The sequence below is a fragment of the Pteropus medius genome, unplaced genomic scaffold (assembly GCF_902729225.1).
Source record: "Pteropus medius unplaced genomic scaffold, Ma_sr-lr_union100, whole genome shotgun sequence".
NCBI classification, from domain to species: domain Eukaryota; kingdom Metazoa; phylum Chordata; class Mammalia; order Chiroptera; family Pteropodidae; genus Pteropus; species Pteropus medius.
The window spans coordinates 68,007-207,007 of NW_024347865.1; the positions used below are offsets into that span (position 1 = coordinate 68,007).

General features: G+C 37.3%; 4 protein-coding genes and 2 pseudogenes across 4 annotated transcripts; 1 reads left to right on the forward strand and 5 right to left on the reverse strand.

Annotated features, from left to right (window-relative positions):
* Nucleotides 1–13,175: 13,175 nt before the first annotated feature.
* LOC120615736 (adhesion G protein-coupled receptor E2-like) lies at nt 13,176–37,560 on the reverse strand. Its single transcript, XM_039878922.1, has 14 exons — nt 37,440–37,560; nt 36,380–36,426; nt 36,175–36,252; nt 35,586–35,763; nt 29,206–29,313; nt 28,583–28,803; nt 28,224–28,403; nt 23,800–23,997; nt 23,286–23,521; nt 18,582–18,648; nt 18,087–18,178; nt 16,936–17,104; nt 16,740–16,850; nt 13,176–14,916 (listed from the first exon to the last, which is right to left on the reverse strand). Exons 1-14 carry the CDS (start codon nt 37,531–37,533, stop codon nt 14,905–14,907), a joined length of 1,791 nt encoding a protein of 596 aa, XP_039734856.1. The 5' UTR covers nt 37,534–37,560; the 3' UTR covers nt 13,176–14,904.
* Nucleotides 37,534–59,986, reverse strand: LOC120615731 (adhesion G protein-coupled receptor E2-like; the record flags this gene model as incomplete). Its single annotated transcript, XM_039878914.1, has 7 exons — nt 59,838–59,986; nt 57,915–57,968; nt 57,484–57,606; nt 45,703–45,840; nt 43,680–43,733; nt 43,371–43,505; nt 37,534–37,583 (listed from the first exon to the last, which is right to left on the reverse strand). Coding segments are annotated over exons 1-7 (612 nt in total), but the record flags the coding sequence as incomplete, so codon positions are not given.
* A 21,527-nt stretch (nt 59,987–81,513) lies between these two features.
* Nucleotides 81,514–96,893, reverse strand: LOC120615732 (adhesion G protein-coupled receptor E2-like). Its single transcript, XM_039878915.1, is given in 9 exon segments — nt 81,514–81,814; nt 81,900–82,068; nt 83,001–83,092; nt 83,496–83,562; nt 85,978–86,131; nt 86,134–86,218; nt 86,498–86,695; nt 95,538–95,693; nt 96,807–96,893. Coding segments are annotated over 9 exon segments (1,155 nt in total). The 3' UTR covers nt 81,514–81,667.
* Nucleotides 96,894–123,001: 26,108 nt separating this feature from the next.
* Nucleotides 123,002–123,943, forward strand: LOC120615738 (olfactory receptor 7A17). Its single transcript, XM_039878923.1, has one exon. It carries the CDS (start codon nt 123,023–123,025, stop codon nt 123,941–123,943), a length of 921 nt encoding a protein of 306 aa, XP_039734857.1. The 5' UTR covers nt 123,002–123,022.
* A 10,221-nt stretch (nt 123,944–134,164) lies between these two features.
* Nucleotides 134,165–134,283, reverse strand: LOC120615739 (uncharacterized; annotated as a pseudogene).
* Nucleotides 134,284–135,196: 913 nt separating this feature from the next.
* On the reverse strand, nt 135,197–136,103 carry LOC120615733 (olfactory receptor-like protein OLF4; annotated as a pseudogene).
* Between the last annotated feature and the right edge of the window lie 2,898 nt (nt 136,104–139,001).

Here is a 139,001-nt window from a genome sequence, read left to right on the forward strand (position 1 = left end):
TGACAGAGACCTTGTGGCTCACAGAGCTGAAAATATTTCCTGTCTGGGCCTTTATAGGTTTGCTGACCTCTGATGTAGTAGGTGAAGGATCTCAGAGATAAGCCTCATCCCTTTCCATTATGAGTGTCACATCCAGAACATTAGTCCCTGGTTCCAATGTCCATCAAAATATCAAACATACAACTTCTATATTCATAATTTTTACTGCTAGGAGGCAACCTAAATGCTCATTAATAGAAAGTAGTTATATCAAGGAATATTCTACAGCTCTATGTGAAAAATAAATTCAACAATCATACACATAGTATGAACCCATTTCTATAACATTCATGGAGATATATTATTACAGATGTACATGTATAGAAATAATGACTAGAAGGATAGGCACATAACTGTAGACGGCAAATGCCTATAGAAAGAATGACTCTTTGTGTGTATGTGTAAAAGAGAGAGTGGTCAGAAATAGGTTGTGAGAACAAACTTTCAATTCATAGATTTCTGTAGTGTTTAAGTGATTTATGACAAGAAAAAATTTATATATTTCTTGTACAATGAAAAAATATAAACATTAAACTCTTATTAAAAAGAAAAAAAGACCCACGTACATGGATAATTACTTCTGCTTATGGCTGCTGATATTCACAGTGAATTTTATGATTCTTAACTCCAGAGCATGGCTTTGTCTTTGGGTTTTGAGAATAAAATAAAAAAATATTTTAATATTTTTCAGACTCTTTATTTTACCCATCTCTCTCCACAAAAACAACAATCCACCAAAAGCAGGAATACTGGGAGGGATTAAGGATGTCATTTTCTTGTCTTATATTTCAGATTGCTTTATAAGGAAGATGGCATCAAGTTCACACTCCTTTTCCCATCATGTTGCAGATTCTTTCCAAATACCACTCCAAGCAGACTTTCCAAATTTATCTCCTAGCAACCCCCTTTCAGTCATTATCTTAGTATATTTTGAGCATTGGTCTTTAAGTTTATCTACAACTGAGAGCACAGCCTGGATGGGTCACTTATTAGCTGTGTGGCTATGATGAAATTAGTTCACATCCTTACATCTTATTTTCTTCATCCCTGAAATGAATATAAAAAGAATACTTGGCTTATAAAGTTGTTTGATGTATAAAATAATCTATTTGGTTATTGAACAAAGAATAATTGAACTATTATGAGTCTGGCACTATGCTGTGTGCTTGGCACTGGAGATCCAATGGGGAGGCAAAATAGACATAGTTCTTATTCCTGTAGCGTTAGAAACCTGGTAAAAGAGATATCTGTGAGTTAGTAATTATGCAAGTGAATGGACCTCAGGACAAACTGAGGCAAAGTGCTATGCATAAAATGAACACCCTTAAAAAATTCTTCCAAAATATAGTCCTTAACATGTTAGTTGATATGTAAATGAGTGTTTTTCAATTTTTATAAACTTGGACTTCTTTTTGTGTATATTGGGAGTGTAATTCATGACTGCTTAGAACAATGCTAAGTTAAAAAACCCCAAGAGTCAAGGTAAAGTTTAATGTAAGTGACAGTGTACATCACGTATAAAAAAAATCATAATGCTGCCAGAGGAGTGCCTGGAGTTGAGAACATTGACTTAATTCAAAGGGCTTCACACTGCCAGAGGTTATTCTCAGTGAGTGGAAGTTGTCATTAGTAGAAGCCTCCTGGATCAGTTCTGAGTCATGTTCTTGGCTTCAGAGTGACATGGAGGGGATGAGAATCAAGTGTGCCCCATCAACCACCTGAGTGTGGATGACAAGAACGTCAAAGAATGAAAAATAAGGACACAGAAAAATGTACATCAAGTCAAACTTGAGTTTTTCAGTGTGATATGAATGGCATTTAGTTTTCTTTGTGCTTTTCAAGCGTTTCCGTATGTTCTACATTTTTTCCTGCATTCCCTTTGAGATCAGAAAACCATTCTATGTTCTCTCCGTATGAAGAATCAATACTGCATTTATAATCTAAATGATCGCCAGGTTCTTCCTTCTTCTCACTACTTCTCAGTCTTTTTCCCCACCAATACTCTCACCCCAGTCTGTCCTGCAGCCATCACTGTATTTGCCTATCTTTACCTCCCTAGTTCTCCGTAAGTCTGCAACTCCCACCCTATCTAAGTCCTTTTCCCATCCCCCATTATCCCATTTCCTCTCCTATTTCAGTCTCCCTAGTACAGTCATTTCCACCAAGCTCAGAATTCTCCTGCCCCCAGCTGCCAGAGCATTGTGAATACTCTGATTCTATTCAAATGCCCATCTCCTATTTCCCTCCCTGGTCTCATATATCAGCCCTTCCCTGCCCATTCTCTCCATACTCTCCTATATCCCTATTCCCGTGGAAGCTGCTCAGCTCCTCATCTGGCCCCTGAGCCCTACCAAATATCCAGCTTCTTCAAGCCTTCCTCTGTCTCCTCCAAACACTCCAACCCATATCAAAATTACCATAATTCCTCCCCAAATACTCATGCTTTTCCATTTTTCCAGGACCTTCACATTCATTGCCTGTTTTACAACCATACATTCCAGTTTCTCATAGCTCTCCTCTGTACCCACTCTGTTTATACTCAGTGATTCCAGCCACCTGAGAACCACAGGACTTATGTTCATCCCAGATTGCTGGGTCCATAATTCCCAGAGTGCCCGAGTTCTCCCAGTCCAGTCAGGTCTCATTTTCCCTCAGGCTTCCAGACTTTCCCGTTTATCACTCCCTCCTTTCCTGTTCTACCAGTTGCTGTACCACCTCAGACCTCTTCAGCTCACCATCCTGAATCCCCACAGGCCCCCTCTTACCCTCCATTTCTGCATGTCTACCCATGTGCTCTGTCCCTCCTAGTCTCTCTTAATCATCTCCTAACCCCCTCTGTGACTGCGGTTATCCTTGATGCAGTGTCTCTCCAACTCTCTGTTGCTCCCACTTCCTTCCCAGCCCCTCCACAGCACCTAATGCCTCCCCAGGCCCCCAATACGAGTCTCTTTGAATACAAGCCAGTTCCTAACAGGTCCCTTCAGCATCTCTTCAATCTTCCCATCCTCATTCACAAAATTTCTCATCCAGATCTTCCCAGGCCCCTGTCCCAATCTCTATCAGCCTTTCAAATTCCCACCCCAGAATGCCCCAGAGGAAGATTAACTCAATCTAGCTCAGTTCTGAGCAGCCCCATTGGTCCACTCCATTCATTCCATTTCTCTATTCCTTCTGCAATGCCCCTTCTTTCATTTTACTTCTAAGGTCACCCCTTTAACCCCAAGGAACTTCCATAACCCTAACTTGCTCTTGCATGGTCAGATGGCCAGGACCCAAATGTCTAACCTCTGGATATCGAAGTCACTCCTGGGACTTGAAAACTCCAAGTCTGCAAGTTCCGTTGTTTATAGTTCTGTGGTACTTCCCTTTTAAACTATAGGTTTCATGAAACATCGGCTTTTTAACTTCCCACTTCCGAGAGCTTTTTGTTATATACTTCTGGTGTTCAGATTCTGTGTTCTCTACCTTGTAGAGGGGATGCAGTTAATACTGAATAAATCTCTGTTTCCTCATCTGTACAATAACTGTCAGATGCAGAAAGCGGGTAACCAGTGAGAGCTACTTACAGCAGACCCTCAAAGTGGAGAACTGGACGGAGACATCTCTCCAAATGTGTATCTTAGTCCCTCTCTGCTCTCTTTTAGGGGCGTGGTCTTGTACAGAAATGCTAGCCTGATAAGTGGAACCTGGCTTCAGAGCCTTATCTCAAGGCAGTTTCTAACTCTGTGATACAATGCTAAAAAAATGAGCTGAGAAACCCCCATGCCCACTTGCCCTGATTAACTCTATTTGTCTGTGGGTTTCATACTAGAGTTTAATTTTTATTTTTTCACTTAACAAATGACCTATGAGGAAATTAATACTATTAATCCCATTATAAATAATGAGAATAGATTTAATAGATTTTATTTTTAGTTTTTTATTATTTTTATTAAAAAAATTTTTATTATAGTGACGTTGGTTAACAAAATCTAGTAAGTTTCAGGTGTACAGTTTAATAGGTGGTTAACATTGTGTGTTAGCAGCCTACAGTTAGATTTCTTTCTGTCACCACATATTTGACACCATCTACCTCTCCCTTCCCCGCTATACCCTACTTATTGGTAACCACTAGTCTATGGTCCATGTCCACGAGTCTCTGTTTGTCCTGTTTGTTTGTTGCTTCTAGGTTAATATCCTACATATGTGATATCATGTGGTTTTCAACTTTTTCTGTCTGGCTTATTTCACTTAGCATGATTATCTCAAGGATTATCCATGTCACAAATGGTAGTATTTCATCTCTTCTTATGGCTAAGTATATATGTACCACAGCTTCTTTATCCAATTGTCTGTTGTAGGACACTTTGGATGCTTCCATATCCTGGCCACCATGAATAATGCTGCTATGAACATCGGTGTGCAAATATCTTTTTGAATATGGGTTTTTGAGTCTTTGGGGTAAATATCCAGTAGAGGAATTGCTGGATCATATGGTAGATCAAGTCTTAGTTTTTTGAGGAACCTCCATATTGTTTTCCATAGTGGCTGTATGAATTTGCAGTCCTACCAGAAGTGTATGAAGTTCCTTTTTCTCCACATCCTCTCTAACACTTGCTATTACTTGTCTTGTTGATAATAGCTATTCTAACAGGTGTGAGATGGTACCTCATTATGGTTTGATTTGCATTTCCCTAATAACTAGCGATGTTGAGCATCTTTTCATATGTTTGTTGACCATTTGTAGGTCTTCTTGGGAGAAGTGTCTGTTCAGGTCCTCTGCCCCTTTTTTGATTGGATCATTTGTTTTTTTTGTTGTTATTGAGTTGTATGAGTTCTTTGTATATTTTGGATATTAGGCCCTAATCGGAGGCATTGCTTGCAAATATATTTTCCCATCTGGATGGTTTTCTCTTTATCTTGTTGATGGTTTCTTTTGCTGAGCAGAAGCTTTTTAGTTTGTTGTAGTCCCATTCATTTATTTTTGCTTTTACTTCTCTCGCCTTTGAGGTCAAATTCATAAAACCACTTTACGTCCGAGGTCCATGAGTTTAGTTCCTATGTTTTCTTCTATGCATTTTATTGTTTCAGGTCTTATATTCAGGTCTTTAATCCATCTTGAGTTAATTTTGGTTTGTGGTGATAGACAACAGTCTAGTTTCATTCTTGTGCAGTGGCTTTCCAATTTTTCCAGCACCATTTAGTGAAGAGTCTTTCCTTTCTCCACTGTATGTTTTTGGCTTTTTTGTTGAAAATTGTTTGGCCAAATAAATATGTGTTTACTTCTGGACTCTTGATTCTATTCCACTGGTCCATGTGTCTGTTTTGCTGCCAATACCATGCTGTTTTGATTACTGTCACTTTGTAGTATAATTTGAAGTCAGGGTCGAGTGATGCCTCCAGCCTTATTCTTTTTTCTCAGGATGGCTTTGGCAGTTCAGGGTCTTTTTGCTTCCATACAAATCTGATGACTTCTTGTTCGATTTCTTTAAAAAATGCCAATGGGATTTTGATGGGGATTGCATCAAATCTTTATAATGCTTTAGGTAATATGGTCATTTTAACTATGTTGATTCTTCCAATCCAAGAACACAGAATATCTTTCCATTTCTTTGTATCTTTGATTTCTTTTAATAAGGTCTTGTAGTTTTCATTATCTAAGTCCTTCATGTTTTGTTAAATTTATTCCTAGATATTTTATTCTTTTTGTTGCAATTGCAGAAGGAATTATTTTTTCCACTTCTTTTTCTGACACTTTGTTATTAGAGTATAGGAATGCTATAGATTTTTGAATGTTGATTTTGTATCCAGAGAATTTATTGTATTTGCTTATTGTTTCTAGTAGTGTTCTTGTGGAGTCTTTAGGATTTTCTATATAGAGAATCATGTTATCTGCAAATAGTGACAGTTTGACTTCTTCATTTCCTATTTGAATACCTTTTATATCTTTTTCTTGCCTGATCACACTTGCTAGAACCTTCAATGTTATATTGAATAAGAGTGGTGATAGTGGACAGTCTTGCTTTGTTCCTGACCTTAGAGGGAAGGTTTTTAATTTTTCACCATTAAGTATAATGTTGACTGAGGGTTTGTCATACATGGTTTTTATTAGGTGAAGGTACTTTCCTTCTATACTGATTTTGTTAAGTGTTTTGATCATAAATGGATGCTGTATCTTGTCGAAGGCTTTTTCTGCATTTATTGATATGATCGTATGATTCTTAGTTTTAAATTTATTTCTGCGGTGAATCACATTAATCAATTTGCATATGTTGAACCATCCTTGTGCCTCTGGGATGAAGACTAGTTGATCATGATGTATAATCTTTTTAATATGTTGCTGTATTCGGTTCACTAGTATCTTATTTAGGATATTTGCATCTGTGTTTATGAGAGATATTGTTCTGTAGTTTTTTTGTGTGTGTTATCTTTACCAGGTTTTGATATCAGGGTAATATTGGCCTCATAAAATGAGTTGGGAAGTATTGCCTCCTCTTCGATTTTGTGGAAGAGTTTGAGGAGAATAGGTATTAAATTTTCTTTGAATGTTTGGTAGAATTCACTGGTGAAAACATCTGGTCCCGGACTTTTAGGTTTTTGATGATTGTTTCAATTTTCATATTGCTGATCGGTCTATTTAGATTTTTCAGTTCTTGATTCAGTCTAGGAAGGTTGTATTTTTCTAAGTACTGGTCCATTTCTTCTAGGTTATTAAATTTGGTATTATATACTTTTTCATAGTATTCTTGTATGATCTTTTGTATCTGCAGCTCATGTCATAATTTCCTCTCCTTCATCCCTGATTGTTTATTTGCGTCCTTTCTTTTTTTTCTTTAGTGAGTCTAGTTTGTCAATTTCGTTAACCTTCTCAAAGAACCAGCTCTTTGTTGCATTTATTTTTTTATTTTTTTTTTTGTTTTCAATTTGATTTATTTCTGCTCTAAAATTGATGATTTCTTTCCTTCTGCTGACTTTAGGCTTCATTCGTTCTTCCTTCTCTAGTTTTTTAAGATGAAGCGCTAGGTTGTATATTTGGGCTCCTTCTTGTTTTTGGAGATAGGCCTGTAATAAACTTTCCTCTTATAACTGCCATTGCTGTGTCCTGAATGTTTTGATATGTTTTACTATCATTATCATTTGTTTCTACGTATCCTTTGATCTCTCTTTTATTTCTTCTCTGACCCAGTTATTCTTCATAGCATATTGTTTAATCTCCATGTATTTGTGGTTGTTTCTGCTTTCTTTTTACACTTGATCTCCAGCTTCAAAGTGTTATGATCAGAGAATATGGCTGGTATGATTTCAACTCTCTTACATTATGTGTCCCAGCATGTGGTCAGTCTTTGAGAATGTTCCATGTACACTAGAGAAGAATGTATAAGCAGCTGTTTTGGGATGGAAGGTCCTGTAAATGTTAATTATATCTAGTTGGTCTAATGTGTCATTTAAGGATGTTACTTCCTTATTGATTTTCTGTTTGGATGATCTGTCTATATCCGACAGTGGGGTATTAGGTCCTCTGCTACAATAGCATTTTGGTCTGTTTTTCCCTTTATTTCTGTTAGTAATTGCTTTATGTATTTCGGGGCTCTCTGATTGGGAGCATAGATATTAATAAGTGTTATGTCTTTCTGGTGCATGATTCCCTTTATCATTATGAAGTGTCCCTCAGTATCTTTCTTTCTCTTTTTTATTTTGAAGTCTGTTTTATCTGATATTAGTACTGCTACTCTCGCTTTTCTATGAATGCCATTTGCTTGAAATATCATTTTCCACTCTTTCACTTTGAGTCTATATTTGTCTTTGGAGCTGAGATGTGTCTCCCGGAGGCAGCATATGCTTGGGTTTTCTTTTTTGATCCAATCTGAAACTCTGTGCTTTTTCAATGATGAGTTCAGTACATTTACATTTAGGGTGATTATTGAAATATGATGTTTTCCTATAACCATTTTATGTTTTGCTCTGGTAGCTCAGTGTTTCCATTGCTTCCTTGTTTTTGTGTGTCTTTTTTTTTTTGGTTGGGTTTTGTATGTTTTTCCTCTTGTCCTTTTTGTTTTATGTTATATACTTCAGGTCTGAATCTTGGCATGTGGTTACCATTACGAATATGTAAAGGATAATTACATATATACACCTGTTCATTTTCTTCTGCGTGTGTCTTATCTCCATTTTCCTTTGTGAATTTGGATCTTTCAATCCTCACTTTTTCAGTTATTGTTGTCTCAGTTTGTCCCTATGTATACTGAACGTTCATTACTACCTTGCTATAGGAAATCTCTTCTTATTGTTTTAAACTTATAATGCCCTGTTCTTAGTAAGGGTTACACTCTTATATCTGCCTGCTAGTTGCCTTACTCCTCGTTATGTATTTTTTTTTGTCATTTTGTTTTAACTGAGCTGACCCCTTTCAGTATTTCCCTTAATGCAGACCTTATAGTGGAGAATTCTCTCGAAAATTTTTTTATGTTTGGAAAGGTCTTCATATCTAAAGAGAGTTTTGTTAGATACATTATTCTTGGCTGGTAATTCTTTTCATTTAATAGTTTGAATATTTGATTTCACTTATTTCTGACTTGTAAAGTTTGTGCTGAGAAGTCCGATGATAATCTAATAGGTTTTCCTTTATAGGTTACCGTCTTCTTTTCCCTGGCTGCCCTGAGAATTCTTTTTTTGTCGTTGATTTTGATAACTTTAATACAATGTGTCTTGGAGAAGGCCTCTTTGGGTTGAGATAATTGGGTGTTCTATTGACTTCTTGAATTCCAAGCTCCAGCTCATTCCTTAGATTTGGGAAATTCTTGTCAACTGTCTGAAAATGCTTTCTACCCCTGCTCTTTTTCCTCACCTTCAATAATGCCCATTATTCTTATGTTTCCTCTCTTGATGGTATCAGCTAGTTCTTGTATTTCTCTTTTATTATTTTTTATTCTTCAGTTTTTTTCTTCTTCCTTCTGATTTACTTCTAGATTTCTGTCTTCGATATCACTGATCCTTTCCTCCATTTGGTCGACTCTATTTCTCAAGCTTGCTTTTCATTTTTCATCTTTTTTAGTGTGTTCTTTATCTACAAAAGTTCTATTTGTACCTTTTTGAGGGTTTCAATCTCCTTGCTAAAGAACTCATTCTGCCGATCTAGTTGTTTTTTAAATTCCTGGAATTTTTGATATGAATTGTTTTGTATCTCATTGAAATTTTTCAGAAACGCCATCCTGACTTCTCTGTCATTTAAGTTGCATATTTCTATGTCTTTAAGCTTATTTTCTGGAGATTTTTCTCTTTCTTTCTGAGCTGCCTTATCACTTTGGTTGTTCATGGTGTTTAGTGGACTATTTCTCCACCTGGGCAGTAATGGAAATGTATTCTGATGTTTTTCCAGAAAGAAGATTTATTATATAAAGGTCTCTCTTTAGTCTGTTGCAAAGAAGACATCTTTCTTTTGGTTTCCAGTGGGTGGTGTCTAAGCCTCTCAGATCCCTGCTTTATATAAAGTCTTAATAATGCCTTTTCTCTATAAATATTTAATCACACTTGCTACCCTCAATCTCAGCCCCCAGCAGTGTTAGTGACAGTTTTGGTAGCGTTTGATCAGATTCTCCTGGGTCCCTGGGTCTATGTAGTTTGGTCTTGGAGGATTTGGGGGAGGTTCTGTTTGAGTTTGGTGATGGGGACTGCAGCTCAGCCTCGTGTTTTACAACCGTGGCTGATAATCATCAACTGTTGCTTCTCTGCCATCAGTACTTCTCTTCCTTCTGCACTTATCTCTGTTCTGCCCTGATCCTTGGGCACAGCCAAGGCATGGAGTTCACAGCTCTTTCAGGTAGGGCTGTTCAGGGAACCCACCATACTTTTTCCCCTCCCCCTCCTCCTGCAGGGAGCTTGGGCTGCGAGACACATGTTCTTTGTTTCTCCCAGGCTAACACCTGACTCCCGGGGTTCTGATTGTGGTAATTCTTCTGTGCAGATCCTTTACTCAGACATGCTTGTGTGCAGGTTGGGTGATTTTTATTGAGTTTTAGATGTTCAGCTTATTGTTATTTCAAGGGGAGAGATCTGTGGACATCTCTCGCTTTGCCATGTTTCTGAGCTAATAGATTTAAAAAAGAAGACATAAGGGTAAATGCTGAGATCTGCCTCCCAAATTATAATCATCTAGGGATGACTCCATCAGCTGATCCTAGAGCTCTTTCCCACCTGTCCTCTCCAACCAGGGCTGTGTTACACTTCTGCCATGTCACCAGAGGGGTTGTGTGTACTCTATATTTCAGTATCTACTCTATATATTGCCCCTTTCTCCTGGTTTTCCATCTTACAGATTGTTGTGGACCTTAAGTTTGTGTCCCTCCTCCCTAAATTCATATTGAAGCCCTAACTCCCAGTGTGATGGTATTTGCAATTGGGCCTTTGGGAGATAATTAGGGTTAAATAAGGGTGAGCCTCTCATGATGGGATTAGTGCCTTTACAAGAAGAGACACAGAACAGCTTTTTTTCTTTCCCTCTTCATGCTCGAGCATGGAGAAAAGGCCATGCAAGCACACAGTGGAAAGGTGGACTTCTGCGCACTAGGAAGATCTAACATCAGAAAATTGACTTCATCAAAACTTGATCTTGAACTTCTTGGCCCCCAGAACTGTGAGAAAATCAACTTCTGTTATTTAAGACATCCAGTCTATGATATTTTGTTAGGGCAGCCTGAGCTGACTAATACACAGGTCTTCAAGATTCCTGGACATGGGGATCTGTCTGAATTGTTAATTTTAGTTCCTTTCAGTTAGGCACTATACTTTTCAAAAGAATAAGTGCTCATAAAATATTTGAATAGCTAATAAATACATTAGTGTCGGATAAAGAGCTCTCTTGAACATCTTAGGGCAGAGATCAGCAAACTGCGGCCCATGGGCCAAAACTGGCTCACCACCTGTTTTGGACTGCCCACAGGCTAAGACAAGATTTTACATCTTTAATGAGTGAAAAAAATCAGCAGAAGAAAGACATCTTATATCATGTGAACATGCCATAAAATTCAAATTCAGTGTCCATAAATAAAGTTTTATTAAAACACAGACATGATAATTTATATATGAGTGTCTATAGCTGTTTTCATGCTATAATGACAATGCCAATGACAGCCTAGTTGTTGCTATTGATACAAACATACTCTCATTTAATAAACTTTACTTGTTGTGCTTTGCACATAATGAATTTTTACAAATTGAAATTTTGTGGAAACCGTGAATTAAGCAAGTATATCAGAGCCATTTTTTTTGTTTAATATTTTTTTACTTTTCAATTGTAGTTGAAATACATTATTATATTGGTTTCAGGTGTACAAAACAGTATTAGACATTATTATGACTTATGAAGTGATCACCCCAGCAAATCCAGTACCCATCTGACACTATACATAGTTATTACAATACTACTGACTATATTACCTATGCTGTACTCTACATTCCCATGACTATTTTATAACTACCCATTTGCATCTCTTAATTTCCTCCCCCTTCACCTATCCCCAAACCATCCCATCTGGCAACCATCAAAATGCTCTATGAGCTTATTTTTGTTTTGTTTGTTAACTCTGTTCTCTAGATTCCACATAAGTAAAATCACATGACATTTGTCTTTCTCAGCCTGACTTACTCGACTTAGCACAATATCCGCTAGGTCCCTCCATGTTGTCACAAATGACAAGATTGATTTCTTTATCTATTCGTCCATTGAATGACAACCAGGCTGCCTTCATATCTTGGCTATTGTAAATAATGCTTCAATGAACATATGGATGCACATGTCCCTTCAAAGTAGTGTTTTGGGTTTTTTTGTATAAGCACCCAGAAGTGATATTACTGGGTCCTTCTTTGTCTCTTCTTATAGCCTTTATTTAAACTCTATTTTGTCTGGTGTAAAGATTGCTACCTCAGCTTTATTTTTGTTTCCATTTTAATGAAATATTTTATCCATCCCTTTACTCTTAGTCTGTGTATGTCTTTTGATCTGAAATGGGTCTCTTATTGGCAGCATATGTAAGGATCTTGTTTTTTTCTTATCCATCAGCCACTCTGTCTTTTGATTGGAACATTTAGTCCATTTATAGTTAAAGTAATTGTTGATAGATATGTAGTTATTGCCATTTTATTATTTATATTTTTGATCTTTTTCTTAAAGAAGACTTCTTAACATTTCTTGCAATACTGATTCGGTGGTGATGAACTTCTTTGGTTTTTTTCTTGTGTAGAAAGCTCGGTATGTGTCCTTTGATTCTAAATGACCAAGACTCATAGACACAGACAACAGTTTAGTGGTTACCAGAGGGAAAAGGATGTGGGGGGAAGTAGATAAGGGTAAAGGGGCTCAAATATATGGCGATGGAAGGAAATTTAATTTGGGAGGTGAACACAATGCAATACACATGTGACATATTATTGAATTGTACACTTGAAACCTATATAATTTTATTAACCAACATCACCCCAATAAATTTATATAAAAAACAAGCCAAAACACCCCACAATGAGATACCACCTCACACCTGTTAGAATGTGCATTATCAATCAGACAAAAATAACAAGTATTTGAGAGAATGTGAGGAAAAAGAAATCCTAATATATTATTATTTTGTTTGTTATGGAAAGACATTATGGAAGACAGCATGGAGCTTCCTCAAAAATGTAAAAATAGAGCTAACACATGACCCAGCAATCATTCTTCTGGTTATCAAACTCCTAGATTTGAAAACTTTTATTCGTAAAGATATATGTACCCCTATGTTCATTGCAGCATTAGTCACAGTAGCCATAACATGGACACAACCTAAATGTCTTTCCATGAATGATGGAATAAAGAAGATGTGGTACATATAAATACTACTCAGTCATAAGAAAAGATAAAATACTGCCATTTGCGGCAGACAACGTGGATAGATCTTGAGAGTATCATGCTAAGTGAAATAAGTCAGATGAAAAAAGACAAGAACAATGTGATTTCACTCATATGTGGTATATAAAACAGAAAGCAACAAATAAACAAACAAAAGAAACAAACTCATAGACACAGAAAATATTATGATGGATAACAGAGGGGAGGTGGGTGGGGGAGTTTGTAGAGGATAAAGGGGGTCAAATATATAGTGACAAAAGGAGACTTGACTTTGGGGGGTGAGCACACAATGCAATATATAGATAATATATTATAGAATTGTATACTTGAACCTTATATAATGTTATTAACCAATGTTACCATAATAAATTAAAATTTAAAATGTGAAATAAATGATATTGACCATAGATCAGTCTAGGTCAATTGGTTTGTTGAATGCTTCATTTTCTAGGTTTATTTATTTGATTCCTCATAATGTTACTTGACATGGTCGTCTGTCTTCTGTATTTCATGTATACTAAAAATTAGGTCTGAAAAAAAAAGTAACGAAAAGCCTTTTCTATGAAGCACTAGGTAGTAAGTGTTTTTGACTTTGTGGTTTTACAGTCTCTCGACTGACACTGTAGCATGAAAGCAGACATAGAGAATGCATCAATTAAGGGGTGTGGTTGTGTTCCAATAGAAATTTATTCACAAATGCAGGCAGCTGCCTGGATTTGTCTTGCATGCTACTGTTGCCAACCCTTGGACTCAAGACTGGATTGGATTTAGATTATGCTGATTTGTCAGTAATTGTTTATTTACCACAAATGTGATGTTGTAACTTCACAGGTTGCCCATTATCTATGACGTTAAAGCTGATCATTAAGTTCTGATGGAAACTATCAGATCTCCACATTGCAAATGTACATATTTGCCCTTGTAATTAACAGTAATCTCTGAACTGATTCCTCAGCTCTGTGGGCTTTGCCTGTTCTCTAGCAAACATCCCCCCAATACTTTTAGTGGCCATTTATGAGATATTGAAATAAATCATAATTATCTAATTTTATCATTTACATTTATTGGCTGATATTTTAGATATCACACTGGACTCATGAATATTTTTTCTTTACTATGTTATAATCATTTCTGGTCATTTTTCTTCATGTTTAGATTGATACGTATTTGGGCAGTGGGGGCCCACAGGGGATTTCTTTTAGGTGTAACTGCTCTGGATTTAGATCTTGCCTAGATCACATGCTGAAGATGAAATAATGTTATGTATAAATAAATGCACGTTACAAAATGGGTGTAGCAATATACACATTTTTCCACAGTTCACTTTATAAAATGTAAAGACACGGAGATTCTATTCATACAGTTTCGATTTTACGCTGAGGGAATTTTTTTTTCACATGGAAGCTCTGTGAAATCAGGAATTAAATCTGTTGTGATCTGAATGAAGCATATTATGAGTAATAAAAACATAATTTTTGAATGAATATATTAGTAAGTTTTTAGAAATGAAGAGTGAAGAAATCGGGGCATGAAGGTAGGGTGTCCAACTGTTCCAGTTGCCTGTAACCAAAGTGTTCCCTTGGATGTAAGACTTTCTGTACTAAAACCAGGAAAGTCTTGGACAACTGGGATTAGTTGTTTACCCTATATGCAGATACAGGAAAATTATCCTCTTTCTTATGCTATTTTAAGAAAGTCATTTGAATTTTCCTCGTTAAATATCTTCAAATTGAGGAACATCTTTGTAGAAAAAGAGGTTGAAGCAGAGGGCTTGACCCACGGCAACTGAAGAATGGAGTCATAGATCTTCGACTGTGCTGAGAGTGAGCTGAGCATGTTGTTTAAACCAGAGAACCCTAATTGTCCAGCAATTAAATGTCAAACTTTTCCTGCATATTTTCTCCCACAATGGTGCCAAGATGTCTGTAACAAGCATGAAAAAGTGTTTTCTATACTCTTCAGCCAAAGGATGACAATTCAGAATTCTCCTCATTTTCCAGGAGACAAGATCAATACTTATCCTAGGAAGAAAAGTGTAAAAATGATACTGTGTTAAAAATGTGCAAGACTTGTACCCTGAAAACAATAAGACATTGTTAAAGAAGTCAAAGAACCCAAAGAAATGGAAAACGTCCATGTTTATGGATCAAAAGACTTCATTTAGTTCAGGTGGCAGTATCCTCCAAGTTGATCTGTAGCTTTAACACAATTCTTATCTAATTCTCAGTTAAATTTTTATCAGAAATTGACAAATACATCTTAAAATTTATATAGAACTTCAGAATAACTAAAGCAATCTTGAAAAAAAAAAACAAATGTCTAGTCAATTCACCAATTTAAAAACTTCTAGGAAGCTACAGTCATTAAGATAGATAACCAGAATAGAATCAAGAATCCAAAATAAAAGATATTCTGCGTTCATGGATTGGAAGGATCAACATAGTTAAAATTACTTTATTACCTAAAGCATTATACAGATTTAATGCAATTCCCATCAAAATCCTATTGGCATTTAAAAAAAAATAGAACAAAAATCATCAGATTAATGTGGAAGCACAAAAGAGCTTGAATCACAACAGACACCCTGAGAAAAAAGGATGAGGCTGGAGGCATCCCTCTGCATGTTGTAATGAAAATAGAAAGGATGCTGTTGAGAAGGTGAGACTGTGCAAGGTCCAGAGAGAGAAGGCATGAGCACTAATGTAAAGTTATGGAGAGTCAAGAGTTGGGAACCAAAATGTAATGGAAGAATTAGCCTTAAAAAGAAGGAAGCACATTTTATCTGTGGTAACAAGACGGAACGAGGAGAGAAGGAAACACGTGCCAAATGCCTGGTGGTCTGAGAGCACAAAGTTGAACTCATTTCATCCTGCTGGCTTGATTTTCAGTGGAAGAAGATGGTAGGAATATTTGCTGGAAGAGAAAAGAGTTAGAAGGATGAGGCTTTTGAGAAGTAGAGGGCTGGGGAAGTAGCAGTTGTAGAGGGTGAATAACCATGTGAATGAGAGATGCAGAAGGCTCACCAAGAGGGTGGTGGGCACATGAAGTTGGGGTAAAGTTGAAGAGGCAAAAGTCATTGCACGATTCATACAAATCCCACAAGCCTCACTTTCTTCATCTACAAAAGGGAAAGTAATACCTACCTCCAAGTGCCGGTGTAAAGAACATGTGAACAAAACATATAAAAAAAGATTTTGTAAATCAGAACATACAAATGCTTGCTAGGATCGTACTACCGAGATTTCTCCTTTGATCTCTATAATCATCCTTCCTGATTACCCATGTGAGTATGTGCTGATAATACCAGGAATGATTGCAGAATTACAAAGAAAGTTTCCAACCCAACCTAAGACTTATTTCACTTAAGTATTATGACTATATAGATTATGTATTAATTGTTCTTTACATAGAGGAGTAGCATGGAATGACAGGTTGAAGGATGGTGCTGTGACTTTGAGCAGTTTGAACATCACTGCTTCAGATCATTAGTTCCTGCTTGTTGAGCTGACCATAAACCCTCACTGATGAGGAAGTGTTTTCCATTTTCTCACCAAGTAAAATTGAAAACCACATGTACTATTTAGTGCAAAGTGGGTGCTCAGTGCATGTAGATGATGAGAAGATAGTAATGGGCAAGGATCAAGGTGAACATAGAAACACAGCAAGTGAAAGTAGGTGATGCCTACTTTCATGACAGGGAAATGCCAAGATTTAGTGCAGAAGTAAACACAGTGGGTATCCCTGCTATATACCCAGGTTATCTATCCATTGTGATTGGCATGAGCTACTCAATGAGATCAGTCAGTGAAGTTCACTAAGGGCAATGAGCAATATGTGATCTTACCGTGCTGGGATCAGAAACTTCAGACATAACCATGCTGGAAAGGGTGTACTTCTTAGACTCAGCTTTGGTTTTCTTGACTCCTTTCAACCATTTCCTGTATTGTTCACGGACCTGCAGAGGTAAAGCATGCTCTGAGTCAGCTCAATGAGAGGAGGGAGGATGGAAAGAGTCGTGGATAGGAGTCAGAGAGTGGTACCTGCTGGCTAAGGAGGCAGTGCACCAGGAAGATGAAGACACCCTGTAGGCTGTTGATGATGGTGAAGAGGTAGGCCATGGCGTGGGCAGCTGGACCCACCTGCAGGATCCCCAGACACCACGTACAGCCCAAGATGAAGAGCTGAGCTGTCGCTTTAAATGTCAGCATCCTGAGTAGGAGGAGAAGGGAGGCCCATGGTGTACCCAGAGCAACAGAATCAAGGCCATTTCATCTCCGCCCATGGATGCCTCTAACTGAGTTATGATCAACTTTAGTCTTTGCTCTCAATTATTCTCTCCAAAGAAATGCTATTTGTGTCCAGAATGGCATATGACTTGGACTGTGGACAGCAGTGACACTTAAAAACGAGGGTTTCAAAAAATCATGAAATTCCATAAATATTCTTAATTTAATTCAACTGTTATTTCTGAGTATGTTCTGTGTACCAGACTCTGTGCTGGGTCCTGGGCATTGAAAATAACAAAGACAAGATTTCTGTATCACAGACCTTACAGTGCAGTGGAAAGACTAAACAGTCACTTACACTATTTGTGAAGTGTGAGGTACCTCTGCTGGGTCCCATTCAGTATTGTTCCCATCTTCTCAGTCTCCATAAACTGACCCAGAGCATGCTTTGCCCAAAATAGAGGCCATTCGTGGTTTACTAAGTTGAGGAAATCAAAGGACATCCCTAGCCTCTTAGAAGATGTGATACGTGGATAAGGAACCTGATTTCAACAGGTGGAGGAGTGTTGGGGGCAGAGAAAAGAGCATCCATGAAGGTGTGGGAAGGAAAGTACATGCAGGGCTCTGGGAACACTTATGTGATTTACTAAGTGTTTATAAAGATGTAAATGTCCCTTGGAACTTTTTCATATAGCCACAAAAGTAACCCCTGTTTATCCATACACAGTCAGTTCTGTCGGTAGCTGAGGTAGTTTTCTGCCGGAGTTATGAATGGATGAAATGTTTTTGTCTTAGGTGTCAGCAGCAAACCATAGTATTTGAGCTGGTTTCCAAGGAAGGTGGCTGCACCTTTTCCCCCAGCTCCTCAGCACTCCTGTGGAAGGACACCTGAAGCTTGGAACCATATGGTCTTGCTCATGGACTATGCTTTGTATGGAGGCATGAGCCGCTCTGATCCAACTCACCTGGTATTCTGGAGGGTGGACACATCGCTGTTGAGTGAGGAGAGCTTGATTTTCAGAATCCAGAAGGTCATCAGAAAGAAAGCCAAATTAATCTGCAAAATCCCCACAAGGCATATTGAATGCATTCCACATCTATAAAACTTCCACCTGCCTTATCCACCACCTAACCCAGCAGGTAAGAAGCTTTCTTATTACACAGCAGTCATAGAAAACCAGACCAAATATCCAGGAACCTGGGCACATTCTTATCCTGTAACTGGGGTGACCAACTCGTCCCAGTTTGCATTGGAATTCCCAAGTTTTAGCATGGAGAGTGACATCTCAGGAAACCCCTCTGTCCTGGTTTAAAATGACATGATGCCTCTTGGGAGCTCCCTTAATTTTGGGCAATGTGGAATGACTGCTCTCCTTGCCTGTAATCCTCCTTTATACACTTACTCTTTGATTGGACCTCAGCTGGGCAGGAAGGATGCGCTGATGTCATCCATTACTCACAGAGAAGATGATGCAGGCGGGACCAAGGAAGGTCCATATAAATCCTTTTTGTGTGTGGAGCCAGCATCTAAGAGAGAGATGGAAAGAGATCGAAGACTATGTTGACCTTTGTGGATAAAGGATCGATAAATAAACATACCTCACCATAGTTTCCTCCTTCCTCCTTTATTATTAATGTTGTTATTGCTTTTTTTTTGTAAGAACATTTAAGCTAAAATCTACCTTCAGTGCATATATAAATATGCAGTACAGTATTGTTAGCTATAGGCACTGATCTATAGTACAACTCCTGAACTTATTTATCTTTCATAATTGAAACTTTCTACATGCCTTCGATGGTGGTGATGGTTTCTTGGGTGTACGCTTATCCCCAAACTCATCAGGTTGTACACGTTAAAAACGTACAACTTTTTACACATAAATCGCACCTTCATAAAATGGTTTTAAAGTAAAGATAAATTCTTTTCAAAAGGCTCTGTTGAGTCTTGCACCCCAGAAATGCTAGAGAAATAAATATAAGTTCGCAGAAGAACTGATAAATTAGTTTCTGGTTTATTAAACAAATATTGACTATCTTTTCTGTGTCAAGATTTGTTCTTGGCCTGAATACCCACTTGTGATTAAGATAGACTGAAATTAGACAATAGAAACAATTCAGACAAAGAGTTTTGTGATCAAGTATCTGGAGCTGGATTCATAGCCCAGTCTGGGGTACATGAGATTAGATAGTTGAGAAGGGTTCCCTGAGAGAACTCACTGTGTTTATGTTGAGATATGACAAATGAGCAGGTGTCGAGAAGGTGAACAATTTGGGACGTGCAAAAAGAGACCGTAAGAAGATGTTAATCGTAACCTGATGCAGTGCTAAGGCAAGGCTCATGTACATTACACAATTTATCCCTCATGACAACACAAGGACTCAGATGATCACAAGTCAGGCATCTGAGGCTTAAAGAGGCAGAGTCAGTAACTCAAGGACACACGGGTAGAAATGATGGAATTGGAACTTGATCCCAAGTGAGGGGAATTGTGAGTGAGGAGGGAGGTGTGAGGACCACGGAGAGGGTTAGATGGATGCTCCAAAAGAGAAAGCTACTAAGGCAGTGTTGGTGAACTGCAGCCAACTTGGTAAACTGTGGGCCCACTTGGCCTGCCACCTGATTTGGGAAATGTGTTTCACTGGACCACAGTCACACTCATTCTCTTACATGTTGTCTTTGGCTGCTTTTGTGCTGCAAGGACAGAGGTGAAGATTTGCAACGGAGACCATACGGCCCACAAAGCAGAAAAGATTTAGTCTTTGACCCTTTTCAGAAAAAGTTCCTGACTCTTATGCTAAGCTACCTAGGAAGGCCAGCTGGCCAGGCCTCATCTGACATAGGTGAGCATTAATTTTATCAGCATAGGAGTATGTTGCGAACACCAGAATGTCTGGGTTTGATCTCAGCTCTGCCAGCAAACAGCTGTGTGATCTTGGCCATGTCAGTCGTCTCTGTGCCTCAGGTTCCTCATCTGTAAAACCTGCAATTTACTAGTTTCTACTTCAGAAGCTTGTTGGGAAGATGTTTTGATGGATACATGAAAAATACTTAGAACACTGATTGCCCATCAGAAGTGATTTCTAAATCTTAGCTCATGATAATTTCATCATCTATATCAGCATCTATTGTTACTTTTAATTAGGAGAGTGAAATAGATTATACCAACCAATGCCATCCCTTCATTTCCATTTTGCTTTCTAGAAGATTTCAACAGTTCTCTCAATTAATGTGATGAATATTATATTAATATACAGTTCTCATATATGAGATGCAGGTAATAATCTGTATTATAGTCATCAATATAATATACAATTAGTATTTAAAATAAATCTAAAAGATGAAACACAATCATTACATCTTACTTTAAAATTATTAACATCTCATTAGATTGGGAAAAAATGGCATAGATGATAGAGGCTTTGTTCATCCTCCTTTGACCAAATCAAAGTCGTGACAGAAACAAGGAGCAAAGAGCAAGGAAAGGCACCTGGGATCTACATGAACAGATGCACTAGGACTAGGGAGATAAATAATTAACCAACCTGCAAGGGTAGAAGGTAGGAGGAGGCAAAGACGGGAGGCTTCCTGGTCCTGAGTGGCTGAATGGGACAGAGGCTGCGGCATTCCGCAGCTGCAGACTCCTCTTAAAAGGGCATGTCTATGAGTGAACTTTCGTGGTGATGGAACTGCTCATTCTAAGCACCAGTGCTCATCTGGCTTCGCGGGGGTGTGGGGCACCAGGACTTACAAAGAGATACTGAGTTGTCGGACTGAGGACCAGAGGCAAGGATCTCTCTTAAACAGAAGTGCTGGCGGTATCTATTGTTCCTCTGTTGAGCCCTCCCCACTCCCAGTTTGCAGAGGCAGCAGCCACCATAGCTGAGATGTAATCAACCTGGATAACAGAGATTGTTCAGCCCAGAACATTCCCTGAAACTCCTCCTCACCAAACTCACAGCCACACCCGACACATCCAGCTGTGTATTCGGAGAGTCAGGTGCTCCTTGCTGAGCAGTGCCAAGATTCACACTGGTGGCAGTTGGCCTCAGTTTCTTGTGTGGCTTCTTGAGGCAACTATTAGCACAGCATCTGTGGATTGCTTGCTGACTCTTAACAGGTGGCACCGGAGGGGCACAGGCTGGGGCTAAACTTGGCCCACAGCTGAACCACTCTCAGGACTGCACCACTGGACACCTACTACACAAAGCTGCACTAATAAGACCAGGAGACTTAGGAGATTTCCTTAGTACATAGAAACGGACACAGACGGGCAGCCAAAATGGGAAGACAAAGAAGCAGAAACATATGAGAGAACAGAACATAGATCCAGAAGTAATGGAGTCAAGCAATCTAACAGATACAGAGTTTAAAGCACTGGTTATAAAGATGCTAATAGAACTTAGGAAAAGTGTAGATGAACTCAGTGAGAACTTTAACAAAGAGATAAGAAACATAAAAATAGAAATGGAAATTATAAAAGGGAACCTGTCAGAAATGAAGAACACTTTGACTGAGATGAAGAGTAAATTAGATGCGCTAAACAGAGTGGATAAAGAAGAAGATGGAACCACCAATATGGAGGATGGGAAACCAAGGACACTCGATCAGAATGGCAAGAAAAAAGAGGACAAGACATAATAATAATTTAAGGAGCCTATAGGATACTATAAAATGTAAAAATATCTGTGTCATTGGGGTATCTGAAGGACAAAAAGACATTGAAGAGCTATTTGCAGAAATAATGATGGAAAACTTTCCTCACCTGATGAAGGAAATAGACATACAACCCAGGAAGCTAAAAGAGTCCCAAGAGAGAGGAATCCAAAGAGACCCACATCAAAATACATTGCAATTAAAATGCCAAAGGTTAAATACAAAGAGAGAATCTTAAAATAAGAAAGAGAAAAGCAGTTAATTCCGTAGAAAGGAACACTCATAAGACTGGCAGCTGATTTCTCACAAGAAACTATGCCGGACAGAAGGGCTTGGCACAAAATATTCAACATGATGAAAACCCAGAATACTTGAGGTAGAATACTACAACCAACAATACTTTATCCAGCAAAGCTAGAGCTGAAGGACAGATAAAGAATTTCCCTGACAAAAATAAGCTAAAGGAATTCATCGACACTAAGCCAGTATTATAGGAAATGTTGGAGGGACTTCTTTAAGGAGAAAAAACATGTATCAAAAACATGAATAAAGAATGGCAATAACTACATTCCTATCATCAAGTACTTCAAAAAAATGGAAAAGAATTAAGTGCTCCAGCCAAAAGATAGGGTGGCTGAATGGATAAGAAAACAAGACCCGACACATGCTGCCTACAAGAGACTCACTTCAGATTAAAAGACGCACACAGACTAAAAGAAAAGGGATGGAAAAAGATATTGCCTTGATGAACCTAGAGGGCATTGTGCTGAATGAAACGAGTCGGATAGAGAAAGACAAATGCCACATGATTTCACATACACGTGGAATCTAAAGAATGACAACAACAAAAGTGGAAATAAACTCATAGATACAGAGAATATTTTGAGAACTACTAGATGGGAGGGGAGTTGGGGGGTACAAAAAAGGCAAATGATTAAGAGGTACAAATGGATAGTTGCAGAATAGACATGGAGATGTAGAGTGTAGCATGGGGAAAATGGTTAATAATGCTGTAATAAATATGTAAGAAGGAAGAGGGTACTAGATTTAGTTGGGTATCACTTTGTGAGTTATGTGAATCTCTGATCACTATGCTGTACAACTGAATATGGTATATTTTTGTATGCCAACTATAATTTTTAAAAAACCCCATTGAATTGTACATTGTAAATATAGCAACTAAATGTCTATAATATTTCAATAAATCCACAAAAGAACAAAGTTACTATTGAGAAAAACATTATTAATATATCATTGTTAGTATGTTATTAATATAATACACAATATCATATCAATATATAAGTATTAATATACAATATAATAAACTTTTAAAACAATAAAATTTTTAGATCTTAAAACGGTCACTTCAAAAAATATAATCATTAAACCAGGAGGATGCCTTTGGGTGTTCATGTGACTATCATATTCTAGTGAAACTAAAGTGCTAAGTTGATCCTCTGCAGGTCATGGTCATGTGGAAAAGATAAAGACAGTAGGAATTTGCACTTACCGGGTGGATGTGCCATAAAGGTGAGGTCTGGATGCTGCAGAAATGGCCACGATCACAGCTGGGACTCCGTACCCCACAGGGAACATGAACTTCTTCATGAATCTGCTCACGCTGGAGTAGTTGACCACGGTCAGGTTGCGGGCAGTGAGGAAGAGGTTCAGGCCCTCCAGCAGCATCCAGGTGAAGGAGGCCAGGTAGAGGTAGTGTAAAGTCCCCGCGATGATGGCGCACAGCACCTGGGTGAGGAGTAGGAGTCACAGGGGTACAGGTAGTCAGGGTAGAGCATGACCGCTGGACCTCTCCTACACCGTGTCATTGGGAGAACTCTGATTCATATGAAGGAATTGTTAGCAGAGGGTTGGTCATAGTTATGTCAGTCAATGTGAAAGTGGCTACTGACCCCTCTAACCTTCCCCGAATTCAAGGCCATTTTATTAAGGTGTCCAATGCAGCATGGCCCCATGAACTAGCGTCCCCTGGGCAGGTTAGGGGTCTTTTGGGACAGTGTCAGCACCTTGATCTCTGTTCTGTCGATGGCCATGAGGAAGAGCAGGTGGGCCAGGAAGAGGCAGAGAGAGAGCTGCAGGTGGAGTGAGGTGCTGGTGTTCTGGATGGCTTTGCACAGCAGGAAGGTGAGGGCCGCCAGGAGGAGGCACAGCAGAGAGAGGCTCAGCCCCATGTAAGTGAACACAGCCAAGGCAGGATCCTCCACCTGGAACCCAGCAAAGACGAGATCAGTCACACTTTTCTGCTCTGGGGTAATGCCTCTTCCACCATTTATAGTGTTCTTTTGGGGTATAACAAAATCAGGAATGGAGGAGCCAGGCAAATTTGTCATGGTTTTAGATAATGTTAAAATTTTCTGGGTTCTGAACTCATTAATTCAGACCATGGAAGAAGCGAGGTATAGAAGAGAACTTACTGAAGACCAAGCTCTAAAACTCATTGTTTTTTTCCTTTAGACTTGTAGGCATGACTAGGCTTATAGCTTACCATGTGAGGGTCACAGAGGCACTAAGTTCGAGGTGGAGCACCATCGTCTGTTCCCATTACGTGGTGCTGTGTGACAGAGTCTGTACCTGGAGACTCGATGTCCAGGCGTCATCTCCTCACCCAAGACTCCACTCACCTCATCCTTGCTGGTCACTAATACTTACAGATTTAGAAGTGGATCCTGGGTTAAAGGAGGAAAACTACTATGTTTTTGATGGTAGTAGCTTAAAATTCATATTTCCTGCCTTTTTTTGCAAATCCAACAGAGCATGAAAAAACCTATGCCAAGTCTATTTCAGTGTAACTAGGACAGAGGGGATCGAGAAGAGTGAAGGGAGGAGAAAGATGGAGAAAGAGGAGAAATGGGAAAGAGAAGGAAGAGATAGAGGAGAGAAAGAAGTAGAGATGGATAGAGAAAAGTGCTAATGGATAAGATAGTGGAAGTAAAAATGTTCAAAGTCAGTCCATCTGGATAAGAGCAACATATATTTTACACTATTTTAATTTTTGCAACACGTCTGTCTTTATGTTTGAAATTGATGAGAGATGTCCCCAGATCTCTCCCCTTGAAATAACAATAAGTTGAGCATCTAAATCTCAACAAAAAAGGCCAACTTGCACACCAGCATGTGTGAGTGTGGGATATGTGCATAAAAGCTACCACAGGCCAGAACTCCACGAGTCAGGTGACAGACTGGGAGAACAAAGAACCTGCCTCTCTTAACCAGAGCTCCCTGCAGGAAGTGGGGGAAAGAAGAAGTTGTGGCGGGTTCCCTGAACAGCCCTGCTCGAGAGAGCTGTGAGCTCCATGCAGCGGCAGTGCCCAGGGATTAGGGCAGAAAGTAGAGAAGTGGTAACAATGGAGAAGTGGGGACGGAAGAGAAAAAATAGTTAATTATTACCAGCCACTGTTGCAAAACACGAGAATGAGCCAAAGCCCCCTGCCTCCAACACAGAGGATCCCTCCCCCCATATCCTCCAAGACTGAACTCCGTGGAGCCCCAGGGGAATCTGAGCAAATGCTACTGAAACTGTTGTTAACACTGACAGGGACTGAGACTGAGGGTAGTGAGCATGATTGAATATTTATAAGAAAAGAAAAAGGCATTATTAAGACTTTATATAAAGCAGGGATCTAAGAGGCTTAGATGCCGCCTACTGGAAACCAAAAGAAAAATGCCTTCTTTGCAACAGACTAAAGAGAGATCTTTATATAATAAATCCTCTCTCTGGGAAAAAAAAGCAAATACACTTCCATTAATGTCCAGGTGGAGAAATAGTCCATTAAACATTATGAACAACCAAGGTGACAAGGCACATCAGAAAGAAAGAGAAAAATCTCCAGAAAATAAGCTTAAACACATAGAAATATGCAACTTAAATGACGAAGAATTTAGGATGGTGTTTCTGAAAAAACTCAATGAGATCTAAAATAATTCTTATCAAATATTACAGGAATTGAAAAAACAATTAGATCAGCAGAATGAGTTCTTTAGCAAGGGGACTGAAACTCTCAAAAAGATATAAATGGAACTTCTGGAGATGAAGAACACACTGAAAGAGATGGAAAATGAAAGAGTGAGCTTGGAAAATAGAGTCGACCAAATGGAGAAAAGGATCAGTGATGTTGAAGACAGAAATCTAGAAAGAAATCAGAAGGAAGAAGAGAGACCAAAAAATGAAATATAATGAAAGAGAAATTCAAGAACTAGCCGATATCATCAAGAGAGGAAAGAAGAATAATGGGCATTCCTGAAGGGGAGGAAAAAGAGCAGGGACTAGAAAGCATTTTCACACAAATAGTTTATGAGAATTCCCAAATCTAAGGTATGAGCTGGAGCTTGGAATTCAAGAAGTTCACACAACACCCAATTATTTCAACCCAAAGAGGCCTTCTCCAAGACACATTGTATTAAAGTTATCAAAAATCAACGACCAAGAATTCTCAGGGCTGCCAGGGAGAAAAAGCAGGTAACCTATAAAGGAAAAGCCATTAGGTTATCGTCGGACTTCTCAGCATAAACCCTACAAGCCACAAAATTTGAAATTGATTTCTAATAAAGTGTTAAAAATAAATAAATAAGAAGCCCTCCAAATGATTTTGATGCATACTAAAATTTTAGTTCCTTTGGTGTAACAAAATAAACTAATTTTTGTACTATACAAAGTACACAAATCCATAAGAAATGTATCCAGAAGCCAATAGAAAAATAGACCAAGGATGTGAGCAAATGGTTTTTAGAGTAGGGAATATGAATGTCTTTTAAGTAAATATTTTTTATTCTGCTCATTACAAAAAAAACACAAAAACAAAACAAAAATTTTCCTAGATGCTGTATTTACCTCCCAGATGAGTAAATATCCAATAATTTGATAATAACCTTTGGTGAGGTGTGAAGAGTCACACACCTTCACATATGTTGGTGGGAGTGTTCACTGGTGTGACTTCTATATGCTGAACTGTAGAAAAATCTATAACATATATGTCCCAGCTGCATATTCAAACACAAGAACAATGAAGTGTGTGTAAACAACTATAACATTATTTCTATTTCAAATGGTCAGAATCAAAATGCCCACTATGAGGCACATATAACTTACAGCTCATTCATGCAATGAAATGCAATGTGGCAATAAAAACAAATGAAGTGTCTCTTTGTAGACTGAAATAAAATGATCTCTTAGACATAATAAATAAACACAAAATGCACAACAGGGAAAAGAAATCTTCCCCATGTCTGGGAAATGAGGAGGACCAAAAAACAAATGCATGCATTACTTTTATATGTATAAAACATCCATAGCAGAATGCAGGAGAAACTACCAACGTTCATTGTTTGAAGCAAGAGGAACTAGGTGTTTAGGGTTAAAGGTGAGGTAGAGAATCTTCAACGTTTCCTCTCTAATTCTGTTTGACTATGAAATACAAATATTTTAACTTCTGTAAATAGAAGACAATATGCAAATAAAAGTATGAATATTGTGTCATCTACCAATGTGGCAGGAGGAAACATGGCCTTGAAGTGTTCAAACTTCTGGAGAATTTTATGAAGTCTGACCATTTGACTATGATCTTTTTCATGCTTGTTTTCATGTGGGTGCCACATTAATTTCAATAAAGGCCTCATTAATTGATATCACCTGAGAGAGTTTCTGGTTTTAGTGAACCAGAGAAAGTAACCAGCTCACCTGACCAGGGCTCCAGATTGGCCTGTATGCACAGGCTCCTCCGGCACCTCTGAACGCTGCCATCACCAAAACTTCCTTTCGGCAGCCCCTAAGTACCTTGGTCCTAAAGACCCTTGTGGCAAACAGAATTCTAATAGGCAACCAAATCCCCAAAAGCTTATGTGCACATCACTACTTCCATATTTTCAGTCAAATGCCAGTCTAGGCTCTGCTGTAAAAGCATTTTGCAGGTGGAATTCAAGTCTCATGACAACTCACTTCAAGAGAGGGAGTTTATCCTGGGTGGGTCAGATTTAATCTGATGAGGTCTTAAATGATCTAGGCTCTTGAGAAGAAGACTCGAAGCGTGAGAGAGTTTTGAAGTGAGGGAGCTCCTGCTGTCCTCCAGATAGGAACATCTCGTAGAGGACCATACGAGAAAGGATGCGGGTAGCCTATAGGAACTGAGCATGATCCCCTGCTGCCAGCTAGCAAGAAAGCTGGAAATCTGTCCTACAACCACAAGGAACTGAATTCTGCCAGCAACCAGGGAGCTTAGAGTAGGACACAAAGCCTCAGGTGAGAGTGCAGCCCTGGTTGATACAGTCTTTTCAGCCTTGTGAGACCCTGAGCGGACAATTCCGCTACACCATGCCAGATTGCTGACCCGAAGAAAATGTGAGACAACAAATTAGTGTTTATTTTTTAAGGTGTCACGCCTGTGAGAATTTGTTACACAGTAACGGACACTGAATGCAGCCCTCTCAGGGCTCTCACCTGCACATCGTAGTGGGCCATGAGGACGGCAAAACTGCTGAGGTGGGTGCATTGGCAGGTGGTGCTGGTGTCTCCGGTGTCCACCACCCAGCAGCCTTTGGTGGACCAGTAACCACTTCTATTCTGGCCGTGCTCCCAGAAGACACAGAACACCTTCTGCCTTGGCTCAGGGGTCACTGACTGTAGGAACAGACATGTGAACTGGTGGTTCTGGGTACTCAGAAATGCTGTCCCAAATCTAGCTTGTGAAAGCTTTCTTGGAGAGCTAATGCTCCCCTGGGGGAATCCCCTGACCCCCTAGGCTATGTCCGGGACTCAGTCTTTTTTTATACCCACAGCCTCATCCCACTAGGACTTACATGCTGGAAGATGAAGGTGACTGAGGAGCTGAGGTTCAGAGTGTCATTATTGCTCACAACAACAGAGACAACACCAGAGAGGAGGATGGGGGAGACTTCATGCAGCAAGCCCTTGTGTGTCTTATGCAGCACTGCTTGTTCCTCAGTGTCCAGGACCAGGGGGGCCTCAGCCATCAACTTGCCAATCCCTGGAGTGGAGACAAGGCTCACCACAGAAGGGCCTGTAGGACAAGACCAAGATTGACATCTTGGAGGACTGAACTGGACTCCTTCTTCGTTAGGTAGACTATTTTCTTATGGCCTCACCATAGGGCACACTTCTCTTTAAACTTTAATTCTCTCTTTCAGGGGTCCCTAGCCCCTAGGTACCAGTCTGTGTCCTGTTAGGAACTGGGCTGCACAGAAAAAGGTGAACAGTGAGCAAGCAATCTGCATTCGCCTCTGCTGCCTAGCGTTAGCATCACCGCCTCAGCTCCATCTCACATCGTCAGGCATTAGATTCTCATAGGAGCTCTGGTCCCTGTTGCCAAAAAGTATGGGGACAGCTGCTCTATTTGTCACATTGTTGGTTATCTGGTTTCACTGTGAAGCCTCTGTGACTTTATTTTCATCTTAGCCATTACCTGAGTCACCAGATTCCTGCACCGCATCCAAGTTGAGCAGCATCTTTGCCTGATTAACACTCAAGGTGATGTTCCTTTGTCCTTGCTCCATCACCTTCACGGAAAGTTCTGAGTTGTGGGAGTTACATAAGGGAGTTAGATTAGTAATTGTGCCTACCGTGGTTGCTATAACAACTTACTATATATTTTTAATATATTATAAAAATGTATTATACACTCTCTTTATAATATATAAATATATAATATATAAAATTATGCCTAGTAATATATAAATATCATGCCTAATAATATTTATATATTAATTCTATATTATGTTATTTATAAATACCAGTGTTATTTGGTATAGATAATAATAGGATTAGACAGAATATTTGCTATATGTAATAATGGTATATGTCTTATGTGAACTTTCAGAAGCTTGTAAGAGAATATCATATGAAATTATTCAACAACAAATTAGATAACAGATGAATTGGAGAACTTCCTAGAGACACACAAACTACCAAAACTAAATTAGGAAGAAATCGAAAATTGGAACGGACCTATAATAGGTTGAACCAGCAATCAAAAACTTCCTCAAATAAAAAGTGCAGAGCAGAGGGCTTCATTTTGAATTCTACTAGCCATTTATGAAAGAATTAATACTGTTTCTTTACAAACCCCTCCATAAAGTAGAAGAGGAAGGAACCTACCTAAATAAGTCTATGAAGCCACCATTACCCTGAAAACAAAGTCAGATAAAGACATACAAGAAAACAAAACTGTAGACCACTATCTCTTATGAACAGAGATGTAAAACAACTCAACAAAATATTAGGAATAATTTTATCTAAAGAAGCTCAAGACTTGTACATAGAAAACTACAAAAATTATTGACAGAAAGTAAAAACTCTGAGCATATCCAAAGACATCCTGTATTCAGGGGAGTGCTTCAAAATGACGCAGATGATAGAGGCTCTGTTCATCCCTCTGACGACCAAATCAAGGTTGTGACAGAAACAATGAGCAGCAGCAAGGAAATATTGCCTGGGATCTAGATAAACAAGCCATACAACCAGGTAGAAGTCCAAGAAAGCACTCTGCAATGGCAGAAGGTAGGATGGAGTGAGGACGTGGGGCACCGCGGTCGGTCGCAAGTGGCTGAGTGAGATAGAGGCTGAGGCTGCGGCAGCGGCAGAGGCACATACCTCTTAAAGGGGCTGTGTCTGCGAGCGAATTTTCGCAGCAATGGACCTGCTCACTCTGAGCACTAGCACTGGGCTGGCTGTCCCAGGGCGACCAGGGACTTACGGGGGTGCACTGAGTAGTTGGAGTGAGGGCCAAAGGCGAAGCTCACTGATATAGAAGTGCCAGAAGTATCCATTGTTCCCTCTTGAGCCCTCCCCACTCCCAGTGCACGAACACACTGGATTACAGAGGTCGCTCTGCCCAGAGGATTCCTTGAAACCCCACCTCCCCCAACCTGGGCTCGACCCAAGCAACATCCAGGTGTATCCTCAGCGAGTCAGATATGCCTTGCTGAGCAGTGCCTAGACTCACACTGGAGGCAGTTGGCCTTGGTTTCTGGTGTGGCCTTTTGAGGCAACTATAAGCTCAGCATCTGGGGATCGCTTGCTGAATCTTGACAAGTGGCCCTGGCAGGGTAGAGGCTTGGGCTAAATTTGGCCTGTAGCTGAACTCCTCTCAGGAATGTGCCATTGGGCACCTATGTCACAAATCCACACAAATAAGACTGGGAGACTTAGAAGTTTTGCTTAGTACATAGAAACAGACACAGAAAGGCAGCCAAAATGGGAAGACAAAGAAGCAGAAACCACATGATAGAACAGAACAGAGATCCAGATATAATGGATTCAAGTAATTTAACAGATGCAGAGTTCAAAACATTGGTTATAAAGATGCTCAATGAACTTTTGGGAAAGGTAGAGAACTCCAAAAAAGAGATAAAAATGGAGATGGAGATTATAAGAGGGAATCAGTCTGAAATGGAAAACACATTATCTGAGAGAAGTATATTAAACAGAATAAACAAAGGAATAAACAAAGTGAATAAAGAAGAAGATCACATGCCCTAGCTAGAAGACAGGAAAACCAATCAGGACACTCATACAGAATGGCAAGGAAAAAGAGGCCAATGACTATAAAGATGACTGAAGGAGGATGTGGGACACTAGTAAGGCTCCAAATATTTGTCTGATTGGTGTATGTGAAGAAAATCAAGATGTTGAACAGCTGTTTGAAGAAATAATAATGGAATACTTCCCTAACCTGGTGAAGGAAATGGACATAAAACCCCAGGAAGCTCAGAGGATTCCAGAAATCAGGGATCCAAAGAGGCCCACACCAAGACACATCATAATTAAAATGCCAAAGGCTAAATACAAAGAAAAAAGTTTAAAAGTAGCAAGAGAAAAGCAAATCATTATATATGAAGAACACCCATATGACTGGCAGTTGATTTCTCAAGAGAGACTATGCAGGACAGAAGGTCTTGGCAAAAAATTTTCGAAAGGATGAAGACCCAGGATATACAACCAAGAATAATTTATTCAGGAAAGCTATCATTTAGAGCTGAAGGTCAGATAAAGAGCTTCCCGGACAAAAATAAACTAAAGGATATTATCACTACCAAGCCAGAATTATAGGAAATGTGGGAGGAATTTCTTTAAGAAGAAAAAACATGTATCAAAAACAGGAATGAAAACTGGTAATAATTACATTCCTATCAATAAGTACCTTAAAGGGAAAAGAATTAAATGCTCTAGCCAAGGGATGGAGTGGCTAAAAGGATAAGAAAACAAAATACCTACATATGAAAAAGAAGGGAATGGAAAAAGATATTGCTGTGATGAACCTAGAAGATATTTAAGTCAGACAGAGAAAGATAAACACTATATGGTTTCACTTATATGTGGAATTTAAGGAATAAAAAGAACAAACTAATCAAAAACAGAGTCACAAATATGGTGGACAATTTGGTGATGGATAGAGGGGAGGGAGGTTTGGGTGGCTGGGAGATGGGGTGAAGGGTTAAAGAAGTACAATATAGCAGATGGCGATGGTCATGGGATGGGAAGCATGGCATAAGGAATGCAATTAGCGCTAGTACATTGGCTAGGTCAGGGGAAGGTGAAGGGAGGGAGGCAGCAAATGCGGGGGATCATTTTACTAACTATATAGATGTCTAACAAATGTACCATATACTTGAAACTAATAAAAATTAAACAACAAAATAAAAGACATCCTGTGTTCATGATTTGGAAAACTTAGTATTGTTAAGATGACAATAGTCTCTAAAGTGGTCTACAGATTCAATGTAATTCAAATCGATATTACAACATCATTTTATTTATCTGTTTTTTAAATTAAATTTATTGGGGGTGATTTTGGTTAATAAAATTATGTAGGTTTCAAGTGTACAATTCAATAATATGTCATATGTATATTGCATTGTGTGTTCACCAGCAAAGTTAAATTTCCTTCTATCACCATATATTGGACACCATTTACCCTTATCTACCCGTGTTTACCCCCTTTCCCTCTGATAACCACTAAACTGTTGTCTGTGTCCGCGAGTATTTATTTATTTATTTATTTATTTATTTATTTATTTATTTATTTATTTATTTTTGCAGAAAGCTTATCCTAAAATTCATATGGTATCTCAAGGGACCAAAATACTCCAAATAATCTTGAAAATGAAAACATAGAGGAATAATACTCCCTGATTTCAAAACTTACTACCAACCTACAAATCAAAACAGTATGATACTGGTATAACGATACACATATAAACCAATGAAACAGAATGGAGTCTAGAAATAGATCCATTTGTCTATGTTCAATTGATTTTCAGCAAGGGGGGCCAAAACTCTTCAATGAAGAAAGAATACTCTCTTCTACGAGTGGTGCTGGGATGTTTGGCTATCCACACACAAAAGAAGGAATTTGGTACCCTACCTCATATAATAAACAAAAATTAATTCAAAATGAGTCAAAGACCTATGTTTAAGAGCTAAATCAAGAACAATTAGGAGAAAACATAGCCACAGATTTTTATGGTGTTGGATTTGGAAATGGATCCTTAGATATGGCAACACATACACAAACAACAAAAGAAAAAAAGAGATAAACTGAACTTCATCATAACTGATACATCTATTCATTAAGGTGAAAAGGGTTTTCTTTGATAGATGATTGGCTAAAGAAGGCACGGTACATATATACAATGCAATATTACTCAGTCATAAGAAAGATGAAATACTGCCATTTGTGACAACATGAATGAATCTTGATATAATCGTGTTAAGCGAAATAAGTCAGACTGAAAAGTTGAGAACCATATTATTTCACTCATATGTGGAATATAAAACTGAAAGCAACAAACAAACAAGACAAACAAATTAAATCCATAGGCACAGACAACAGTTTAGTGGTTATCAGAAGGAAAGGTGGGAGAGGGGAGGTAGATAAGTACAAAGGGGTCAATATATGGTGACGGAAGGAATTTTAACTTTGGATGATGAACACACAATGCAATATACATATGACATATTATTGAATCATACACTTGAAACCTACACAATTTTATTATTTAATGTCACCTCCATAAATTTAATTTAAAAAAAGGAAAAAAGATTGAAGAAAGTAAAAAGACAATCTATGGAACAGGACAATATATTTGCATGTCACATATCTTATAGGAGATACTATTAGAATATATCAAGAACTCTTACACCTCAACAACCAAAAGCCTACCAACCCAATTAAAAAATAGGCAAGGGACTTGAATAGATATTTCTCCAAAAAATATTAAAAAATGTTCAACAGTGACAAGTAAAAATTTTAAACATCATTACTCATTAGGTATATGAAAATAAGAATCATAGTGAGATATCACCTGACATGCACTAACAGGCTATGATAACACCAAAAGCAATGGAAAGTAACAAGCGTTGCTAAGGATGTGGAGCTTGGAACCCTTGTACTTTGCTGGTGGCATTGTAAACAAAAAAGTAGCCACTTTGGAAAATAGTTTTGTGATTCCTCAAAAAGTTGAACATAGAATTACTAGGTCACTCAGAGATTTCACTCCTAAGTTATGTACCCCAAAGAGCTGAAACAATTATTCAGACAAAACTTGTACACCAGTATTCATAGTAGCCATTTAATGGGAAGGGAGAGAGGGGGTCAAATAGATGGTAACAGAAAAAAAATTTAACTTTGGGTTAAATTTTTGTATTTTGCAATTTACATATGACATATTATTAAATTGTACACTTGAAACCTACGTAATTATGAAATAGTTATATATGCTACCACAAAAACCACAAAAACACGCTTAGTGAAAGAACCTAGGCTATAAGGTCACATATTGTGGGATTCTACTTATATGAATTGTCTGGAACAGGCAAATCCACAGAGACAGAAAACAGGTATGTGGTTGCCAGGGCCTGGGAGAGGGAGGAACGAGAAGTAACTGCTTAGTGGGTATACTGTTTACTTTTGGGGTGATGAAATGTGTTAGAAATAGACGTGATGATTGTACAGTCTGTGAATGTACTAAATGCCACCGTATTGTACACTTTGGTTAAAATGGTAAATTTTCTGTTACATGAATTTTACCTCAATGAAACAAATCATACTTATGTATCAAATAATATTAAATTTATATGCTTCCAAATTTAATTGTTTCCTTTGAAGCCATTTGTACGTATTTTAAATTCTTCATTATAATTATTTCATCTGCACAATTTATTTTATAATGAATATATATTATTTACAGGTTTACTCGTTATTTTAATTGAGGTATAATTGATATATAACATTATATTAGTTTCAGGTGTACAACATAATATTTCAATATTTGTTTATCTTGCAAAAGGATCACCACAATAAGCCTAGTTAACATTTGTCATCATACATAGTTATCAAATTTTTAAAGTTTGTGATAAGAACTTTTAATATTTATTCCCATAGATACTTTAAAATATGCAACACAATTTATTAACTATAGTTGCCATGCTGTACATTATATCTCTATGACCTATTTACGTTATGACTGGAAGTTTGTACCTTTTGACTCCCTTCATCCATTTTATCTACTCCCCGACCTGCCTCTGGCAACCACCAATCTGTTCTTTCTATCTATGAGTCTGTTTTTTAAATTCCACATATAAGTGATATCATACAGTATTTGTTTCTCTGGCTGACTTATTTCACTTAGCATAATGCATTCATTTTTTTCAAGCTTTTATTTTAATTTGTTTGTGAGAGTAACACTGAGATACAAGCATAGTAAACCAGGTCCAGGAGGAATCGGGGAGGAATGGGATGGGGAAAGGCCAGAGCGGAGCCTAGGGACAGATGGGGGTACTTACCTGTGCCTCCAGTTGTAGTGAAGGTTAATGACTCATTGGACAGGGCAGTGCTCAGCTTTCTCAGGACATGCTCCACAATAAGGAGCAAATTACTGGCCACATAGTTCTGCTCTGAGCTGGGCTGGGTGTCCAGGTCCTCAGGGTTCTCCAGCAGGTCATCAACCTCCTGTATGATGTCCTGGGGAGATGGGGACTCAGCCAGTGGGCATGTACCAGAGAGGCTACATGAAGGCTCTGCCCACTCAGCCACAGAGAACAGAACCTAGAGACTATCAATTTGGGGATTAAAGTCGGTACCAGATGGGTCTTTGTCCCTGGAATCCAGCTACTCAGAGGTCAGCCTTGTGCATGAATGCCAAGGATGATGCAAACCCAATGGGCAGGAAGAGCAAGAGGAACAGTGTTAGTAGGTACATGTGGGTCTCACAGTGAGTACAAATACCTGTGTGTCCACTCTCCTCACCCACTGCAGGAGAGGCTGGGGCCTCGGAGCAGGGCTCCACTGTGCTGGGGTCTCTGCTCCAAGACCAAGGCTTCCTCAGGCCTCTATGGGATGCCTCCACCTGCCTCCCCTGGGTCCAGCCTGTACCTGTATAGTGTCCAGGGTTGAGGCTGAATTGTAGTCTCTGCCCAGATCATTGATTTTTCTTAAGAAGTGGGAGAACCCCTGGGGAGAGGGGAGATGAGGTAGTCAGAGACTCACAGGTGAATGGGGGAACTTGGGGAAAATGGGTGGGTGCTGCAGGAGGCATGGCGGTATCTCCTACTTCTTGGTCCCTCCTGGAGCCACTCACCTTGCTGTTGATTCCAGGGGGTGAGGTCCAGGTGGGGAATGAGATTCCTGGTGCAGATAAAACAATGGTTCATTAGGTGTACGTGTGTGTGTGTGCGTGCGTGAGTGCGTGCATGCGTGCCTGTGTGTGTGTGCGTGTGTTTTGGAGAAAGGGTCGGAGGCCAGGTGAGGCGAGGTTGCTTCCCAGATTGTCATTTGGTACTTCATGAACCCTGGAATGGGAATAGAAACATCTGGAAGGCCCCAATGTTTCCTTCCGTGTTAGGGGTACCTTTTTTTACTCACATGGAGGCGTCTTATGGGTGAATGTGGTAACCTGGATGCTCTCTTGTCCAGGTGTGAATGAACTCAGTTTGAGTCTTACCTGTCTGCCACCCCCAGTGCCCTTAGCTTTCCTGGGAAGCTCCAAGCTGAGGTGGGAGAACATCACAGAGTTGCCTGTGCTCCAGGCTGAGCACTGGGACAGAGGCCAGAGTGGGCCTTCTTGGGAATCGAGTGCAGCGGAAAGAATGCATTTCACAGCCAGGACCTAATTGGCTCCTAGTTATGGCCTTTGTCTTAATTTCCCCAGGGAAGCTGCTCACTAGCTGAGTTCTCCTGAGAATCCCTCTGACCCTGTCAGGGAACTGCTCTCTGCTCTACGATTATACAAATCCATCTTGATAGAGATGGACTAAGAACTGCCTGTGAGACAACCCCCTCCCCCACTCCCAATCCTCCTACAGACGAGGTTATGGGATAGGGCAGGGAGGATGAAGAAAGTGCTGGACAGGCTGGGCCAACCAGATAGTAGCACTGGGTCAGCACTGGACTTTGGGGGCTGACATTCAGCCAGGCATCTCTGGGGTTCTTTTACTGATGCCCAAAAAGATATCCCCTGGACTGGCAGGAAGTAGTGAGAACCCACATCTGAGGAAGGTCAGCAAAGTTGAGGGCTAGTTGGTAGAGAGGGGAGCCGGGTCTGAGGGATGAGGAGTGGCAGCCTTTTCTGTCATCTGGCCCCTTGATCTCTCTCACCAGGGACACAGACCTGTGTACCCTTCCAAGTGAGGCAGTGATACCTGATTTTGCTCTGTTGCCATGTGTTTTAGCTGGGAGTCTCTTCCGTTGACCAGATTCTTCAAGTTTGTGTGTGTAGGGGATGTTCCATGTCATTCGACTCAGATCCGGCACAATATTCTCCTGGGTTGTCATTGGGTGGTGAACTGAAATTATTGGGGATGGTCAGGGAGGTCCCTTGTGTGGGAAAGTTGCTGGAAGTTGAATTTCCCAAATCTAAGGAATGAGTTGGAGCTTGGAATTCAAGAAGTGAAAAGAACACCCAATTATCTCAATCCAAAAGGCCTTCTACAAGACACATTGTATTAAAATTATCAAAAATTGATGACAAAGAGAGAATTCTCAGGGCAGCCAGAGAAGATGGTAACCTATAAAGGAAAACCTATTAGATTATTGTCAGACATCTCAACACCCACCTTACAAGCCAGAAAGAAATGGAATAAAATATTCTAACTACTAAATGAAAGGAACTACCAGCATAGACTAATGTATCCAGCTAAGCTCTCTTTTAAATATGAAAGAGAAATTAAGACCTTTCCAGACATACAAAAAGTGAGAGAATTCTCTAACACGATGCCTGCATTACAGGACATACTGAAAGTGGTCAGCCCACCTAAAACAAAATGCAAAGAAAAAAAAAATACATAGCTAGGAATAAGGCTATCAGCAGGCAGATAGAAGCAGAGGAGTGCAACCCTTACTAAGAACAGGGCATTATAAATGTAAACAATAAGATGAGATTTGCTATAGCAAGATAGTAATGAATGTCCAGCACACATAGGGACAAAGTGAGATAACAATGACTGAAAAGGGAAGGATTCAAAGATCCAAATTCACAAAGAGGAATGGAGATAAGGAACTTACAGAAGAAAAGGGACGATTGTATATACATATAACTATCCTTTACATATTTGTAATGGTAAAAACATGCCAAAGGGTCAGGACTGAAGTATATAACATAAAACAAGGAGGACCAGAGGGAAAACCATAAAAGCTCCCCCTCAAAAAAAAAACAACAATAAAACAAAACAAAACAGAGGGACAAGTAAGCAATGGAAACATTGAGCGACCAGAGAGCAAAAGATAAAATGGCTATAAGAAGACCTCATATTTCAATAATCACCCTAAATGTAAATGGACTGAACTCATCATTGAAAAAGCACAGAATTACAGATTGGATCAAAAACCAGAATCCAACCATATGTTGCCTCCAGGAGACACATTTCAGCTCCAAAGCCAAATATAGATTCAAAGTGAAAAGGCGGAAAATAATATTTCAAGCAAATGGCTTTCAGAGAAAAGCGGGAGTAGTGGTACTAATATCGGACTAAATAGACTTCAGACTAAAAAAAGATAAAGAAAGATACTGAGAGATAATTCATAACAATAAAGAAAATCATACACCAGGAAAACATAACACTTATTAATATCTATGCTCCCAATCAGAGAGCCCCAAAATGTAGAAAGCAATTACCAACAGAACTAAAGGAAGAAACAGACCAAAACACTATTGTAGTAGGGGACCTGAATACTCCACTGTCAGATATGGACGGATCATCCAAACAGAAAATCAATAAGGAAATAACATCCTTAAATGACACTTTAGACCAACTGGTCATAATTGACATTTACAGAGCCTTCCATCCCCAAACAGCTGCTTATACTTTCTTCTCAGGTGCACATGGAACATTCTCAAAGATTGACCACATACTGGGACACAGAGATAGCCTCTACAAATATAAGAGGGTTGAAATCATACCAACCATATTCTCTGATCATAATGCTTTGAAGTGGAGATCAACTGCAAAAAGGAAACGGGAAGAACCACAGATATATGGAGATTAAACAACATGCTACTGAAGAATAACTGGGTCAGAGAAGAAATAAAAAGAGAGATCAAGAGATACATAGAAACAAATGAAAATGATAGTACAACGTATCAAAACTTTTGGAACACGGCAAAAGCGGTCATAAGAGGAAAGTTCATATCATTAGAGGCCTACTTCCAAAAAACAAGAACAAGCTCAAATAAACAGCCTAATGCTTCATCTTAAAAAACTAGAAAAGGAAGAGCAAATGAGGCCAAAAGCCAGCAGAAGAAAAGAAATCATCAAAATTAGAGCAAATAAATGAAATTGAAAGCAAAAATTATATAGAAAAAATAAATGCAACAAAGAGCTGGTCCTTTGAGAAGGTTAACAAAACTAACAAACCTCTGGCTAGCCTCACTAAAGAAAAAAGAGAAAGGATAAAAATATAATCGGGGTGAAAGAGAGGAAATTATGACAGACACCACAGAAATACAAAGGATCATACAAGAATACTATGAAAAGGTATATAATACCAAATTTAATAACCTAGAAGAAATGGACAAGTACTTAGAAAGATACTAGCTTCCTAGACTGAATCAAGAAGAACTGGAAAATCTAAATAGACCAATCAGTAGTATGAAATTGAAACAATCATCAAAAACCTACCAAAGAGTAATAGTCCAGGACCAGATGGCATCACCAGTGAATTCCACCAAACATTCAAAGAGGATTTAATACCCATTCTCCTCAAACTCTTCCAAAAAATCAAAGAGGAGGCAATACTTGCCAACTCATTTTATGAGGCCAATATTACTCTGATACCAAAACCTGGTAAGGATAACACAAAAAAAGAAAACTACAGACTAATATCTCTCATGAACACAGATGCAAAAATCCTAATTAAGATATTAGCGAACCAAATACAGCGACATATTAAAAAGATTATACATCATGATTAAGTGGGCTTCATCCCAGGGGAACAGGGATAGTTCAGCATATGCAAATTGATTAATGTGGTACACCACATAAACAAATTAAAAAATATGAAACATATGATCATATCAATTGATGCAGAAAAAGCCTTCGACATGATACAGCATCCTTTTATAATCAAAACACTGAATAAAATCGGTATAGAAGGAAAGTACCTTAACATAATAAAGGCCATCTATGACAAACCCTCAGCGAATGTTATACTTAACGGTGAAAAACTAAATCCTTCCCTCTAAGATCGGGAAAGGCAAGGCTGTCCACTATCACCACTGTCATTCAATATAACATTGAAGGTCTTACTGAGTGCAATCAGGCAAGAAAAAGATAGAAAAGACATCTAAATAGGAAACGAAGAAGTCAAACTGTCACTATTTGCAGTTGACATGATTCTCTATATAGAAAACCCTAAAGACTCCACAAGAACACTACTAGAAACAATAAGCAAATACAGTAAAGTTTCTGGATACAAAATCAACATTCCAAAATCCATAGCATTCCTACATTCTAGTTATGAAGTGTCAGAAAAAGAAGTTGAAAAAATAATTCCTTCTGCAATTGCAAAAAAAGAATAAAATACCTAGAAATAAATTTAACGAAATATGTGAAGGACCTATATAATGAAAACTATAAGATCCTATTAAAAGAATTTGAAGAAGATACAAAGATATAGAAAGATATTCCTTGTTCTTGGATTGGAAGAATCAACATAGTTAAAATGACCTTATTACCTAAAGCATTGTACAGATTTAATGCAATCTCCATCAAAATCTCATCAGCATTTTTTAAAGAAATGGAACAAAAATCATTAGATTTGATGGAAGCACAAAAGACCCTGAATTGCTAAAGCCATTTGAGGAAAAAGAATGAGGTTGGAGGCATCACTCTGCCTGACTTCAAATTATATTATAAAGCGACAATAATCAAAATAGTATGGTATTGTCAGAAAAACAGACACACAGACCTGTGGAACAGAATTGAGAGTCCAGAAGTAAACACATTTTTGATAAAAGAGCCAAAACATGCAGTGGAGAAAAGAAAGTCTCTTCAATAAATAGTGTTGGGAAAACTGGAAAGCCACCTGCAAAAGAATGAAACTAGACTGTTGTCTATCACCACACACCAAAATCAAGTCAAAGTGGATTAAGGACTTGAATATAAGCTCTGAAACAATAAATTGCATAGACAGAAACATAGAAACTAAACTCATGGTCCTTGGACTTAAGGAGGATTTTATGAATTTGACCTCAAAGGCAAGGAAAGGAAAAGCAAAAATAAATGAATGAGACTACATCAAACTAAAAAGCTTTTGCACAGCAAAAGAAATTGTCAACAAGGTAAAGAGACAACCATCTGAATGGGAAAATACATTTGCAAGCAATGCCTTTGATAAGGGCCTAATATCCAAAATATACAAAGAACTAATACCACTCAATAACAAAAAAACACACAGTCTAATCAAAAAATGGCAGAGGAACTGAACAGACACTTTTCTCTAGAGGACGTACAAATGGCCAACAAACATATGACAAGATGTTCAACATCGCTAGCTATTAGGGAAATGCAAATCAAAACCGCAATGAGATACCATCGCACACCTGTTAGAATAGCTACAATCAACAGGACAAGTAATGAGAATTAAAGTGGATGCAGAGAAAAAGGAATCCTCATACACTGCTGGTGGGACTGCACATTGGTACAGCCACTATGGAAAACAGTATGGAGGTTCCTCAAAAAACTAAGGATTGTTCTACCATATGACCCAGCAATTCCTCTACCAGGTGTTTACCCTAAAGTCTCAAAAACTCATATCCGAGAACATATTTGCACACCGATGTTCATCATAGCATTATTCACAGTGTCCAGGACATGGAAGCAACTAAAGTGTCTTACAACAGACGTTTGGATAAAGAAACTGTGGTACATATATACAATGGAATATTACTCAGCCATAAGAAGAGATGAGATACTGCCATTTGCAAAAACATGGATGGACCTCGAGATAATCATGCTAAGCGAAATAAGCCAGACAGAAAATGTTTAAAACCATATGATATCACTTATATGTGGGATATAAACCCAAAAGCAACAAACAAACGGGACAAAGAAACAGAGACTCGTGAACATGGACAACAGACTAGAGGTTACTAGAGGATGGGGGAGAGTGGAGAAGGAGTAGGTAGATGGGGTAAAAGGGGTGAAATATGTGGTGACAGAAATCTAACTATGAGCGATTAACCCATAATGCAATATATATATATGCTTTACTGTTGAATTTTACACCTGAAACTTACTGGATTTTCTTAACCAATGTCACCATAATAAAAATAAAATAGAATGAAATGATTAAAAAATGTAAAAAAAAAACCCTGTAATTTTTTCGCCACTTGCTTATTGTGGTAAAATGCATATAACATAAATTTACCATCTTAATAGTTTATTTTATTTATTATTTTTAAGCATCTTAACTATTTTTATGTAGTATAATTTCTTTTTAAAATCTTGTATTGTTGAAGAATAAAAACTCTTTAGTTTTAGAACTGGATTTATGTCTACCACCTTATTAATTGTATGACTTTGGATAATTCACTCAATCTCTTAGAACTAAATTCTGATCTTTTAAAAAACAATGCTACTTTGAAACCATAAAACTCTTAGAGTAAAACACAGGGATGAGCTCTTGACATTGGTCTTGGCAATGATTTTTTTTTTTTTGACATCAATAGCAGAGGCAAGAAAAGCGAAAATAGATAAAGAACAATGTCAGCTAAAAAGCTTCTGTACAGTAAAAGAAATCATCAAAAAAAATGAAAAGGCAACCTCTATTTGTGGAGAAAATATTTGCATATCATATATCTGATTTGCAAATATTTTAATATCCAAAATATATAAAGAACTTATACAACTGAACTAAACAGAAAAGAAACTATACGATCAAATTTAAAAATGGGTAGTAGTCCTGAAAGACTAATCAAGAAAACCTGACTGCCCACTTCTCTTACTTCCCTGCCCTGTCTTCTCTCTCTGATCTTTGACAAAATGCTTCTGTGCTGCTCTCAGGGCTGAGGACTCTGGGTGCCCCACAATCACCCCCCACAACGTCTATATGTCACCACGCCCAAGCCGTTGTACCATCACATCTCTCGAAGGGTGTGGTGATGATCCTTCCAGATGAAGAACTGAATCCCTGAGCGCAGTGACAGGCGCTGTCATTGACACATGTAGAGTGCAGGGGGCACCACCAAGCACAGTCTTCTGGGGAAGAGGCTATGGGGATGGACATTTAGAAAGGATGAGACACTTTCCCTTATCTCCAGAAGACCATCTCTGGGCCTCACTTGCAGAATACACCTCCTTTCTCCCCTTGTTGGTGAGTGGGCCCAGACCCCAGCATGCACTCCCCATCTTATGTCACTAATGGGGCTGGCTGGGCAGACTCACCTTTAAGGTTTTCCTTTGCAGCATTCAATGTCAACATCAGCTGCAAAATGAGTTCTGGGGCAGAAAGACACATAGATGATAAAGATAGGAAAACAACACTTCAATTTCAATTCCTGTCCACGTGGTCATTGCTATCTGGGGTGGTAGCTCTGGCCCTGCAGCCCACAGCTTTCTGGTGACTTCCTTGAGGTTTCTGTACTTTACTTGGAATCAAGGACTCAGTCTTTCCCCTCCGTTTCCCGAGAATCCCCAAGGAGGTAGTCACTGACAGCCACAGCCCTCTTGGAACTTCAGGTGCTACAATATACATAGAATATACACAGAGCAGTTTCTTAGAAACTCCAGAATCTCCCAGTGTAGAAGGTAAATCTTGAGGGAGAAAGTCCTCAGATTCGTGTGCCTTTCCCCATGCCCAATTTCTTTGTTTTCTGGCAATGGCAGATATCTACTTTGCAAAGGCTCCACTGTCTTCACCCAGTAAGTGGATGCCATTTCTTATTCACACGGAGGCATCCTAAAGGTGAATGTAGTGGCCTAGATGCTCTGTTGTCTAGATGTGGATGGAAGTGGCCTGAGTTCTCCTGTCTTTCAACCCTGGTATCCTTGCTTCCTTGAGAAGCTCTCATGTAAGGTGGGGACATCATGGCCACTTGTGTCCCAGCCTGAGTATTTGGACAAAAGCCAGGGTGGGATTACCTGGGAACCAAGTACAGGGGAAATTCTAAGTTCCCTCAATGATACCCATCGTGGCTCCCAGCGATGGCCTTTATCCTGCCTCCTTCAGGGCAGGTGCTCTTTGCCTGAATTCTTGGATTCCTGGTGACACTGGTGGGACAATGCTCTTGCATCCATGCTAACTCTGAGACCCAAGCTTCAAGACCTATCTCTGAATCTGGCCTCTCGAGGGGCTTGCAGAAAGAGATGAGGAGAATGAAGATGATGCCAGACAAACCAGAACCACCTTGACAATGGGTGCCATGCCATGGTGTTCAGCCACAAAGCCTTGGGGTAGAGAAGATGCCTCTTCTGATCCCACAACGGCATCCCCTGGATTGACAGGAAGTGGCAAGAATCTACTTCAGAGCAAAGCTAGTAGTGGATGAGGGCTGGGTGGTTGAAGAGGGGAGCAAATGCTGATGGGCAGGGTGGCAGGGATTTCTCTCATCTGGCTCCTTTGTCTCCCACTAGGGATGCAGACTTTTGGGCTCACTGATGGGGTCTTAGGCTCTATCATCTGTTCCCCAGTGGTCTTGGCCCCAACAGAGTCTGGATTGACCTTTCTGGGAGAGAGTCAGGCCTGGAGCAATGGTCCCCAATTATGTCTTCTCGCTCGTTTTCCTTCAGATAGAAGCTTCTTCTATTCATCCAAATTTCTGAGTGTGTGTGGGGTGGTTCATGTCACTCTGCTCACGCCCAACACAACATCTTCTCAGGTCTTAATTATCTGAATTTCCCACAGCCCATGAACTGAAATTGTTGAGCTCGATCAGGATGGAGCCTTGCTTGGGGAAATAGCAGTTCAGGAGATGGATCAGGATGCAAGGAAGGGTCTTCGCCAGGTATGGTTGTTGGCCAGGGTCAGGGCCAGCTGAGGAACATGGGATCATCCTCTGCTCTTTCCACTCCCACATTTCTAGACAGGATTCTTGGGTCCATCAAGGCCTGAAGGATCTGGGGGTGCTCCTGGGGTGGCCAATCCTGTGTGGATTCTAGTGAAGGAAGGTCTTACCTTGGCGGTCATTAATGAAGAAAAGAATGGTTATTGCTCTGGAAAGCAATACTCTTCACCCTTGAAGTATCTTAAATGCCAGCTCTCACTTTGTTTTATGAAAATAAGATGTCAGGTGGCAAGAGGCTGTTCCAAAATTGCATAAGTAATACTTGGAGGGACATTCAGAGTCTTGGCGTTTTAGAGGGTGGTTGACCAAGTAGGTGCCCAGGCCAGTGCTCTGTTGCCTGGAAAAAGGAGTGAGAATCCTAAATCTAATAAATGAGGAAATGGAAGAGACAGGGTTCTTCTTACCAACACATGTTTTGTTAAGATCAATGCTGAACATTGATCTGTAGTTTGGGCTGCAACTGCAGTAGCTCTTCATGAAGTCCTGGCAGTCTAAATATACTCCACAGGACATTGTTGAGCTTGGTTCACACTTGTTGATGTCTGGAACACAACAGGACAAAATGTTACCTCTCAAAGGACAGAGACTCCAAATGCAGGTTCAGGATGGCACTCCTGGGGCTGGGCTGGCCTAGAGCCAGATGCTCAAGGAAGTCTGCTAACTGCTCTGCTCATCTCTGCTCTCTGGCTGGGCTTGAGGGCACCTAGATTCAGATACACTGCTGTGTCATGATGGCGATGGAGGGAGGTCTACATTCACTTTTCTATGCCTCGATGGGTAGACAGAAGCTCTGACTCAGCTACAGACTCTTCTCTGTGGTGCTGTTTGCATCATCGAAAACCTGGGATTGGGCTCAGTTAGGACAATAATGGATTTGAAGGCCACCTTCTATGCTGAGGTAGTGGGGGAGATTCATGGCTGGAGGCTGTCCAGGGTGACATCATCATTCACACCGTGGATAGAGCCAGGTGGTCAGGCCCCTGCCCATTGATGGCTTCCACTTCCCATTACTCACAGTGGCCCAAGGACACCCTACACTCCTCATCAGGCACTCCTCCAGCTCCCAGTGTCAGTCCATTTTCAGATGCCCCAGGATGTTTCTGGGAGAGTCTTCCTATCTCCACTCCCTGGGTAAATTCCTTCCCACCCCATTAGAAGCAGGAGGGGATGTGAAATGAGAAGCAGCAGGAATCTTCTCACAGCTGAATCACCGAGGGTGATTTCTGACATCTTATCTCTTCCTGTTTCTAAACATGAGAGAAAAGTGCCCATAAGCCATATCCCCTTTGAGTAGCACAGGGATACAAGGAGCAGAAGCTGGACACAGTTGGCTAAAAACAACAAGTTTAATAAGAACTAGCAACAGAAGAATGAATCAGAATTTAGGGACAGAATATTTGACCCTGCACACAGGGGACCAAAGGCTTTAGAGCCCGAAAGGACTCATGGAATCATAATGAGTCAAGGCAGGCAACTGGTCTTTTCCAGATAAGAGTTTCCTCTCTAAACTCATGAATTTTCCTTCTAAGGCCCAGGCTGTGGGGTTAGCACCAGAACATGAGAGGGAATGAGAGGGACATACATCTGTGGCTTTCATGTTTAGCCCCAGCCTGGGCAATGCATCTTTCTTTCCTTGTTTTCAGATGACGACAATGGCTAGAGACCTGATTTCAAGTTGGTTGAATGAAATGGAGTTGAGTTGAGTAGAAGTGGGAATAAGGTGTGTAGGATAGGAGTACATGATGATGGGAAATTCCTCAATCTGACAAGTGTGCTCTCATTAAGGAGCTGGGACCCAGGTACAATAGCAGCAGGATCTCCATCCATGTCCACCTAGTCTACAAATCTCCATGAGACACACATGCAAACACACAAAGAACTTTTTAGGAATAACTCCAGGGTCATAGATGGGCTAGGCAGTAGTTCCAATGACATCTTATTTTTTCCTGATAAAATTTACTTTTTCAGAAATATTAAACAACACACAGACACTTATAAAACAAAGAAAAATGTAAATAATAAAAAAGAATCTTGAGATTATTATGTTAAGTGAAATAAGTCAGACACGAAAGTTGAGAACTATACGATTTTATTCATATGTGAAATATAAAACTGAAAGCAACAAATGAACAAGACAAACAAACAAAAATTCATAGACAGAGACAGCAGTTTATTGGTTACTAGAGGGAAAGCGGGGAGGAGGAAGGTAAATAAGGGTAAAGGGGGTCAAATATATAGTGACAGAAGATTTGACCTTGGGGGGTGAACACACAATGCAATATATAGTTGATATAGTATTGAATTGTACACTTGAAATCTGTATAATTTTATTAACCAATGTCACTTGTAATAAGAAAAGATGTAGACCTGAAACTAGTATAATGTTACATGTCAATAATAACACAATAAAAAATAAAAATTAAAAAAAAAAAAGAAAATCACCCATAGGTCCATCCACTACACAGACTACTAGAAAATTTTAGGGATATATTTTTCATCTTTTCAAATATATTAGAAATAGTTTCATTTAGTACCAACAAATTTCATCTCAGAGTAATTTGAATAAAGACTATTTCTTATTTAAAAACAATATCATTTCATTTCCCCTTATTTTTTTATGATGGTTAAATGCACATAACCAAATTTTCAATTTGAACCATTTTTAATATTATAATTTCCCTTTATAATTCTCTTTTTTGAATAATAAAAACTCCTTAGTTTTACACCTGGTTCTCATTCTACCACCTTAGTTGTACAACTTTGGAAAAGTCACTCAATCTCCTTTAGCTTTTTATTTTTCTGTCTGGGAAGCTCTTTATCTGTCCTTTGACTCTAAATGATGGCTTTACTGGATAAAGTAGATTCTGGGTTTTCATCACTTTGAATATTTTGTGCCAAGCCCTTCTGTTCTGCAAAGTTTCTTTTGAGAAATCAGTTGCCAGTCTTATGGGTGCTCCCTTGTAGGTAACTAACTGCTTTCCTCTTGCTGCTTTTAAGATTCTCTCTTTGTATTTAACCTTTGGAATTTTAATTATGGTGTGTCCAGGTGTGGGCCTCTTTGGGTTTTTCTTATTTGGTACTCTGAGCTTCCTGGGATTGTATGTCTATTTCCTTCACCAGGTTAAGGAAGTTTTCCACCATTATTTCTTTAAATAGGTTTTCAACTTCTTGTTCTCACTCTTTTCCTTCAGGTACCCCAATGACATAGATGTTGTTACATTTAATTTTGTACTTCATCACCACCAAATCACTTTTACAGAAAATGTTGGAGGGACTACTTTAAGAAGAAAAATCACCTATCAAAAACATGAATAAAGAATGGTAATAACTACATATCTATCAACAAGTACCTCAAATAGAAAAGAATTAAGCATTCCAACCAAAAGATAGAGTGGTTGAATGGATATGAAAACTAGACCACTGAGTTGATGGCAGAAACATGGCGAAGTGAGAAACGTCCCTAGATCTCTCTTGAAACAACAATAAACTGAACATATAAAACTCAAAACAAACAAACAAACAAACAAACAAACAAACAAACAAACACACCAAAACTGGACACCAGCACATCTGAGAGTGGGATTTGTGCATAAGAGCTACCACAGGTCAGAACCCTGTGTGTTGGGTGGTGGACTGGGAATAATAAAGAAGCTGCCTCTCGCTGCTGCCAGAGCTTCTGTAGGAGGAGGAGGAAGGGTGAAAGCGCAGTGACTTTCCTGAACAACCCTGCCTGGAAGTGCCAGGGCTTGTACGCAGCCGACCTGAGAGCCCAGTCATCAGGGCAGAAAACAGAGAAGTGGGGCAGGACTGCAGAGAAACGACAGCTGATTTTTACTGTCCCCGGTTACAAAACAGAGGCTGAGCTGCAGCCCCCAACCCCGGACCCAGAGGGCCCCTCCCCCCATGACCACTGAGACCAATCACCGTGGAGCCCTAGGGGAATCTGAACAAATGCTGCCTAGACTGAAGCTACCTCTGCAGCCTCTGGAGCTCCCTGCAGGTGGAGCGGGAGAAGAGAAGGAGTGTGAGTTACTGCAGTGAGTTCTCTGAAAAGCTCTGCCTTGGAAAGCTGTGAGCTGTGGCTGGCTGGCTGCAGGGCACAGTCATCAGGGCAGAAAGCAGAGAAGCGGGGTGGGACCGCAGAGGAACAACAGCTGATTTTTGCTGTGGAGGTTGCAAAACCAAGGTTGAGCTGCAGCCCCTAACACCCGACCCAGAGGGCCCCTCCCCCCATAGCCTCCAAGACCAGTCACCGCAGAGCCCCAAGGGAATCTGAGCACTCCAGAAACTGCTGGGGAGCCAAGAGGCTTAGACGCCACCTACTGGAAACCAAAAGAAAAGCGCTTTCTTTGCAGCAGGCTAAACAGAGACCTTTATTTAATAAATCTTCATTCTTGAAAAACAACAGAATACACTTCTATTAATGCCCAGGCAGAGAAATAGTCTATTAAACACCATGAACAACCAAGGTGACAAAGTATCTCAGAAAGAAAGAGAAAAATCTTCAGAAAATAAGCTTCGGACATAGAAATATGTGACTTAAATGATAGAGACTTCAGTATGGTACTTCTGAGAAAACTCAATGAGATCCAAAACAAATCATATCAACAATTTCAGGAATTAAGAAAACAACTAGATGAGCAGAGCAAGGAGATTGAAACCCTCAAGAAGAACAGAATAGATATTCTGGAGATGAAGAACACACTGCAAAAGTCGAAAAATGAAATAGCAAGCTTGAGAAATGGAGTCGACCAAATGGAGGAAAGGATCAGTGATATCAAAGACAGAAATCTAGAAATAAATCAGATGGAAAAAGGGAGAAATAGAAGAATGAAAAATAATGAAACAGAAATACAAGAACTAGCTAATACCATTAGGAGAGGAAACATAAGAATAATGGGCATTATCAAAGGCGAGGAAAAGGAGCAGAGACTAGAAAGCATTTTCAAACAAATAGTGGATGAGAATTTCCCAAGTCTAAGGAATGAGCTGGAGCTTGGATTCAAGAAGTCAAGAGAAAACCCAATTTTCTCAACCCAAAAAGACCTTCACCAAGACACATTGTAATAAAGTTATCAAAAATCAGTGACAAAGATAGAATTCTCAAGGCAGCAGGGAGAAGAAAAAGGTAACCTATAAAGGAAAACCCATTAGATTATCATTGGACTTCTTAGCACTTACCCCGCAAAGCAGAAAGAAATGGAACCAAATATTTAAACTATTAAGTGAAAGGAACTAACAGCGTAGAACAATGTATCCAGCTAAGCTCTCCTTTAGATATGAAGGAGAAATCAAGACCTTTCTAGACATGCAAAAGTTGAGGTAATTCTCTTCTACGAGGCCTGCATTACAGGAAATACTGAAGGGGGTCAGCTCACCTAAAACAAAATAACAACAAAAACAAAAATACATAATTAGGAGTAAAGTGACTATCAGGCAAATAGAAACAGAGGAGTGCAAGCTTTATTAAGAACAGGGCATTATAAGTGTAAATAATAAGAAGAGAATTGTTATAACAAGATAGTAATGACCATTCAGCATACATAGGGACAAAATGAGACAACAATGAATGAAAAGGAGAGGATTCAAAGATCCAAATTTGCAAAGAGAAATGGAGATAAAACACATGGAGAAGAAAATAGACGAATGTATATATATATAACTATTCTTTACATATTCATAATGGTAACCACATACTGAAGATTCGGAATTGAAATATATAACATGTAACAAGAAGAACCATAGGCAAAATCCACAAAAGCCAACCAAAATAAAGAAAACAGAAACACATAGACAAGGAAGCAATGGAAACACTGTGTTACCAGAGAGCAAAAAATAAAATGGCTATAAGAAAACCTCATATCTCAATAATCACCATAAATGTAAATGGACTGAACTTACCAATAAAAAAGCACAGAGTTGCGGATTGGATCAAAAAACAAACCCAAGCATATGCTGCCTCCAGGAGACACATCTCAGCTCCAAAGACAAATATAGACCCAAAGTGAAAGGATGAGAAATGATATTTCAAGCAAATGGCATTCAGAGAAACTGGGAGTAGCAGTACTAATATCAGACTAAATAGACTTCAGAATAAAAAAGGTAAAGAAAGATACTGAGGGACACTTCATAATGCTAAAGGGAATCATTCACCAAGAAGAAATAACACTTGTTAATATCTATGCTCCTAATCAGGAAGCCTTGAAATATGTAAAGCAATTACTAACAGAACTAAAGGGAGAAACAGACCAAAACACTATCATAGTAGGGGACCTAAATACCCCACTGTCAGATATGGACAGATCGTTCAAACAGAAAAGCAATAAGGAAATAATATTTTTAAGTGACACTTGAGTCCAGCTGGACATAATTGACATTTACAGAGCCTTCCATCCCCAAACAGTTGTTTATATGTTCTTCTCTACTGCACATGGAACATTCTCAAGAATCAACCACATACTGAGACACAGAGATAGCCTCAACAAATATAAGAAGATTGAAATCATACCAACCATATTCTCTCATCATAATGCTTTGAAACTAGAGATGAACTGCAGAAAGAAATCGGGAAGAAACACAGATACATGGAGATTAAACAACATGCTACTGAAGAATAACTGGGTCAGAGAAGAAATAAAAAGAGATCAAGAGAGAAGTAGAAACAAATGATAATGATAGTACAACATATCAAAACTTTCGGAACATGACAAAAATGGTCATAAGAGGAAAGTTCATATCATTACAGGCCTACCTCCAAAAACATAAACGTGCCCAAATAAATAACCTAATGCTTCATCTTAAAAAACTAGAAAAGAAAGAACAAATGAGGCCTAAAGTCAGCAGAAGAAAAGAAATCATCAAAATTAGAGCAGAAATAAATCAAACTGAAAACAAAAGAACAACAAAAAAAATAAATGCAATAAAGAGCTGATTCTTTGAGAAGGTTAATAAAATTGACAAACTCCTGGCTAGACCACTAAAGAAAAAAGAGAAAGGACACAAATAAACAAAATCAGAGAAGAAAGAGGGGAAATTATGACTGATATAGCAGAAATACAAAGGGTCATATAAGAATACTATAAAAAAGTATACAATACCAAATTTAATAACCTAGAAGAAATGAACTAGTACTTAGAAAAACATAACCTTCCTAGACTGAATCAAGAAGATATGGAAAATCTAAATAGACCGATCAGCAGCATGGAAATTGAAACAATCATCAAACACCTACCAAAAAGTAAAAGTCCAGGACCAGATGGCTTCTACCAATGAATTCTACCAAACATTCAAAGATCTAATACCCATTCTCCTCAAACTCTTCCAAGAAATCAAAGAGGAGGCAATACTTGCCAACTCATTTTATGAGGCCAATATTACTCTGATACCAAAACCTGGTAAGGATAACACAAAAAAAGAAAACTACAGACTAATATCTCTCATGAACACAGATGCAAAAATCCTAAATAAGATACTAGCTAACCGAATACAGCAACATATTAAAAAGATTATACACCACGATCAAGTGGGCTTCATCCCAGGAGTACAGGGGTGGTTCAACATACGCAAATAGATTAATGTGATACACTACATAAACAAATTATAAATAAGAATCATATGATTATATCAATAGATGCAGAAAAATCGTTTGACAAGATACAGCATTCATTTATGATCAAAACACTTAACAAAATCAGTATAGAAGGAAAATACCTTAACATAATAAAGGCCATCTATGACAAACCCTCAGCCAACATTATACTTAATGTTCTCTCTAAGATCAGGAACAAGGCAAGGCTGTCACCACTGTTATTCAATATAACATTGGAGAGCCTAGTCGTGCAATCAGGCAAGAAAAAGATATAAAAGACATCCCAGTAGTCAAACTGTCACTATTTGTATTTGACATGATTCTCCATATAAAAACCCCTAAATACTCCACAAGAACACTACTAGAAACAGTACACAAATACAGTAAAGTCTCTGGATACAAAATCAACATTCAAAAATTCATAGCATTTCTATACTCTAACAACAAAGTGTCAGAAAAAGAAGTTGAAAAAATAATTTTTTTTTTGCAATAGCAACAAAAAGAATAAAATACTTAGGAATAAATTTAATGAAACATATGAAGGACCTATATAATGAAAAGTACAAGACCCTATTAAAAGAAATCAAAGAAAATACAAAGAAATGGAAAGATATTCTGTGTTCTTGGATTGGAAGAATCAACATAGTTAAAATGACCATATTACCTAAGGCATTATACAGATTTAATGCAATCCCCATGAAAATCCCATCAGCAGTTTTTTAAAGAAATAGAACAAAAAATCAACAGGTTTGTATGGAAGCACAAAACACCCAAATTGCCAAAGCTATTCTGAGAAAAAAGAACAAGGCTGGAGGCATCACTCTGCCTGACTTCAAATTATACTACAAAGCGACAGTAATCAAAACGGCATGGTATATGCAGGAAAACAGACACACAGACCTGTGGAACAGAATCGAGAGTCCAGAAGTAAACACATATTTATATGGGCAAACGATTTTCAACAAAAAAGCCAAAAACATACAGTGGAGAAAGGAAAGACTCTTCAATAAATGGTGCTGGGAAAACCGGAAAGCCACCTGCAAAAGAATGAAACTAGACTGTTGTCTATCATCACACACCAAAATTAACTCAAGATGGATTAAGGACCTGAATATAAGCTCTGAAACAATAAATGCCTAGAAGAAAACATAGGAATGAAACTCAAGGACCTTGGACTTAAAGAGGATTTTACGAATTTGACCTCAAAGGCAAGGAAAGTAAAAGCAAAAATAAATAAATGGGAATACATCAAACTAAAAAGCTTCTGCTCAGCAAAAGAAATCATCAACAAGGTAAAGAGACAACCATCTGAATGGGAAAATACATTTGCAAGCAATGCCTCCAATAAGGGCCTAATATCCAAAATATACAAAGAACTCATAACTCAATAACAACAAAAAAACAAATGATCTAATCAAAAATGGTCAGGAATGTGAACAAATACTTCTCCATAGAGGACATACAAATGGCCAACAAATGTATGAAAAGATACTCAACATCGCTAGCTGTTAGGGAAATGCAAATCAAAACCACAATGAAATACCATCTTGCACCTGTTAGAATGGCTGTAATCAACAGGACAAGCAATAACAAATGTTGGAGAGGATGTGGAGATATAGGAACCCTCATACACTGCCGGTGGGACTGCAAATTGATACAGCCACTATGGAAAGTGGTATGGAGGTTCCCAAAAAAACTAAGAATTGATCTACCATATAATCCAGGAATCCTTCTACTGAGTATTTATCCCAAAGACTTGAAAACTCATATCTATAAAGATATTTGCATACCAATGTTCATAGCAGCATTATTCACAGTAGGCATAATATGGAAGCAACTGAAGTGCCCTACAATAGATGATTGGCTAAAGAAGCTGTGGTATATATATACAATGAAACATTACTCAGTCATAAGAAATGATGAAATACTGCCATTTGCAACAACATGGATGGACTTTGAGATAATCATGCTAAGCAAAATAAGCGAGATAGAAAAAGTTGAAAAACACATGATATCACTTATATGTGGGATATAAATCTAAAAGCAACAAATGAGCAGGACAAACAGAGACTCATGGACATGGACTATAGACTAGTGGTTACCAGAGGACTATTAGTGGTTACTAGTGAGGTAGGGGAGGAGGAGGGATGTAGACGGGGTAAAAAGGGTCAAATATATGGGGGGAGGGGGAGAAGGAAGTGGGTAAAGAGGATCAAATATATGGTAGCTGAAGGAAACTGAATTTTGGGTGGTGAACACACAATAGAATATACAAATGTCAAATGATAATGTACACCTGAAAATTATATGATTGTATTAACCAGTGTTACCCCAATAAACTTAATTAAAAAAAAAAGAAAACTAGACCCCTACATATACTGCCTACAAGAAACTCACTTCAAAGACACACACAGACTAAAAGGAACGAAATGGAAAAAGACACACACAGACTAAAAGGAACGGAGTGGAAAAAGAAATTGCCTTGATGGACCTAGAGAGTATTGTGCTGAATGAAGTAAGTCAGATAGAGAAAGACAAATACTGCATGATTTCACGTACAAGTGGAAATTAAAGAAGAAAATAAACAATAATAACAACAAAAATGGAAACAAACTCATAGGTATAGAAAATATTTTGAGGGCTACTAGATAGGAGAGGGGGTTGGGGGAATGGTGAAAAAGGGCAAAAGGATTAAGAAGTACAAATGGATAGATACAAAATAGTCATGGAGATATAAAGTGTAACATAAGGAAAATAGTTAACAATATTATAATAAATATGTAAGGAGGAAGAGGAGTACTAGATCTTAGTGGGGTGATCATTTTGTGAGTTATCTAGATCTCTAAACAAAACTATTATTGTATGCCAACTATAATTGAAAAAAACTCATTGAATTGTACAATGTAAATATGAGCAACTGACTATTATATTTTAATAAAGCTGTAAAAATAAGTCACTAAATCTCTTTGAGCCCAAATTTGGTAATTAAAAAAATGAAGCTATCCTGAAATCATAAAATTTATAGAAGAAAACAGTGGAGTTAGCTCCTTGACATCTGTCTTGGCAATAATTTTTTGGATTTGACATCAAAAACAAAGACAATAAAAACAAAAACAGTCAAGTGGGACTACATCAACTAAAAATACTTTGTACAGCAAAGAAAACTATCACCACAATGAAAGAGCAACCTCTAATTTGGAGAAAATATTTGCAAATCATGTATCTGATAAGAGGTTAGCATCTAAAACATATAAAAAACTCATACAACTTAATAAAAAAACAACCCAAATGATCAGATTAAAAAATGGGTGGAGGACCCGAATAAACATTTCTCCAAAGAAGATATACAGATGGCCAATAGACACATGAAAAGATGCTCAACATCACTAATCATCAGCGAAATACAAATCAAAACCACAACGAGATATATCACCTCACACCTGTTAGAATGGCTATTATCAAAAAGACAAGGGATAACAAGTGCTGGCACAGATGTGGAGAAAAAGAACCTTGGGCACTGTTGTTGGGAATTTGAATTGGAGCAGCTCCTATGAAAAACAGTATGGAGCTTCCTCAAAAGATTAAAAATAGAACCATATGATCCATCAATGCTACTTTTGGGTATTCTTCAAGAAGGACATAAAATTACAATCTTGAGGAGATGTCTGCATCCCCATGTTCATTGCAGCATTATTTACATTAGCCAAGATACAAAAACAATGTATAAGTCCATGGATATATGAATGTATAAAAGTGGTATACACATACAGTGGAATATTATTTATCCATAAAAGAAGGAACTTCTGCCCTTTGTGACAACATGGTTGGACCTTCAGGGCATCACACTAAGTGAAATGAGTCAGACAGAAAAAGACAAATACAGCATGATCTCACTTATATGTGGAATTAAAAAAAAAACACAAATACATGGACACAGAGAATTGGTGAAGGTGAGAAAAAATTCCTAGCCCTGTTTGCTTCATGGCTCTGCTGTAAGGATGAGGTGGGAAACCACAATCATGAGTGGGCAGTAATTCCTAGTGAGCTTGAACTAGTAGGAAAGCCTGATGTTCCAGACCCTGGGTCATTCCTGCCTCCTGTCACTTTCATTATTTCTTTCCTTTCTTTCTGCTATGAAAATAACCATTACAATAACAGCAGTAACAATGATAAAAAGCTAGCATTTGTTGACAATTTGCTCTGTATTCATCTTTAATTTTTTTTCATTCAAGTAACTATTAAACCTTACACCATCCATGTAGGGTAGGTAACTAGTTATCCCCAATTTATAGACTAGCAAACTGTGGCAAGGAGAGGAGAAATAATTTCATGAATGTTAGAGAGACAGTCAGTGAGTCAGTGGCAGAGCTAGACTTCAAATCCACATAGCCCAGCTCCTCTGTGTAAGCTCTCAACACCCTACCATTGATCATGAAAACCTGACTGCCCACTTCCCTTACGCCTTCCTGCGTTGTCCCCTCTCACTGATCCTTGGCAAAGTGCTTCTGTGCTGCTTTCAGGATTGAGGGCTCTGGATGCCCTTCAACCACCCCCCACAATCTCTGAATGACCCTCCATCACCCCCAAGCCTCTGTACCATCACAACTCTCCAAGTGGCCGGTGAAGCTCTCTCTAGATGCAGAACTGAGTCCTGGAGCGCAGAGACAGGCTTCGGCATTGACACATGGAGGGTTTGGAGGGCACCAGTGAATACAGGCTGCTGAGGAAGAAGCAGTGGAGATGGAAACCGAGGTCAGAAGGCCTGAGTAATGGATGAAGCCATGGCCAACTGTGAGTTCAAGACTAGAGGAGGGAAAGGAAGGGAGGATGGCTGCTACTGCAAGAGGAAAAAACAAAAAACTCTAGGCATTTAGGGAGGTAAAAACAACTTATCTTATCTCCAGAAGACAATCTCTGAGCTTCCATTGCAGAATAAGCTTCCTTTCCTCCCAATTTGTGAGGGACCCAGACCGCAGCATGCACTCCCTAGCTTATATTACTAATGTGGCTCTGTCTGGGTTGACTAACCTCTGTTGTTCCAGGCTGTAGCAACCAATGGCAACAGCAGCAGCACTGACAGTCCTGGGGCAGAAAAAACAGAGAGATGACAAAGAAAAGAGAGTCAGCCTCCAATTTCAACCTCTGTAAGCGTGACCTGTGGAGGCTGTTCTTGTCCTGCAGCCACAGCCTTCTAGCAACTTCTAGTGCTTTACTTAGAATTGAGGACTAAGTCTCTCCCCCATCTCATCTTCCAGGACTCCCTGAGGAATTAGTCACTAACAGACACAGTCCTCATAGAACCTTAGGTGCTACAGGTAAGGGGACAGAATATTCTCACAGCAGATGATGGAGCATGTCTTAGAAACCTCAACCTCTCCCAATGGAGGGGATAAATCTTAATGGAGAAAGTCCTCGGATTGGCGTGCCTTTGCCTAGATCCAGGTTCTTTGGTCTTTGGCAATAACAGAAATCTGCTTTGAGAATTTCTCTTCCAGGATCATTTCTTTTGTTTAATGTACATTTTCAGGGCATACAAGAAGGCCGTGGGTATTGGAGTCAGACATTCCAAAGTTTGAGCTCTGGCTCACAATGATATCAGCAGGGATCGGAGCCCTGAAATTGAGAGAGGGGAGTTGATGACCAGTGAGGAGTGAGAACTAAGGCACCTACAGGTGGAGCCACTATCTCCTGGTCAAGTGTCCTCTCCAGGTACAGCACCCACGGCTTCTATGGCTCCTCCGAAATGATCGCCTGGCCCTCTTAGAGTGCACTGAGGACACAGCCTTTCCCCTTTATCTGCCAATTCAATCCTGAATGGGCTTTGTAGTATGAAAACCATTCCATGTACAAAGGAATGAAATCTACCCTACAGGCAATAAATAGACTACCTATTAGAGTCTGTCTTCCCATTTATGTGAGCCAACGAACCCTATAAAAACCTTTTCAGGTCTGTGTGTCTCTGTAGAATTTCCCCCAAATGAACCTGGCATTGAAATAACCATGTCCCACAATTCAGCTGATAAGAAATGAAATAGAAATGGCTATTTTCATAAAAATCAGAAAACAAAGTACAAGTAATGAGGACAATAAATAAGGAATATCTAAGCATTGAAGGAAATAAAGACTAATCATAATTCAGCTAAACTTGCTAATACTGGTTTTAGCTAATTCACTGTTATTGTCTTTTAAATCATTCTAGGATGCAAACACAAGGACAATGTATTTCTTAGAATAATATAGTTTTCAGATAGTTTGGTTATTTACTCTTCTCAAAACAATAACAAGAACAACAACATAATTTTATGTATCAATTTGGCTAGGCCATAGTACTCAGACATTGGTCAAACTCTAGTCTAGATGTTACTGTGAAGGTATGTATATATTTTTAAAGATGAGATTAACATTTGAATCAGTAGACTTTGAATAAAGCACATTACCTTCCATAATTTGGATGGTAATGTTGAAGCTTAAGACCTTAAAAGAAAGAAGACTGACTGGCTCTGAGGAAGAGGGAATTCTGCTTCCAGAATGCCTTTGGACTTCTGATGCAACATCAAGTCTTCCTTGGGTTTCCATCCTATTGGCCTATTCTGTGGATTTTAAACTTTCCAACCTGCACTTTTTCATGAGCCCATTTTTTTGATCTCTCTGTCTCTATCTCTGTCTCTCTCTTTGTTGATTCTGCTTCTCTGGAAAACCTGGACTAATGCAAGTGGCAAAATGAGAAATTGTTAAGTCCTCAAGTGTGTCCTAGGAATAGGTTTCCTGACTTTCTCCTTTGAGATGTAATATAAGTGAGCTAGTATCCTCAAAATTTCTTCCTTTTGTACCTTATAGAGATAGTAGGAAAACAAGCCAGATATGAAGCAAGAACATAAAATATTTTCGAATTAACTAGAGAGTGCCCGGATAGCGTTAGTTGTCTATCACCATCGTTATGATTCTACCTACCTGGCAGCAATCTTAGATATCTGTTTCTCATAGTGCAGAAATCAGCAAGCCAAGCCATGTAGGATGTCTGATGTTGGTCTGTGTGTGTTAAAAACACATCCTATTTTAAGTGTGCCCTAGAGAAACTGACTTAATAAATCTCTGGTCTGGACCCTTCCCCCAATCTCAATCTTCCTCATAATTAATTTCTCAGAGACTCCAGTTCTTCTTTTTACACTTGACTTTAGCCAAAAGGCTGAGAAACAATCCAGTTCTTCTTTTTAAGGATTAAAATAACATTACAAGTATTTGTACTGAAAGCTTCTTTGAGAGTGATTTTTAAATGTTTTTGATGTACAAAGATGTGATACTATGTATTAAAAGATGTCCCCAACATGAAGAATCATTCTACTGGCCTTTTTGCCCTTATGAGATCTTTGGTCAATGGAGTTATCTATTTTTTGTTTAAGTGTGTCTCTAGGGCACACTTAAAATAGGATGTGTTTTTATTGAGGTATAATTGACCTACAACATTATATAGCTTCGGATGTGCAACATTATGATTCAATAATTGTATAAATTGTGAAATGATCATCACAATAAATCTAGGTAACATTTGTCACCATACATAGTTACAATATTTTTTTTATGATGGGAAGTTTTAAGATCGACTCTGTTAGCAACTTTCAAATATGCAATACAGTATTATCAACTTATAGTCATCATTTTGTACATTTAATTTTATTACTTATTTATTTACAACTGGGAGTGGGGAATGTGTATGTTTTGACTCCCTTCAACTATTTCACACCCCTCACCCCACACACATCTTGGTTATGGCAATCACCAATCTGTTATCTGTATCAATGAGCTTTTTTTCTTTTTTTTTAGATTTCACATATAAGTGAGATCATGTAGTATTTCACCTATAAGTGAGATCATATGCTCTTAAGGTCCATCGGTATTATAACAAATAGCAAGATTTCATTCTTTTATGTGGCTGAACAATATTCTTATTCAGGAATGGACACTAGATGGATTCCACATCTTGGCTATTATAAATAATACTGCAAGTAACATTGGATACATGTATCTTTTTGATTTAGTGTTTTCTTCAGATAAATAGCCAGAAGCTGAACTTCTGTATCACGTGGTAAATTTATTTTTAATTTTTTCAGGACTTTAAAACTTATTTTTAAATTGCTATTTTTCAATAAATATCGGCTTGTCTCACAGGAAGTTGCAAAAACAATACCAAGAGGTCTTGTGTACCTCTCACTCAGTTTCCTGCAAAAGTAACATTTTTATGAAATGATAGTCAAATATTTAAACCAAGAAATTGTTACTTGGACAATGTGAGTGTTTAGTTCTGTGACATTTTATCACATGTGTAGAGTCCTGTAAGTGTCATTTCAATCAAGATCCATAAATATTTAATTGCCACAAACCTCTCCCTTATGCTATCCCAACATTCCTAAATCCGATTAGGTCTAAAATGAAGATATTTTTGGGGAAACATGGCGGAATGAGAGATGTCCTCAGATCTCTCTCCTTGAAACAACAGTAAGCCGAACATCTAAAACTGAACAAAAAACACCCAAACTGCACACCAGCACATCTCAGCTTCGATTTGAGCATAAGAACTACCACAGGTCAGAACCCTGGGTATCGGGCGGTGGACTGGGAGAAATAAAGAAGGTGCCTCTTGCAGCCTCTGAAGCTCCTTGCAGGAGGATGGGGAGGGCTGAAGGTGCAGCGACTTCCCTCATCAGCGTGGCCTAGAAGTGCAGGGTCTTCCACGCAGCTAGCAGCACGGCCCAGTCATTAGGGTGGAAAAGAGAGAAGTGGGACAGGGCAACAGAGAAACAACAGTTGATTTTTACTGGCCGCTGTTGCAAAACTGAGGCTGAGCTGTAGTCCCTAACCTCCAACCCAGAGGGTCCCTCCCTCCATACCCTCCAAGATGGAACACTGCGGAGCCCCAAGGGAATCTGAGCAAAAGCTGTTGAGACTGAAGCTACCTCTCACAGCCTCTGGCAGAAAGAAGTGGAGGGGAGAAGGTGCGGCAACTTCCCTGAACAGCCCTGCCTGGAAGAGCCAGGCCTTCTACACAGGCAACAGCAGGGCTAAGTCATCAGGGCAGAAAGCAGAGAAGCAGGATGGGACCTCAGGGAAACAACACTTGATTTTTACCAGCCCTGGTTGCGAAATCGAGGCGGAGCCGCAGCACCCAACTCACCACCCAGAGGGCCTCCGACTGATCACCCAGGAGTCCCAGGGGAATCTGAGCAAATGCTACCAAAACTGTTGCTAACACTAACAGGAACTGAAACTGAGAGTAGCAAGAGTGATTAAATATCTACGAGAAAATAAAAAAGACATTATTTACACTTTATATAATGCAGAGATCCAAGAGGCGTAGATGCCACCTACTGGAAACCAAAAGAATTATGCCTTCTTTGCAGCAGGCTAAAAAGAGACTTTTATATAATAACTGCCCAGGTAGAGAAATAGTCCATTAAACACCATGAACAACCAAGGTTTCAAGGCATCTCAGAAAGAAAGAGAAAAATCTCCAGAAAATAAGCTTACAGACATAGTAATACGTGACTTAAATGACAGAGACTTCAGGATAGTACTTCTGAAAAAACTCAATGAGATCCAAAACGAATCATGTCAACAATTTCAGAAATTAAGAAAACAACTAGATGAGCAGAGCAAGGAGATTGAAACCCTCAAAAAGATGAAAAACACACTGCAAGAGTTAAAAAATGAAATAGCAAGTTTGGGAAATAGAATTGACCAAATGGAGGAAAGGATCAGTGATATCAAAGACAAAAATCTAGAAATAAATCAGAAGGAAGAAGAGAGAAACCTAAGAATGAAAAATAATGAGAGAGAAATACAAGAACTAGCTGATACCATCAGGAGAGGAAACATAAGAATAATAGGCATTACCAAAGGTGAGGAAAAGGAGCAGGACTAAAAAGCATGTTCAGACAAATAGTGGATGAGCATTTCCCAAATCTAAGGAATGAGCTGGAGCTTGGAATTCAAGAAGTCAAGAGAACACCCAATTATCTCAACCCCAAAAGGCCTTCATCAAAACACATTGTATTAAAGTTATCAAAAATCAATGACAAAGACAGAATTCTCAAGGCAGCCAGGGAAAAGAAGATGGTAACCTATAAAGGAAAACCCATTAGATTATCATCGGACTTCTCAGCGCAGACCGTACAAGCCAGAAAAGAATAGAATCAATTATTTAAACTATTACGTGAAAGGAACTACCAGCCTAGAACACTGTATCCAGCTAAGCTCTACTTTAAATATAAAGAAGAAATTAAGACCTTTCCAGACATACAAAAATTGAGGGAATTTTCCACTATGAGGCCTTGCACTACAGGAAATACTGAAAGGGGTCAGCTCACCTAAAACAAAATAACATAACAAAATAAAATAAATAATTAAGAATAAACTGAATATCAGGCAAATAGAAGCAGAGGAGTGCAACCCTTAGTAAGAACAGGGCATTAGAAGCTTAAATAATAAGAGAAATGCTATAGCAAGACAGTAATGAACGTTCAGCATACACAGGGACAAAATGAGACAACGATGACTGAAAAGGAAAGGATTCAAAGATCCAAATTCGCAAAGGGGAAAGGAGATACAGAAGCATAATGGTAACAACACACCAAAGATTCAGAACTGAAGTATATAATATAAAATAAGAAGACCTGAGCAAAACCCACAAAAGCCAACCAAAATAAAGAAAACAGAAACATAAGGACAAGGAAGCAATGGAAACATTGAGCTACCAGAAAGCATAAATTAAAATGGCTATAAGAAGACCTCATATTTCAATAATCATCCTAAATGTAAATGTACTGAACTCACCAATAAAAAGGCACAGAGTTGCAGATTGGATCAAAAAACAAAACCCAAGCATATGCTGCCTCCAGGAGACACATCTCAGCTCTAAAGACAAATATAGACTCAAAGTGAAAGGGTGAGAAACGATATTTCAAGCAAATGGCATTCAGAGAAAAGTGGGAGTAGCGGTACTAATATCAGACGAAATAGACTTCGAAATAAAAAAGGTAAAGAAAGATACTGAGGAACACTTCATAATGATAAAGGGAATCATGAACCAAGAAGATATAACACTTCTTAATATCTATGCTCCCAATCAGGGAGCCCCGAAATGCATAAAGCAATTACAAACAGAACTAAAGGGAGAAACAGACCAAAACACCATCATAGTAGGGGACCTAAATAACCCACTGTCAGATATGGACAGATCATCCAAACAGAAAAGCAATAAGGAAATAACAGTTTTAAGTGACACTTTAGTCCAACTGGACATAATTGACATTTACAGAGCCCTCCATCCCCAAACAGCTGCTTATACATTCTTTTCTAGTGCACGTGGAACATTCTCAAGAATCGACCACATACTGGGACACGGAGATAGCCTCAAAAAATACAAGAGGATTGAAATCATACTAACCATATTCTCTGATCATAAATCTTTGAATCTAAAGATGAACTGTAGAAAGAAATCAAGAAGAACCACAGATATATGGAGATTAAACAACATGCTACTGAAGAATAACTGGGCCAGAGAAGAAATAAAAAGAGAGATCAAGAGATACATAGAAACAAATGATAATGATAGTACAACATATCAAAAGTTTTGGGACACGGCAAAAGTAGTCATAAGAGGAAAGTTCATATCATTACAGGACTATCTTCGAAAACATGAACGAGCCCAAATAAATAACCTAATGCTTCATCTTAAAAACCTAAAAAGGGAAGAAAAAATGAGGCCTAAAGTCAGCAGAAGGAAAGAAATCATCAAAATTAGAGGAGAAATAAATCAAATTGAAAACAAAACAAAACAACAATAGAAAATCAATACAATGAAGAGCTGGTTCTTTGAAAGATTAATAAAATTGACAAACCTCTGGCTAGACTCACTAAAGGAAAAAGAGAAAGGATGCCAATAAACAAAATCAGGAGGGGAAATTACGACTGATATCGCAGCAATACAAAGGATCATGCAAGAATACTATGAAAAAGTATATACTAACAAATTTAATAATCTAGAAGAAATGGACCAGTACTTAGAAAAATACAATCTTCTTGGACTGAATCAAGATCTGGAAAATCTAAATAGACCGATCAGCAGTATGGAAATTGAAAAAATCTTCACAAACCTACCAAAAAGTAAGAGTCCAGGACCAGATGGCTTCACCAGTGAATTCTACCAAACATTCAAAGAAGACTTAATACCTATTTTCATCAAACTCTTCCAAAAAATTGAAGAGAAGTCAATACTTCCCGACTCATTTTATGAGGCTAATATTACTCTGATACCAAAACCTGGTAAGGATAACACACACACACACACACACACACACACACACACACACACACAAACTACAGACCAATATCTCTCATGAACACAGATGCAAAAATCCTAAATAAGATACTAGCGAACCATATGCGGCAACATATTAAAAGATTATACACCACTATCAAGTAGGCTTCATCCCAGGGGCACAGGGATGGTTCAACATGTGCATATCGATTAATGTGATACAACACAAAAACAAATTATAAATAAGAATCATATGATCATATCAATAGAATCATATGATCATATTAATAGATGCAGAAAAGATACAATAGACAAGATACAGTATCCATTTATGATCAAAACACTGAACAAAATTGGTATAGAAGGAAAGAACCTTAATATAATAAAGTCATCTATGACAAGCCCTCAACCAACATTATACTTAATGGTGAAAAACTAAAAACCTTCCCTCTAAGATCAGGAACAAGGCAAGACTGTCCACTATTGGCAGTCTTATTCAATATAACATTAGAGGTCCTAGTGAGTGCAATCAAGTGAGAGAAAAATATAAAAGGCATTCAAATAGGAAACGAAGAAGTCAAACTGTCACTATTTGTGGATGACATGATTCTCTGTATAGAAAACCCTAAAGACGCCACAAGAACACTACTAGAAACAATAAGCAAACACAGTAAAGTCTCTGGATACAAAATCAAGGGTCACGAATCCATAGTGTTCCTATACTCTAATAATGACATGTCAGAAAAAGAAGTGAAAAAAATAATTCCTTTTGTAATTGCAACAAAAAGAATAAAATACCTAGAAATAAATTTAACGAAACATGTGAAAGACCTATATAATGAAAACTACAAGACCCTATTGAAAGAGTTTGAGGTAAATACAACGAAATGTTAAGATATTCCGTGTTCTTGGATTGGAAGAATCAATATCGTTAAATGACCTTATTATCTAAAGCATTATATAGATTTAATGCAATCCCTATGAAAATCTCATTGGCATTTTTTAAAGAAATAGAACAAAAAATCATCAGATTTGTATGGAAGCACAAAGGACCCCAAATTGCCAAAGCCATCCTGAGGAAAAAAACAAGGCTGGAGGCATCACTCTACCCAACTTCAAATCATACTACAAAGTGACAGTAATAAAAATGGCATGGTATATACAGGAAAACAGACACACAGACCAGTGGAACAGAATCGAGTGTCCAGAAGTAAACCCATATTTATATGGGTAAATAAATTTTGATAAAAGAGTCAAAACATACAGTGGAGAAAGGAAAGCCCTTACAATAAATGGTGCTTGGAAAACTGGAAAGCCACCTGCAAAAGAAAGAAACTAGACTGTTGTCTATCACCACACACCAAAATCAACTCAAAGTGGATTAAGGACCTGAATATAAGCTCTGAAACAATAAATCACATAGACAAAAACATAGAAACTAAACTCATGGTCCTTGGACTTAAAGAGGATTTTATGAATTTGACCTCAAAGGCAAGAGAAGTAAAAGCAAAAATAAATAAATGGGACCACATCAAACTAAAAATCTTCTGCTCAGCAAAAGAAATCGTCAACAAAGTAAAGAGACAATCATCCACATGGGAAAATATATTTGCAAGTAATGCTTCCAATAAGGGCCTAATATCCAAAATATACAAAGAACTCATCTGATTCAATAACAATAAAAAAACAAAGGATCCAGTCAAAAAGTGGGCAGAGGACCTGAACAGACACTTCTCCCTAGAGGACATACAAATGGCCAACAAATATATGAAAAGATACTCAACATTGCTAGCTGTTAGGGGAATGCAAATCAAAACCACAATGAGATACCATCTCACACCTGTTAGAATGGCTATAATCAACAGGACAAGCAATAACAAATGTTGTAGAGGATGTAGAGAAATATGAACCCTCATACACTGCTGGTAAGACTGCAAATTGGTACAGTCACTATGGGAAGCAGTATAGAGGCTTCTCGAAAAACTAAGAATTGATCTATCATATGATCCAGCAATCCATCTACTGGGTATTTACCCCAAAGACTTGAAAACCCATATTCGAAAAGATATTTGCACAATGATGTTCATAGCAGTATTATTCACAGTGGCCAGGATGTGGAAGCAACCGGAGTGTTCTATGATAGATGATTGGCTGAAGAAGCTGTGGTACATATACAATGGAATATTACTCAGCCACAAGAAGAGATGAAATACTTGCGAAAACATGGATGGACCTCAAGATAATCATGCTAAGCAAAAAAGCCAGATTGAAAAAGTTGAAAACCACATGATATCACTTATATGTGGGATATAAACCTAAAAGCAACAAATGAACAGGACAAACAGAGACTCAGGGACACGAACAATGGACTAGTGGTTACCAGAGTGTAGTGGGTGGGGGAGGAAGGAAGAGGTAGATAGAGTTAAGGGGGTCAGATATAGGGAGTTTGGGGGAAAGTCAAGTGGGTAAAGGGGATCAAACACTTGGTAGCTGGAGGAAACTGTTCTTTGGGTGGTAATCACACAATAGAATATTTAGATGTCAAATTATAATGTACACCTGAAAATTATATTTGTATTAACCAACATTATTCCAATAAACTTAATAAAAAAATAAAAAAGAAAAGGAAGGTATTATTATTTTTCAACAATACTCAAAACAGTGTTAGATTCATTATTGATAAAAGAAAATATTTCTGATGTATTTTAAAAGATAAGGAGGCCTTGTAAGGGATAGATACCTTGTTACTGTTGGGTTGAGTTGGAAGTTCTCCCTTACAATCAGGCCTCTGCTTGCACCACCATTTCTTGGGATTATAAGGAGGCCTTGTAACTGCTCCCCGCATGGCAGCAAGTGACATGGCTGAGAGGGGCTCTACTAATGGGTGTGATGAAAGTTACAGCTTCTTCTCTGCTACAACCCTATTAGAGTGGGCGGGAGTGCTTCATCATAGCTGGGTTAGGGTAGAGCTCTGGGCTTCTCACCTGACCTTCGTTGATGAATGTAACGATGAATGTAACGATGTGGTGTTTGGTTGAAATAGGGAAGTTACTTTTGAAATATTTTGTTTTGCTAAGCCTGTCCTTTTCTGATCTTTGTCTAGGGAGAACATATGCAACCCAGCTTCCTCTTCCAAACTGGACTCTGATTATTAATGGACTGGTCTAGGTCAGGGCTGCCCCTAGGGTAAGAATCAATAACTATGTTGGCAGGGACAACAGATACTGAGGATGCCAGTAGCCAAAGAGTGGCATATTATGCACTGGGTTCAGGATGACTTGCACACCCTGTTCACTGCACAGTTTTGGACCACATGGACAAGAGTACCTTGAAACAACAGTATCACTTGATGATGCTATATGTCTATGCTCACATTAATAGTAAACTGGGTAAATGTTCCCATAACAATTGTAATAAAAATAAAATTGAGAGTGGTATCACCATAAACTTTTACTTTTATTTTGGTCCAGTTTTTCAATTATTTATTCCGTGAATTTTGCTTTAGTCTTGCCTAGGATATTATCCTTCATTTTCTACTGTTTTAGTAATTTTGGTAGATTTTAGTATAACTGGAATTTGTTCAGTAAACAATATTTCTCAAATGAATAGACCGTTGTCCTGAGAACATTTATTGGAGAGAATATTGTGACTTCCCTGACTTCACATGCCATCTTTCACACATTGATTTGAAATGCCATTTCTATTAAACATTATATTGCTATATATGATGTATTCTTTATTTTGTTTCATTGGTTCATTTCTTTATTCCTGAAACAATACCATATTTTAAAAAATGCCACAGTTTTGTTTCTATCGATGTTTTGAGATAAATCTCTATATTTTATGTCAAATAAATGCAAACTGGACTTAGATAAGGAGAGACTTTTAATTAGAAAGACTGTAACAGTAGGAAGAATGCTGTGATCTCAGAAATCTGTGAGCATCTCAAAACTATACAGAAAAAGATATATCTTTTATAAGGTAAAGGAGTAAGCCAGCAGAAATGGACAGAAACTGTGGAGAGGAAGTAAGGCAAATAAGGGAAAATGATCGGAGAATTGTGACAGTAAATGAGTTTCCCTGTGGTCAGCCAGTTCCCAGATTCTGATTCCAGAGAATCTGATGAGCAGGGTATGTTTCGCTTTTTTGCGCTTGCTCAAGCTTGCGTGTAAGCAGAGTTCAGGGACTTTTAGGAAAGAGAAAAGCCTGATTCAAGTTTGGTCAAGACAAAGCAGAGGGTAAGAATGGGCAATGTGAACACTTGATCACTTATTATTCTTTACAGTTGTGCCATCTGTTTTTTAACATATTTTTTCTATATAAACCTGACAGTTTAGTAAGTTTCATAAAAATGTTTTAGAACTTTGTGATTGCATTGACTGCGTAGATTAATTTGCAGTTAGGAGCTTCCTTATAACATTAAGATTTTCCCACCCCATCAATATAATTCTCTATGTAGGTTATGATTTCTTTCTGGTACACTTTATAGTATTGTCCTTGAGAAATTTATGCATTTCTGGTAGAAATGTTTCTAGATATTGTTTGTTTTATTTTAAATATTCAAATGTACTTCTTATTGTATTTTAAAATTAGTTTCTCCTTTGGTAAAAACTATTTCATTTTGATTTAAATTTTTTTAAATAAGAAATTTGGTTTTACTTTTTTAATCAAGATGATAATATTGGTTAGTATAATCATATAAGTTTCAGGTGTACAACATTACAATTCAATATACATATACCCTATAGTGTGCTCATCACCAAAATTCTAGTTTACATTTATCACCATATACTTTATTCCCTTTACCCATATTGTCTTTCCCCATCCCTTAACCTCTGTCAACCACCAATCTGTTGTCTGTATCCATGAATTTGTCTTTGTTCAAAAACCACTGCATTTTGAATGTTGATCTTTCTATAGCCACGCCATTAACCTCTCAGTATTTTCCAATGAACTCTCTGAAGTTTTCTTGGTAGACAATGATGCTATCTGCAACATACTGACTGTTTTGTTTCTTTCTTTCAAGTATTTGTACTTCTTTTTTCTTTTTCATTGAGTTTGGTTGATCTTGGAGGTGGAGTAAAGAATTGTGAGCCAATTCGGGTATCAATGTTGCCCTATAGTAAGTCCTGCTTTGTAAACGAAGGTAAAGGCTCAAATGGTTACCGAATGAGAATCTGAAATTTAACAAAAGATACCAGATATTCTGCAGAAGGAATTTCAAGAAGTGTTGTGGGCAGAGCACAAGTTAAGAATTAAAGTTGGAATATATCATGCCTTAGACTTTGCTTTTCAGTAATTGTATTTTTTTTTAATCAAATTTTGCAGTCAGGTATATTATGTATAATTTATATTAAATAAAACTCACCCTTTTTAATTGTATATTTTGATGAGTTTTGAAAAGTGAATATAATCATGATCACGATAAAGCTGTAAAGAATATTCATCACCTTTAAAAATTCCCTTACCACCTTGTAGTCAATTTCCTCTTCCCACCTCTAGTCCTTGGCAACTACTGATTGTTACTATGGTTTTACTTTTTCTAAGAATATATCATAAATGGAAATACAGCATATACAACCTTCGAGTCTGGGATTCTTTAGCTTAGTTTAATGTTTTTGAGATTTAGCTACAATATTGCATTATAGCTATATCTATACCTATATCTTAATTTGTTTCTTTTCATTAATTCGTAGTATTCTGTAATTTATTTGCTTTTCCATTCTCCCAATGATGGGTATTGGGGTTGTTTCTAGCTTTTAGATATTGTAATTAAAATTTCTATGAATATCTTTTCCCCATTTTATCAAAGATTTTATTTTATTATTAGTTTCAAGTATATAGTAAATTGGTTAGACATTTATATAGTTTATGAAATGACCCCCCTGATCACTCTATTTTCCCTCTGGCTCTACACATAGCCATTACATTACTACTGACGGCATTCCCTATGGCGTGCTTGCCATCCCTGTGACCATCTATCAACTATTAATTTGTATTTCTTTAACAATTCACCCCTTTTTCCCAGTCCCCCAATCCCCTTCCTCTCTGGCCGCCACCAGATTGTCCTCTATATTTTTGAGTCTGTTTTTGATTAGTTCATTCTTTTTGTTTCTTAGATTCTGCGAGATCATATGGTATTTATCTTTCTCTGTCTGACGTATTTCACTCAGCATAGTAACCTCTAGGTCCATCTGTGTCGATGCAAATGGTAGGATTTCATTTTTTTCATGGCTGAGTAATATTCCATTGTATTTATGAACCATAACTTCTTTATCCGATCATCTGTTGGCGGGCATTTAGGTCGCTTCCATATCTTGGCTATTGTGAATATTGCTGCCATGAACATAGGGGTGCATAGATCTTTATGCATTGTTTTGGTTTTCTTTGGATTAATACCCAGAAGTGCAATCGCCAGGTCAAACACTCTAACAATAAGCTTTCTGCTTCTGTACCCACTTCCACGTGCACAACCTACCTGTGGGTTGACAGTTAGTAAAAAGAAGAAAAATAGACTTGTGTATTCAAACAGGATGAAGAATAGGGTTTTAGGGCTTAAAAATTCTGTACCTCTACATTTCGGGGCTGCTTAATTTGGGGTCTGCTTGCCCCTGGCAGAGCCAGCTGGCTGAATATAGTGTGTTTCCTATAACTCACTGATTTCTGGTGGTCCGTGTATCTATCGGGGGCTGGCAGCTACAACAGCTATACCAGTAACTGTATTCTTGCCTTTACTCGAATGGAGCACATTATTAAAATAATTTTTAAAATTTATTTTTGATAACAAGTAAAACACGAATGTATTCTTGTAAAAATATAATACAAACACAAGATATCTTATTGATCCTTAACTTTCTATAACCTCCCTTTAAATAGGTATTCTCTACCATCACAAAATTATAATTTGCTCTGATAGACAAAGAATCTATATTTTCATTTCGAAAGTTAAATAAAAATATATGCTTGTAAACATTCAAATGTTAATAAATATATACTTTTAGAATTATATACTAAATTATATACTATTATATACTAAAAACACCCAAGAATTTAACTTCACTTTCTGTTGGAGATGTTTCTGGGTTAACATAGAATTAATTCAGTCTTTGTTTCTGTGAGCCAGCATTCCTTAAAATTGAAATAACTTTTCACTTAGGCACTTCTAATTGATCATTCATTTGAGTGTTTTGTGCTTTTTCTCTGTTAAAGTTCTGCAGGGAACGTATTGCGCTCAGTCTTCTTCCTAGCTATCTACTTTAGAGGATTTTAAGAGCAGAAAGGACCTCCTCTTGCCTGGTGGATAAAAAACACCTTAGCTAGCATTCCGTCCCTTGCCGCTGAGTCCCGGAAGTTGGTATCCACGGAGCCTGGAAACCGGAAGTTTATGACTTGAGAAGCGTGGGAACCAGCCATCGGCTTCCTGTACCAGAAAATTGGAGACAGTGGACCCAGAGGAAACTGCAGTATCCGACGTCCAGGAATCTAAGTTCAAGATTCAGGAATCCAAAGCTTGGGCGTTGGGGATTCTGAGAACTTTGGAAATAAACGTTCCATGTGCGGTAGTTGTGAGAAACTGGAAGAAAGAGTTTGGAAAGGAACTGGAGGAAATGGGGGAGACTGTTGGGGCCCCAAGAGGTGGTGTGGGCCAGAGTGGTAGTCTGTGGTTGAAGAGTCCTGATGAGAGAATGTGAATGATGGTGGGAAGAAGGCGGGGTCCTGTAAGAAGTAGTTGGGTCTAATCTGGAGCGGCACCGGAGAGAGTTCGGGGAGCTAATGAGAGGGCTTAGAAATAGGAAACTAAGACATACCGTTTGAAGTAATTAGTCTAAGGTGAAATAAACAGCAAATAGCAGAGCCAGTATTTAAACTCAAGTCAGTACAAACTGAATTTCCCAGCACTGAAATACCATAAGAGTGTGGTAGATAGTGAATTGGGGACCACTGCTTGGGGCTTTGTTCAGCAGAATTTTGCCGGGGAGGGCCCTGTTTTCAGGATCTTCGCATGTTGAGAAAAGTTCTGTATACCGTCTGTCTCAGGAAGCAGCTGGACATTTTTAGCAGTGAAGACATAATATTGGGGGTGACTGGTTGTTCTTTGCTCCTCCTCCTTACCCTGATCCAAAGGATATTGTATGCCTTATGGAGAACTAATGGTTTCCGGGGAGTGAGATTCCAGGCAGAGTAACTGGCGTGGAAAATACAAACACCCCAAGAAAAAAATTGTGAATTGTCCCCATAATCCAGAGGAGAAGCCCCACCTAGATATAAACACTTTAAAGTGAGAAGTGGATAGTTATCCACATATATATGAGTTTCTTCCTTTTTCCTTTATAGCAACTTAGAATTTTATTTTTATTTTTTCAAATCACAGAAATACGAACATGCTTTTTAAATAACTTAATGTATATATACAGCAAAATATGAAAAATTTCCCCAACCCCTTTGCAGACTCCTCCCACACACAGGCACATGTGGATGTGCATTTTTCTTTCTCTTTGACAAAGGTACTCAAGATTTACACTTTGTACACATTAATTTTTCTGAAAATCTACATAAATTTGTTTATATCAAAATCTTGTATCAAACTATGTGTAAGATTCTGTGACTAGTATTTTTAAATGAAAATATTTCTTTTTTCTATCTTCACAGTTCTCTACATTTTTCTATTATAGTTGAACTCTAATCTGTTTAACTGGCCCCTATTAGTAAATATTTTAGTTTTGAGAGAAGTATTACAAATATGAAGTATATGCATAGCTGATTATTTGATGGACATATGGATGCAAAACAGAGTAGAGGAAGGTAAAGACCCTATACCTGCTGATGAAATCCTTGAGCTGTTATCTGGATATACAAAAGTAAGGCCCATGGTCAAATACAGAACTCAAGGTTTCAGTACCTAGGAGTTGAATTCTTCCTGGGTAGAGAGAGGGAGTGTCTATGTATAGTCATAGGTTACTTTTAACTGCTCCACCCAGAGCGTCATGGCCCCTGCACTGAGGTGAGAACTGTGGCTCTCTACATTAATACATATAAGGCTGGTTTCTCAGAGCTGCCTGTGTTTCCTTGTAAGTTTTAGCATTATCATTTTTTCAGTATTTCTTTTTGATCTTCATGTCAAAATAAAAAGGAGTAGTTACTGAGAAAACTTGAACTATTCTTCCAAGCACCTAGAAGACATCTTTTCTTCTTTACTCTATTTTTGTTAAGTACATAAGTACTATGTGCTTATGTTGTAATTTTCAGTCACTCACCACAAATGAAAGATTGTGGCAAATTTCTTCTGTAACTCTGTCTCAATCACAGTTCCCTCAGCAGAAATCTTATCTGTAATGAATAGGATGTGTATTCTCCTTATAAGCTCGAGGCACTCAACTAATCTTTCACTCATGCAGATATAATGTAAAGAACCTTCTTATAAATATCTTCCTATGAATATGAGAGTGTTTCTCTAAGGCAGATTAAAGGAAGTGGGATTGCTGAGCCCTAACCTGTGTGCATCTTAATTTTTCATAGCTAGTAACTCATGCTGAGTAAAGTGTCTATATCAAGTTAACTTAGTACCTAAGGGGAATATCCATTTCACCCTGGTCTAACCAATACTTGATGTTATCCAACCCTGTAGGTTTTTCCAGTCTAATGCCTGAAATATTAGCTTCTTGTATTAATTTCAATTTCCTTGATTGCTCTATTTATTAGCATTTTGTTTTTCTTTTTCTGTTTATTACTTATAATTTTAAATATTTTTTCCTTTACCATCAAATTTTAGAATTTCTTTGTACAATGAAGATATTAATCTCTTATTAACATTGCAAATATTTTATCTTCTCAAGTTTCTTTTAATTTTTTTTGTCACCTAGAGACTTATTTAAGTAGTAAATCTTGTCCATTTTTTTCTTTGCCTTTGGATTTTGATTAAAAAGATGCTATTAATAAAATTTTAAATTGTAACCTCTACTTTCTTTTGAAAATTCCCAAATGTTCATAATATTGTCCACTTTTTGTAGTAGAACAGGGGTTCTTAACTTTGGGGGTAACAGAAGAGAACATGAAGTTTCCAGTTGAAAGTTACTATTTCTTGACATTCAAAATTATTTTATATTACTTTCAGCTATATAGATAGTGTCAACTGTAACTGAAATTTTTTTAAAAAGGGGAAAAAAGGTGAAGGGGAATAAGAGGTTCAAATTTCCAGTTATAAAGTAAATAGGTCATGGGAATGTAATGTACAGCATAAGGAATACAGTCAATAATACTGTAATAATGTTGTATGGTGACAGACGGTTACTAGACCTATCATGGGGATCACTTCTTTAGGTATATAAATGTTGAATAACTAAAGTGCATACCTGAAACTAATATAATATTGTAAGCTACATTTTAATAAAAATGTTTTAAAAGAAAAAGGTTACTTTTTTTACATCTTACATGTTGCTATAGAAATTTTACTATTTCTAATATTGTAAAGGGAGATACTTATTTCTAGCATTTGTAAGGGAGTTTAGAACAGCCTTTCTCAAGCTCAGCATAACTGACATTTGGGACATGTAAAATTTTTTGGTTGGGCTGTCCGTGCTTTGAATATTGCAGAATCCCTTGCTTTCCTTCACTACTTTCCAGTAGGTACCGCTCCAGCTGTGAAACCAAAGATGTCTCCAGAAATTGTCTGCAAAATGTTTCCTGGGGCAAAATGTCCCCAGGTGAGAACTGCTGCTCTAAAGCCTTTAACATAGTAATCACAGTTATTTGAAATTCAGTGTCTGTTAATTTACCCCTAAGTCTGGTTTTGTTGATTTTTTCATGGGTTGTTTTTTCTTGCTTTTGTTTGTTATATTTTTTTATTGAATGCGGGACAATGTGTGTAGTAAAGTAGACACTTAAGTATATATTATTTATTACTGGCAATAGACACACATATTCTGAAAAGATAATTTTGAGGAGGCTCGAGACTATCCAGTTGGAGTCACCCTGGCTTTCACTTTATTCTAGTATTACCTTGTTATTTTGTGTTTGCGGTGGGGTCGTTTTGACAGAGGTTTTTTTCTTTTTCTTTTTTTAAATCATTTCTCTACCTTCAGCTGTAGACCTCTGTGTGACTGCACCTCAGAGAGGATCTTTCTGAATTCTTGACACTCCTTCAGAGACTATACTCTCATGATTGATTTTGCACTTGGCCTTTAGCCATTCATTTAAAAATGTAGGTGAATTCCTCTTTACTATTTGTATGGCATTTAGCAGAGGATGAAAAGATTACTTCTTTTCATCCTCTGCTATAGGTGATTCAGTGTTCCTGATGATCTCTCCTTGGATGAGCCTGTCTTTCCTTAGATTTTAGGCTACTGTCACCTCAGCTCTCTTATGGGTTCAAGAAAATTAATGCTATTTTAGTTAATATGGATTTTTCTTACTGTTAGATTGAGAGGGATACTCGTTTGAATTTTTTATTTCCTAAGAAGAAATACAAATCTCTATTTCCTAATATTTAATTTACTTTTATTTTTAATTTTTGATTTAAATCTATCACCATATAGTCATGTAAATTCATAGTTGCATAAAATATCTATTAATAAAATATTTCCTACAGAGTAGAAGCATTTGATCTGGACATCTAGGAATTTTATTATGGTATTACTTTAATGAATTAATAACTAATTGATGTATATGTTTATTTTCCTGACTCATCATTTTACCCTCTTTAAATATAGAATTTGGAAGAATGATATAATAAACACTCATATACGCTCCATCTGGGTTCAACAGTAATCTGCATGTTACCACATTAAAAGCTTTCTCAATTTATATACACACATATTCATTTTCTTGCTAAAACATTTGATAGTCCTTGGGTGACATCATGACACTTCAATAGTTCTTCAGCAAATATTGAAGCATTTAAAGTATTTCCTACATAACCACAATACTATTATTATATCCAAGAAAATTAAAAAAAATTCATATTAACTTTTAATGCCTAATACATATTCAGATTATACCAGTGGCCTCCAAAATGTCATTTATAACCATATATCTGAACTCGAGTCCCACCTAAATTGACACCAAATTTCATTTTATATCATTTTTTTCTCTTTTAAACTAGTCACTTTTAAAAATGATAATTTTTAGATAAATGATAGCTTTAGAAGAGTCCAGACCAATTAGTTTGTGGAATGCCCCATACTTTAAGTGGCCATACAGGATATTGAAAAAAACTCCATGATTTTCTCACTCTATCATACCTTCTACATTTATTGGCTGATACTTTAGGTATCACTATTGAATCATGGAATTTTAAAATTTAATATGTTGTAATCATTTAAATAATTTTCCTTGATTTTAAAATTGGTACAGATTTGGTCAGTAGGAGCCCACAGGGAATTTCTTTTAAGTGTAACTGCTCCGGATTTAGATCTTCCTAAATCACATGCTGATGATGAAATAATATGTTTTGTGTAAATACATGCTGCAAAATGTGCAGTAGCAATGTACACCTTTTTCCACAGATCACATTATAAAATGTAAGGATGAGATATTCTATTCATAATGTTCAGACTTTACTCTAACTAAAAAACAAGTTATTTTTTTCTTGTAAGCTCCGAAATCAGGAATTAGATTTGTTATGATTTGAATACAGCACATGTGAGTAAGAAAAACATATTTTTTGAGTTAATAAATTAGTAAGTCTTTATAAATGAAGAGTGAAGAAATTGAGACATGAAGGTAGGGAGACCAACTGTCTTGGTTGCTTGTAACCAAGGTGTTTCCTCAGATGTGGGACTTTCAATCCTAAAATGAGGAATGTCTTGGGCAACTAGGATTAGTTGTGTAGATATTTGAATATTATTTTTCTCTCGTTATATTTTAAGAAAGTCATTTGTGTTTTCCTTATTAAATATCTGCAACTTGAGGAACATCTTTGTAGAAGAAGCAGTTGAAGTAGAGGGTTTAACCCAAGGCAATTGAGTAATTGGCTGTAGTTTTTCGAATGTGGTGGGAGTGAGCTGAGCATACCTTACTTCATATCAAGAATATGAACCATATTCTTCATCAGCTGAATGTCAGACTTTTCCTGCATACTTTCTCCCACTATGGTGCCCTGAAGAGTTACTTGTAACAAACACAAAGAAATATTTTTTATACTCTTTTCCAAAAAGATGACAACTCAGAATTTTCTACATTTTCCAGGAGAAAAGATCATGTGGTTTAGCTGTTCATTATAATTTTTCCTGAGAGGAAGGTGTAAAAATAATACTGTGTTAAAAAGTTCAAGATTTGTACACTTAAAACAGAAAATATTGTCAAAAGAAGTCAAAGAACCTAAAGAAATAGAAAACAACTCATGTTCATGAATCAGAAATCTTATTATAGTTAAGACGGTAATCCTTCTGAAATTGATCTACAGATTCAACACAACCCCTATCAATATCTCAGCTAAATATTTCTTAGAAATTGATAAGCACATCTTAAAATTTATATGGATATTCGAGGGGCACGGAATAGCTGAAATAATCTTGAAAAAATAAGAACAAATTTGTAGAGTCAATTCCCCAATTTGAAACTTGCTACAAAGCTATAATAATTAATATAGATGAATGGAAAAAGTCAAGAGTTCAGAAGTAAATCTTTATACTTACATGAATTAATTTTGACAAGGATGTCAAGATAATTCATTGGAGAAAATAATTTTTTAATAAATGATGATGGGAGAACTGGATATCCACATGGAAGAGAATGTGTACCTTACTTCATATTAAAAACCTCACACCATTTAAAAAATTTAAATAAATCATATACCTAAACTAAAGAACTAAAACTTAAAAGTCTTGAAAGAAAACATATGTGTAAATCTCTGTGACCTTGGGTTAGGCAAATCTTTTTAAAATATGACTCCCAAAGCAAAAGTGAACAAAAAATAGATAAATTGGACTTTATCAAAATTAACAACTTTTGTGCATTAATGGACACTATCAAGAGAATAAAAGTCAAAGCACAGAATGGAAGAAAATAATTGCAAATCATATATCTGTCAAGGGAATATTAATGAAACATTATATATCTTGTTATCAGACATATATAGCATCCTTACAACTTACAACTTACAACTTACTATGAAAGACAAATGACTCAATAAAAATTGGCAAAAGATTTGACTATTTTCCAAAAAAATATATGCAGATGGATAATAACCACATGAAAAGATCATCATCATTAGACATTAAGGAAATGCAAATCAAAACCAGAATGAAGAACTGCTTCACACACCCTAAAATATAAGAAAGACAAACAATAACAAGTTTTGTAAGGATGAGTTGGAAACTGGAACCCTCATATATTTTTGTCCTGCTCCTAAGGGCAATGGGAAACCATTTGGAGGATCGTTATGCAAGTGGTACATGATCACATTTTTGTTTTGAGAATATTATTCTGAATTTTATGTGGAAAACTATTGGAGAAGAGAGAAGAGCAAGTGAAGGAGACCAGTTATGAAGATGTTGCAGTCTAGCCAAGGGAATGTCAGCTAAAATTAGGGAGAAGATGATAGAGATGGTGTCAATAAGACAGATTTGTGAGCTGAAGAGGAAATTGTAGCATGATTTAGCAATGGATTGGTTTGGGGGTAAAACAGGATAGGGACAGGATAACATCAAAGATGTTTCAGGTCCCTGATATTCCAGGTGCAAGGAGATAGATGGAGATGCCACTCAAAGAGATGAGAAATCTTGAAGAGGATTAAGTTGGTAAAAAAAAAACAACAAAAACGATAAGTTCAGTTATGGCCATGTTGGGCTGCTTCTGAGATATGTAAGTAGTAGTGTCATGTAGGCACTGAGAAATAGTGGTCTGGGGCTGACAGATAATTCAGGGTTGGAAAAGAATGTTGGGCCATTATTTCTTTCTGCCGTCTCTCTAGATAAGATTGTCTATTTTTTTTGTAATTACCAATTTGCACTTCTACGAGAGTGTAAATGAGAATAGAAATGTTTCCAGAACCAAACAAGTACAGTAGTTGAAATATAAAGGAGAGGAAGAAAGCTCAGCTAGAGAGATAGCCTTATATAGAGAGGTAGAGGGTGTTGAGAAATAGAAGCCAGGGACACAAGAAGAGTATTTCAAAAAGGGGGAAGTAACCGCAGCAGTCAAACTGCTAAGATGACGAAAAAATATTTGTCAGTGGAAGTCATTGGAGGCTTAAGAGAGAGGTCTTTTGGCGGAATGATGGAGTGAAAATCCAGTTTTGAGTATGTAAAAGAAGAGATGGAGGAATCAAATCTTTGACAATTTTTAATAAGAGAGACTTAGCATGTTGCAATTAAAGTAGAATGGATGCTGTTGAGAACCAGAAACTGAATATACTGAAGAGAGATTATAAGAACAATAATATAAATTTATCGAGAAGTCAGGAGGGCTGAGAATAAGTGTAGGTGGAAGGATTAGCCTTAAAAAGTGGGAAGCACATTTGGTCTGTGACAACAAGATGGAATGAGGAGGGAATAAAACATGGCAAATGCTTGGTACTTTGAGAGCACAAAGTGGACCTTGTTTAATCCTGCTGACTTGATTTGCTGTGGAAGAAGCTGGTAGGAATGTCTGCTGGGAAGAGGAGTTAGAAAGATAAGATCTTTGAAGAGTAGAGGGCTTGGGAAGTAGCACTTGTAGAGGGTGAATAATCAGGTGAATGAGAGAAATGCAGAAGACTCGCCAGGCAGGGTGGTGGGCAAATTGAAGCTTGGGGAAAGTTACAGAGGCTGAAGTCATCACACGATTTACATAAATCCCATGAGTCTCACTTTCTTCATCTGCAAAAAAGAATGTAATACCTCCAAGTGCTGATGTAAAGAGCATGTGAACAAAAAATATGAAAAAGGTTTGTAAACATGAACATACAAATGTTTGCTAGGATCACACTGCCATGATCTCTCCTTTGATCTCTGAAATCACCCTCCCTGATATCCATGTGGGTATGTGCTGATAATACCAGGAATGACTGCAGAATTTCAAGGAAAGTCTCCAACCCAACCTAAGTCTTATTTCACTGAAGTATTATGATTATATAGGCTATGTATTAATTGTTCTTTGTATAGAGGAGTAGCATTGGAAAACTTGGAAGAAAGGATGATGCTGTGACTCTAAGCAGTTTGAACATCACTGCCTCAGATCATTAGTTCCTGCTTGTTGAGCTTGCTACTGAGGAAGAGTTTTGTATCTTCTCACCAAGTAAAATTAAAAACCACATGCACCATGTCACAAAAAGTGGTGTTTTACATGTGTGAGGAATGAGATGATAGTCATGTGCAAGTGTCAAGGTGAGCGCTGGAACATAGTGAGTGAAAGTAGAGGAAGATGTCCAGTCACAACAGGAAACGTCTTTGAGTGAGTCTAGCATTAAACTAAGTGTAGGTTATCTTATGGCATCCCCTACTATTGACCCAGGTTGTCCAGTGTGATGGGCATGAGAGTTCAATAAGATTAGTTAGAGAAGTGCCCTGGGAGCAACGTGTGATCTTACCACACTGTGTTTAGGGGCATCTGACATGGCCTTGCTGGAGAGGGTGTATTTCTCAGACTCAGCTTTGGTTTTCTTGACTCCTTTCAACCATTTCCTGTATTGTTCACAGACCTGCAGAGGTAAAGCATGCTCTGAGTCAGCTCCATGAGAGGAGGGAGGATGGAAAGAGTTCTGGGTGGGAGTCAGACAGTGGTACCTGCTGGCTGAGGAGGCAGTACACCAGAAAGATGAAGACACCCTGTAGGCCGTTGATGATGGTGAAGAGGTAGGCCATGGCATGGGCAGCTGGACTCACTTGCAGGATCCCCAGACACCACGTACAGCCCAAGATGAAGAGCTGAGCTGTCGCTTTGAATGTCAGCATCCTGAGTAGGAGGAGAAGGGAGACCCATGGTGTACCCAGAGCAACAGAATCAAGGCCATTTTCATCTCTGCCCATGGATGCCTCTGACTGAGTTATGATCAACTTTAGTCTTTGCTCTCAATTATTCTCTTGAAATAAATGCTATTTGTGTCCAGATTGGCATTTGACTTGGACTGAGGATGGTAGCGACACTTCAAAACATGGGTTTTAAATAGATTGCAATGTTTCATAAATATTCCCAATTTCATTCAACTGATATTTCTGAGTATGTTCTGTATGCCTGACTCCGTGCTGGATCCCGGGCATTGAAAATAACGAAGACAAGATTTCTGTTTCATAGACCTTACAGTGCAGTGGAAAGACTAAATCAAATGGTCATTTTACTATTTGTAAAGTGTGAGGTACTTCTTCCTGGGTGCCATAAAGTACTGTTCCATCTTCTCTCCATGAAGTGATCCAGGGCATGCTTTGCCCAAAATAGAGGCTATTCATTGTGTGCAAAGTTGAGGAAATCAAAGGTTATCCCTAGCCTCTTAGAAGATGTGATATGTGGATAAGGAACATGATTTCACCAGGTGGAAGAGTGGAGAGGGTAGAGGGAAGAGCATTCATGAAGCTGTGAGCATGAAAGTACATGCAGGGTTCCAGGAACAGTTATATAATATCCTAAGTAACCCCTGTTTATCAGAACATAGTCAGTTCTCTCATAGCTGAGGTAGTTTTATGCTGGAGTATGAATGGATGAAATGTTTTTGTCTTGTGTGTCAGCAGCAAATCCCAATTATCTGAGCTAGTTTCCAAGGAAGGTGGCTGCATCTCTTTCCTCCAATCCCTCAGCATCCCTGTGAAAGAACATTAGGAGCTAGGAACCATGTGGCTTTGCTCATGGACCATGCTTTGTAGGGAGGGGTGAGGCCCTCTGATCCATCTCACCTTGTGTTCTGGAGGGTGGACACATCGCTGCTGAGTGAGGAGAGCTTGACTTTCAGAATCCAGAAGGTCATCAGAAAGAAAGCCAAATTAATCTGTAAAATCCCCACAAGGCATATTGAATACATTCCATATCTGTAAACATTCCTCCTAGCTCATCCAACCCCTAAGTCGGCAAGTAAGAAGCTTTTTTTATTACACAGCAGTCATAGAAAACCAGACCAAACATCAAGGAACCCAGGCACATTCTTGTCCTGTAACCAGGGTGACCAACTCATCCCAGTTTGCATGGGAATTCCCAAGTTTTAGCACGGAAAGTCTGACATCTCAGGAAACGACTCTGTCCTGGTTTAAACTGACATCATGCCTACTTGGGGACCCTCAGTCTTGGGCAAGTAGAATGACAGCTCTCCTGCCCTGTATCTCTCCTTATACACTTGCTCTTTGTTTGGCCCTCAGCTGGGCAGGAAGGATGTGCTGATGTCATCCATTACTCACAGAGAAGATGGTGCAGATGGGGCCAAGGAAGGTCCATATAAATCTTTTGTGTGTGTAGAGCCAGCATCTAAGAGAGAGATGGAAAGTGATCAAAGACTATTTTTGCTTTTATGGATAAAAAGATCGATAAATAAATATATACCTCACCTCCGATAGTTTCGTCCTTCCTCCTTTATTATTAATGTTATTGCTTTTTTTGGTAAGAACATTTAATCTGAGATCTACCCTCTTAGTCAGTTATAAGTATACAATACAGTATTGTCAGTTTTAAGCATATGCTCTATTGATTTTTCAAACTTAATTATCTTTCATAATTGAAACTTTGTACATGCTCTTGATGGTGGTGATATTTTCACGGGTGTATACTTATCTCCAAACTCATAAGATTTTATACATTAAATGTGTACAGCTTTTTACATGTCAGTCTCACCTTAATAACTTGTTTTTTAAACATTTAAATTCTGTTTAAAACTGGCTTTTAAGTCTTGGCCTTTGGAAATGCTGACAGAAATATCAATTAAAAAATATTGATAATTTCTGGTTTAGTGGACAAATATTTTCTCGCTTCTGTATCAGGATCTGTGCTTGGCTCCCAGGTGCAATTAAGATAGACTGGTCTCAGTCCTCAGCGTGATTCCAGCTAGGTGGGAAGGTTAACAATTAGATAATAGAAGTGAATAAGATGATGAGTTTGATCATCAAGTATTTGGAGCTATGAGAACTTATACCCGAATCCATAGTCTAGTCTGAGGTACAGGAGATTCAGATAGTTGAGAAGGGGTCCCTGAGGGAACTCACTGTGTTTATGCTGAGATATGACCAATGAGTAGGTGTCGAGAATGTGAACAATTTGGGACATGCGAGGAGAGTGTAAAAAGATGTTCACCGTAACCTGACATAGTGTTAAGGCAGGGCTCATGTGCATTACATAATTTATTCCTCATGACAACACGGACTCAGATGAACACAGGTCGAGCATCTGAGGCTTAAGGAGACAGAGTCAGTAACTTAAGGCCACATGGGTAGAAATGACGGAATTGGAACTTGATCCCAAGTGAGGGGAATTGTGAGTGAGGAGAGAGGTGTGAGGACCATGGAGAGAGTTAGATGGATGCACCAAAAGAGAAAGCTACTAAGGCAGTGTTGGTAAACTGCAGCCTGTGGGCCAAGAGGGCTCACCACCTGGTTTTGTAAATGTATTTTTCTGGAAACAGTTACACTCATTACCTTATATTTTGTCTTTGGCAGCTTTTGTGCTGCAAAGACAGAGGTGAGTAGTTGCAACAGACTATATGTGGCCCACAAAGCTGAAAAGATTTATTCTTCAGCCCTTTACAGAAGAAGTTGCTCACTTTTATGCTAAGCTACCTAGGAAGGCCAGCTGGCCAGGCCTCATCTGATGCAGGTGAACATTAATTTTATCAGTCTAGGAGTATGTTGTGACTGTCAGACTGACTATCTTCATTTGATCCCAGTTCTGCCACCAACCAGCTCTGTGATCTTGGCCATGTTAATAGTCTCTGTGTCTCAATTTTCTCTGTAAAACTCACATAATACTAATTCTTACTTCAGAGGGTTGTTCAGAGTATGATTTGAGCTGACACATGAAAAATATTTAGAACAATAACTGAATATTAGAAGTGATTTATAAATCTTAGTTTTGGTAATAACAATTATTTCATTATCTAAATTATCCTCTATTTCTTCTAGAATTAAGAGAAGTTGGTTACACAAATCAATGTCATCTCTTCATTTCAATTTTGCTTTCTAGAAGATTTAACGCAGTCCCCTTAGTGGGGGGAGATTAGGAGAAAGATGGAGAATATAGTCAATAATATTGTGATAAATTTGCATACTGACAGATGATTACTAAATTAGGGTGATCACATCGTAAGGTATAGTTAATAGTATTGTGATAAATTTGCATGGTGACCATGATTACTAGAATTAGAGTAATCACATTTTAAGGGATAAAAATGTCGAATCACTACATATTGTGTACTTGAAACTAATATAATCAATATAATATTATATACCAACTACATTGAAATAAATAAATAAAAACAAAAACCAGTCTCTTAATTAAGACAATCAATACGATATTAATATACATTTGCTAATAGATAAGATACAATTATTATACCAATAGTCAATATAATATATTATTAATATTTAAAATAATAAAATATAAAAGAAAAAATTGTCACTTCAATTATTTCAACTATATATTAATTAATAATCATTAATATATTAGTGTATTGTTAATATACACAATATTATATCAATATAATGACATTTAAAACAATGTAAAATCTCTAGGACTTAAAAACAGCTAGCTATATCAATGAACACAATCTTCCACCACGAAGACATCTTTGGATTGAGTTTTTCTCTGTTTATCATATTCTCATGATATTAAAGGCTACGTTGGTCCTCTGCTGGCTATTGTCATATGGAGAAGATGAAGACAGTGAGATGTTGCATATTCTGGGTGGGCGTGCCATAAAAGTGAGGCCTGGATGCTGCAGAAATGGCCACGATCACAGCCGGTACTCCGTAGCCCACAGGGAACATGAACTTCTTCATGAACGTGCTCACGCTGGAGTAGTTGACCACAGTCAGGTTGCGGACAGTGAGAAGAGGTTCAGGCCCTCCAGCAGCATCCAGGTGAAGGAGGCCAGGTAGAGGTAGTGTAAAGCACCCACGATGATGGCGCCCAGCACCTGTGGGAGGAGTAAGAGTCACCAGGTGGGATTGTCAGGTGAAGTGTGGTCCCAGGACTTCTACTACACCTTGTTGTTGGAAGAACTCTGATGCGTAGGAATAAGTTGTTAGAAGAGGGTTGGTCATCTAGTTATGTCAGTCAGTGTGAAAATAGCTACTCACATCCTCAAACCTTCCCAGAACCCAAGGCCAGTTTTTAAAGGTGTCCAATGCAGCATATATCCATGAACTTAGCATACTCTATGCGGGATAGAGGTCCTCTGGGTCAGTGTCAGTACCTTGATCTCTGTTCTGTCGATGGCCATGAGGAAGAGCAGGTGGGCCAGGAAGAGGCAGAGAGAGAGCTGCAGGTAGAGTGAAGCGCTAGTGTTCTAGATGGCTTTGCACAGCAAGAAGGTGAGGGCTGCCAGGAAGAGGCACAGCAGAGAGAGGCTCAGCCCCAGATAGGTGATCACAGCCAGGGCAGGATCCTCCTCCTGAAACCCAGCAAAGAGAAGATCACTATCACATTATTGTACTCTGGGGTAAAATTGTGATTTTCAAAGTGCACAGACTAGAAAGGCAAAGCAAAAACAATTGTGTCGAGTATAGGCAAAATGGAAAAATTGGAACTCTCACACACTCTGGGTGAGAATGCAAAAAGTAACATCTATTCTGGAATGGAGTTTGGTGTTTCTTAAACAGTTAAACATACACTTATTATATAACCCAGCAATTCCATTTCTGGGTATTTACCTAAGAGAAATGAAAATAAATGTTCACAAAATGAATGTTTAAAAATGTTCATAACAGCTTTATTCATAATAGCCCAGACTGGACACAATACACATGTTCATTGAAATGGAGAACAGATAAACAAATTGTGATTTAGTCATACATTGTGATTATCTGGAGCATTAAAAAGAATGAACTATGGTTACACAGAACATAACATGGGAGAATCTCATAGACATTATGTTGAGCAAAAGAAACCAGACATGATAGAGAGAATGACTCTACTGAATGATTCTAAGTCAGAAGTAAAGTATGGTGATAAAAATCAGATCCATTGTCCTAGGGGTGAGGATGAGAGCATTGACTGCAACTGTCTTGAGAGCCTTTCTGGAGTTATTAAAGGGTCTATGTCTTAACTGGGGTTGTGGTTACAGATTGGTTTATTATTGTCAAAACTCATGTACTGTATATTTATAACCTAATTTTTCTTGCAAATATGTTGCACTCCAATAAAGTTGATTAACAAAATGAATTACTTGAGGGTCTGAGGTCTAGAAGGGAGATAGGGCTCCTATGAACTTCTTATTCTACTCAATGGTACCCGTGTAATAGGGTAGCCCTCCTTCAAAACACCAAGCCATTGAACCATATTAGTTGGATTTCAATCCTGAAATCTGTGCATCACTAAACTTACTAGGTTTATAGGTTATTTTCCTAAAAGTGATACTCCATTTTTGCACCATTTCTTACCCACGCAATTGCCTGAGGTCACCTTCATGAGTATTTGCACCAGCTCAGCTGAAAAAATATTTCTGGGCTGGGAAAAATAAGATGGTCCACAGAAGAACATACATTTATCTGTCTCTCCTGTTCCCCTCCCATTTTCCCCCATTCCAAATCCTAGTATTTTTCAAGTTTGAAAGGAAACCTTTGGCTGAAAAAAGTCAGTTATTTTGGTATTGAAGATGATGGCCCAAAGTTGGTGCATATGTGTACACACACACACACACACACACACACACACACACACACACACACACATCCCTCTTGGAAATAATACAAATGCCACAAGTAATGAGAATTAAAAACAATTTAAATTTTCAGTGAAACTAGAGAATAATTGGAAGAGATGCTAAAATCACAGAAAATGGACTAGAGGTGCACAGAGGAGGAAACCTAAATAAACTTTTTCATGATTGTTATAGTGGGAAAGATTAGGGCAGGTGTTTCCTTATACCAGTTGGTTAAGAGTTTTAGAGGATTTGAAGCTAAGCATGTAATTTCACAAATACACCACATTTATAGGAAGAAATTTGACTCTGTGGAGGAAAACACAGATTTTTGCACATGAAATGACATTTTATTTTGCTTGGATAAAATTTTAAAACTCACATAAAATCTCTGTGATACGCTATAATATATCCATGAACATGTTTTTACAGACATATCTTAGAAATAACTCCTCCAGGAAAAACCATCTGCTTTCTTTTTTTCTTTTTTCAAATTTTTAATTAAGTTTATTGGGGTAACATTGGTTAATACAATTATATAATTTTCAGGTGTACATTATCATTTGGCATCTTTATATTCTATTGTGTGTTCACAACCCAAAGTCCAGTTTCCTTCAGCATCCACATATTTGATCCCCTTTACCCATTTCACCTTCCCTCTACCCCCTATAATTGACCCCCTTTACCCAGTCTACCTCTTCCCTCTTCCCCCATCCTGCTAGTAACCACTAGTCTACAGTCCTTTGGTAACCACTAGCCTATGGTCCATGTCCATGAGTCTCTGTTTGTTTGTCCTGATCATTTGTTGCTTTTAGAAAACCATCTGTTTTAAAGGCAAGTAATCAAAAGAACAAGCACATTATTTATACAAAATATTACAAGAAAAATGGGAAAAAGAAAAAAATGGTAAGTAAGGAAGACTCACCAAATAACTGTTTCCATAGAGCAAATTAAAGTTGTGACATTATTTACCATGAACAAAAATATGTAAGGAAGCACTTGCCTTTATAAGCAAGAAATAAAAGAGGTACAAGACCTCAGAGAAGAGAGGTATTGTGAAATTGTATATTAGAAAAGCTCAGTAAATAAATGGAAGAGAAAAATACCTATGGTAATGAAGGCAAAACTTAAGGAGGTTATATGAAGAATGGACCCTGATGGAAACATTTTAAGGGACATAGAAAATGGGAATAGAAAAAAAAAATGAGCAAAATTAACACTAAAAAAGAGGTAACGAAGAATCAGAGGAAAAAGAAATATGGGAGTTAGGCAAAGGAGAGCCACAATACGTGTAATTGGTGTCTTCAACGAAGGAAACCAAATTAATGAAGAGAACAAATATTGAAAAATAGATTTCAAGAAATAATTTCAAAAACAAAGAAAAGTTGAATTTATACACTTAAAAGAAATACCTTGCATTAATACAATGGAATATTACTCAGACATAAGAAAAGGTGTGGTGCTGTCATTGTGACAACGTGCATGTATTTTGAGATTATCATGCAAAGTGAAATAAGTCAGAAAGAAAAAGTTGAGAACCATATAATTGCACTTATATGTGGGATATAAAACTGAAAGCAACAAATGAACAAAACAAACAACAGAGATTCATGGACATTGACAACAGTATAGTGGTTACCAGAAGGAAGGGGTAGCGGGAGGTGGATAAGGGTAAAGGCAGTCAAATATATGGTGACAGAAAGAAATTTAACTTTTGGCGGTGAATGCACAATGCAATATACATAGGATATATTATTGAACTGTACACTTGAAACCTATATAATTTTATTAAACAATGCCACCCTAATAAATTTATTAAAAAAATGTGAAATTGCAGAACTGAAAATAAAATGATTTCATCTTGAATGAAAAAAGAAAAAGAAATACCTTGCGTGGGCGGATGGGGGCAATAGCCAGAAATGATAGTACAGTTGCCAAACTTTAAAATTCAAGGAATCCATTGACCAGCTACAGAAATGTGTTGAAATATGGTGATATTTGTCAAAATTACAGCTATAGATTTGACCCATCAATGTTATTGCAATAATGTAGAAGCAAAATATTGAAAATAAAATTTTCATCATTAGAGGCTTGTTAAAATATAGAACATCCATAGAATGGAAAGCTATATTGATGTAAAAATAAATGAGAAAGTTCTTTATGTATTGATATAGAATATCTCAATTATTATTTTTATTTTTTAAATTTATTTTATTTTTTAAATTTTAATTAGTTTCAAGTATACCGTACATTGGTTAGACATCTATATGGTTAGTAAAATGATCTCTCCCAATTGCTCCCTCCCTCTCCTGACCCTCCCCTGACCTACCCACTGTATTAATGCTAACTGCATTTCCTACGCCGAGCTCCCCGTCCCTGTGACCATCTATCAACCACTAATTTGTACTTCTTTAACCCTTCACCCCATTCTCCCAGCCCCCCAAACCCCCCTCCACTGTCTGTCACCAAATTGTCCACTGTATTTGCGAGTCTATTTTTGATTGTTTTTTTCTTTTTAATCCTTAAATTCTGCATATAAGTGAAGTCATATAGTGTTTATCTTTCTCTGTCTGACTTAAATACCTTCTAGGTTCATCAAAGCAATATCTTTTTCCATTTCCTTCCTTTTCATATGTAGGGTCTTGTTTTCTTATCCTTTCAGCCACTCTATCTTTTGGTTGGAGCACTTAATTCTTTTCCATTTAAGGTACTTATTGATAGGAATGTAGTTGTTACCATTCTTTATTCTTATTTTTGATACATGTTTTTTCTTCTTAAAGAAATCCCTCCAAAGTTTCCTGTAATTCTGGCTTCATGGTGATAAATTCCTTTAGCTTATTTTTGTCTGGGAAGCTCTTTATCTGTTCATTAACTTTAAATAATAGCTTTGCTGGATAAATTATTCTTGGTTATATATCCTGGGTCGTCATCCTTTGTAATATTTTTTTGCCAAGCCCACTGTCTTGCATAGTTTCTTTTGTGAAATCAGCTGCCAGTCATATGGGTGTTCCCTTAAATGTAATTATTATTTTTTTCTCTTGCTGCTTTTAATATTCTTTCTTTGTATTTAACCTTTGGCATTTTAATTATGACGTGTCTTGATGTGGGCCTCTTTGGGTCCCTGGATTTTGGAATCCTCTGAGCTTCCTGGGGTGTTACGTCCATTTCCTTCACCAGGTTAGGGAAGTTTTCCATCATTATTTCTTCAAACAGCTGTTTAACCTCTTGATTTTCTTCACTTACACCAATCAGATGAATATATGGAGCCTTAATAGTGTCCCATATCCTCCTTAAGTCATCTTTATAGCCTTTGGCCTCTTTTTCCTTGCCATTCTGTTTGAGTGTCTTGATTGGCTGTCCTGTCCTCTAGCTAGGGCATGTGATCCTCTTCTTTATTCATTTTGTTTATTCCTTTGTTTATTCTATTTTATATACTTCTCATCTCAGATAATGTGTTCCTCATTTCAGACTAGTTCCCTTTTATAATTTCTACTTCCATTTTTATGTTTTTTATCTCTATGTTGTAGTTCTCACTGAATTTATCTACACTTCCCAAAAGTTCGTTGAGCATCTTTATAACCAGTGTTTTGAACTCTGCACCTGTTAGATTACTTGACTCTATTACATTTGGATCTTGTTCTGTTCTATCATATAGTTTCTGCTTCTTCGTCTTCCCATTTTGGCTGCATTTCCGTGTCTATTTCTATGTACAAAGCAAAGCTCCTAAGTCTCTCAGTCTTATTAGTGTGGATTTGTGAAGTAGGTGTTCAGTGGCACAGTCCTGAGAGGGGTTCAGCTGTAGGCCAAATTTAGATTCAGCAAACAATCCACAGATGTTGTGCTTATAGTTGCCTCAAAAGGCCACACCAGAAACCGAGGTTAGCTGCCTCCACCAGTGTGAGTCTCAGCAAGGAGCACTTGACTCACTGAGGATACAACTGGATGTGGCTTGGGTGGGGCTGCGAGTTGTGGGAGGTGGGGTTTCCTATATAAAGAATCATGTCATCTGCACAAAGTGACAATTTGACTTCTTCATTCCCAATTTGGATGCCTTTTATTTTTTCTCTTGTATGATTGCTCTGGCTAGGACTTCTAGTACTATGTTGAATAACAGTGGTGAGAGTGGCATCCTTGTCTTGCTCCTAATCGTAGAAGAAAAGCTTTCAATTTTTTCATTGATAAGTATGATTATTAGCTGAAGGTTTTTTATATATGGGCTTTATTATGTTGAGGTGCTTTCTTAAAATAACCTTATTACCCAAAGCAATATACAGATTTAATGTAATCCCCATCAAAATCCCAATGGCAATTTTTAAAGAAATGGAACAAAAAAAATCAGATTTTTATGAAACTCCAAGAGACCCCCAAGTAGCCAAACTAATCTTGAGAAAAAGAACAAAGCTGGAGGTATCACACTCCCTGAATTCAAATTATACTACAAAGCAACAATAATCAAAACAGCATAGTATTGTCAGAAAAACAGACACACAGACCAATGGAACAGAATTGAGAGCCCACATATATATGGGCAAATATTTTTGATAAAGAAGTCAAAAAACATACAATGGACAAAAGAGAGCCACTCCAATAAATGGTGCCGGGTAAATTGGAAAACCACATGCAAAAGAAACTAGGCTGCCATTTGTCATCATATACAAAAATTAACTCAAAATGGATAAAAGACTTAAATATAAGACCTGAAACAATAAAATACATAGAAGAAAACATAGGTACTGAACTTATGGACCTTGGTCTTAGAGAAGATTTTATGAATTTGACCCCAAAGGCAAGAGAAGTAAAAGCAAAAATAAATAATTGGACTATATCAAATTAAAAAGCTTATGCACAGCAAAAGAAACCAATGATAAAACAAAAAAGCCATCAACTGAATGGGAGAAGATATTTTTAAACTACATCTCCAATAAGGGGCTAATATCCAAAATATATAAAGAACTCATACAACTCAACAACAACAAAAATAAACAATCCAATTAAAAAAATGGGCAGAAGGCCTGAACAGATATATCTCCCAAGAAGACATTCAAACAGCCAACAGACACATGAAAGGATGATCAAATTTACCAGCTATTAAGGAAATGCAAATCAAAATCACAATGAGATACCACCTCACACCTGTTAGAATGGATATTATCAACAAGACAAGTAATAACAAGTGTTGGAGAGGTTGTAGGGAAATAGCAACCTTCATACACTGCTGGTAGCAATGTAAATTGGTGCAGCCACTATGGAAAACAGTAGAGACAGTCCTCAAAAAATAAAAATAGAGTTACTATATAACCCAGGAATCTTTCTTCTGGGTATCTAACCACAAAAATTTGAAAACACTTATTTTAATAATATATGGGCTCCTATGTTCTTGCAGCATTATTCATGGCGGCTAAGACATGGAAATAACTGAAGTGCCCTTCGATAGGTGATTGGATAAAGAAGATGTGGTATATATATACAACGGACTATTACTCAGCCATAAGAAGACATGAAATAGTGCCATTTGCGAAAACATGGGTGGACCTCGAGATAATTATGCTAAGCGAAATAAGCCAGACAGAAAAAGTTGAAAACCACATGATATCTTTTATATGTAGTACATAAACTTAAAAGCAACAAACGAACAAGAGAAAGAAATAGAGACTCATGGACATGGAGTATAGACTAGTGGTTACCAGAGGGAATGGGCGAGAGGGGAGGGTGAAGGCAGATGTGGTAAAAGGGGTCAATTATGTAGTGACAGAAAGAAATCTAACCTGATTGGTGAACACACAATGGACTACTCAGCCATAAGAAAAGATTAAATAGTGTCATTTGCAACAACATGAGTGAATCATAAGAATATCGAGTTAAGTGAAATAAGTTAGGCAGGAAAAGTTGAGAACAATATGATTTATTTTTACATGTGGGATATAAAGAGGAAAGCAACGAACAAATAAACAAGATAAACCAACAAACAAAAAGTCATAGACACAAACGGTATGGTGGTTACCAGAGGGAAAGGCAGGAGTGGGGGAGAGGTGGAAGAGGGTAAATGGGGTCAAATACATAGTGACAGAAGGAGACTTGACTTTGGGTGGTGAACACACAATGCCCTATACAGATGATGTATAAAAGAATTGTACACTTGAAACCTATGTAATCTTATTAACCAATGCCACCCCAATACATTTAATAAAATTAAAAAATAGAGACAACAACAACAAAAACTTAGCCGATCTCTTCAAGAATAGGTATTATAATTTCTGACTTATATATGAGGAAACCAAAACCAGAGATTAAAAAAAATATTGGCCAAAATCAAGGCCAAGCATTGGGGCCAAAGTGTGATCACAGCTCTGATTACTGTAACAATTGAGCTCTTTCAAGTTATTATTTATGCACATTTCTTGAATGCTTTCCATGAAGCAGGCACTGGGGTACAGTGATGAAAGATATTGTGCACCCATGAAGTGGGTGGTTTCTGCATCGTGACTATTCCTTTTCACATTTTTTGATTTATGTTGCATTTGTCTACAGGTCTGTCTGTCCACTGGAGAAAAAGCTCCAGGCAACAGAGTCTATTCTTCACAGTTCTTTTTAAAGTCCTTGACATACAGTTCAGAGCAATAGTAGACAATCAAGTCATACTTATGATGAAATTATTGTCTAAATACCACTAAAAGAGATTTGCAGAGTTTTAAGATTAAAATATATTCATAAAGAAATCTCAACATGGATTAAGAAGAAGATTAGGGATAAGAAAAGCAATTGGCGCACTATAGGAACCATCCTGCAGCATGTTTTTCTATTAAAACAGAACTTGGAAAGCATTCTAATTATCAAGAGCTTTCTTCTTTCTTTCTTTTAGCTCTATTCATAATCACCCCAAACTGGAAGCAATCAAATGCCCTTCAATGGGTGAATTGTTAAAGAAAGGATGGTATGACCATACAATGAAATATTACATAGCAGTAAAAATGAATGAACCATTGATACTCAAAACAACATGGATAAACTTCAAAACCATTACACTGAGTGAGAGACACTTGACTCAAACACATTGTATTATTCCATTTTATTATATGATATTCTCAAAATACAATACTATAGGTAAAAGAAAACAGTTTAAGGATTGCTAGGGGTGGAGGTAAGAGTGACTGCCAAGAGACAGAAGGAGGGATAATGGAACCAATTGTTCTGGACCCTGATTATGGTGGTGGTAACCCAAGTGTGGACGTGCATTAAAATTCATAAAACTGCCCACCAAAAGGAAAAAATAAGTCATGAAAAGGCTCTAAAGCTTATAATTATATGGCTATATCATATGTTAAACTATTCTCCATTGACAAATGTCATTTGTTTCCAATCTTTAACTTGCATATTATGTCCCAATAAAGAAGCTTCTAAATGTACCCTAATGTGGAGTAAATCTGAACAAGAAAAGGAAATGGGAGGAAAGGGTCCTAAGAGACCCAAAGGTGCTCTTTCTTGGGCTCTGAGATCTAGTAACAACAATTCCAAAGCAGTCCTCATTGTTGACAGGATGGACTGGGCATAAGAGTGAAGACAGATGGAGGGAACATGTGAATGGGAAACTACTTACCTTGACAAGTGTTCTCCTTCTCACTTTTGAATTTGGTGCCGCCTGAAAGGAGCTCGCACCCAGAGGTGCACTCACAGTGGTGACTTCCCTCCACATTGTGACAATCTGCAACGCTTCCACAAGACACATATAAAGGCGGGCCACACTCGTTGATATCTGGAACACAATTGGGAACTGCTAGGAATGGCCAAAATTCTGGTTGAGATTGGTAGCAACCAGATTTAAATGATTTTACCCCTCGTGTTTTCTTTCTAAACAAAATAATGTGTTTACAGGAAAAAACTGGAAAAGGAGAAAATGCAAAGAACACATAAATATGCAACCACTGAGACTAAAGCAATTTTTAACAAGGGGAGAATAGTATAATAAACCCACATGTAGCTATTACTGAGCTCCACCAATTATGAAAACAGCATCATTACTTTTTCTTCTGTTCTCCAGCTCTCATGGAATCAGATTATGGCTTTGGTTTATGCAAATTCTTCCAGGGTTTTAAGATATTTTGTGACTACTTTTCTATATCAAAATAATAAATAAATATTAATGCCTATAGAATATTTCACATTTTATTCAACTCAGGACCAACTGGACAGAACTCAGAATGCTGTAGTTTAAGATGTAGGTCCAGGTTCTCCCACTTCCTAGTTGTGTGACTAAACAAGTCACCTCTCAGGGCTCACATTTCCTCATTTATAATATGGCACCAGCATTGACTTTCTCAAGAGGTGCTTCTTAGGAGACCATGTTTGAGAGTTTTCTGAACTTCAAATTAATCCTATTTGAATTCCAACTGTATTACTGGCTGTAATAGCATGAGCAAGCTACCTCCCAAAGTCTCAGTTTCTTTATTTATAAATAGAGGATAATAACAGTATCCACTCATTTGGTTATTATGTAGTTTAAATTAATTTTAATATCAGAAATTGTGTTTTTTTACAAAAAAATTTAAAGCACACAGGAATTTGATGAGTTGATATTATTACTATCCCTGATATATAGATAAGAAAGTTGAGATACTGGGAGGCGAAACAATTTGCTTGGGCTCATATAGCTGGTCAGTAATACAGCTGGAATTCAGACACTTCAGCTCCAAATCTCGAGCTCTTAACACTATGCTCTTTGGCCATCAGAACTGATCACCCTGTTTCTTGGCTCTTCTCTCCTACCCTTGGCAAAGAACTTTAGTGCTGATTCAAGGGCTGGGAACTCTAGATGCTCCCCACATCCGATGACCCCTCTGCCCTCCCTCAGCCTCTTCCCTATACAAACTTCCGAGGTGTTGTTAAAGATGGTCTGTCCAGACAGAGAAGTGAATCCAGAATCAGCGGCAAAAAGTGGCATTGGTACACTGGGCATTCCGTGGGCACTGAGCACAGGGAACTGTGGGAAATGGACGTCTGGGTTTGAACTCCCTTATAAAATGCCAGCTGCCAGTTGGAAACAATGGGATGGAGGAAGGAGAGGGAAGAAATGCCTGTCTTCACACAAGGAAGAACCCTCAGTAATAAACTCTATGTCTGGAGAAGAAGCAGCATCAATTTCTCAAAGCCCAAGAGGACCATCCCTCCAAATAAGTCCTTGTTAGTATGAAGTTCCTTTCCTCAGCTTCAGGTGATTGATGGGGTTTGTTTGAATACACTCACCTCCAGTCTTCTGAGCAATAGCTCCCAATGATATTAGCAGGACCCAGAACTCTAGAACAGAGAGAGGAGGTGAATATGGCTGAGAAATGAGATCCAAAGCACCCACAGGAATGGCTTCTACCACCTGGTGAAATGCAGTCTCTTCGATAGCCCCATGGCTTCTAACAGCATCCCAGTGTTCCCTTGTCCCTTAGACAGGCTCCTAGACTTTCCCACAGGACCCTGGGGACAAAGAATTTTTCTTTAATCTTCCATAAGCCTCCCAAGATATTGATAGTAGTAGGCTTTTAGTATAAGGATCAAAATCTACACAGATGGAAAATGACAGGCACACCTATTAGATTATCTATTCCCATCCATTTTACATGATACATCTTATGAGGAAACTCCTTGGATCTGGCTGTCTTTATTCAGATACAAATATTAGTTTTTTATTATTCAGGATCTTTCTTTTTTTGAAGTGGCTTAAATCAATTTTCACTTGCAGGCTGCCCTGAGATTATACCATTGTTATTGGAGTTGTAAACAAGTAAATTTGAATTCTAGCTCTGCCACTCACTGGCTCTGTCACTTTTTGCAAATTGATCTTTATTTTTAAAAATTTTTACTGTTTAGTAGAAAATTTCTACTAAATTTCATACTAAAAAGTAGAAAAATAGTCAACTGAATCCTCATGAATCAATCATCCTGCTGTCATAATCATAAATTTATGGCCATTTTTTATTTCATCTGTACCTCTACTCATTCTCATGCTCCCACTGGATTATTTGGAGACATATTAAAGGATTCATTATTTCTCAGGACATAGTCTAAGAATAAACATATTTATAGGTAATAATAAAAAATTTATAGATACTACATTAAGAAATCTCAAAATAAAACCTCAATTTTCTGGTTTCAAGTTCAAGCCACTTTCTTCTTTGAAAGGTTAATAGAAATCAACAAATGCCTTTTTCGTTATTATGCTTCTGAAGAATAGTGCAAGAGCAATCTATGAATCAATCAGAGAACATAGACATTTCTCCAAAAGGATAAAGACTACTAAAATGGTTTAAATTAAAGATCCTCTCAATTATACCTACCTGGATAAAATGCAAAATATCTGTTCCTCATTGTGCAGAAACATGAAGTATGAGCACTGGGGAATTTTTGTCTTGAGCTGTGAAGTAATATTTCCTGTTGATGCAAATAACATGTGACCAAGAAGAACTGACTTAGAAAAGAACTGGCCTGGATGCTTCCTTCCCCTTCCCCTTCCCCTGCCCAATTTAAACTTATCAGATTTCTCTGTTCTATTTTGTATCCTTTGGTTAGCATTACTACTGTTTGGACTGCCAGCCTCCTTGCTGATGTTTCTTAATTCTTGATGATGAAAGACTGATGCTGACTCTATTTAGAGGATCTTTTTAAAATAGTAAATATGCCAGGCCTAGGGCAATGATATAGCCCAGTACTGGTTGAGCAAAAGCAAAAGTAAGACTACCGCCAAGCTAATATTCAGAGTAACTTCTATACCCTGGGGCTTGAGTTATATATGTTATTCTTTTTTATTCTTGCTCTTCCCTATTGCTTTTACTCTAGTGATTCCAATAAAACAGGAATGTGTTGAGATAGAAAGGTGAGAAAATTTACAGTTACTAATTTTATCATATCAGACACATCCCTTAAGATTTTTGTAAGATGGAAATAGTTATTCTCACTAGTGTGTTGGGAAAATTCGATGAGATAAAACAGGCAAAATACTTGACACATTATATGGTCTACTAGAACTACCTAAAAATAATATCCTTTATATATTTCTTTAAGAAAGCAATTAATCATGGAAATTTAGTTATTTCCATTATTTCACCAACATTATATTACTTCATATAAATTTTTGCTTTTAAATTTCTTAAGTTTCTTAAAATTGTTCAATTGTCTCTATATCGTAATCCCAAGATAAATAGAGCTAGTATGGATAGTCTACTTAATAACCTAAAACCTTTATATCTTATTTTTATTTTTTTATTATTATTTTTTTGCTGAAATCACTGGATATGTTTATTTATTTATTTACCTTTATTATTTTTTATTTTTTTTAAAAATATTTTATTTATTTTTCCCCCTTCTCATTCCCCGCTCCCCTCTGATAACTACTAGCCCATTGTCCATGTCCATGAGTCTCTGTTTGTATATCCTTGTTTGTTTGTTGCTTTTAGGTTTATATTCCACATATAAGTGATATCATGTAGTTTTCAACTTTTTGTCTGGCTTATTTCACTTAGCATAATTATCTCAAGGTCTATCCATGTTTTTGCAAATGGCAGCATTTCATCTCTTCTTATGGCTGAGTAATATCCCATTGTATATATGTACCACAGCATCTTTCACCAATTGTCTATTGTAGGACACTTCGGTTGCTTCCATGTCCCAGCCAATGTGAATAATGCTGCTATGAACATCGGTGTGCAAATATCTTTTTGGATATGGGTTATCAAGTCTTTGGGGTAAATACTTGGTAGAGGAATTACTGGATCATGTGGTAGATCAATTCTTAGTTTTTTGAGGAACCTCCATACTGTTTTCCATAGTGGCTGTACCAATTTGCAGTCCCACCAGCAGTATATGAGGATTCCTTTTTCTCTGCATCCTTTCCAACATTTGTTATTACTTGTCCTGTTGATGATAGCCATTCTAAGAGATGTGTGATGGTATTTCACTGTGGTTTTGATTTGCATTTCCCTAATAGCTAGCGATGTTGAGCATCTTTTCATATATTTGTTGGCCATTTGTATGTCTTCTAGGGAGAAGTGTCTGTTCAGGTCCTCTGCTCATTTTTTGATTGGAACGTTTGTGTTTTTTTGTTATTATTGAGTCGTATCTATTCTTTGTATATTTTGGATATTAGGCCCTTATTGGAGGCGTTGCTTGCAAATATATCTTCCCATTCAGATGGCTGTCTCTTTACTTTGTTGATGGTTTCTTTTGCTGAGCAGAAGCTTTTTAGTTTTATGTATTTACTTTTGCTTTTATTTCTCTTGCCTTTGAGGTCAAATTCATAAAATCCTCTTAAAGCCCAAGGTCCTTGATTTAGTTCCTATGCTTTCTTCTATGCATTTTATTGTTTCAGGTATTATATTCAGGACCTTAATCCATTTTGAGTTAATTTTGGTGTGTTGTGACAGACAACAGTCTAATTTCATTCTTTTGCAGGTGGCCTTACAATTTTCCTAGCACCATTTGTTGAAGAACTCTCCTTTCCCCCACTGTATGTTTTTGGCTTTTTTTGTAGAAAATTACTTTCCCATATAAATATGGGTTTACTTCTGGACTCTCGATTCTGTTCCATGAGTCCGTGTATCTGTTTTGCTGCCAATACCATACTGTTTTGATTACTGTCGCTTTGTAGTATAATTTGAAGTCGGGCAGAGTGATGCCTCCAGTTTCATTCTTTTTTCTCAGGATGGCTTTGGCAATTTTGGGTGTTTTGTGCTTTCATACAAATCTCACAATTTTTTGTTCTATTTCTTTAAAAAATGCCAATGGGATTTTGATGGGGATTGCATTAAATCTATATAATGCTTTAGGTAATAAGATCATTTTAACTATGTTGATTCTTCTAATTCAAGAACATGGAATATCTTTCCATTTTTTATATCTTTTTTGATTTTGTTTAATAGGGTCTTGTAGTTTTCATTATATAAGTCCTTCGCATGTTTCGTTAAATTTATTCCTAGGAATTTATTCTTTTTGTTGCAATTGCAAAAGGAATTATTTTTTCCACTTCTTTTTCTGACACTTCGTTATTAGAGTATAGGAACGCTATAGATTTTTGAATGTTGATTTTGTATCCAGAAACTTTACTGTATTTGCTTATTGTTTCTAGTAGTGTTCTTGTGGAGTCTTTAGGGTTTTCTATACAGAGAATTGTGTCATCCACAAAGAGTGACAGTTCGACTTCTTCGTTTCCTATTTGGATGCCTCTTATATCTTTCTCTTGCCTGATTGCACTCGCTAGGACCTCCAATGTTATACTGAGTAGCAGTGGCGATAGTGGCGATAGTGGACAGCCTTGCTTTGTTCCTGATCTTACAGGGAAGGATTTTAGTTTTTTATCATTAAGTAAAATGTTGGCTGAGGGCTTGTCATAGATGGTCTTTAAGATACTTTCCTTCTATACTGATTTTGTTAAGTGTTTTGATCATAAATGGATGATGAAAAAGCCTTGTCAAAGGCTTTTTCTGCATCTATTGATGTGACCTTATGATTTTTATTTTTTAATTTGTTTATATGGTGTATCACATTAATTGATTTGTATATGTTGAACCATCCCTGTGCTTGTGGGATGAAGCTCACTTGATAGTGGTGTATAGTTTGTTTAGTAAGTTGGATCGCTAGTATCTTATTTAGAATTTTTGCATCTATGTTCATGAGAGATATTTGTCTGTAGTTTTCTTTCTTTGTGTTATCTTTACCAGGTTTTGGTATCAGAGAAATATTGGCCTCATAAAAAGAGTTGGGAAGTATTGCCTCCTACTCAATTTTTTGCAAGAGTTTGAGGGGAATAGGTATTAAATCTTTGAATGTTTGGTACAATTCACTGGTGAAGCCATCTGGTCCTGGACTTTTACTTTTTGGTAGGTTTTTGATGATTGTTTCAATTTCCATACTGCTGATTTAGGTTTTCAAGTTCTTCTTGGATGATTGTATTTTTATAAGTACAGGTCCATTTCTTCTAGGTTATTAAACTTGGTGTTATATATTTTTCATAGTATTCTTGTATGATCCTTTGTATTTCTGTGATGTCAGTTGTAATTTTTCCTCTTTCATCCCTGATATTGTTTATTTGTGTCCTTTCTCTTTCTTCTTTAGTGAGTCTAGACAGAGGTTTGTCAATTTTATTAACCTTCTAAAAGAACCAACTCTTTGTTGTATTCATCTTTTCTATTTTTTTTTGTTTTCAATTTCATTTATTTCTGCTCTAATTTTGATGATTTCTTTCCTTCTGCTGACTCTAGGCTTGGTTTGTTCTTCCTTCTCTAGTTTCTTAAGATGAAGCATTAGATTGTTTGTTTGGGCTCGGTCTTGTTTTTGGAGATAGGCCTGTAATGATATAAACTCTCCTCTTATGACCGTTTTTGCCGTGTCTCTAAAGTTCTGATATTTTGTACTATCATTATCATTCATTTCCATGTATCTCTTGATCACTCTTTTTCCTTCTGCCCTGACCCAGTTAGTCTTCAGTAGCAGGTTGTTTAATCTTCATGTATTTGTGGTTCTTCCTGATTTCTTTTTGCAGTTGATATCTAGGTTCAAAGCATTATGATGAGAGAATATGGTTGGTATGATTTCAACCCTCTTATATTTGTTGAGGCTATTTCTTTGTCCCAGTATGTGGTCGATTCTTGAGAAAGTTTCCATGTGCAGTAGAGAAGAATGTATAAGCAGCTGTTTTGGGATGGAAGGCTCTATAAATGTCAATTATGTCCAGGTGGTCGAATGTGTTATTTAAGGATGTTATTTCCTTATTGCTTTTCTGTTTGGATGATCTGTCCATATCTTACAGTGGGATATTTAGGTCCCCTACAACGATAGTGTCTTGATCTGTTTCTTCCTTTAGTTCTGTTAGTAATTGCTTTACATATTTTGGGGCTCCCCGATTGGGAGCATAGTTATTAAGAAGTATTATATCTTCTTGGTTCATGATTCCCTTTGTCATTATGAAGTGTCCCTCAGTGTCTTTCTTTACCTTTTTTATTTTGAAGTCTCTTTTGTCTGATATTAGTACCACTACTCCTGCTTTTCTCTGAGTGCCATTTGCTTGAAATATTTTTCCCCCTTTCACTTTGAGTCTATATTTGTCTTTGGAGCTGATATGTGTCTCCTGGAGGCAGCATGTGGCTAGGTTTTGTTTTTTGATCCATTCTGCAACTCTGTGCCTTTTTATTGGTGAGTTCAGTCCATTTACATTTAGGGTGATTATTGAAACATGAGATCTTCTTATAGCCATTTTATATTTTGCCTTCTGGTAGCTCGGTGTTTCCATTGCTTCCTTGTCCTTGTGTTTCTTTTTTCTTTTTTTTGGTTGGCTTTTGTGAGTTTTGCATCTGGTTCTTCTTGTTTTATGTTATATACTTCAGTTCTGAATCTTTGGTGTGTGGTTACCATTATGAATATGAAAAGGATAGTTATATATATATATATATAGTTGTCCATTTTCTTCTGCGTGTGCCTTATCTCCATTCCCCTTTGCAAATATGTATCTTTGAGTCCTCCCCCTTTCAGTCATTGTTATCTCAATTTGTCCCTATGTATACTCAATGTTCATTACTGTCTTGCTATAGCAATTCTATTCTTACTATTTAAGCTTATAATGCCCTATTCTTAGTAAGGATTGTACTTTTCTGCTTCTATTTGTCTGATAGTCACTTTACTCCTAATTATGTATTTTTTTGTTGTTGTTATTTTGTTTTAGATGAGCTGACCCCTTTCAGTATTTCTTGTAGTGCAGGCCTCATAGTGGAGAATTCCTTCAATTTTTGTATGTCTGGAAAGGTCTTAATTTCTTCTTTACATCTAAAGGAGTACTTAGCTGGATACATTATTCTACATTGGTAGTTTCTTTCACTTAATAGCTTAAATATTTGATTCCATTCCTTTCTGGCTTGTAAGGTCTGTGCTGAGAAGTCTGATAATAATCTAATGGGTTTTCCTTTATAAGTTATCATTTTCTTCTCCCTGGCTGCCCTGAGTATTCTGTCTTTGTCGTTGATTTTTGATAACTTTAATACAACGTGTCTTGGTGAAAGCTTATCTTTGGGTTGAAATAATTGGGTGTTCTGTTGACTTCTTGAATTCCAAGCTCCAGCTCATTCCTTAGATTTGGATATTCTCGTCCATTATTTGTCTGAAAATGCTTTCTAGTCTCTGCTCTTCTTCCTCGCCTTTGATAATGCCCATTATTCTTAGTTTTCTCTTCTGATGCTATCAGCTAGTTCTTGTATTTCTCTTTCATTATTTTTCATTCTTCAGTTTCTCTCTTATTCCTTCTGATTTATTTCTAGGTTTCTGTCTTCGATATCTCTGATCCTTTCCTCCATTTGTTTGACTCTGTTTCCCAAGCTTGCTATTTCATTTTTCAACTCTTGCAGTGTGTTTTTTATTTTATCTCCAGAAGGTCTATTCAGTTCTTTTTGAGGGTTTCAATCTTCTTGCTCTGCTCATATAGTTGTTTTTTTCAATTCCTAAAATTATCGATTTGGAACTCTTTTTGGAACTCATTGAGGTTTTTCAGCATTACCATCCTGAATTCTCTGTCATTTAAGTCGCATATTTCTATGTCTATGAGCCTATTTTTGGGAGGTTTTTCTCTTTCTTTCTGAGATGCCTTGTCACCTTGGTTGTTCATGGTGTTTAATGGACTATTTCTCTGCTTGGACATTAATGGGAATGTATTCTGCTTTTTTTTTCTCCCCAGAAAGATGGTTTATTATGTAAAGGTCTCTCTTCAGCCTGTTGCAAGGAAGGCATTTTTCTTTTGGTTTCCAGTAGGTGGCATCTAAGCCTCTTGGATCCCTGCTTTACATAAAGTCTTAATAATGTTTTTTTTTTTAAATAGATATTCAATCATACTCCCTACCTTCAGTCTCAGTCTCCATCAGTGTTAGTGACAGTTTTAGTAGCATTTGTTCAGATTCTCCTGGGACTTGGCGGTGTTCAGTCTTGTAGGATATGGAGTGTGGAGCCCTCTGGGTTGGGGGATGGGGACTGCGACTTGGCTTTGTGTTTTGCAACCATGGCTGGTAATAATTAACTGTTTCTCTGCCATCCCCACTTCTCTGCTTTCTTCTATGATGCCCGGGCACTTCCATGGGCTGCCTGGAGCTCACAGCTCTCCTAAGCAGGGTTGTTCAGGGAACTCACCACACCTTCTCCCCTACCCCTTCTCCTGCAAGCATTTCCAGCTGTGAGAGGCCGATTCTTTGTTTCTCGCAGTCTATTGCTGGACTCCCAGGGTTCTGAGCTGGAGTAGCTCTTATGCACAGATCCCATGCTCAGACATGCTGGTATGGGACATGCTGGTGTTTTTTTATTGAGTTTTAGATGTTCACCTTATTGTTGTTTCAAGGGGGGAGATCTGGGGACATCTCTCACTCTGCCATATTTCTGATGTTACTCCGAAAGTAAATCTTTAAAGTCCTCATGTCAGGTCACGCCAAGAAGGTGAGTCCCTTGAATTATTCTGGCTTGCCACTTGTTCCCCTCCTCCAGGTGTCCCTAAAGGCCACCGCCTGGTCCCAGCCTCGGGAGGGCTGTAGCTGGTTACAAACCAGCGCAAGACCCTGGCAGCTGCCCGCATTTACTTTCTTGATACTTCTTCCTGGAGAGTTCTTACCCCCTTCTCCACCTCAAGTCTTGGTACAATTATAAGCTTGTAGGCGCAGGCTTCACTAATCTCCAAGTGAAAAAGTTGACCACATTTGGATTCTTTCACCAAATTTTGGTGCCACCTCAGGTAATTGCATTAATTTATTTTTACGTCTCTTTTCCTGTTTAGACTGTGAGCTCCTTAAAAGAAGGAACAATTTCTTATACTTTCCTTCACCACCAGGACATAGTGCCTATAATATAGTAATTGCTACATAAACATTTGCAAAATTCCTGAAAACTAAAATGGTTAAGTGATGTTAAACAAATTTTGCCTATAATGAAGGAGAGAGGAGAAGCAGGGAAAAAGTAAAAATGATGTTGAGAGGTGGTGCTTCCATGATTTAGAGCCTATACTAGGAATTGCAGATTGGAGAAAGAAGGTATTTGGATATTCAGGCTCTCCCTTCCAAATCAAGTACTGGACAATGATTATGGGGGTACTGACATAATAATCAGAGAACCTACATAGAGATGACCTCTTCCTAGGATAAAAAAAGTGTAATGGAGTAAGAGATGATCATGGAATGCCAAAACTGATTTTCAAGACCAAAATCGGGGTAAATTTGCATTTTGTTTTTCTCTCCTTACCTCAGAGAACCAAGTCTCTTAAGGGGAAGAGAGATAGAAGAACATTTCATTAATGAGACTCATGGGAATTCAGCCCGTAAAGCCAAAGAAACTGTAAATACTTCTGCTATACCCATGAAAATCTACTCTCCTAATCACAGATGTCTTCCAGAGCCTTCATGAGTGGGACCATATCCTTTCTCTCCTTGGGGGCATAATTTCTACCTTCATCAATCATCCATGGAAGAAATTGGACCAGAGATCTCAGACTGCTCTCTGATTACATCTGAATGGGCCATTGCATCTTTATAAGGATGGAGAGAATGTGGTGCAGGATGAAGGACCCATTTTATTGGTAGTTACTTTGGGGGCATTAAAGAGATAATAAGTTAAGGAGATTTTAATGCCAAGTCCTGCCAATTTAAAGGTCCAGATTCTGGAGGGAAATTTTAGAGACATAAAACATTTTTCCTCTTATCTGTATATATATATTTTTTGATTCTTAATCAAAGATTTGGTCCTCCATCCCTCGCTCATATTTTTCTTTATTTTCCTGTTTGTCTTTACTTTTCCATTGTTGGGAGTATGTGTTTCTCCTCATTCAATTATTTGTACCTTCAGTCATTCATCAAACTTTTGTCACAACTATTGTATTGGAGGCACTAAATTTTATTATGGGACTAAAGAAATGAGTAAGATATTGTTTATTTTCTGAAGGCACTCACTGTGTAAACACAAGAGCTGTTAAAAAAAAAAAAACAACCAATATCCTGAGGTGAAGTCGAAATGTGGTGAAGAAGACCCAGAGAATTTGCCTTATCAATGGGAGGTTAGTGAAAACTTCACAGATAAGCTCATAATTACACTGAGTCTTGAACGAGATATCTACAGTTCTTTCAGGCTGACAAGGAATATGAGCACTCTGGGATGAGACAGCAGAGAAGGAAATGTGGGGTTAAACTATAAGGTAAGTGTGTTTATGAAATTACAAATATTTCTTAATATCTGGCGAACAATCCTCTGCAGAGGATGGAAAGTGAAACATGAGCTTAGCCAGGTAGGCAACAGTCAGATTAACAAAGACTCTTATATTTTGGTTACAAAATTGAAATTCAGCTCTGAAATTATTGGGAGTAAGTGCAGGTTTTATGCACCCCTTAGGATGCAACTTTATCGACTATAGTGTCAACTATCATGCTTCTACACATTTTCTTTTGCCTTTAGTTTTGCAAACCCTACCCATTTCCAAAATGACACAGTTTAGCACCTTTTCCTCTACCACCTTCATCAAAGTTATTTCATATATTTAATATACAGTTAGATTGTTTTTCACATTCTGCATTCATTAGGGATTCTCTCAACTGCCTAAATAATGTCTTCTATTTGCATACATTTTTTTCCCCACTCTCAATGCTGTAAAGCTGAATGTTTTGACAAATGCCTAATGTCATGTAGCCACATTTACAATATCATGCAGAATAATTTCACTGCACTAAAAATATTCCTTGTATTTCATCTATTCAAGTGTCCTTCTTCATGGCTACCACACACGTTTTTATTGTCTATACATTTGCCTTTTCTAGAATGACATATAATTGGCATATATACTATGTAGACTTTTTAGACTGGTTTAACATAAGTTAGATATAAGCTTTTGAGATTTATCCATGTTTTTCTGTGGCTTGATAATTTATTTATTTTTATCTCTGAATAATAATCCATTTTATAGATGTAACACAGTTTCCTACCCACTTCTAGTCACCTATTTAAGGATATTTTGGTTGCTTCCAGTGTTTGGAGATTATGAATAAAGCTGATAGAAATATTTGCATGTGGGTTTTTTTTTTTTTGGTTAATATAAGTTTTCAGTTCAGATGAGTAAACATCTATGAGTGTAGTTACTGAATTTTATGGTAAGTATGTCTTTAACTTTGTATGAAATTGCCAAACTGTCTTCTAATATGGCTATGTCATTTTGCATTCCCACTGGCAATGAATGAGAGTTTGCGTCGCTGCACATTCTCACCTGCAATTTGTAGCATCAGGTTATTTTTGATTAGTAATTTTAAAAGGTGTGTAGAGTTATCTCACTGTGGTTTTATTTTGGAATTCCCTAATGATGTGTTATGATGATCATCTTTCCTTATATTTATTCTCTATTTATATATATTTTTGTAAGATATCTGTTTAGCTCTTTTGACCATTTTTAATAAAATTGTTTGTTTCTTATTGTCGCATTTTAAAAGTTTTTCATATATCTTGATATGAGTTCTTTATCATATAAGTGTTTTGCAAATACTGTCTGCCAGTCTGTGACTTGTCTTTCGACTCTCTCAATAGTATCTTTCACAAAGCAGAATTTTTAAATTACATAAACTCCAACTTATCAATTTTTTATAATGAATTATATTTTTGGTTTTGAATCTAAAAACATATCTCTGAACTCAAAGCCACCTCATTTTTCTACTATGTTTTTTCCTAGAAGTTTTATAGTTTGCAGTTTATATTTAGGTCTACGATCCACTTAATTTAATTTTTGTGAAAGATGTAATGTCTGTGTCTAGGTTCATTTTGATTTTTGTATATGAATACCCACTTGCCTCAGCATTATTTTTTTTTAAAACACTATCATTTCTCTATTGTATTGCCTTTTGTCCTTTGTAATGATCAGTTTACTACATGTTTGTGTGTCTATTTTGCCCTCTCTTTTCTGTTCCATTGAACCACATGTTTATTCTTTTACCAGTACAATGTTGTCTTGATTACTGTAGCTTTATAATGAGTCTTAAATTTGGGCAAGGTGACTCCTTCAACTTTGTTCCTTCAGTATGCCTCCTCTAGATCTTTTGACCTTCCATATAAACTTTATTTATTTATTTTTAATTAAATTTATTGAGGTGACATTGGTTAACAAAACTGTATAGGTTTTGATTGTACAATTCAATAATTCATCATCTGTATATTGTATTGTGTGTTTACCACCCAAAGTCAAATCTCTTTCCATATATTTCACCCCCTTTATCTTTATCTACCTCCCTACTATGTAAACTTTAGAATCAGTTTGTCAATATCTAAAAAAAAAAAAATATATATATATATAGATATATTTTCTGAGGTTTTCATTGGGATTGCATTAAATATATACATCAAGTTTGAAAGAGTTGACATCTTAACAATATCGAGTCTCCTTATCAACATGGAATATCATTTCTCATTTTTTTAGCTCGTTTTGATTTCTTTCCTCAGAGTTTTGAAGTTTTCTGCATGTAGATACTGTGTGTATTTTGTTAGATTTCTACTTATGTATCTATTTTGGGGAGGGCACTATTTTAAATGAGAAAAATTTTTTTCTGCATTTCTTATCCTAACGGGTTATTGTCAGCATATAGGAAGCAACTGATTTTAGTACATTTTACCTGTAACCTGAAATCTTTCTATACTTGTTTCCAGGAGTTATTTGGTTGGATCTTTAAGATTCTCTATATAGATATTCTTATCACCTAGGAACAAAGACAACTTTACTTCTTCCTTCTGAATCTGTTCATTTTATTTCCTTTTTTGGGGTCTTATTGCACAATAAGACAATGTCAATTAGGAATGGTGAGAGAAGACACCCTTGTCTTGTTCCCAATTTTAGGAATAAAATTCTAGTTTCTTCCGGTTAAATATGATGTTAGGTGTTGTACATTTGTAGATGTACTTTATCAAGTTGAAGAGGTTTCCTCCTATTTCTACTTTGCTAAAAGTTATTATGTATTGTTTGGTTTTCTTAAGTGCTTTTTCCTGCCCAATTTATAAGATTGCATAAATTTTCTTCTTTAGCTTATGATGTGGTGGATTACACTAATTTGATCTTGGAATGTTGAAAAAGCTTTGCATTTCTGGAATAAATCCCATATGGTAATGCTGTATAATTTTCCATCGTTGAATTCAATTTATCAATATTTTGTTGAAGACTTTACATTTACATTCATGAGAACTATTATTCTCTAGTTATCCTTTCTTTAAATTTCTATCTGATTTTGCTCAGAGTGAGTTAAAAACTGTTTCCTCTGCCTGCATTTTCTGAAAGAGATTGTCAAGAATTGGTACCATCTCTTCCTTAAATACTTGGAAGAAATTAGTTATATCTTTAATTTTTTATTGTGGTAAAATATATTTAATATAAAATTTATTATTGTAACAATTTTTATGTGTACAATTCACTGACATATGTGCTAAAGGCACCAAATCTGAACAAAATATATACGAATTAATGAAGTAACTTTTTTAAAACACAAATCACATCATTTCTCTTAATTTCTTGATCATTGCTTGAGGATAAATTTGTGATGTTCTTGTGTCTGTTCCAGAAGTTTCATCAGTTACATGGAACAAAGAAATCAAACTTGTGTCTCAGAATTTATTCTTCTGGGACTCTCAGAAGAGGCAGAGCTACAGCCACTGGTCTTTTGTCTGTTCCTGTCCATGTATCTAGTCATCTTCATTGAGAACTCTCTCATTATCTTGGCTATTACTGACTCCCACCTCCACATTCCCATGTACTTATTTCTCTCCAACTTGTCCTTTTCTGATATCTGTTTCACCTCCACCATCATCCCAAAGATGCTCTTGAATATCCAGACACAGAGCAAAGTCATAACCTATGAAGGTTGCATCACCCAGATGTATTTCTACATGCTTTTTGGAGGATTAGACAATTTCCTCTTGACAGAGATGGCCTATGACTGCTTTGTGGCAATCTGTTACCCACTGCACTACATGGTCGTCATGAACTCCAAGCTCTGTGGCATCCTTGGATGCTTATCAAATTATAAGAAAGATAGAACAATGAAGGTGTATTGCTGCTCCTGTCAGAGGAAAGCAGCTGCCTCTTGGATGATCTGCTTTAGGAAGAAAATAATTTGCCATATCACAGACTGTATATCAAGTGTGAAGATTTATGCTAACTATTCCAGAAAAAGATTACATGTGGAACTGGAATCAACATCTAATTAACTATAATAATTCACATTTCTCCAAGATATAATTATCTTTGGCACATTTGAAAACATAAGTGGAGATAAAAATAAAAATTACAATCTGCGATTCTTCAATTATTCTGTCACTAACATATGCGATTCCCTTAGATTTGTATTATTGCTTTTCTTTTAATGTTTTGATAAGCAGGACCACTCTTAGGACATATCTCTTGTCAGTTCCTACCATAATAGCCCTCACTTACAGATCAGAAAAGTAATGTGGATATTCTATCAATTGCCAACTTTGTCTTTTCTAAATATGTATCTCAAAAATGAATGAATGAAAGAATGAAAGAAAGAGAGGACAGAAGGGAGGATGAACAGAAGGGAGAAATAAAGAAATGATGGAGGTAAAAGATAAAGAAAGAAATAGAAATAATGAAAGACAGCAAGAAATAAAAGAAAGAAAGAAAAGTGCTTATTTCTAACATTTACCAGTTTCCGGGGTAAAAATACTCTATGGCCATTGTTAAGCAACCAATGTGATTCAAAGAAGGAGTAGGACAGAGATGTACACAACTGGTCCACACGAAACATTGTGAGCCAGCTCCTCAAACAACTGCTTTTGAGTAAGGTTAGGAGGAAAATTAGAAAATGAATCTATGCAGTTCAGTATATGTCCCAATTATTTGATTGTTCCCTGATCTGAGAATTTAAAATCTCTAGCTTGTCATTTTCTTTCTGTAACCTCTCCAGTGCAATTAAAATCACCTAGCACACTCCACGTTTCTTGAATTCTGATTCCTAACAACATCATTAATCATTATGCCAAAATGTCACTTCAATAAGCAGTTCTTCCTGAGTGACTGTAGCTGGTAGATTATGAAACAGTTTTTCCACTGTTAGCTATGGACTACTAGCATATCGTGCAAACGTCACCATGCTCTTAAATCTATCAAGCTGAAATGTCAATTCTCAGATGTTTATCTTGGAAAGCATATTTTTTTCAATCCATTCTCATCTTAAATTATTTACCTACCTAGGTTATTTTATTAAAGCAGAAACATCTTCAAATGATTTTGAGCAGAATTTTGTAAATATGTGCTCACAAAATTATTGCATGGCTGCTGAAATACCTTTCAATGACAGGGAATGACCCTCAGAAGAACATTGTAAAACGGACTGGCTAAGAAAGTTGATTTTTCTTCTATCATCATAAAAGTGGTGATATTAAGAGGACTTCATTGAAATTGTTGACTCCATGAAAACACTACATTTTTTGAAATCCAAGTAGTAGGAGACACTTGTGTGCTGCTGGATCTGCATTTGTTAAATAACGGATACACACCTAGCTTTTTAGCACCCATGAAGATATCGCCATAGAAATTTGATTCCATTTTTTTTTTCTAAACAACTCAACACCTCTCCAACCATGCTTGGTAGCAGCATGAATAAAATGTGGAATCTACCTCACTTTTGTCTTCTGAATCCCCCATGTGTACATTTGAACAATATCCCAATAGTTACATCTGAAACTTTAGGTTCCTGTGAGACTGAGGACCTACTTCTCCAACTACTATCCTTTGCAGTACAGGAACACAAACCAGAAGGAGAGAGGAATTGGATGCTGCCAATTCACCATATCCCCACACCCTGATAACACGTAGACTAGATGGCGGATGCCAAACTTCCTTTATACTTTGTGTGCATTTTAAGAGAGGGTGATTGTATCTCTTTCAAAATTTTCTAAGACTTTTCTCCATTTCCTTTCTAATAAAAGATGACTTGCAACTTACAAAGTGAATGAAAGGTAAGGGACTTTTAAAGTTCTTTTATATATTCTTATACCTCTTTTTATTGTGGTAAAATATACAAAACATAAAATGTCCATTTTAACCATCTTTAAGTATACATGCAATGGCATTCAGTATATTCACAATGTTGTGCAGCCATAACCACCAGACATTTTCATTACCCATTCTCTGTCTATTAAGCAACAACTCCTAATTTTCTCTCGTCTCAGGCTCTGATATCTTCTTTTTCTTCATTTGCCTATTGCCATCATTCTATTTCCATTTCATCATTTCTCTATGATACCAGCAATAGTATGTTCTTCACATTATTCTAAGATGACCTTTCCACAGGGTGAGACTGATTCTGGATGTCATCTTCCATAAACTCTACACTGACTCTCCACTAACTTTAGAATTAATCAACAGTCTTATAATCAAAATGTAAGACTCTATGTTATCTGGCAGTGCCTCCATAGCTGGGGTCATGTTTCAGTTTTCATCCTCTGCCTTTCGTTGTTTGTCATATACTAGTAGCTATTTTTCATTTCCTGTGTACACTTTAAAATTTCATTAGAATGCCTAGTTCCTCTTCTGTAGCATTTTCTTGGTATGTGGTTTTTCCCCCGTTCTGTGCCTGGAATAGCTTCACTTCTCCTTCAAGTTTCAGTACCATTATACGCTTTTCTTGTGAAGCCTTCCTTGACCTTCCCAGGAAGTCAACTTTTGTTGAGTCAATTTTAGCAGGATTACAGTGCCATCTCACAATATGGCATTTAATTATTTACATGACTTTCTCCAAGTTCAGACTCTGAGCTCCTTCAGGGAAGGAACAAATTCTTACTATTTTCTTTATCCTCAGAATATATTTTAGTGACTACCATACAGTAATGGCTTAATAAATATTTGTAGAAGACTGCAAAACCAGATGGCTGATACTTCCTACATGGTGGGAAAATGAGAAGCAGTGAAACAAGGGGAAATACTCAGGTAAGGAGGCCCCATGACTGAGGCCAATCCCAGTGGAAAAAAGAAGATATTTTGGTGTATCCAGAATCTTCCTCCAGAATCAAGGCTAGAGCAGTTATTATATGGCTCCTGCCTTATAGCAACTACATCTAGAGACTGATGACCTTCTACTGGGAGGAATGAGTCTAAAGAGATGAGAAACCCAAAGACATCTCCCAGGACTAAATCAGGCACAAATTTGTATTCTGTTTCTTTCCCCTAGTTCCTGGGAATTAAATCTCCCAGGGAATGCTGAGACAAAAGAAAACTTCATCAATGAGGCTCATAGGAATTCAGCTCCTAAAGCCACAGAAGCTCTTAAATGCTTGTGCTAAATCCTCTCAGGTCTACTTTACTAATCTCAGATTGTGAGAAAGCATATTGTGTCTTCCAGAGGTCTCACGAGTGGTTCCATCTCCCTGCCTTTTTGGGGGAAACTTCATTCATCACACAGGGAAGAAACTTCGTGAGTGAACTCAGACTCTTCCATGTTAATATCTGGGTGACCCACAGCATCTTCATAGGTACTGGGGAATGTGGTAATGGTGCAGAGGACTCTTTATTGGTAGAAACTTTATGTGACACAAAAAGATAACAAGTAAAGAAAAATTTGGGATACAAAATTCTGGCAAGTTAAAATCCCAAATTGTGGAGTTTGATGCTAGATGTGTTAGACTACCTTTTTGCTCCCATCTGTCTCCTCTGGTGTTGGCTGTCAATCATGAGGCCTTCCTCTCGCAACAGAAGGTTCCGTTGTTTCACTATTTCTCTTTTCTTCCTATTGTTATAGGTGTCTCTTTTTAATGTCACTCAACCATTTGTTCTTTTAGTCATTCACAAATATTTATTGAGAAATTACTGTATGGTAGTCACTTACTTATATTCTGCAAATAAGGAAATTAATAAAATGTTACTTATTCTCTCAAGGTGCATATGGTCTGAACAGGGAGAGAAACATAGGTAAAAATAAGTAAATACAATATCCTGACATGGTACTCCAATTTGGAGGAAGTGAATCCTAAAATAGTAGATTGTTCCTAGGAAGATTATGAAGACTTTACAGTCACATTTATAAATGTACAGAGCTTTGAAGTGAGTGTGGTTATTCCGGGTGGGGAAAGTATGAGAGTACTCCAGGAAGGACAGCAGTAAATGTGGGGATTAAACAAACTCTATGCTGTGTTTGAGAAATGAAAAATGGTTCTTCATGTCTGGCCAACCATGTGAGTTCAGGGATGAAAAATGAAATTTGGGCCTGGCCCAGAACGAGGTGCCAAATAACAGAGAATCTTACATTCTGGCTACAGAATTGGCACACAATTCTGAAAACAGTGATGAGTCAGTGTAGAATTTATATCAGGTGATGTCTATGATCAGACTTTCCCTATAGGATGTCTTCTGGGTTAATGCGAGGAAGACATTGCTGCTATAAAAGCCATAAAGAGACAATGAGGGCTGAAAATAGAAGAGTGGAAGGAGAAATGGAAGGTGGTAGATGAATCTATGAGGATTTGAAACAGTTATCCAAAATTTCATTAGACATAGATAGGCATTTTATATTGCTTATTTTGTTTAATTCTTCAGTAACTATGTAATTGATATCATCCAGATTTAGTGGATAAAGAATGTGAGACTTAGAAGAGTCATGCAATGAAGTCTGGAGTCAGGCTCAGAGATCACTGTTTAGAAGGCTTTTGCAATTCACTAATAATTTTATTTTTAATAAACTATTTTTGAACAGTTTTATATTTATAAGAAAGTTATAAAAAATTACAGTCAGTTCCTATAAACCTGTACCACCTTCCCCTATTGTTAATATCTGTTATTCAGAATGCATTACACTTAGTCATCATTTCTCTTGGGCTTCTCTTGGCTATAAAAGTTTCTTTGGCTTTTATCGTTTTGAAGAACTTGATAGTTTTGAGGATCACTGGTCAAATATTTTGAAAAGTTTTCTTCGATTAAAATTTGTCTGGTGGTTTTATCATGAATTGGCTGGAGTTACAAATTATTTTTTTAGGGAGGAGATCACAGAGGTTGCCATTTTTATCACTTCATATCAAGGATGTATACTGTTATCAATGACTTCATGCTAACCTTGACCATATGACCGAGATACTGTTTGTCAGGTTTTTCCACTATAAAGTTATTGTTTTTCTCTCCTTTTCATACTTTACTTTTGGTAAGGAAGTTACTATGTGTTGCCCACACTTCGCTAATGGTAAGTTATTCTGAACATCTATGAGAATGGAATATCTATATAAATGATTGGAATTCTTTTGCATGGGAGATTTGTCTTTTCTCACTCTACCTATCTGTCTGTCTGTCTGTCTGTCTGTCTGTCTGTCTATCTATCTATCTATCTATCTATCTATCTATCTATCTATCTATCTATCTATCTTATCACCTATCTATCTACCTATTCATTTCATTATTTATACTAGTGCAAGTTTTAAAAATTTGTTAAGGAGTTTCTGAAATTAGCTCTCAAACATGATTAGATTTAAGGATGTGAATGGCCCTATTTTCAACAGTAAAGAGAGCACTGATAATCCACAGCATAAACTGATAACAGAGATTCACAAAATGTCACCATTGGATACTCTTAATCAGTGAATTACAAGAAGAGAAGATCTAGGTGATTGCATATATGATACTTTCAAACATTTTTGGCAAACTAATGACTAAAATGAGATTGAGTGATTGCTCCTAATGTCACTGGAAAGAGTGGGAATAGAAAAGAATTAGCTCAGATATTTGGATTCTCATATTAGGTGCCACACAAATGCTTTAAAAACCTGTATATGTGCCCCAAAGGAGACACATATGTATCTGCAAAGCTGAGATTGCTGAATACCTCTCATCCTGTGACTGGCTGAATTATAATGCAAGTTGAATGCCTAACCATAGAGGGTGTCTATAGTTAAAGTGAGAGTATCAAATGGGAAGGAATGGGATCCTGAATGTTACAATGGAATCATGTGGGAAGGTCTCGAGGAATCTAGTGACATTAAGCCTGTAATTCTACTGTCTTCTTTGTTATTGGAAGCCGTCTCCTCACTCCCAGTGGTAGTGACCTCCACATCCAGAATATTTTTTCCTCTCCATCTCAATGTGAGAGGATTAATCCTATTTTGCCTGAGGATAGTTAGTTTCCTTTAGGAAAGTAATGGCCTTCCCTGAAGTAGTTGCCGTGCAAGACAATGCTGAGTTTACTCAGGAACCCCATTGTCCTTCTTTGTTTCTAGATTTATAAGTAGATGCAAGCACTAGCAGGCCCCTAAAGGTAAGGTAAAAAGTGTCATGTATGAGGTGTGCTGTGCTACAAAAGAACTACTTGAGTTATCTAATTTATACAGACAGAAATCCAGGGAACATGTGTGGAAATGAATATATTAAGAGTGTGAGATAATGGTGGCAGGAACATGAAGTTGGCTCAGGCTGAATTCATTGATATGAGCTCACTAAACAGAGATTCTGAAGCTTAGGAACTTAGATATCTAATAGTTTGTTTGATTGATTGAAACATGGACCAGTGACCGATGGTGAATGAGTTGGAAATGCCATATCTGCCTGGTTTAATGTAGAAGAAGGAATCTGAAGGCTTAGGGAGATCGGAATGTTAGCATGGACTTGTCATTTAAGACCTACTTACCCACATGAAAAGAGTATAGAAGATACGCCTTTTGCCATGACTGCGATAAATAAATTTTTGAGAGGAGTCCCAATATCTGTGATTGTTCTTTTCTGTAAACCTTACAGGGGAAATTTCAGCCACTGAATTAGGAAACCTAAATACAATGAAAGTGTTTGGATCCTGGGGTGGCAGTAGGGGCCAAGTGATGGTGTTCCACCACCAAAGACAAAATGGGAGTGGTTACTGTAATGAATAATGGAGTCAAAGCTACCATTGGAATAGTCTGACTTGTTCACATGTATAGTGTTGGCTAGCTATCATGATGTTTGTAGAAGTAAAATAAATAGAAAGCCTACTCAATTCTTATTTGATCTCCATGAGCAAAAAAGTTCTAGGTCAAGGAAACAAAAGTGTAATTTGAATCAAAAACAGAGTCACAGCCCCTCAATCAATTTCTATAACCAGTTAACAGACCCCAAACTTCTTGAATGAATGGGAGCAGTTCCTCTTGAAGAAGGACCGTGGTATACTGCCAAATATTTATCCTGTTAATCTTTTTCCTAGCTTTCCCCAATGGGATATACCTTCAGTCTTTTACCAAGGTAACTGCATTGGGAAAAAGGAAATAATCAGAACTTTCAGGGATTACTGGAGACTGGCTTTGAACTGACACTAATTCTAAGAGACCCAAAATGTTACGATGGCCCTCCAGTCAGAGTAGAGGCTGATGGAGGTTAGGTGGTCAATGGAGTTTTAGCTCAGTTTCATCTCACAGTGATCCCAGTGGATCCCCAGACCCATCTTGTGGTATTGTGCCAGTTCCAGAATGCATAATTGGGATAAGTTTGCTAAGCAGCTGGCAGAATCTCCACTGGTTTCCTGACCTGTGGAGTTGGGGTTTTTATGGTGGGAAAGGCCAAGTAGAAGTCACTAGAACTGCCTCTACGTAGGAAAATAGTAATTCAAGAACACTACCACATTCCTAGAGGGATTGAAGAGATTAGTATCATCATCAAGAATTTAAAGATGCAGAGGTGGTGATCCCCATCATGGCCCCACCCAACTCACTTGTTTGGCCTGTGCAGAAACCAGATAGATTTTGGAGAATGAGTGGATTATCATAGGCTTAACTAGTTGATGACTTCAACTGTAGATGCTGCAATCATAGCTGCTTATTGATAAGATATTTGTAATCCAGAGGGTGGGAAATAAATCTGCCAGAAATTCAGAGACCTTCTACCTCAGTGAGATTTCTATGGGTCCATGTTGTGAGGCATATTGAATTTGATTTCTAACATTTTCCTGAAGATTTTTGCATATGTGCTCATGTGAGATATTGTTTTTTTAGTCTTCCTTTCTTTTAATGTCTTTGTCTGGTTTGCTATTGGGCTAATGCTCAATGAGTTAAAAAGTGTTACTTCTATTTCTATTTTCTGGCAGATTGTAGAGCATCAATATCGATTCTTCCTTAAACATTTCATAGAATTTACTAGCTTTTCATTAATAATGTTTTTAAAAGACTTTAATATATGAAAATATTTCTTATCATTCATTATAAGACTGAAAGAAAATAATTAGAAACCTTGTGTTCAAATCTTTAATTTTCTACATGTATTTTCATTTTTTCTTGCTGTGTATTTATAAATAAATCTTGATGATGTGAGAATATAAGTCTTTTATGTCATAAAGGTTGGATATTACTATTTTTTTTTCTGGGCATTATGGGGGCTATACATAGAAACTGTAATGTTTCCATTGATTCCTCATTTCTCCCTCTCTCAATTCTATGCAATCTTTTATCTCTTCTCTATGACTACCTTCATAGGAATATCTGAATTATAAAATTTAATTTTCAAGGGAGAAGAAAGATGATTCACTCATATTAGAGTATGTCTTATAAAGGCCGATCCTTATGCCTTATTTGCAAGAGTGCACAATACTACTATCATTGCATTGGATGTGTGTATACAAAAGACATAGGAGGAGTTATCAGTAAAGGGGACAGAGGTTGAGCATATATACTGAACTGAAATTGTATTCCAAAACAAAATGCATAATTTAGGCGAAATGAAAAATTGAACAATAGAGAGTATAGTTTATGGACTGATGACACATATTTTTATATACATTATACATAATATATACAACTATATAAATATAACATAAGATATGATTTTCTATGATATGATGTATTACAATGTAATATAATATACATATACATATACATGTAAGAGCAGCAACTCAAATACAGGATTCCTTGTGTTAGTAGCTTTCAATAAAAGCAAAATGCTCTAACCTCTCTTTCTTTCTCTGATTTTACCTACAACCTTGATCCAGGTTTTTTTCTCTTCAATTAATTATTTTTTTATTTTTTATTATGTGACATATATACATAAATTAAATTACTCAACACATAATTCCTATTTATCAATATCTGAGTCAGAAGGTAAACAAGAAATACATGAACCCACAAGAATGGAATAGTTGGCAAGGAATTGAAATTGTTTATTGATGATATACACTTGTCATTGATTCTTATTCTGAGTGCTAGGACCAGGGACATTTAATGAATTTATTTTATTTTTTATTTTTATTTTTTAAATTGAATGTATTGGGATGACATTGGTTAATAAAAATAGTTTTCAAGTGTACAATTCAATAATACATCATATGTATACTGCATTGTGTGTGCACAGCCCAAAGTTAAATTTCTTTCCATTACCATATATTTAACCCCCTTTGCCCTTATTTACTTCCCCCACACCCCCTCCAACCTTTTCTCTGGTAACCACTAAACTGTTGTTTGTGTCCATGAGTCTGTTTGACTTGTTCGTTTGTTGCTTTCAGTTTTATATCCCATATCTGAGTGGAGTCATATGGTTCTCTACTTTTTCTGACTTATTTCACTTAGCATAATCTCAGGATCCATCCATGTTGTTGCAAATGGCAGCATTTTGTCTTTTCTAATGGCTGAGTAATATTCCATTGTATATATGTACCACATCTTCTTTATCCAATCATCTATCATTAATAAATTTAAACAGAAACATACATTGACTTCTTAACAAATGATTTGACATAATATTTTTGTCTTTTATAAATTTTTTAATTTATGTTAGTAACACACACATAGCTAAAACAATTAAATAACCATAGAATCCTTATAATGATAAGATAATATTCTTAAGTCCCACATCCTCCTTACTTCCCAGACCATCTTCCTAGAGGCAACAACTTATAACTTTTATTTGCTTCTTCTGGTAGTTATTCCCATTTCTAAGTAATATGCTATTTGCCTACTTCTTGATCCATCAATTTTAGACATTATCTATCAACTTTATTATGTCAGATGAAGGTGCGGTTCTCTTACATACACACGCATACTCTTCTACTATTATCCCCTCCAATCATATCATAGCTTTTAAATTAAATTGATAATCTATGCATTATTTACTGGAAGGCTAAGAAGTATACTTTGATTACATTTACTTTCTTTTTAAATTAAATCTATTGGGGTGACATTGGTCAATAAAATTATATAAGTTTCACAAGTGTACGATTCAATAATACATCATATGTACATTGCATTGTGTGTTTTTCCATTCAAGTCACACTTCTTCCTTGCTATTCCTGATGATGCCAGCAATTCTATCTCAAGGTCATTAACTGGCTATTTTTCTGCCCTAAATACTCTTCCTAAAGATATAGGCTTGACTTGCATCCTCATTCTTTTAAGATTATCTGCTTAAAAGGCCCTAATCAGAGGTGACCATAAGAAAGAAGCCTTTCTCCTTCATACTATACTATCTGTACCTTGCATTATTTTACTAATGATAATAATGATCACATGAGATAGTTTATTGATTTATTGATATTCTATTGCCACCCCAACACACACATATGCTGTAATAGAACTTGTCAAAGACAAGTATATTTTAAAAAATTAACTTCACTTCTATATCAAGGAACTTCAATGATACTTCCCAAAAAATGATTGGTCAAAAATATTTGATGAATGAACAAAGAAAGTCTCAGAGAATTTGTAGTGGAAATTGCCTCAGACAAATGCTGTGGACAGAGGGCTATGGTGGCTAGTCAGCGATTGGGTAACGGGAATTGTAACTCCACACTAACTGCACACAGGCTTCATTTCTTTGATGTAGCTTTTTTCCCTGATTCAAACAGGCTTTACCTAATATAAGAGTATTATAACTCACTTTTTCTGCCCTGTCTTTCCACCTTTGTATGCCTACTCCCTTGGTTTTCTGATTTATTTTCCTGGATACCATCTGGAATAAAACCTGTCCTAGGAGAAATTATAGAGTTAACTGGATTAGTGTTAATATTAATCTCTTATGGAATGTTCAAAGTAAGCATATAAGTATAACTAAATTATGTAGGCAGGCCTAGACAACTAGAAAGCAAATGCATCATAAAGCTCTTTCTCCAACTAGAGGAACTGAACACAATGTCTTACTGCAGTGTTGAGCATTTCATTATAAATTATTGTCTCATGAGTCCACTACTGGTAGACCAACAAAACTTCCATACAAATGGAAATGAGGAGATTACAGTGGGGATTGTAACTGTGATTGTTGCAGTTTTATTCTAGTCTTATGATTGTAACCATTTAAAAAAATCTTTTTCCTTTCTGTCCTTACAATCTCATTCTCATATTTTAAGTACATAAAAATACCTTGTCAACTAAAGTCTAACTTGTAGGAAAACAGTTTGCTTGACTGTTTATCTAGAGAACTCTAGAAACAGACTTCAAAAGGAGCTAATAGTCTCCAGACCCTTTGGTGCCCAAAGACTGACTGCCAGGTACTCCCTAGATCTCCGCTTGACCAGCTGCTCCAGGTTGCTCATCAGAGCAGGCTGTGGAAGGAACATTCATCAGGCTGACTGGTACCCTTAAAGGAGCTCCCCACTTCCTCCTTGTTAATTCTTCTGTTTTACTTGCCTCCCATCCAGGCAGCCTGAGAAACAAGCCAAGGCCAGAAGACAAGATAGATGGCCTTGGCCACTCACTCCCTTTCAGGATACAGCCCTCTCCTGAGGCTTTGGAATTTCTCCCTTATCCTTTGCCAGGCCTTCTCCCTATAATAACCCCTGCCTGCAGTGAAGGGGCAGGACAGCTTTTGTGACAGAAGTCATCTGTCCTCTCAGGATGCCGGCTCTCGAATAAACCCGATTTCTTCCTACCAAACTCTCGTCTCCCAAGTTATTGGTTATGGGTAGCAAGCAGCTGAACCTGAGTTCGATAACAATAGCATCTAATATAAGGTGGGGCATTAGAGATTCCCTCATTTTTCAGCTAAAGAACTATCGATCTATACATAACATAGAAGTTCATTAACTAAATGTGTGCAAAACGACAAACAAGAATATTTCTATTAATTTCTTTGAACATTGCTTGTGGTTAAATTTGCATTGCTTATGTCTCTTTTCCAGCAGATTCATTGGCTCCATGGAATCAAAAAACCAAACACTTGTTTCAGAATTTATCCTCCTGGGACTCTCAGAAGAGATATTACTTCAACCTCTTCTCTTTGGGCTATTTTTGTCCATGTATCTGGTTACATTCATTGGGAATCTTTTTATTATCTTAGCCTATATCACTGACTCCCACCTCCACACACCCATGTACTTCTTCCTCTCCAATCTCTCTTTTGCAGACATCTGTTTCACCTCCACCACCATCCCAAAGATGCTGCTTAATATCCAGACACAGAGAAAAGTCATTACCTATGCAGGATGCATCACACAGATATACTTTTTTATGCTTTTTGCAGATTTGGATGACTTTCTCCTGACCGTGATGGCCTATGACCGGTTTGTTGCCATCTGTCACCCCCTGCACTATACAGTCATCATGAACCGCCGGCTCTGTGGCTTCCTGCTTATGGCATCCTGGATTATAACTGCCCTGCAGTCATTGACACAGAGCTTAATGGTTTTACGACTGTCTTTTCATGCAGAGTTGGAGATCCCTCACTTTTTCTGTGAACTTAATCAGCTGGTCCAACTTGCCTGTTCTGACACCTTCCTCAATAATGCAGTGATGTATTTTGCAACCGTAATTATAGGTGTTATTCCTCTTACTGTTATCCTCTTCTCTTACTCTAAGATAGTATCCTCCATTTTGAGAATTTCATCAGCTGGGGGCAAGTATAAAGCATTTTTCACTTGTGGGTCTCACCTCTTGGTTGTCTCCTTGTTCTATGGGACAGGCCTTGGAGTGTATCTTAGTTCCACTGCTATACAAAACTCCAGGGAAAGCGCCATAGCCTCAGTGATGTACACCGTGGTCACACCCATGCTGAACCCCTTCATCTACAGTCTTAAAAACAAGGACATAAAGCAAGCTCTCAAAAAGCTTTTCAGCTGAGAAACATTCTCTACGTAAGAGGTTTTCTTGTCTGAACATAGACATTTGTTCATAACTAACAGTTTATGAGTGACAAAACTCTAGAAGGCCTAAATTATGATAATTTTATCAGTTCACAGAAAGATAACCTACATTTAAGTTATTTAAAGATTTCATCTTATTGTCAATAATATTGTAATAACTATGTATGGTGCCAAGTGGGTACCAAACTTATTGAGGGGATCGCATTGTAAATTATATAAATACATAATCACTATGCAATATACCTGAAAAAAAAACTGCTAAATTGAATGTCAAGTGTAATGGAAAAAAATTGTACATAAAAAGTTACAAAACAGATTGGTTACAAAGATTTTTCACTGTTGCTATTTTAAATATAAAAAAGGAAAAGGAAAAATTTTGAAAATTCAGCGGAAACATGGCAAAGTGAGAGATGTCCCTAGACTCTCCACTTGAAACCACAATAAGCTGAACATCTAAAACTCAGCAAAAAACGCCCAAACTGCACACCAGCACATCTGAGCATGGGATCTGCACATACAAGCTACCACAGGTCAGAACCCCAGGTGTCCGGCAGTGGACTGGGAGTAATAAAGAAGCTGCCAGCTTCGGGAGCTCCCTGTAGGAGGAGGGGGAACGGTGAAGGCATAGCCACTTCCTGAACAACCCTGCCTGGAAGTGCCAGGGCTTGTATGCAGCTGACCAGAGGGCCCAGTCATCAGGGCAGAAAGCGGAGAAGCGGGACCACAGAGAAACAACAGCTGATTTTTACTGACCCCGGTTGCAAAACCAAGGCTGAGCTGCAGCCCCCTACTCCCGACCCGGAGGGCCCCTCACTCCATAGTTTCAGAGACGGATCTCCGGGAGCCCCAGGAGAATCTGAGCAAATATTCTGGAAACTACTAGGGATCTAAGCAACTTAGATGCCACCTACTGGAAACCAAAAGAAAAGCTCCTTCTTTGCAGCAGACTAAAGAGAGACCTTTATTTAATAAATCTCTCTTGAAAAACAACAGAATACACTTCCATTATTGCCCAGGCAGAGAAATAGTCCATTAATCACCATGAACAACCAAGGTGACAAGGCATCTCAGAAAGAAAGAGAAAAATCTTCGGAAAATAAGCTTGCAGACATAGAAATATGTGACTTAAATGACAGAGACTTCAGGATGGTACTTCTGAGAAAACTCAGTGAGATCCAAAACAAATCGTGTCAACAATTTCAGGAATTAAAAAAAAAAGTAGATGAGCAGAGCAAGGAGATTGAAACCCTCAAGAAGAACAGAATAGATGTTCTGGAGATGAAGAACACACAGCAAGAGTTGAAAAATGAAATAGCAAGCTCGGGAAATAGATTCGACCAAATGGAGGAAAGGATCAGTGATATCAAAGGCAGAAATCTAGAAATAAATCAGAAGGAAGAAGAGAGAAACTGAAGAATGAAAAATAATGAAACAGAAATACAAGAACTAGCTGATATCATCAGGAGAGGAAACATAAGAGTAATGGGCATTACCGAAGACGAGGAAAAGCAGTAGGGACTAGAAAGCATTTTCAGACAAATAGGTGACAAGAATTTCCCAAATCTAAGGAATGAGCTGGAGTTTGGAATTCAAGAAGTCAACAGAACACTCAATTATCTCAACCCCAAAAGGCCTACACCAAGACACATTGCATTAAAGTTATCAAAAATCAATGACAAAGATAAAATTCTCAAGGCAGCCAGGGATGTATAAAGGAAAAGCCATTAGATTATCATCAGACTTCTCAGCACAGACATTATAAGCCAGAAAGAAATGAAACCAAATATATAAACTATTAAGTGAAAGGAATTACCAGCCTAAAGTAATATATCCAGCTAAGCTCTCCTTTAGATATGAAGGAGAAATCAAGACCTTTCCAGGCATAGAAAAATTGAGAGAATTCTCCACTACGAGGCTTGTACTACAGGAAATACTTAAAGGGGTCAGCTCACCTAAAACAAAACAACAACAAGAAAAATACATAATTAGGAGTAAAGTGACTATCAAGGGAATAGAAGCAAAGGAGTGCAACCCTTATTAAGAGCAGGGTTTTATAGCTTAAATAATAAGAAGTGAATTGTTATAACAAGATAGTAATAAACATTCAGCATACATAGGAACAAATTGAGACAACAATGACTGAAAAGAAGAGGATTCAAAGATCCAATTTCGAAAAGGCGAGTGGAGATAAGGAATGGGCTGAAGAAAATAGATGACTGTATATATATAACTATCCTTTACACATTTGTAAAGGTAACCACACACTGAAGATTCAGAACTGAAAAATATAACATGAAACAGGAAGAACCAGAGGTGAAAACCTCAAAAGCCAACCAAAATAAAGAAAACAGAAACACATGGACAAGGAAGCAATGGAAACATTGAGCTACCAGAAAGCAAAAGATAAAACTATATTTTATTGACCTCATATTTCAGTTATCATCCTAAATGTAAATGGATGGAACTCACCAATAAAAAGGCACAGAGTTGCAGATTGGATCAAAAAACAAAACCCAAGCACGTGCTGCCTCCAGGAGACACATCTCAGCTCTAAAGACAAATATAGACTCAAAGTGAAAGGGGGAAAAATGATATTTCAAGCAAATGGCATTCAGAGAAAAGTGGGAGTAGCAGTATTAATATCAGATTAAATAGATTCAAAATAAAAAAGGTAAAGAAAGATACTGAGGAACACTTCATAATGATAAAGGGAATCATGCACCAAGAAGATATAGCACTTATTAATATCTATGCTGCCAATCAGGGAGCCCCAAAATACGTAGAGCAATTACTAACAGAACTAAAGGGAGAAACAGACCAAAACACCATTGTAGTAGGGATATGGACAGATCATCCAAACAGAAAATCAATAGGGAAATAACATCCTTAAATAATACTTGGGTCCATCTGGACATAATTGACATTTATAGAGCCTTCCATTCCAAAACAGCTGCTTATACATTCTTCTCTAGTGCACAGGGATATTCTCAAGAATCGACCACATACTGGGACACAGAAATAGCCTCAACAAATATAAGAGGGTTGAAATCTTACCAATTATATTCTCTGATCATAATGCTGTGAACCTAGATATCAACTGCAAAAAGAAATCAGGAAGAAACAAAAAAATGAAGATTAAACAACTTGCTACTGAAGAATAATAACTGGGTCAGAGAAAAATAAAGAGATCAAGAGATACATAGAAACGAATGATAATGATAGTACAACATATCAAAAGTTTTGGGACATGTCAAAAGCGATCAAAAGAGGAAAGTTCATATCATTATAGACCTACCTCCAAAAACATAAACGTGCCCAAATAAATAACCTAACTCTTCACCTTAAAAAACTAGAAAAGAAAGAACAAATGAAGCTTAAAGTCAGCAGAAGAAAAGAAATCATCAAAACTAGAGCAGAAATAAATCAAATTGTAAACAAATAAACAAAAACTATAGCAAAAATAAATGCAACGAAGAGTTGATTCATTGGAAAGGTTAATAAAACTGACAAACCCCTCACTAATGGAAAAAGAGAAAGGACACAAATAAACAAAATTAGGGATGAAAGAGGGGAAATTACAACTGATATCACAGAAATACAAAGGATCATACAAGAATACTATGAAAAATATATAACACCAAACTCAATAACCTAAAAGAAATGGACCAATACTTAGAAAAATATTGACTGAATCAAGAAGAACTTGAAAATCTAAATAGACCGAACAGCAGTATGGAAATTGAAACAATCATCAAAAACCTACCAAAAAGTAAAAGTCCAGGACCCGATGGCTTCACCAGGAATTCTACCAAACATTCAAACAAGATTTAATACCCATTCTCCTCAAATTCTTCCAAAAAATCAAAGAGGAGGCAATACTTCCCAACTCATTTTATGAGGCCGATGTCACTCTGATACCAAAACCTGGTAAAGATAACACAAAAAAAGAAAACTACAGACCAATATCTCTCATGAACACAGATGCAAAAATCCTAACTAAGATATTAGCGAACCAAATACAACAACATATTAAAAAGATTGTACACCATGATCAGGTGGACTTCATCCCAGGGGTACAGGGATAGTTCGACATATGCAAATTGATTAATGTGATACACAGCATAAACAAAATAAAAAATAAGATCATATGATCATATCAATAGATGCAGAAAAAGCCTTCGACGAGATACAGCATCCATTTATGATCAAAACACTTAACAAAATTGGTAGAAGGAAAGTACCTTAACATAATAAAGGCCATCTATGACAAACCCTCAGCCAACATTACAGTTAATTGTGAAAAAATAAAAACCTTCCCTCTAAGATCAGGAACAAGACAAGGCTGTCCACTATCGCCATTGTTATCCAATATAACATTGGAGATCCTAGCGAGTACAATCAGACAAGAGAAAGATATAAAAGGCATCCAGATAGGAAACGAAGAAATCAAACTGTCACAGGAACACTACTAGAAACAATAAGCAAATACAGTAAAGTCTCTGGATACAAAATCAATGTTCCAATATCCATAGCGTTCCTATATTCTAAAAACGAAATGTCGGAAAAAGAAGTGGAAAAAATAATTCCTCCTGCAATTGCAACAAAAAGAATAAAATACCTAGGAATAAATTTAAAGAAACATGTGAAGGACCTATATAGTGAAAACTGTAAGACTCTATTTAAAGAAATGGAAAGATATTCTGTGTCCTTGGATTGGAAGAATCAACATAGTTAAAATGGCCTTATTACCTAAAGCATTATACAGATTTGATGCAATCCCCATCAAAATCCCATCGGCAATTTTTAAAGAAATAGAACAAAAATTCATCAGATTTGTATGGAAGCATTAAAGACCCCGAATCGCCAAAGCCATCTTGAGAAAAAAGAATGAAGCTGGAGGCATCACTCTGCCTGACTTCAAATTATACTGCAAAGCGGCAATGATCAAAACAGCATGCTATTGGCAGCAAAATAGACGCACAAACTTGTGGAACAGGATCGAGAGTCCTGGGCAACTAATTATTTGGGCAACTAATTTTTACAAAAAAAAGCCCAAAACATACAGTGAAGAAAGGAGAGCCTCTTCAACAAATGGTGCTAGGAAAATTGTAAGGCCACCTGCAAAAGAATGAAATTAGACTGTTGTCTGTCACCACACACCAAAATTAACTCAAAATGGATTAAAGTCCTGAATATAAGACCTGAAACAATAAAATGCATAGAAGAAAACATAGGAACTAAACTCAAGGACCTTGGACTTAAGGAGGATTTTATGAATTTGACCTCAAAGGCAAGGGTAGTAAAAGCAAAACTAAATGAATGGGACTACATCAAACTAAAAAGCTTCTGCTCAACAATAGAAATCATCATTAAAGTAAAGAGACAACCATCGGAATGAGAAAATATATTGGCTGTCAATGCCTCCAATAAGGGCTTAATATCCAAAATATACAAAGAACTCTTATGACTCAATAACAACAACAACAAAAAAACAGAGGATTCAATCAAAAAATGGGCAGAGGACCTGAACAGACACTTCTCCCTAGAGGACAGACAAATGGCCAACAAATATTTGAAAAGATGCTCAGCATCACTCGTTATTAGGGAAATGCAAATTAAAATCACAATGAGATACCATCTCACACCTGTTAAAATGGCTATAATCAATAGGACAAGCAATAACAAATGTTAGAGAGGATGTGGAGAAAAAGGAACCCTCATACACTGCTGGTGGGACTACAAATTGGTACAGCCACTATGGAAAATAGTATGGAGGTTCCTCAAAAAACTGAAAATTGATCTACCATATGATCCAGCAATCCCTCTACTGGGTATTTACCTCAAAGACTTAAAAACCCATATCTGAAAAGATATTTATTTGCACACTGATGTTCATAGCAGCACTATTTAGACTGGCCAGGACATAGAAGCAACTGAAGTGTCCTATGGTAGATAATTGGCTAAAGAAGCTGTGGTACATATATGCAATGGAATATTACTCAGCCATAAGAAGAAATGAAATACTGCCATTTGTGACAACATGGATGGACCTCGAGATAATCATGCTAAGCAAAATAAGCCAGACAGAAAAAGTTGAAAATCACATGGTATCACTTATATGTGGGATATAATCCTAAAAGCAACAAATGAATAGGACAAACAAACAGATATTCAGGGACATGGACAAAGGACTAGTGGTTACCAGAGGGGAGGGGTGGGAGAGGAGGGGAGAGGTATATGGGATAAAGGGAGTAAAATATAGGGGAGTAGGGGAATGGTGAAATGGATAAATGAGTTCAAATATATGGTAGCTAAAGGATACTGGACTTTGGATGGTAATCACACAATAGAATATATAGATGTCAAATTATAATGTACACCTGAAAATTATATAATTGTATTAACCAATTTTACCCCATTAAATTTAATAAAACAATTAAAAAAAAGAAAACAGAGCTCCTAGATACAGATAATGGATTAGTTGTTGCCATAGGTGGGGAATAGATGGTAGGGGGTGGAGGTAGGTCAAATGGGGTATCGGGTCAAAAACTACAAACTTATAATTATAAAATAAATAAGTTCTGGGGATATAATATACTGCATGGAGACTATAGTTAATAATTCTGTACTGTATATTGAAACGTTGGCAAGACAATGTATGGATATGGATGTTAACTAGTCTTATTGTGGTGAATCACGTTGTACACCTGAAATTAGTAAATGTTACATGTCAATTATTCCTCCATAAACACACACACACACACATATATTATCTTTCAGTTCTTAAGGTCAAAAATCCAAAATATACCTCATTTCATCAAAAATCAAGGTGTCTGTAGAGCTGTGTTCTTTTTAGGAGGTTGTCAAGGATAATCTGTTCTCCATTTCTCATTTCTGGAGGACGATAGCATTTCTTGGCTTATGGCCTCTTCTTCCATCTTCAAAGTTAGCAAAGGTGAGTTGAGTCTTTCTTGCATCACATCACTCTGGCACTGACTTTTCTGCATTCATCTTCTATCTTTAAGGATCTGTGATTATATTGAGCCAATTCAGATAATCTAGGATAGTCTCCCTATCAAGGGTTAGCTGATTAGAAACCTTGATTTCATCTATAACCTAATTCATATAGCCTAGCGTTTTCATAGATCTGGGGATTGGGATATGGACATCTTTGGGAGGCCATTATTCTGCCTACTATACTGTGTGACACAGTTTTGGCAAAAGATGTGTCAGTGGGAGTCTGTTGGGGGAACGATTTGGAAAACATGTATTTTTTAAATAAAGAAATATGGATGTGGTTCCATAGTGTATTGGTTAGCACATCTGCTTTATACACAGAAGGTCCTGGGTTCACACACCAGTGGAGCCATGGTCCATGGTCTATGGCCATGCCACCCTGAACAAGCCTGATGTCTGATCTCGGAAGCTAAGCAGGGTCAGGCCTGGTTAATACTTGGATGGGAGACCACATAAGAAGATAAATAATAATAATAAACAATAATAAAAAAATAAATAAGTAATTTTTAATTAAATGTGTTAGGGAGACATAAATAAGATATGGTACATATATACAGTAGAATATTACTCAGCTATAAGAAAAGATAAAATACTGCCATTTGTGACTGCATGGATCAATCTTGAGATTATCATGCTAAGCAAAATTAGTCAGACAAAAAAGTTGAGAACCGTATGACTTCAATCCTATGTGGGGTATAAGACTTAAGGCAACAAATGAACAAGACAAACAAACAAACAAAAACTCACAAAAATATTTTTTAATTAAAAAAATACAGACTCACAAATATAATATTGAGCAAAATAAGGCAGGCACAAAAAACACACATTGTGAGAGTCCATTTACATGAAGTTCGAAACAGGCAAAGCATAATCGATGCTGTTAGAATTCTAGAGAGTGGTGAGGAGGGAGTTGTGAATGTAATTAGGCACAAAGGAAATTACTATGTGGCTGGACATGTTCTAATTTTTGGTGCAATTCATTATTAAAAGGAATATATTTAGTTTGCATAAAATTCATTGAACATTTGATGTAACACTTTCCCATATGTATGTTGTGCTTCAAAAAACTAAGTTAAAAAACACCACAAACCCTCCTCTCACTCTTCAATACTAGGTACTTGATTTTCTTCCCATTCTTCCTTTATGAGATATGGATGTAATGTATGGAGGTACAGCAGCTATTCTGTGACCACAAGGACAAAAAACACACGTTGGGAATGGTGCACAGAAATAAATAAAAGAGGACTAGTTCCTTAACAATATCATGAAGCTGTCAGTGTGGCCCTGAACTCCCTCCCTAACTCTACACCTGTGATGTGCAAATAAATGGTTTTAATTTGTTGAAGCCTTTAGTGTGGCAGGACTTTCTGTTAGTTGCAGCTTAATGCCATCCCTAACTCAAGATACTGTTTTAGAATTTTTCTAACATGTCACACCAATAAAAAAGCTGCATAGGGATCAAAAATGTTATATTCCACGTGTATTTTATAATAAACATAACCATTATCTTGTATCTGTAGTTTTGATAATTGCTGCACATAAGGAATGCCTTGACAAATTAGAAGACCTCTAGAAGATAAGCATTAAAATAGAGGGGAAAAAAAATGCCATAACGAGATGAAATGAAGAATTTCGAGATTTTTTTTTTTTTGGCATAAGTAAATACCTAGTGGTCATAAAACCTGTCTTCCACTGAAAAGGAAGTTGGCATAGGCACTTGCAACATCACATACTGCCATTCCTGCTGGTTACCTGACAGTCTCTAGAGATTCTCACCTCTCCTCAACCCTTATATTCAGGATATTCACAATGCAACTTACACAGCAACTCTCCCTCTTCTTTCAAATTACAGATTTCTCTGCTGTATCTGCATTTCAAGTGCTACCTGCTTCCAGCAGGACCCCTGAGGACTCCTGCCACCAACAAATACAAATATCAGATTGAAATCATTAAGAATATGTTAAGTGCAGGTCAATAAAAAGAAAAGTAATATTTATATGAGGATGCCAAAAAGATGGCATCAGGACAGCAACAGTTCTCTAGCTCTGGTAATGAGTTAAGTACCTGGACTTGAGGTATCTAGAAGGAAAAGTTTTATTTATTTATTTTTTCAGTCTAGAAATGGTAAACTGGAGGCAAGGGGCAGGGAGGGCTTGATGCTCTAGAGTATTATCTCCACAGCTGCTAATTAAACATATTTTCACTCTCACTCTTTTTTTTTTTAAAGATCATTCAGCTGTTGAGGGTAGGTGTAGAAATAAAACTTTACCAAATTGAAATTTACACAAGTGATAGACTGACTACAGACATGGCTCACTTCTCTACCTTTGTCTTGTCGCCATGTCTTTGGCAATGTGAATGTGAAGTTCCTCCACAATCAGGAATTGGAATCTATTTCTCCACCTTTGAATTTGGACTGGACTGAGATTTTATTATTTATTTGGACCAATGAAAATGGCAGAAGTGACAGTGTGCTTTCCCATGCCTTGGTGCATTTCTACTGCTCGCAGTAGGAATCCTTGCCATATGAACAGATCCAGGTGGGCTTTCCAGAGTTGGAGAGGACATGGAGACAGAGCTCATTTATTCCAGCCAAGCTCTCCCTAGATCAATCACAATAGCTGAGCCCCTAATATACTAGAAATCCCAGCCAACGTCAGCTGAGACACCCCAGCTGACCCATAAGAGACTACATACTCATGAGGAGACCAGCAGAGAAAAGAACACTTTCCCACTATAGAAACCCATTAGAAAATAAAGGAATTATATTAAACCATTTGCTTTTATGGTAGCTCATTATACAGCGATAGCTAACTGATACAATAGTCAAAGCGAACAGAACTGAGGGAAATTATAAAAATCTGCTACTTCTTACTTTTGGCATTTGTACTGATATTTGAGCACAGCATTCACAGTTGTCAAATTTATTTCAGATAACTGTATAAAAGTGGCTCCATTGAAGTTCCCTTCTAGGGATTCAAGAGAGGGTAGAAGGACATGCATGTTGGTGCAGGATAATTTGTGATCCTTATTCACATGACTGGGCAGGATTTTATTTTATTTATATTACTTTTTATTTTTGTTTTTATTTATTTATTTATTTTTAGGTGAGGCAACCCTTGCTTGACCTCACAGATTGCAAGGACCTTGTCAGCTTACAATCCCTTATTTTTAATTTTTACACCTACAGCACCTGGTCTTCTTAGGTGGTCTCCCATCTAGGTACTAACCAGGCCCGATCCTGCTTAGCTTCTGAGATCATATGGGATCGGACTTGTTCAGGGTGGCATGGCCGTAGACAGGATTTTAACTCTTGTATGATTCATCCTTTGATCATGAAGATTGAAGATATTCCTGAGTAGAAAGGGGATATATATAATGGATGATATTAATATTGTTTATTCACTCCCCCTTTGGTAGTTATGAAAAAAATTAGAAAAATGGAGATATTTAATTTAGAGTACTAGAAGCAGCCATATTTGTAGGCGGCATGCTGGAAGTTTTAAAGCAGAAACAGAAAAGTAGTTAAGTAAAAAATAAACACATAAAACACTCAAAGTATTTCTTCACCCCAGTAAATAAGGACCCTTACACATGGACATCGTATTCTACACTTCAGTGAGTAGATGTGCAGCATGAAACTATTTTTGCATAGTAATACGATGTATGACTATTTTTGTTTCATCATATTTAAAGTCATCTCTGACTCTACGCATATTAGGTCAGTTTATTTATTAACATTTATATTTCTGTGTAGACTTTTCTTAGAAACATGTATTTGATAGTTTTTTCTGGTGATTATGGTAGGCATATAGACACATACTAGCATGTTAAAGTCTACATTATCAGAAAGAGCAGTGAAGGTAGTGCTATAGAAAATAATGATGAATATATAAATGAAACTATGGTCTTAGGTTTTCCTTTACAATAGAATTATACAAATGACCTTAGTAGCCAAGTGTGGTTTTGTCCATAGGAATAGTACAATTGATGACTTCTGTGGTAAAACAACAGAAAAATTACTTGGGATGACATATGTCATAAGAATAAATTATGCTAAGAAATTCATGTTAACACATGAGATAAATGAGAATTTTCAAATATTTATGGTCCAAAGATTAGATTAATTTGTGTCAGAGTTTTTGGTCCTGAGGGTTTGAATCCGGAATTCATGGGCACTTCTTCAGCCTAGTACAGTTGGCCCTTGAAAAGCTTACCTGCCAAGGAATCTTTTCAGAGACCCCTTTATGTCTTTGTTCCTCAGACTATAGATGAAGGGGTTCAGCATGGGTACATCACAGAGGCTGTAGCACTTGAGTGTGAACTGTGGGTAGCAGCAGAGTTGACGTACACTCCTAAGCTTGTACAATAAATTGTACAACTGAGAGGTGAGATGTACAGGTGGAAAATGCTTTATACTTCCCCTGAGCTGATGACATTCTCCGTATGGAGGATGCTATCTTAGAGTAAGAATAAAGAATACCAGCAAAAGGAACAAGAGCCAGCATCCCAACTGAAAAATGCATGACTACGTTATTAAGAAAGGTGTCAGAACAGGAAAGTCATGCCACTTGACCGAGTTCACAGAAAAATGGGGAGATTTCCAAGTCTGTATAGAAGGACACTTGTAAAGCCATTAAGCTTTCTAACAAGGAATTCAGGACACTCATGATCCAGGACACTAGAAGCTGCAGTCCACAGAGCTGGGGGTTCATGATGACTGTGTAGTGCAGGGGGTGACAGATGGCCACAAAGTGGTCATAGGCCATCATGGTCAGAATAAAGTCATCCAGTACTGCAAAGGGTATATAAAAATACATCTGTGTGATGCAGCTTTCATAGGCTATCACTTTGTTCTGTGTTTGAATGTTCACCAGCATCTTTGGAACGGTGGTGGAGGTGAAACAGACATCTATCAAGGACAGGTTGGAGAGGAAGAAGTACATGGGTGTGTGGAGGTGGGGATCTGAGCTGATGGCCAGGATGATGAGCAGGTTTCCAAACACAGTGATCAGGTACATGGAGAGGAAAAGTCCAAATATGAGGGGCTACAGTTTTGGTTCCTCGGACAATCCCAGAAGAAAAAATTCTGATTTTCGTGTATCATTCCCTAGTTCCATGTGTTCGAAGTGACTACCAGAAAATAGAAATTAAAAAAATAAATAAATAAATAAATAAATAAATAAATAAATAAATGAATTTCACATAAACAAGCACTGGTAACCAAGGATAAATGCTGCATTCATATTTTAGAATCAAGAAAATAATTTCCATATTTGGTGTGTGACTTAGTCCCCATTAACACATCTCCAGTGCCATTTATCATTAGAATTTCCTTCTCTACCATCAACCTGTTCTTCATACATAATGTATATTGCTGTTTTATTGAGAATATCTTTTATGCACTTGAGGAATATATATTAAATATAGACCATGGTCCAAGTACTGTTCAGAGTATAGGATGCTGAAAAACAAGTCTCTACAATCTAAAGATGGAGAAAGAATATAATCAAATAAAAAATAATATAATATACCAATGGCGCAGATGCTATAGAAAAAGAAATCACATATAACAGAGAGAGTGGATAGAGGGTGTTTTTTTTTTTTTATAGAGTTAAGCCAAGACCTGCCAACAAGGTGACCCTTTGACAGACATCTCAAAGAGACTAACTGGGAAACACGATTTTATCTTGGGAAGTGTTTGCCTGGCAGAAGGAACTGCCAGTGCAAGGCCCTAAGGAAAATGATTGTCTGAGAAAATCAAGGCTCAAAATGAGTCAGTGTGTTAATGAGTAAGGCAGAGCATGATGAGAGCTGATGTCAGAATGTTGAGGAACAGGTGGCTTGCCTGTTGCTGTTGAAACTTCAAGTCACAGAGAATCCCTCGTCCACACTATGTAAATCTTGCACTTTATTAATGTGGTTGTGAAGGCATCTCAGAATTGAAAAGGATCTCCTCTTCAGTATCTTCCCTTGATAGAGTTATGGCTGATCTATTATAAATCACCTTGGAATATAAGAGTCCAGGTACCTCTGTTCTGAGAACTGCTTTCAGTTCACAAGACACACAAACACATAAATGTTCACACACAACACAGCACACCATGGCCTACTCATCTGTGTTGTTTGCATGTCTTTCTCATCCCTCCTACACTATTTAGGCTATGTGTAGATGCAACTCAAGCTGTTCAGATCAAGCACCTTTTCCAAAAAGAATTGAAATGGTACCTAAGTATTCCTATTGTAAGCCTTCCATGGATAAATACACTTGGGGTTCCCTATTGGTAAGTCTCTTTTCTGCGCTTTTTAAAAAGAAACGTTTAAAGAAACATAAGCAACATGTTAAATAAACATAGAGAGAGAGAGAAGAATAAAATAGACTTGAAGAAGAAAAAAGATCTAGTAAGCTCAGGTGGTCCCTGAGATGATGAGGAAGAAAAAGTTTCATTGAATTCTGGAAGCATGCCAACCCTGATTACACACCCTTGAAGCCAAGCAAAATAATAAAGGAGAAAAAAATAATAACTTTGTCCAAAAGACAAAAGTGGTGCTAAACATATGGTTTGAAACACCTTACAGATTGAATACCTCAAGTGAAAACTGATGAATAAATAAATACATAAACAAGCCAATGATTCACAAAAGGAAATATACAAAAAACAACAAAGTTTGGATGTTTTTAATATCAAGCAATAGAAGACTGGTTTTTCCTGTGCCTATTCTGTATTTATTTGACCAGTTGGTTTTTATGTGGTGGGTAATAGATGAGGCAAGGTCCTTTGTCAGTGCTCCTTTGAGGCATTTTTTCTTTGTTTTTCTTGGACTTTGGGTCTTGATCTTATTTTTGACAAATCCAGTGGGCAAGTCTAATTCTGGTTCTGGCCTTCATCAAACATGCAAGGCCTCCCCAGGCCACACTCTATAAGTCCTGCATGCATCTGACAATTTCATCCTTTTACACTGAGGAACTTTCTTCATACGAGTTAAGCCTGAGCACATAATGTCATGTAAACATTTATTTCATTGCAGTCTGACTTCACCATCATAGTGCAAGACCCAAACAAGTAGGGCTTCACTTGTTTTGTTCACCTTTGTATTTTCATAAATGTATGTGAATATATGTGCATTTAGATGGAAACACGTTTAAGTAAAGGTGAAGTTACGAAATAAAATGAATGGCAAGAAGAATGAAACCAGACTAAAGAGAGTGATTTCAAAGCAACTATGTTAAAGAAAACTGCGCAGAGTATCAAAAACGAATGGAAACAGAAGTTATTATGCTGAGTGAAATAAGTCAGAGAGAGAAAGATAAATACCATATGATTTCACTTCTATGCAGAATCTAAGGAACAAAACGAACAAACTAATCAAAAACGGACTCACAAATATATAGGACAATCTGATGATAGTAAGAGAGGAAGGGGGTTGGAGGCCGGGAGAAAGGGGTGAAGGGTTAAAGAAGTACAAATTCATAGTTGATAGCTGGTCATGGGGACGGGGAGCATGGCATAGGGGATGTAGTCAGCAGTAATGTAATGGCTAGGTGTAGAGCCAGAAGAGAAAAAGAGCAATCAGGGGGATCGTCTGATTGCTCTAACCAATGTACTGTATACCTGAAACTAATAATAAGATAAGATTAAAAAAAAAAACAAATGGAAACAAAATATAAAAGAGCAATAATTGAATGATAACAACATGGGTTAGTAATTAAGTTGGCAAAGGCATAGATATAGAAGATAATATATAATGTTCCTAGAAATTATGGCACACAGCAGATGCTCAGTTATTATTTGTTAAATGAACCAGCAATTAGGTCTCAGTATATAAGTACATTTAACACATGGTAAGAGTGCATTTTAATATAGTCATAAAGACTGTTGAATAACAGCTGGCAAAATAAATATTGACCTGGAAGAAAATGAAGTCGATCCCCTATCTCTGTCACACTACAAATAATCAGAGGGATTACCTTCTCAGTGTAAGAGCAGCCAATACTTTTTAGGTGAACAGATGGAAGA

Bases quoted from the DNA above. Each gene is read 5' to 3' on its own strand.
- LOC120615736 (XM_039878922.1), bottom strand. From the start codon at position 37,533: ATGACATGGAACATCCCCTACACACACAAACTTGAAGAATCTGGTCAA. The intron at 18,649-23,285 runs GTAAGTGCAAAT...TCTCTCTCTTAG, and splicing joins CTTTATGGCACATCCACCCG to ATGCTGGCTCCACACACAAA. The intron at 16,851-16,935 runs GTACCACTCTCT...TTACCTCTGCAG, and splicing joins ACTGCCTCCTTAGCCAGCAG to GTCCGTGAACAATACAGGAA.
- LOC120615738 (XM_039878923.1), top strand. From the start codon at position 123,023: ATGGAATCAAAAAACCAAACACTTGTTTCAGAATTTATCCTCCTGGGA.